At 36.1% G+C, this 131,307-nt stretch overlaps 6 protein-coding genes across 12 annotated transcripts in view; 3 read left to right on the top strand and 3 right to left on the bottom strand.

Moving 5' to 3' along the window:
• Positions 1-7,186, top strand: part of LOC306865618 (ciliary neurotrophic factor receptor subunit alpha-like) — a 34,260-nt gene extending 27,074 nt beyond the window's left edge. The window contains exons 9-12 of the mRNA XM_079410334.1: positions 2,102-2,194; positions 3,346-3,448; positions 3,574-3,653; positions 6,027-7,186. Coding sequence (XP_079266460.1) covers positions 2,102-2,194; positions 3,346-3,448; positions 3,574-3,652 — 275 coding nt within the window. The 3' untranslated portion in view covers position 3,653; positions 6,027-7,186. The remainder of the gene's footprint in view (positions 1-2,101; positions 2,195-3,345; positions 3,449-3,573; positions 3,654-6,026) is intronic.
• A 3,993-nt stretch (positions 7,187-11,179) lies between these two features.
• tmem267 (transmembrane protein 267) lies at positions 11,180-18,173 on the bottom strand. 5 transcript variants are annotated; one of them, XM_079410140.1, is made up of 4 exons: positions 18,092-18,168; positions 16,988-17,398; positions 14,764-14,990; positions 11,180-13,150 (listed from the first exon to the last, which is right to left on the bottom strand). In XM_079410140.1, the coding sequence occupies exons 2-4, from the start codon at positions 17,357-17,359 to the stop codon at positions 13,099-13,101; spliced, it is 651 nt and encodes a 216-aa protein (XP_079266266.1). In that variant the 5' UTR covers positions 17,360-17,398; positions 18,092-18,168; the 3' UTR covers positions 11,180-13,098. The 5 variants fall into 5 exon arrangements, with proteins under 5 accessions (XP_079266266.1, XP_079266267.1, XP_079266268.1 ...); XM_079410141.1 differs by having other exon boundaries at positions 11,180-12,196; positions 14,797-14,990; XM_079410142.1 differs by having other exon boundaries at positions 11,180-12,196; positions 14,797-14,990; positions 16,988-17,395; positions 18,092-18,160.
• Positions 18,174-24,522: 6,349 nt separating this feature from the next.
• Positions 24,523-27,001, top strand: LOC306865692 (cystatin-like). The gene is made up of 4 exons (XM_079410442.1): positions 24,523-24,846; positions 25,203-25,354; positions 25,876-25,977; positions 26,099-27,001. The coding sequence occupies exons 1-4, from the start codon at positions 24,753-24,755 to the stop codon at positions 26,183-26,185; spliced, it is 435 nt and encodes a 144-aa protein (XP_079266568.1). The 5' UTR covers positions 24,523-24,752; the 3' UTR covers positions 26,186-27,001.
• On the bottom strand, positions 26,653-32,872 carry LOC306865691 (ras association domain-containing protein 6-like). Of its 3 annotated transcripts, none has more exons than XM_079410439.1 (11): positions 32,672-32,872; positions 31,757-31,834; positions 31,164-31,242; positions 30,800-30,951; positions 29,345-29,436; positions 29,003-29,196; positions 27,801-27,902; positions 27,622-27,673; positions 27,267-27,385; positions 27,083-27,180; positions 26,653-26,991 (listed from the first exon to the last, which is right to left on the bottom strand). In XM_079410439.1, the coding sequence occupies exons 2-11, from the start codon at positions 31,813-31,815 to the stop codon at positions 26,916-26,918; spliced, it is 1,023 nt and encodes a 340-aa protein (XP_079266565.1). In that variant the 5' UTR covers positions 31,816-31,834; positions 32,672-32,872; the 3' UTR covers positions 26,653-26,915. The 3 variants fall into 3 exon arrangements, with proteins under 3 accessions (XP_079266565.1, XP_079266566.1, XP_079266567.1); XM_079410440.1 differs by having other exon boundaries at positions 31,757-32,077; positions 32,672-32,870; XM_079410441.1 differs by having other exon boundaries at positions 32,595-32,690.
• Positions 32,873-41,403: 8,531 nt separating this feature from the next.
• Positions 41,404-88,280, top strand: musk (muscle, skeletal, receptor tyrosine kinase). The gene is made up of 17 exons (XM_079411132.1): positions 41,404-41,490; positions 49,717-49,843; positions 50,011-50,162; positions 50,481-50,608; positions 50,727-50,868; positions 54,347-54,471; positions 72,140-72,299; positions 73,696-73,702; positions 76,238-76,501; positions 81,340-81,503; positions 82,021-82,044; positions 82,365-82,453; positions 83,267-83,426; positions 83,589-83,775; positions 84,759-84,953; positions 85,777-85,925; positions 86,248-88,280. Exons 1-17 carry the CDS (start codon positions 41,418-41,420, stop codon positions 86,931-86,933), a joined length of 2,832 nt encoding a protein of 943 aa, XP_079267258.1. The 5' UTR covers positions 41,404-41,417; the 3' UTR covers positions 86,934-88,280.
• Positions 88,281-93,375: 5,095 nt separating this feature from the next.
• On the bottom strand, positions 93,376-120,070 carry LOC306865687 (lysophosphatidic acid receptor 1-A-like). Its single transcript, XM_079410431.1, has 3 exons — positions 119,830-120,070; positions 104,934-105,689; positions 93,376-94,723 (listed from the first exon to the last, which is right to left on the bottom strand). The coding sequence occupies exons 2-3, from the start codon at positions 105,670-105,672 to the stop codon at positions 94,422-94,424; spliced, it is 1,041 nt and encodes a 346-aa protein (XP_079266557.1). The 5' UTR covers positions 105,673-105,689; positions 119,830-120,070; the 3' UTR covers positions 93,376-94,421.
• Between the last annotated feature and the right edge of the window lie 11,237 nt (positions 120,071-131,307).

The following is a 131,307-nucleotide window of genomic DNA, read 5'->3' as shown; positions in this document are numbered from 1 at the left end:
GAATATGGCAGTGTACAATATTGCACAGCACAATCTGTCAAGCACATCTTACATACACTTAGCAAACATACACACATTCGCATCCTTCTCTTCACTCTCTGAGGCAGAAGTCTCCAAACTCATCCTTTCTAATCGTCCTACTACTTGTCCGCTTGAACCTATTTCATCTCATCTCCTTTAAGCCATTTCTCCTGCAGTTGTACCTGGACTCACATCATCAACACATCCCTTCACATTGGTGTTTTTCCCTCAGCATTTAGACAGGCTCGTATACAGAACTACAGACTGGTTTCCCTTCTTCCTTTCATTGCAAAAACACTTGAACGAGCTGTGTTCAACCAAGTCTCTGCCATTCTCACACAGAACAACCTCCTCAACAGCAACCAGTCTGGTTTCAGAAGTGGACATTCAACTGAGACTGCCTTGCTCTTGGTTGTTGAAGCCCTAAGACTGGCAAGAGCAGATTCCAAATCTTCAATACTTATCTTGCTGGATCTGTCCGCTGCTTTGACACGGTTAACCACCAGATCCTCCTGTCAACCCTATTGAGAAAGGGCAACTCAGGAACCACACTCCAGTGGTTTGAGTCTTACCTCACAGATAGGTCCTTCAAGGTACCTTGGAGAGGTAAGGTGTCCAAGTCGCAACAACTAACTACTGGGGTGCATCAGGGCTCAGTTCTTGGACCAATTCTCTTCTCTGTCTACATGGCATCACAAGGTTCTGTAATTCAGAAACATGGCTTTTCATATCACTGCTATGCTGATGACACTCAACTCTACCTCTCATTCCATCCTGATGATCCGATGATAGCTGCTCGCATCTCAGCTTGTCTAACTGGCATTTCTTGCTGGATGATGGACCATCACCTTCAACTCAACCTGGCCAAGACAGAACTGCTTGTGGTTCCATCAAACGCATCGTTTCATCACAATTTCACAATCCAGTTAGGCACATCAATCATAACTCCTTCAAAAACAGAGAGAAACCTTGGAGATATGATTGATGATCAGCTGACTTCCTCAGACCACATTGCTAAAAGTGCCCGGTCCTGCAGATTTGCTTTATTCAACATCAAGAAGATCAGGCCCTTTCTTTCGGAACATGCTTCACAACAACTTGTTCAAGCTCTTGTTCGGTCCAGGCTGGACTATTGCAATGCTCTCTTGGAAGTTCTTCCAGCCAGTTCTATCAAACGTTTACAATTAATCCAGAACGTGGCAGCAAGATTAATTTTAAATGAGCCGAGAAGAATGCACGTCACACTTCTGTTTATCAGTTGGCACTGGCTACCAATAGCTGCTCGCATTAAATTCAAGGCATTAATGTTTGTCTGCAAAACCATGGCTCTGCACCCCTTTACCTAAATTCATTACTTCTTACTGTAGTAAAAATTAAGTATTACATTTTTTTTTTTTAATATTCAAATTTTTCTAATTTTAAAAAATATATTTGTCACACCACATGGCCGTTTAAACTAAACTAGTCTAGTGAAATCAGCATCCATATACTAAATACTTGTTTAAAAAAGACTTTCTGCATTTCATTAACTTGTGATCCACACTAACAAACACAAATAAATGAATATAAATGTACAAATCAGAACCTTTTTTTTTTTAAGAAGTGTTTTAATGCATAATATATTACCCATCATCCATCAGATCCTTCAGATAGCTAATGTAATAATGGAGTAAATCAAATTGTGCACAGCTAGCACGATGCTTCAGGATATTGGACTGTGTTCTATGGCAGATATCTGATAAATCTAATAAAGGAAGATAATTATGTTTGGATGTTGGCAACTCATGTACAGATTTTTTATTTTTTTTTAATGAAACGTGTCTTGTGGTTGAGTAGCACACAATGCACTATGATTCAGCAGTCTTGCAGTACAAAAAAAAAAAAAAACTAGCAGCAGAATAAGTTTTTGTTCAGCAAAATGCATGCTGTCCACTGAGTGAAAGTAAAAGAAATTATGAGTTTTGCATCGTCAAGGAGAAGACTGTTGAGGAAAACTTATTCTGACATGACTTTTGAACTGGTCATGAATAATTCAGAGGTAGTATAAATATATATAATTATATTTGTTTTGCAATTTTAGAGCCTTGGGAAGAGCCAACAGAAGAACCGATGGATTTTAGCTTTTCATTTTTCAACTTGTCGTTTCCAGTGAGGACAACAGACAAGTCTCCAGGTATTTGCTTGAAATTTCATTTTCCGTAAGTTGAAGGAATTCAAAGAATTTAGTTCAAACTGCAGCGTGGTTTCTCTGTTTGACGGTTTATCTTTCCACTCATAGTAAGTGAGAGGTTTTGGCAGGGATCGTTATACACATTCACAGATTAAACACAAAGTATCAGATGCTTTTGATATCTTAGCCAGAGTTTTTTTTGTTTTTTTTTTCTTCACTGCTAAGCGTTATCCAGATGGTTTGGGCTTGTTTGTGGTGGGCGGAGCTTTCCCCATCATCTGGCTCTGACCAATCAAAGCGTGCCTGTCTTCCCTAATGCAGTCATGTGGCAGACCAGCATGACTCAGTCTCCTCTTCATTAGCTAACTGTTTCCAGGCCATTTATTTATAACCACTCATCTAGCATGTGAACACTCTGTACAATTGCAGGAGAAATATTAAAGATGACAAAAATGAGGATGGTTATGATTGTAGACATAATTTTGAGGCAAACCAAAAATCAGTTTAACTGAAATATCTTTTTATCAGTTTAGGAAGTAAATAAAGATGGACATATTATTGTTTTAATTAATATTTCTTTCTCAAGGCTCATTTAGTTTGTTTCTTACTTTTTTCTTTCTTTTTTGAACTAGTTTTAGAAATGCTATAACAGTAAAATTTACAAAAAATGTAAAGTCGCTAAATAATATTTGTCTAATTTTCTTTTTTATTTATTTTTGTTGTTGCATTGTATTTTTGTTTTAATTTGTGTTTTGTTTTTCATTTTAAATATTTACATCATGTTTGTTTTGTTTACTTGTTTTTGTGTTGTATTATTTTTTTGTTTTGTTTATTTACGTTGTTATTTATGTGTTTTGTTTTTCATTTTAAATATTTACATCATGTTTGTTTTGTTTTGTTTTGTTTATTTACGTTGTTATTATTTATTTGTGCTTTGTTTTTGTTTTTTCCTGTTTGTGTTTTGTGCTGTTTTGTTTTATTTGTGTTGTATTGTTTTGTTTTGTTGTTTTTTTTCTACTGTTTTAGTTGCCTTGTTTTGTGTTTTCTGTGTGTGTTATGTTTATTTGTGTTTTATGTTGTGTTGTTTTGTGTGTATGTGTGCGCGCACATTGTTTTGTTTCATTTTGTTTTTGGGTGTTTTGTTTTTGCCTCAGATTCATCATTACACCAGAACGGAAGCCCCGGACCGTTGATTTTGTATGGGCTGTTTGCAGCGGTCATGGTGGCTGTGTTATTAACTATCATCACACTTCTACGGTAAAAATTGTGCTTCGTTTACATTTATCTATATTTCATAACTGAATCCATACAAACAGTTTGCAACAATTAGACAGAGACATGAGACAATTTGTTATCTGATCTCTTAATCGTTCCCTTTACAGGGTTAGACAAAGAAAACAGGACAATGTGAAGAAACAAGAACTGACTTACATGGTGAAGATTAAGTCCATACCGATCTAAAGTAAGCTGGTGCAGGAGTCAGTCTCCATTTTCTCATTCCCTACGTCTGCTGTTTTGGCGATTTAACAGTTTAAACAGTCTGGAAGAGAAAGCATGCTAAACAATTAATTTATGGCTACTATGGTGATACTTTGAATATATAATTGGTTGGCTGTCCTCTATTTTTACTGCACAGAGAACAAACTCAGACAAAAATGCAGTCAACAAAACCAACTAGACTACTAGACTTTTCCTTAGATTCAAGAATATCCATTCTGAATGGAAACCATCAAAAGGTCATATACACACTACAAATTTTGAGAGTTAGAACAGCATATAAATGTGGGAGTGAATCCCCTAAATGATTGTTTCGGGTGTGTATGGAATGTAATAATCACTACTGATGCTTGACATTAGAAATGTTTTGGCATCTTGTGGCTCTAAACAATAAACAGCTTAATCCGATAATTCTGAATAAGTAATATTAGCGGCTTGAGATGTTGTATTGTTTGTAAACCGCCGTCAACAGGCGAGTGTGTTGTTTATGGAGTCGCTGCTTTTAAATAGCGCACTCTGTCTGTAGCGTAGTTTAATGTGGTTTGCAGATAGACCGCAGGACTGGTGTGGAGACAGTCATTTACAAACGAGTCAAGACAAATAACTCTGTTTCTGTATTTATTTAGCATCCTACCTCAGCCAAGATGTTCAAAATAGACACCTATTTTTAAAATAACACAATTAACTTAACATTAAGTGATTAAAATATGAATTTGTCATGTTAGTGCCAATAGCAGCTAATAGCGAACGCATTGTAGAAATGGCTCATTCTGTTCGTTTAAGTGAGTAACATTAACAAAGTAGGCGGAGCTTAGTGAGTGACATGGAGCTGAATTTGCATCTATGATTGAAACAAATTGGTTTTGCTGCTGTTGTATGAATGAGGTCGTATGTGAGTACAGGAGCTCTCAGAGAGGAGTGACAATCATATATATAGCTCATATAATAACCGTGAAGCTATTGATTAGGACAAATCTGTGGTTTATAGCACATGATCCATTTACAGTAATAGCTAACTTAGGGACTACTTTATATGAGCTTTGAATGTTGTAAATTAGTCTAGCAAAAAACTGAAGACGTAGATGTCAACAGCATCTGTTCACTTTGAACTTTGCGACTTTTCATGGGTCTTTAGATCTGGATTTCTGACTCAAGTGGGAAAATGTGAAGATGTAAACATGATGATTTATATGAGAGACGTCTGCTCTGTATTAGCCTGTAATCTTCCTGACTCTCCCACATGATGTAATTAATTAATAGTTGAATGAAAATGAACAGTCATTATTTACTCACTCTCATGTCATTCCAAGTATGTATGCTGTTATTTATTTAGTTTTTTTTTTATAAAACAGCATACATGCTTCATAAAGCATAAGGGTGGATGAATGATTATGAAATTTGTATTTTTGCATGAACTTTTCAAATTTTTATTTATTATTATTATAATTATTATTATTTACAGATGTTTTAGGACAACATAAATACCATGTTCAAAGCAAATATAATATATCCAACAAATATACATATACAACACGCTACCGTTCAAAAATTTGGGGTCAGTAAGATTTTTGTTAATGTGTTTGAAAGAAGTCTCTTCTGCTCCTCAAAGCTGTACAGTAAAATATTATTATAATTTACACTGAACAAAATTATAAAACCAACACTTTTGTTTTTGCCTCCATTTTTCATGAGCTGAACTCAAAGATCTAAGACTTTTTCTATGTACACAAAAGGCCTATTTTTCTCAAATATTGTTCACAAATCTGTGTAAATCTGTGTTAGTGAGCACTTCTCCTTTGCCGAGATAATCCATCCACCTCACAGGTGTGGCATATCAAGATGCTGATTAGATAGCATGATTATTGCACAGGTGTGCCTTAGCCTGGCCACAATAAAAGACCACTCTAAAATGTGCTTCTTTGAGTCTTAGATTCTGCTCATGAAAATTGGGGGCAAAAACAAGTGTTGCGTTTATAATTTTGTTCAGTGTAAAATAACATTTCTATTTGAATATATTGTCAAATGTAATGTAGTGTTGTGATCAAAGCTGAATTTTCAGCATCATTACTCTAGTATTCAGTGTCACATAATCCTTCATAAATAATTATAATATTCTGATTATTATCAATATGGAAAACTTGTGCTGATAAATATTTTTTGTGATAAATTGAATGCATCCTTACTGAATAAAAATATGAATTTCATTAAAAAATAATAAATAAATATAAACTGACCCCAAAATGTTGAACTCTAGTTTAGTTTTATTTTTAAAGGAAATTTCACATTGTGTTTCGCTACAGTTGCTCTAAAATCATTGAATATTGTTGTTTACCTCTAGATTTGGGAAGTTGGCCGTCTCCAGTTCGGCCCTCATAGGGCATCAGTATAGGGAATCAGCACCACTGACAGACTCCATTATCCAAAATCCACCTCTCCTCTCGGCCTCTCAGAGGATGAGTCCCGTGAACTGTGAACATGTACAGTCTCCAATGTAGCATAATGCAATGGAAAAACACAAGGATTTCCTTCCTCCTTTGCTCTTCTCCTTACACAGCGAATTCTTGGACAATGAAAAACATTTTTGTATTGCTCTTTTCCTTCTGATATTCCCCGCACTCCACCGGACTCCACTTCTGACACACGCAGTGCTGTGAAAGGCTCAGCATTTGGCTGGACACGTGCAGCATATGGGGCATTACGGAGAAAGTGGCGAAAAAGACACTCTGTAACCTTTAGACAGCTGCTATCTTTGGAAGACAGAAGGTTGGCTGTCTCAGCGCTCCAGCGAAGGAAGCGTGGTCCTTCTGGGGAGAGACAAAGACTGCTTTGTCTTTCTTCCAGCGAGATTTCTTCTCAGAAAGCGCCGCTCAAAGCAGGTGGACACATCTGCAGTTTATTGGCTTCGTCTGGTTAGTTCCCCACCAGATGTGGCATCTAAAGCATTGAGTTCTCGGTAATAAACTCCTGTAAAATGCATTTCATCATAACATCAGCCTCGGAGTTCATGTCTTGACGGTAAACGCCAGCGACAGTTACGAACTCGCAACTTTGGGTGAGCTGGTGTTCAACCAAACAGGACTTCAATGCCATAAATGCATTTCTTTTCTCTGGACTTTTTTGGCATTTTCTCTGCATTGAATCGAGACATGAATGTAAATCAGTCTTATGGGGTCACATTTGTAAGGTGATTAAAGCTGATTTTTTTCTATGTTGAAGCTAGTAGATATTCACGGTATTAAATTCTATTGAAGCTCATCTATAAAATGATATTGTTATACATATATGCAGTTATATTGTATAATAGTTTGTATACAGCATACTGTTCTGTTGTACATTGCTCTCCAGTGACATAAAGCTCGATGCATGCGTTTTTGTAATTCTTTTAAAATATATGATTTTATTGAATTATACGATTTTAGTATGCATATCCTTCCTATAGGTACAAATAAACAAAAATAAGGAACGTTGTCTAAAGAAATACATAAAGTGGTTAATGTCAAGTCTGGAATATGTATCTATGAAAGCTTTTCTTTTTCTTTTTTTTTTATCCATGGGAAAACAGTAATTTACTTCTTTTTTTTTTTTATCTCACAATTGTTTTTTTTCGTAGTTTTTTCCTCGCAATTCAGATTTTTTTCTCTTTACAGTTTACATTTTCACAATTTTCTGTAAAAAAAAAAACAAAAAATCTAATTGCGAGTTTATATCTCACAATTCCAAATTCTTGGAACTGAAGATATATCACAATTCTGATTTTTTTTTATATATATATTATTTCTTATTTTTTTTCCTCAGAAGTGGGAGTTTATATCTTACAATTCTGTTTATATCTGGCAATGCTAACTTTATACAGTATCACAAGTCAAAATTCTGAGATATAAACTCAAACTCAGATTTGTGAGTGAAAGAATGAAGGAATGAATGGAATAAACAAACAAATAAATATTTTTTATTTTTCCGGTGGTAGAAAATAAAATAAAAAAAAGCTTCCATAGGTACTTTTTTTTTTTTAATCAAATGTTATTTTTTATATCACATTCTAAAAAATATATATATGTATATATATATATATACACACAAATTCCTATTCTGGCTTTTGCACCAAATTATATATTCATTTGGGTGTCTTGTTGATAACAGTAAAGACCAAAAGTGGGTTTTTAGTTTTTGGATTTTTGCAAAGATGTCACTGTGATTATTTCTTCTTGATAATTCATTGAAGATGTTTGCCAGGTGTTTTTTTGTACATTTCTTCATGCATTTTTGCACCATTTGCTCATAACCTTCGTGTGCCTTAACGTTTTTGCCTGTTTCACCAGCAAGATGATTTGTGTTTTTGTAGTATTCGCTTGGCACGTGGCCTATGTGCTCTGATAATACTTCACTTTAAGATAGATTGTGATTGAACAGTGAATCATTTACAGTATGCATAAATCATTTTTCAATGTAAGAAAAAAGGGTTTTGTTTTGTCAGGCATATTTGAGACTATACTCTTGGTTTAGTCGGTCATATATTCTTCTCTCCCTGCTTTGATTAAAGTTGTCCTGCGTGTGCCAGTATGTGTTAATTTAGGCTGAACTTTGGATTTGATTGACATGATGATCAGCAGCATCCAGTAAACCGCTGGTTCTCAACTGGTTTTGTTTCAGGACTCCGATTGTAAATGGGACGTCCAACGCAGTACTAACCCTCATGTCGTGTTCCCGTCATTTTGACCTGGAAAGGATTTTCTTTTTCCCAAAAGTGCTACTTTAATGTTATTTGCATTGGACTAAAACTTGCTGACTTTGGGATATATTTCCCACCCAAAATTAAAAAAATGACCATCCTACAAAAAAATAGCTTATATTGTTATTTTCTGTTATTGCCAAATATTGGATTCAATCTTTTTGTCAAATTGTTTCTTTCAATTAGCACAGCCTTTGTGTTTCTTTTTGCAGCTGATTGCTTGTAGACCCCATTGATCTGAGCTTATGCACCAGCGTATGACTGAATCAGTTTTTGAGGGAATATTGGCAAAATTATCCATAAATATATATATATATATATATTTGGCTCAAAAACTGTGCATGAGCCCAGATCAACAAGACCTACGAGCAATCAGTTTCAAAAAGAAATATCAAGCCTGTGCTGATTGAAAGAAAACAAATTGATAAAAAAGTGGAATCCAAAATTTGGTAATAATATAGAATAGTTTACAAGTATTTTATTTATTTTTTGTCAGTAATTGAATTTTTTTCTTTCAGTTTTAAATGTATTTTTTTACAGCATAAGTCCTAAATTGTAGAATAATTTATAAGCATTAAAAAAAGTCAGTAATTCAAGTTTTTTCCCCCAGTTTTAATTTTTTACTTACATTTATTAAAGTAAATTAATTTTGTTTATACAGCAATGGCCTGAATTTACCACACAAAGTAAACAAAAATGATTGAATTCAAATATGGAAATGTTTGAATACAGCCATAATCCAAATATGAACTTTTCTATGCGTTGGGAGCCATACAAACAAACTCCACTAATTGTGCGCCATGCAATTTGGCATCTAATTCTGCTAGTGTCTTGTGATTACGATATGCACAATTGTATGGTTTTGTTGGATCTAATTTATTGCATTGAGCACGACTGGGTCATGACCAGTTGAGAACAGCTTCAGCAAAGCGTCTGAACACTGTTGAAAATATCTTCTTACTGCTAATTTCTCTTTATTTTTAGACCTCTGTGGTATGATTCCATCTGTAAACGCACTCATTACAGTCACTCCACACTGACCATCAAGTCTTGCTTCAGAGAAATTCAATCTATACACGATTCCAAAAAAGCCAAGCAAAGCAAACAAGCCAATCGATCAGCAATCATCTGTTACTGGCAGGACGGAGACTCTTTATACTTCAAGCAGGACAGGTTCTTGGAGTAAAATTGCGTATATTTCCCGCTTCCTCTGCGTTTTTTATAATGTTGCATGCATGGTCAAATCCAGATGTATTCGTTAGATTGGACTACTGTTGCCTGTCAAACAGGGGAAGGTGAATACAAATGTGTCCACAGTAAATGTACATAGTATATATTTTTTTTTTTCTGTACAACATAAGCTGTTTTATTGCTCCTCTGTCTATATTTTTGTGAAATAAAAGTAATTTTATCTGAAGAAAAGGACTCTGTTGTCAGATTGGTGACTGATCTCTTCACTGATATCATCTGTTTGTTTGCAGTGGAAAATTCAGCAAGTCGCTTCCAATCATTTGTACAGATTTACAAATATTTAATTATGAAAATCAGGCCGGGGATTTAGTAGCTTGTTGAATTTATACAGCTAAAGTACTGTTACTCGGCCAAGGCTCTGGTCAAATCATATACCTCCAATATTTGAGCGTGGCCATTTGTAGTCTGTGGGGATTTACACGTTATATTGATTTAAATCACATTTATAATATTTATATATTCATCTCAATCATTAATGCTGCAGATCAAGATGTGGATTGTGGGGCTTCAATGTCAGTGACTGCATCAGAGCATCAATGGACTAAAGCCAGTCGGATACAAAAAACATTGTTTAATTATTCATTTGTTATTATTGTTGTTGTTGTTATTATTATTATAAAAATAATAATTATTATTATTATCATTATAATTATTACATTTATTTTATTTTGTCTTCAGATAATAGAAATCTGAATATTTTTTTCCTATTTGTCAAAAGGGGTTTTGTGGACACAAAAGGATATTTCGATTTGTTTATTGTTATCATTATTAATTGTATTATTTTTTTGATGGGGGTTTTGTGGACACAACAGGATATTTAGATTTGTTTATTATTATCATTATTAATTGTATTATTATAATTTTTTTGAGTGGAGATTTGTGGACACAGCAAGGAATTTAGATTTTTTTTTTTTTACATATTTTATTATTATTAAATTGTATTATTTTTTCACCCTTTGGATATATTATTATTAATAAAACTTACATTTCCTGAATAGCCTGCGAATTACATTTCAAACCTAATTATTCATTTATAGGTTGAATGGAATGATTAAATATGACTTCATAATTTATTAGCATTACACCATTCATTAAAGATATAGTTCAACCAAAAATGTTATTCTGTTATCATCTCCTCACTCTCATGTTGTTATATTTTGATGAATGCTCAACACTGAGACATTTCCTTCACAATATCTTGTTTGACAGAATAAAGCCAGGTTTGGAATGACATGAGGGTGAGTAAACAACAGAATTTTAATAACAGACTGTATGATGCAGCATCATGCTGTACACTGAACTCATCTCTACATCGTACAGTTAGCAGGACATGCACACTGCTCTTCCCCTACTATTACCTTGACTTAACCATGATTTTTATTTATTTTCTTCCCTAAATGAATGCCTGACAAGACAATGGCATTTTCAAGTATATAAAGTAGAGCAGCATTATAGCTTCAAAGTGGAAAGAATCAGAAGCAACAAAACAAAGAAAGCCGTTGAAACAGAAGTGCATGTGTAACTTTAGTGATAGTTTTCAGAAATAAATAATGCTTTCAGTCATTTCTTGACTATGCATCAACACCACATTATTGACAAATCGACATTTGCAACAAAAAAAGCATATAAATAAAATAAATATTTACAACAATTACAAAAACAAATGAATTTATAAAGGCTCATGAATAGTCTGTCTACAGCGCCCTCTGCAGGTTTGGAAAGGCCTCTACAACTGCTTTAAACATTAGGCATCAAACCAAAATATAACTCAACATTGCTTCCCTTATTACCATAACAAATGAATAAATACACAATTATATCACTGCTTCTGAAAATAGGCATATAAGCACACACGTTTCCACTGCTGTAGTTCAGGGCTTCCTGATGCTGTTTTATATGAACCACCAGTCAAAAGTTTGAAAACACATGACTATTTATACTCAAAAACATTTATGTATAATGATGGAAATGAGTTTTGTGCACATTTAAGCAATGACCAAACTACCATTTCTGAAATTGTGAATAGTGAATCTAGACAAAATGTGGCAAGAAAGATTTAATTTGCCATTTTTAGGCAGAGTATAATCCCTGTACAATATTGAAAATATTAACCAAGAACATAATCCAAAACTTTGAAGTGGTAGTATACATATGCAATACTAAATCAACTATACTGTACTGTAAACACTAATATTGAACTGATTTCATTTGACCTGGAAAAAAATATTTAGTCCATGATCTGCAGCCCAACAGCAGTTTGAACACATTTTGTCTTTGAGGCTGCTTACTTAACACCAATTTTATTAATTAAAACAACTATGATGCCACACAACTGAATAAAAAACTAAATTAAAGAAATAGTTGACTCAAGAATGAACAATTGCTTAAAATGTACTCACTCACAGCTCATCAAAGATGTAGATGAGTTTGTTTCTTCATCAGATTTGGAGAAATGTAGCATTGCATCAGTGTCTCACCAGTGGATGCTCTGCAGTGAATGGGTGCCGTCAGAATGAGAGTCCAAACAGCTGATAAACACATCACCATAATCCACACCACTCCAGTCCATCAGTCAACATGAAAGTGAAAAATCAATCAGGACGTTTTTTTCATATTTTAAACCATTGCTTCTGGCTGAAATACTCTCCTCGGACTATAATAACACTTACTCTAATGAGAAGTCATCTGGTCTGAATCAGGAGAGAAATCTGCAGATCAAGCACAGTTTACAAGCCAAAAAGGTTTTTTTTTTTTTTTTTTTTTTATGTAAGAGGCCAACACTGGAGGAAGCCTTATTATGGATTATAGACTAATATTTTGGACAGAAGTAACAGTTGAAAGTTAAAATATATGTAATAATGAATTTGTTTTATTTTGGCTTCACTAGACGTTAATTGATGGACTGGAGTGGTGTGGTTTACTCTTGTATTGTGATGTTTTTATCAGCTGTTTGGACTCTCATTCTGACGGCACCCATTCACTGCAGAGCATCCATTGGCGAGCAAGTGATGTAATGCTACATTTCTCCAAATCTGATGAAGAATCGCACTCATCTACATCTTGGACGACCTGAGGGTGAGTCAAGAAGTTAAATCGCAGGGTGTATACAAAGACACTTAATAACAGTTCAACTTAATCACGTGAAAGTTATAAATGTATAAATGGTTTGGAAATAAAGCTTAAGTCAGCAAGTCATATTTACAGTTATTCCAAAGTCTGCGGCTAAAAAGGCAGCAATAATCTTTTGTATCAACAGAAAGTATTTCCATACCATTTTAAAAGGTTTATACTCAAGGCCTTTTCCAAGTGAAACTAGACCTACCAGTGTTTTTTTCTGCTTTTTAAATACACTACAGAAAGAATAATGTCCTTCAAGTACACCTACAGTGATCCTCAACTGCAAATACACAAGCACATCCATTCTCAATGCCTATTCCTGGACGCACGACACATCATGAATCCAGCCTGGTGTCTGCGGCTTCCTTTGGAAAATAAACGCAATAAAATGGCATTATTTGAATAGACAAGCCTATACCACTAAGCTAAATGTGACAACACAATGTTGAAGCTTTTGAAGTTAGTAAGAGTGAATCCAGACCAACTAAACTAGGGCTGGGCGATAATATCCAACATTCACATCCATTTTGTTGGTGATATAAATGATCGCTCTAGTTTTTAAAGCAATTGTCATTTAGCTATTAAATATGTTATTTTAATAGATTCACAATCTTTCTTTTTAAGAATTAAAAGAGATATTTGAATAATATTTTTAATTAAATTTCAGTAGCAACAATGGCATTAAGTTGTGGTCAAATTCACCGCTGTCGCACACATTTTCATGAGTGAAATCCAGTCATTTCAACAGGAATCCACAATGCTATTTCATGACCAATTCATATGTATTTTACAAGGTGGCTAACTCGTAGGAATTCGTACAACCTCACTCATACGTTTTTGTACGATTTGTCTAGACCCCAGTGACGGGCAGGTTAAGGGGTGGGGTTAGGCGTAGCTCAATCGTACGAATCGTGCAACTCTTCAAACAGCAAAAATCGTAAGAATTTGTACGAGGTCGTACGAATTAGCCACCTCGTAAAATATGTACGAATTGCCATGAGATCGGGTTGCCCGTTCAGGAGGGCAAAAGATTTCCTAGCGCAGATTTCGCAACATGTTCAAGTTGGTCACGTGACTGTCTCATTAACTGACCAAAAAAAAGACATTTCACTAATATGACCACACAATCTTAAATTAGAAAGTGAATTAATTCACAACTATGAATTAGCAATTCGTTTTGTTTGTTCATCACTCAAATTTCTCATCAACGTCTTAGTGTGGCATTTTAGTATGTTGTTTATTCCTTGATGCAATATAATGAACAAATTATTAGATATTAACAATCATTAAATATTATCTACTTGACAATGAAAATTTAAATCCAGTTCAGCAAACACAGAAATTATATTTTCAAAATGAACTCCATTTTTAACTAATTTCATATATAGAAAACCAACTAATTCAGAGTATATAAATAAGTATACATACTAGAGTATAGAGTACACTTACTTGTTCTGAATTATTTTTTATTATTAAATACTGCAAAATAGAGATACAGTTTTGATCATATAATTTCTCTATTTGCTCTGTAATGGATTTTATATCAAATATATATAGCATATTGTACAAAAAGCCTGCAAAATAGATCTTTTTTTTTAATCGCCCAACCCTAATCTACATCATACATATTAAAATATTCAGTCTTCACAGTAAATACAACCTGATTTCAGACTGATACCTGAATGACCGCAGTAGTTAAAAGTATCAAACGTTCTGCCAATCTCTCAAGGAATAAGGATGAATTATGTTGGAATGGCAATGAGGCAGAGAAGAGCTAATGGAAATATTTCCAGTGCCAAATTTTTGCTGGGAAAAAAAATAAATAATTGAATAAATAATTGAATAAGAGCCCACAATCAAGCCAGTGTTTCAGACGTCGATGGCTACGCCGTGTTTGGTGGAGATCATGTCTCTGGTGCCGGTCAGATACATTAGCACCGAGCACAGGTGAGGGAGAGTGGCTGTGATGGTGACGTACAACCAGTAGGAGATGGGCGCCGTGTTTCCAAACGGACACACCCAGAGACCGTGCCGAATGCCGTCACGGATGTGGTGCGACGCCAGCGAGATGAACAGCATCCAGGGCAAGGAGCACCAGGAGTCCTTGAGCCGGCAGGCCCACATGAGGAGACGCAGGGAGAAGCAGAGCGCTGGGATCAGGGTGGAGCAGTGCAGCGGAGGCCTGTGCGGCAGATTCACAGCAGCCTGCACAAGTACACAAACTTCAGTTAAAATGGCAAGTTTTTAACCTGTACTCATCTATGTGACAATCCCTTTAGAGTGAATGTAGCTTTAATTCACTGATGCCATTGCAGAAATGCTTTATTTGTAGTCAGCCATGATCATTTTATTCTAGGGCAGCACGATTAATCAAAATTAAATTGCAATCGTGATAAGGCAAAAGCTGCGATTGCTATGTGGAACTTATCAGGGCAGCACGGCTCTGTGATCAGTAGTACATCTCCATCCGAAGGCCAGAGGGCGCTCCTGCATGGAAACTCCAAATATGCCTTATCTGAGTTTGTCTTATTATAATGTCAAACAATTAATCACATCCAAAATAAAAGTTTTACATAATGTGGTGTACTGTGTGTATATATAAATACATATATAAAAATACACACACACACATATATGTGTGTTTAAATAAATAAATACACACACATGCATGTATATATTTAAGAAAAATGTTATATTTGTATATTAAATTTATCTATATGTAATATAAATTATGTAAGGAATAACTGACAACGGGCCATTGAATTATTAGAAAATTAATGCACATCCAAGGTGGTAATGCGGCCAAAATGAAAATTATTTTTCTAATAATTTAACGGCCCGGAGTCAATTATTCCACTTATACTTATGCCACACCTCAAGACATCGATCAGATGACATACTTCAAGGCATTTATCCGGTTTTGGACTTAAAAGGCTATTGTGAGTAGGATTAGTTTCTTCCGCATCTCATCCAACGGCTCCGTTGCTAATTCCAAAACGTCATTTTAGACCCTAGTACCGGAGGCTTGAGCCATTGATAGCAGAGTATGTGTAGAGTATGTGCTTTATGTACATAATAAAACTAAATTTTGTGGCAAAACATGGAAATAATCTCATTTTTATCCAATTGCTTACTATATTTGTTTGGCCAGTGTCGTTGTGGGTTTTGGTCTAACACCTTTGTGCTTTTTTGCAAACTCTAATCTTGCCTTTCTATTTGTGGTGCTGGTCAGAGGTGTGCATCTTGCTGTGTAGCATCTGTAATTCTGTGTCTAAGTCTCCTGAGGACAGTAGATTGTCAGAGCATCACCCCAGCTTTCTGGAAGTTGTTGCTGATTTTACAGACACGTCTTTTAGGGTTCATTTTCACAGCTTTTATGATTTGTCTGTCATCAACTACTGTTGTTTTCTCAGCCGATCAGGTCGTTGTTGGTTGCTGGTGGTTTCCAAACTCTTGATTTCTCCATGCCCTTTGTTTTTGCTGTAGCTCTAATTGACTTCCTCTTTTCTTTTAGCATCCAACTTGCTTGCTTGTCTCTCAAAGTCAGCTCCCTCATCTTCATCCTGGTTTGTGTGTGTCATCAGAATACAGAAGTAATGGATATAACTGATACGACACATTCCCTGCTTTTAATATCTGAAGAATTAATGCAACAGGACACAGCTGATCACTTAGAAAGACCTGTGAGGCAACTGTCCCAATACTTATGCTCACATCAGATAGAGGGATGAAACTCTAAAAGTGCTGAACTTCTTAGCTGGTAAAACATGTATGTGTTGAATCACCCAAGAATAAAATGTGACATTCTGTAGTTTTGTCTCATATTCATCTTTTAATCATATTTGCAAATGTATTGACTCCACAGCCAACAGAGCAATTTTGTCTTTACTGTTCCAATACTTTTGGAGGGTACTGCATATATATATGCAATTTTTTTTATTATTATTTATAAATTTATATATCTTCTAACTACTCAATTCTCATTACTGTAATGGAAAAAATGCAATGCAATGCAAAAACAAAAAGGTATTTGTAATCACAGTTCAAAAAAAAAAAAAAAAAAATCACCATAATTACTGTCTCTATAGGTTTACTGCTTTTATTTCTGGCCCTGCCTGTTGAATTGTATCGGAAGTTTTAATGTGCTGACAAAAGGCAAAAAAAGTGTTTAAATGTTAATAAAAAAAATTAAAAAGCCTCACTTTGAGTGACAATGATCCAGCCATGTAGAAGTGGTCCAGGTCAATGATAGATGCCAGAAACCCAGCCAAGAAGACTTCATAGAAGTCACTTTTCTTCCTCAACCCGATGACGATGGCCCATGACCAGAGTCCAATGATGCCGTGGACGGCGTTATCGAGCACAGCCCTGAGCCACAGATGGTACTGGATGAAGGGGAGCGTCAGAAAGTGGTCTGCGAGGAAGCAGAAAGCGCCCAGGCCGGCGCTGGCTAACAGAGAGGCAGTGCTGAAGGTCTGGAGCAGGGCCTGAGCTTTCTCAGTCTCCACAGCCAGGTTCAGGGGCATCGCCATGCCCAGAGATGAGGAGTCCAGCTTGGAGTAAAAGCCCCTCATCGCTGGCCTCTTCCATGGAGGGGTCAGCAGCCTGATCTGCTGGAAGACACAAACACACACACAAATTAAAGTGTGCTAATGTGATATTGTTTAATGTGCTTATGATAGCAGACAGTGCCCTAAAACTACTGACTAACAAACAGTCCAAACCATCACGAACACATCATCTTATCATGACTATGACATCTTCATTAAAGACATGAACAGATTAAACATTCATAAGAATATTAGTAACAGAATATACACAAACACTGACATATACGACAAAGATGTTTTTGTTAAAACAACCTAAATTTGAATAGAGAACGGCGACTAAACAAACAGGCGATGTGTAACGTTAACTATATTATGTAACGTCAAAAACAAAAACATTAAATATAAAATCATTGTATTAAAGTACAATGTCACGCGTGCTGTCGAGATATTTCGCATGTAATGTTTTAAGTCTTGCAAAATTCCACTGCAATTGTGATTTTACGTTGAAATTAATACATAAATCAATAGTATATTCGGACATCTTTGCCTAGCGAGGGTTATTATTCCAAAATTAGCATTAGCTTGGCTGCTAACTAGCTCCTCAGCTAATTCACTGCTCAACGTAAAAGACTAATGTTACATTTATTAGCCGAGGTAACAGAATTCACATACAAGCCAAAACCGGTACTGTACTCACATGACTGCGGATAACATTAAATCACAATACTACTGTATTAACACAGACAGTCTCCTCACCTCATTTCGTTCACCTCACCGGTCTGACAACGAACTGTTTGTTCCTTGGTGACTGCTTGCTTGATTCGCGAATCACTGAATCGGTTCCATTGAATTAATTCATGAGTCAGCCAGTAGCCCCTCACTGCAGAACAAAGATCCAGGGGGCAGGGTTGGATCCACATCTAGGGGGTGGAGATGGGTGGGTTTAGGGACCAGGGGGTGGAGACGGGTAGGTTTAGGTATCAGGGGGTGGAGACGGGTACGTTTAGGGATCAGGGGGTGGAGACAGGTAGGTGTAGGACAATGTAAGGTGGGAGGAGTTGGATCTAGATCCAACCACGCCCCCTGGATCTTGTGTTCTGCAGTGAGGACCATATATACAGATATATACAGTAAATACCATTGTTTCTTCAGTCAAATTTGTTGTTCTAGTGAACATTTCTAGTGACGTGTATTCTGGAAAAACGCTGGGCTTTAATGTTACCTAGTATACTAAAACAAGTAGGCTACGGTCCTTTTTTCTCTCAAACGCTGCTACTGATGACCTTCAGGTTTAAATGTATTGTATTTACAACATCCACAGCCTTGTTTTTCCCTTTCTTATAGACTACCTGTCACTCTCTGTTAGTGTATTGATGTTCAGCTATATTTATAGCACTACTTGACCCATCGGGCCTAATTGAACTGCCAAACATGCTCTAGGTTATAGGTGCTTAGAATGAAAAAAAAATAAAATGTCTGTTCAGGGTTAATTAAAATGAAATTAACTTTTTTTTTTTTTTTTTTGATCAGGTGGTCAGCTTTGTAGGCACTCTCTTTCAATTATAAACATCTCACATCACCATTAATCACAGAACACAAATGGTTTTTGACCAACTATACCATTGTCAACAGTTTGTTCAGGGCTGGTCTAATTCTTATATCCATATCTTTCTCCTAGGATGGTTATTCCAAACCTACATTGTGGTCCTAGTGCACCGTGAGTAGGCTTACTTGTTTGAATTTGTTCATTCATACTCTTGTTTGTAATGCTGTGTAGCATGGATGATAACATCTGGACAAAAGATGACTTGTCACAAGGTAAGATCTTCACTTAAGCAATGGTCAGTTGTAATTCTGAATCACACAACCAATGCAGGAAAATGACCATCTGAGCCAAGTGGCTTAATAAAAGCCGGTCTTGCAGATAATTGTTATAAATTTAAGGTAGGTAATGATAAGATGTCCTTCCCATCTTTCAGCACAGAATGCTGTACTTTTATTTGTCTGGAGAGCAACCTAAAGCAGCAGATTGAATTGGAGGAATTTAGTCTTTTCAATTGGTTTGAGGTCTTGTGCTTACCTTTACTATCATATTGTCAGTCCTCATATACCTCAGTGCTGTGTGTTTGATGTATATATGATTATTTCCCATCAGTGGAAGAGAAGGAAGGGGATATGGCAACAAAAAGATCTCAAGTCAGGCTGTAGCACTGCCCAAAGGTCAATGGCTCCAACGTGTTTCCTCTATGTTGTCCATTTGATTTGGCCTCTGGACCAAAGCTGGCTTGTCACAAGGTCAGATCGTCATCACAGCAATGAAGGCTAATTGTACATTCTCAAACATACAAAACAAAATAAGGCAGTGAAAGAAACAACTGAGCCATGTGGCTTCTGAAATGTACCCTGATGGAAATGTCCATGGTCTCCCCAGAGGTTCCTGTCATGAGCGTCTCAATCCGACGCAGTGTCACGGTTATGATCTGTAAGATACTACAGACTGCCTCAACCCAGATTCCACTTCACAATGTATGCAGAACACACTCATTTTCCAAAATGGCTTAATCATTATAGAGAAGAAAGTCAATAGTTATGTTGTTTTTGCACCATTTGGGATCATCACATCCTGATGGACCAAATAGTCATCGGTTGTAGAATGGGAAAGGGTGTGGAACAAACCATCTCAGACAATGGGGTGTCTGAACTTCATTAACATACAGACTACAGCTGTTACGACAGGAGCAATTTCATCTACATTAAGGGTAGTAAACTGCATAAAAGATTTGAGTTTAAGATGTTCAGGGTTTATTTCAACTCCACTGAACCCAAGGTAATACATGTACTTTGTCACAGGTATGCTGCAATAAATATATTTATATATTTATGCATTTAGCAGACACTTTTATCCAAAGCGACTTACATTGCATTCAAGTTAGTTTTTAAATTTTTTATCAGCTCTTGCTTTCCCTTGGAATCGAACCCATGACCTTGGCGTTGCTAGCGCCATGCTCTACTAAGCTACAGGAAAGCCTATCTTCATCAAGAAAATCTTTATCAAGATCTTCCACATCCTTATTTTATTTTACAGTTCTGTTTCAAAGACTTTGTTTGTTTCTCCTTGTTTTCCTGTTTCATGTGTCCTTTACAATCCATCTTGCTCTCTTCTGTAACACATATATCTTAGTTTTAATATGGTTTTATATGTATGACCCCATATATCCACACAAGTCATGTATGGAACTATGTTCATAATTTATAATCTACTGTAACACCCATAAATGTATTCTCATACACTCTTTCTGTGTCTTCATTATTAATCCTAATTTTATCTTTTTTATTACTTAGCTGATTACTAAATAATCATACTAAAATAATAATAATAATATTAAAAATAATACTAATTTTTTTTTCATGTCTTTAAATTGTTTAGAGAATTTAGAATAATGTAAAAAAAAAGCATTCATAAGTTATGCTATGTCCTCGTTAGACTCAACATCGGGACTCAATTTCTTCAATTTCAACTAAAAAGACATGAATGAACATGCATGGGCAAAAACAATAAATTTTTTAAATCACCAATACATTATTAGTTTAAGATTTATTTATTTATTTTATCTTTTTACCAAACTTTGTATAAAGATGATTCTCAACTGTGTTATTACAGAATGATTCAATATACCTTTTTTATTTATGCAAAATGTGTGTAAAATGGCCACAAATTAGTTTTCTCATTTGGGGCAACAAGTAATGAAAAAAGAAGCGTAATAATGGGAATAATAATTGACAAGATTTTCATAATAATATATAATATTTTACAGAATGTTGAAATATAATTTATTTCCCTATTCATTTGTTATGTCTCCCAAAATGCGTAATAAACATGCTTTTAGTCCCGGTGTCCTCATATGAGGACATGTATGAAATCAACATCCTGTTTCGTAACAGAAGGTCATATTTTGATTTGAAACCCCATAACATTTTCCTGAGATGTTGATTTATGACACAATTTAAAACAGACATATTTAAATGATAGTTTCATAATTTCAGACATTTTTGAAGACCAAGGAGAGGGAGTGGTCATGGTGAAACATCCAATCATTTGGTATCTCTTAAAAGCCCTGAATGTGCTCTGTACAGGACATCCAGACTTAAAACTGTGGCATGTATAGTCTCAGACAAATTCCCTAAAATATAATGTCCTCATGTGAGGCCTTAAGAGGATCATTTATATAAAGTACAAACAATTTGGGGCCTAGTACCGAACCTTGTGGGACACCAAAACTGACTTTTGTTAAATTTTCATAGTTTCTTTGCGAAGCAGAAGTTAATGATGATGGTAAAACTGATTGACCAGTGTTTCCATAGTGCCAGGGTGAAGATGATGATCTGCCCCTGCTGGACCCTTGATTGTGGTCTAGTTTTAAGCAACACATACTCAGATGGTCGGTGAACCCATGTAGGAGCTTTATTGATAATCAATTAAGTAACAGGTGAATAGACTTATGGGATAGTTCACTCAAAAATACAAATTCCTCCATTATCACCACTAATGTCCAAACCCATAAGAATATATTTCATTTTGAAACACAAATGAAGATATTTTTAATACTCTCCCATCCACTGAAATTCAATAAAAACATTAATGCAACAGAAAATATGACTCGAGTGAACACAACTTGACTGAATAGTGATGAATGACAACAGCCAGTGTAAAAGGAATCACATGGTTGGAAGAATGGAGATCACTCTTGTAGAAGGACGATGGAGATGATCACAGGGAGCAGAGAGGTCTGTATCTTTCAAATGGAGACTAGACAATGACTGATTAATAATTCTTAATAATGGTTGACCATAAAGACCTCAAGAAAAGAGAAAACTCCATTTAACAAGTATTTGTAGTGGACCAACAGCCTACTGATCCACATTTAGACCCTCTTAAGCATCACTTAGCTGGATTTAGCCTATATAACGTCAGTGGGTGGAGTCTTTAGTGTAATGTTACTGTGTTGTTACCATATAATTATGGCTATTCTGGAAATTATGGCCTTTTTGCCTGCTATTATGGAAATTATAATTAAACATTAAACATAAGGAAAAATAATTTGGATTTGCATTTAATTTTTTATTATAAAACAAATAAATAAATAAACAAATGGATGCAATTTTATCAACACAAATACCATGGTGTAATAATCTTATCTATCCTGAGTACTTTGGATGTCTATATGCATATGCATACATTATGTCCTTACTAACACATGGGGAATAAAAACAAAGATGCTGCCATCTTCTGGAGAAATATTTGTAAAAAAAAAAAGAAAATTCTTTCAAAATTTCACATTGAAATCAAATTTATATATTCTGCTTCGGTCATATGTTTTTGCGATATATCAACTGTAAAATATATTGATTTGTCTAAAACAATAAATACATCTCAGGATACAACAAACTAAATGTTGTTCATTACTTAACATTTTAGTTATGATCAGAAGCAGAAAGAACATGTTATGCAACATTATACATATATTTACCTAAATACAGTATTTGATTGTCACTCTTTAAAATGTTTAGTTTATCATTAACCTAAATACACATGCAAATCAGTCTGCGTATGCCAGTGGGGTTTTAAGAGTGCATCATCAGTTCAAGTCCTTAAGGATTCTCATAAAACAGAAGAGCTTTTTAACAGCACTAAATCCTATCTGGCTTAGCTTATCATGGTGACTGTAGACCAATATGACAGGGTGAACTGAGATTACCACAGTCCTTAAAAGAGACTGTAATCATCTGACACATGATGATGTGAGAGATCTTAGAGGATGTTACTCATTTAGACCCTGATATTTAACAACTGATAAGCACCGATTTGTAACCACTGTTGTTGTTGTTTTGTTATATTTTGTGACACAATCACAAAATCAAGTGATACAAACAGTGAATATAATATCATTGTACATCACACACTGTAATTACAAATGCTATGTAGTCAACACTGGTCCGAAATGTAATCACATACAGACATGATCTAAGGCCAGATGAGATAACTGACCTGCCACACTGCCACAAGAAAAGTGCAATATTTTTAAACATAAACAAGGGAAAATTATGAATGGCCTTGTATTTTATAAAGCACTGGTGATATTTTGTTTAAAAATGCAATTTTGTAAGCAATATAATATAACATGTATCATCTGTCAGCATGGACTTTATGTGACTACGGGCTGATTGTTTTGTCTGGGCTTTTGTTTTACAGCAAGGGTGTGATTTCTGTAGCACATGTTCTAGATGGTCTTTAAGCGTGGCTTTGGTGAGAGGTATTTGGACGTCACTGTTCAGGACAAATGACTGATTATCTTCCCGGGACCAGCAAAACATGTTTTTGGGGTTTAGAATTTGTACAGTTTTTAAAGCATCATTATAGTGTTTGGAGTATAAGCAACGTATGACAAACTTTTTTTTTTTTTTTTTTTTTTTAAAGAAAACACTATATATTTATATATATACACACACACACACACACACACACACACATATATATATATATATATATATATATATATATATATATATATATATATATATATATATATATATATATATATACATATATATATATATATATATACATACATATATACATACATATATATATATATATATATATATATATATACATATATATATATATATATATATATATATATATATACATATATATATATATATATATATATATATATATACATACATATATATATATATATATATACATACATATATATATATATATACACAATTTACAATAATTACCAAATAAATAACCTGCAATATATGTGATACTGATATAAAAACGTATCACCCATAATGTCCAGCAATCATTTTTGTATATTGAAATTTACAAATGAATACAAAATGAAAATTAATACAAAACAAATATAATAATGGTAGTATTTAATTGTCAAAATTCATTTTTTAAAGGAATATTGATATATAATGTAATGTTTTACATTATTCAACAATGAATTCAACCAACAAAAGCTATGAATGAAATCACATTTAAAGTAAACAATTGAAAATCAATCAAATATAAATTGAAATGCTGATCAGATGTATAGTAGCAATAAATAAGCAGTGACCTTTGTTTTCAAGTGTAGTTAAATCTTCACCTGTAAGTGACAGGAAGTTAAATCACACACCGGCAGCTCACGGTGTAAGCAGATTACCCTTTATTTCCTCGTTTTCTGTCCTAGGACACCCATACCCAGTATTCCCTTGACTCACTGTCTGTGTGGATTCATCATTACGTGAGTGGGCGTTGCTGGCTGGGTGGGCGTCAGGCATTCCTGATTTCATGGTAGATTTCTAAAGCCGTCTCCACACTCACTGGCTCATTCTCTCAGAGAGCACACAGCCGGCAGCCATGGACATCTGCTTTCTGCTCTTCGTGACTTTCCTCTCCGTGTTTCACTTCAGCAGTGCTGACCAGCCTTTGGAGGAAGCTATAATTGTATCAAGTATGTCAAATGTGTTGTAGCCTATATGTGTGTGCATTATAATATTTTAAAGAGGCTCTTTTAAACTGTTATATAGATATAGCTACTACTTCGTTATTGAGAGATTACATTGAATATGTCCATGTTTTGCACCAACTACTAATCAAAGTACATGGTGCTTCACAGAATACTGTGGTTTAATATGGTAGCTTCAAAAAAAGTAAAAAAAAAAAAAAAAGTATGCATGGCAACATCTGGCAAAAATCAGCAATTCTTCTTTGTTGGTTAAATGTAGAACATTCATGAGCACAAACTCTTCAAATATGATTCTTCAAGACCCAGTGCTGTCATTGATATTCTCAGTCCATGTCTCATAGGAAATGTGGAGCTGCTCGGCGGCTGGACTCTCGCCAATCCCGAGAGGGAAGATGTTCAAGATGCTGCTAAAGAAGCTGTAGAGCTGTTCAACACACAGTCCAAAGCAAAGAAATACTTCAAACTCATCAATGTCACATCGGCCAGCACTCAGGTACAGCTTTCATGTTTCCAGACATATTTTCTGATTTGTGACCCAGGACCACAAAACCAAGTGTCAATTTTTCAAAATTGAGATTTATACATAACTGAAAGCTGAATAAGTGAGCTTTCCATTGATGTGTGGTTTGTTGGGATCGGACAATACTTGGCTGAGATACAACTGAACAAACAAATCTGGAATCTGAGGGTGCAAAAAAATCTAAATGCTGAGAAAATCACCTTTAAAATTGTTCAAATTAAGTTCTTAGCAATGCATATTACTAATCAAAAATTTAATTTTGATATATTTACAGTAGGAAATTTACAAAATATCTTCATGGAACATGATCTTTACTTAATATCCTAATGATTTTTGGCATAAAAGAAAAATCAATAATTTTAACCCATACAATGTATTTTTGGCTATTGCTCCAAATATACCCCAACGACTTAAGACTGGTTTTGTGCTCCAGGGTCACATATGTGTAAATGTGTATTAATCCACATTAAATGACAGCCATCCTTTGTGTCCAGGTGACGAATAAGATAAACTACAAAATAGAAGCCACACTTGGAAAGACAAAATGCCGCAAAACAGAAGATACAGATATTCAAGCTTGTGGCATGGCAAAAAAGGTACATTTCTTTCTTTCTTTCTTCTTGTGTTTTTTTTACACTTGATTTGATTGTAGCCAAAATTACAAAAAGCATACTACCATTACTTTTCATATTTTTACTGTCTTTTTTTTTTTTTTAGCAACTGACATGTAAGTTTGAGGTGACCCTGGACCCAATGAATGATGACCATGAGGTGCAGAAGATGTCCTGCAGAAGATCCGCTTAATCCCACATGAAGTCTCTGCAGTTTTGTACTTTTGGATAGCCGATCGCAAATTCTTTATCTTGACATTTTCTTTTTCCTGATGATATAGCTGATTTAAAATGGAAAACGTCTGTAAAAAAAGGTCAAATATTAATAGAAGAAAATCTCCCTTTGAAAGGAATTTTATATATTGTTAAATACCCAAAATACAATATTGTAAAGCTTATTATTTATTGCTAAGATTATTCAAAAGAAAATGATGATTGATGAAATGAAACATTTTTTCCAAGAGTTTAGAATCTCTCGTTGACAGACGTTTTCCAGAACACTACAGCTACAGTAAGCCAGATGGAACTTATAAAGTCATATGTTTTTGAAACTGAAACTTTTTTTAAATAACATTTCTGAGAATAACATATTGAGAGCAAACCATAGTGTGTATGTGTGTGTCTATATAGCAACAGTTAATTCACAAATAAACTGCAATTCAAATATCAGTATTTTATTTGGTTTCTCACATGATAAATATCGTAATTACATTTGTGTGAAAACTATTTTACATCATATACATTATAACCACAAACTTAACAGTAAAGCTATGCACGAAAAGTCACATATGCACTTTTGAACATCTCACACTCTCGATTCCTGGCTTGTAGTCCTGAAAGCTCACTTTTCACTTTAATTTCCATTTCTGTTTTTACTCTGGGGTTAATGTCACAACAGTTGGAAACAGTTGCCAAGACTTAATTTATACAGTTGTCTCTGTTTTAAACGGTATCTTATTTTTCAAGCACTGCAACAAGACACTCCGTTCCTTTTGATATCTATATATGGAAAAAAAAAAAAAATACATGAAAGCCTTTCAACCAACACAATAGTTCATGTTTTGTTTTTCATAACGTACTCTAGACTTACTTTGCGATTATTCTATGCACTTCTTGGTTTTCTTGCTCCTCCAGCTTCTGCAGAATTACCTTCAAAATGTGCATCTCTAAATTGAGGTACTGGGCTACCTATTAAAATCAGTGGAAATGAGACGTGCATTAGTTTTATTTGAGAAGGAAACACATATCAGTAATGTCTGAAGAGCTAGACTTACATCAAGGCTAATTTCCTGTTCGTTTGCATCCATGAGGAACATTTTCATGATGCTGTTTGATGGTCCCTGTAGAAGACGTTCCCACAGTGGCAGGTCCGAACTGCTCAACCTTCGCTTTTCTATGAACAATGGATGATCAGAAATGTGACTCTGGAATTAAACTTCAGCAAAGTTTAAGAGGGAGAATCTTGGAACAACAGTTACTAAATGATGGAATACACACACAAATAAAAAATAGGTCTTGTGCTTGAAAATTAAACTATTCTTAATAAACTTTAAGCAATTTTTTCCACATATGTTATGGACGTAATTGAGGGTGAAAATACATAAAAGCTGAATGAGCAACTCTACATACCTCCACTTTGATGAACGCAGTACAGGGCGAATTCATTTGGAGTGTTTTCTATCTGCATCGAAAAAGTCAACAGTGAATTTTTTTCTATCAAAACTGAGGGTGGAAATAATCAGCGAAGACAACAGACACATCAAATCCTTAAGGGGCTTATATATTGAATTGTAAGTAATAACACCTACTTTAAACTTTTGAAGCAGCTGTGTAATGACCTCTTGTGTTGTCATCTTGTTGTTAATGTGCACATTTGTGGTGGCGCCAAATGATGGCGTGAAAACAGATGTCTGCAAAAACAAAATGACTCAGAAAAAAAGACTCATGATACTAATACAATAACTTCAGTCTCCATTCACATAGCTGTATTCATTGCATGGAAAACAATGACCAACAAAGTGTTCAGAAGTTCCCCTTTTGTATTCCAAGAAAGTTTGTACATGAATTAATGATGATTGATGAGTGAACTTTAAAGAGCTTGTTCTTTCTTGCATAACACTAAAAATCACAATAGTTTACTATACAATAGGCCAGATTTACTAACAGCTTGTGCCAGCGCAAACCATCTTTTGACGGTTATAGGCTATAATTACTGTCAGGATTTACTAAAGACGCGCAGTGAAGAATTAGCCCTGAAAAGGCTTTTTGCGCCTGACCTTATTGAATATGCATTTGCAGGAGTTTGCCTTTCGGATGCAAAATTTATGGGAGGAGAGGATTCAAATGAATATTCTCGGCAAATTACTGGTATTTACATCATTATTTAACGTCAATAAATAACATGTTTTTATCTAATCTGTCACTTTTCATTGGTGGCTTGTTAAAACCACTATAAACCCTGATGGAATATGTCCTGAAACACACAAGAAAGCATTTTTAATGGTTTTAATGGTTAATAGTTTGATGGTTTGTAATTGGGATGGCAGTGCAGCGTCCATTGAGATTTCAGTACTTTAAAGTACAAATTCATAAATAAAATTCTCTGTTTACAGATGTTTTTCAGAGGTTATCTCTGTATTTCTTACTTGTATTTCACATTGTCTGTCCCAGCCTCATAATAATAACAGTATTATTGATAATTTACATCTGGCTTTTTGTTGAACCCAGTTTTTTTCCTGTTTTGGGGTCAGGAAGGGAGTTAGGATATAATTCTGTTATTATTTTTATTTGTTAGATTAGTTTAAATGATCTAGTTAGATTGTTTTGTTTGTATTTGTTCCATGAGCTGTAAAATAAAATCATCCTTATGGTAATTTGTTGCGTGTGGTGCTGTAGCAGGGCTCAGACCAGCGCTGTTTAAAATGAGTTGTTTTGTTGTGTCCACGTATACCCCTAGACTCATGCGGGACATAACACTTGGCATGTGGCTCATGGTAGTTGAACTACAGACCTTGTAGTTGTAGAAGTGCCCGTTGATGGAGAAGCGATGGTTTCTGTTCCTCTGACTTTCTACCATCTTCTTACTCTTCACCCTCATTTTCACCAGCGAGGCATCACTCATGGTACGGATCAGATATGAACTTTCTTCACTGATCGGCCCAGGTCGGGAAGGACTGAACGTTTTGCTCTCATATTCAATGTAGTCTTAAAGAGAGATTTTTAAAGAGAGAAGGTGCAAGGTCATTTCTTTAATGCGGTAATCAGACTACATCATTCCAAGTAATACTGCTTTTAAATGAATTTCCTTGGGTCTGATAACATATGTTGCTATAGTACTAATTCCACAGCATACCTTTAGGAGGATTTTCAGGTGTTGTGGATCCAGCTTCTTCCAGTTCATCAATATGATGAAGATCATCAAATTCTCCCCATCGTGTCATTCCCCTAGTGGAACATTTTATCAAATATTGGTCATTTTGTCCTGTTCTATCTAAGACAGAATGTCTGTTTTTGTGTTCACTGACTTCCTGTTATAATCTTGATTCTGACTTTTTATTCAGCCTTAGATGTCCAAATCTTATCTGCTAATCAAAATAAAGGTTCTTTGCCAGCATTTATGGTTACACAAAGAGCCTTTCATATCCAAGAAACAGTTCCATTGCATAAAATCGTTCTTTGTAGCAGAAAAGTAACGGTTCTTATATGGTATTGCTGCAAAAACCTATTTTTGGTTCTTCTTGGTATACTTGTGTTTTTGGGAGTGAAGGAGAAACAGATTTATGTTAAAATAGTTTAAATAAACATGATCCAGTGCTGAGAGAATGAAGCTGTAATCCATAAACCGTATGCTTTGCAATTAGATTGTGTAATCACCACTTTCAATGCAGACAGCATTTATTATCAAGAAGGAGCAAAGTCATTTTTGCCTTAAAAGGCCACAGTCTCAGAACATAAGCTGGTTTCACAGACAGGGCTTAGACTAAACCAGGATTAGGCCATAGTTAGGACATTTAAGTTATTTTTTATAAACATGCTTAGAAAAAAATATATATTTTGAGATAAAACAAAAGCACTGCTCTATTTTAAGATCAGTCCGTGCAAGTTTATTTCAGTTGAAACAGCTCAGACTTACATTTTAGTCTAGGATTATAGGCTTAAACCTTGTTTGTGAAACCGGGTTGATGTTTTCATATGAAATGTTTTAGGATGCCTGTGCATTGAATGAAAATGAAAATAGGAGATTTGAAGCCTTCAGTGCAGTTAGCTGTGAGGTCAAATGAGTAAAATTTAAGCAGATATTTTAAAGCTTATTGTCATTCTCTTCCTGGAAATCAAACCAAAAACTACTGACGACTCATCATCAGCTCTTGATCATGTTGTCCAATCAAATGCTTTCTAGAATGCCTCTCCCTCTGCGTGTACCTACGTCAGACTGGCAAATAGTACATTTATAATGTAAATTAAAGGGAAATTAAACCGAAGACTACTAAAAAAATGAAATGGGAGTCCTTGAATGTGTCCCACTCCAACTATATTTCAATAGGAAGTACATCAACACAGAATGAGTTTGTTTCATGGGTTCTTTAAACCCTTGGAATATCTTTCCTCATAGACATCCATTGTATGGCAAGTGCATTACTGTAAACACATTTTGTGTGAGTGTTGAAGTTGAATGACTTTCATACCATAGATGCTGCCATTTAGAGCTTAAGTTTTATTTATCGCATAATAGTTCTCTATATATAGGCCGAAACGTCTTTTCCATTTACTGGAATATACATACAACAGCAGTAAAATCAACACTAACCTTTTGTTTCCAAGTGGACTGATGGGATCTGGTGACTTGACTGAAGACTCATTTGGAAAAATCTGTTTATCATCTTGTATTTGCAACCGAATGGGTTTCTTCACTCCCCAGGAAATGACAAGGTTGCCTTCAAATGTCACTTTCCCTGCTTTCTGTGAGAGCAGACATGACAGCACTCAGTGTTTGACAGCAGAGGGCAGCAAAATCCTATTTGTTATCAAATTATAATCATGGGTTCAAAGTCTGCACATAGGGTTGCAAACACTGCTGCACACACTGCTGTCAAATACTCAGACTTGTATTTAACTTAGCACCATGTAACGAATACATAAACACCCATGAATGTATAAGAATGCTGTTTTACCTCCTGGACAGTGAACTGCAGGTGTACTTTGTCTTTAAGAAAGCAGTTGTAGGTGTTCAGTAAAGAGAAAAAATCAGCCCTTAAAAAATAAAATAAAAAAATTTATTCAGTTGGAAAGAGACAGGCATATCAGAACATTAAATATATATTATGTTCTTTATTTATATGCTTTTCACGTCAAAGCTAAGAATTTCATGTTGCAGTAACAATAATAATAATAATAATAACAATAATGATAATAATAGCTTGAATAATAATGCTAATAAGGTTCAAAAAGTCCATAGTGGAATGCATCTATGATTATTATTATTATGTTTTTTTTTTCATTGCAATTTATCAGAATAGAAAGTTTTTTTAAATTGTTGTGATTAATTATTAATTTTATGTTTTATTTTTTTCAAAACTGTATTTTTAGAACTTTAAGATTCCTTTCCAGGTTCAAAATAGATTTTTTATGTTGTTTCATACTTTACTTATTATTTATAATAGTCTGCCACGTGATATATGGCATATATTCCTTTGACTGCAAGAAATATCATTTGTAATAATTTATATTATATATATAACACATTAAAATATATATTAATACTGACCTGGAGCAAGATTTTCCAGCACCAATTTGAACAACAGAAGTTGTCTGGCCAGCATTCATTTCAACAAACCAACCCAATCTACAAAGAAAACCAATTTTTAATGCACCGACTTCAAAAATCACGAAGACGTCTAAGTCAAGACTGCTGTATCTCTCAGGATATTTATTCAGATGAGTTCCAACTCTGTCCAAACACGTTTTTGTCTGTAGTCTCTGGTATTTGAGCGAAGGCAGATGAAATGGTCCACGCTAATGTGTTATTAGCAAACAGATCCTTGCAAAAAGCTGTGCTTTTCCCTTTAGACACTAAAGCCTGGGGCCACTGAAAAAACAAACAAACAAACCTTTAGGTTTAGGTTTGTTTGAGTTGTACTTTCACTTTACTCCCTCACTCAGGCCTGAAACATTCAGTGAATTTGTTCATTAGAAGGAGTGCTGGTTATTCAAGTCAGAGCACGCTTTCTAAAACCCACAGAAACAAATCCTTCTCTGCGGCAAACACAGCTTTGAAAGGATTTTGACTCACAAAAGATGTGCATAAGAGCTATGCTGGGTTAATGGGCTGATGCAGTCAAACAAACAACTCTCAAATAAAATCAGGATGAAATTTAAAACAATTCACTTCAATGAAGTCCAGAACTTATTCTAGATTCAGATTTGAAGCCTGTTGCTTACATTCATAACAAGTTCATATTTTAAAGTCTTACTTCCTTTGTTACCAGTAGTTACCAGTAATTTCATAATACATGCACCTGGTAATTTTAAAAACTCACATAGTACACATAAGTCACTTTTACATGGGGGAACTGATAGAAGCATGCATGTGTAAGCATACTTACATCAACAAACTCTTTAAGCATAATACTGTAGCAGCACATAAACGCTCTCTCTCTCTCACACAGCGCAGTTCACTCACCTGCTGTCTGCTTAGATACAATGTCAGTGGACTTTACCAGGAAGGGGTCACATATCTGTTCCCGAGCCGCGGCTACAGCAGTGTGGGGTCAGATAAGAGGAGCCCGGGACAGAATGAGGAGTTCGAGTGCTTGTCAGGTGTTTTTCTGGTGATTATGGCAATGTTGTGCTGTAACTCGATCCACTCACCTCTTCTAAGTGCATTGTGGGAATGCCTAGCAATGCACTGAATGTATGAACACACCCATAGGTATGAATCGCTCAGTTTGAATGTGTAGGCGGAACAGGAAGGACGTTTTGCATTATGAGTGACGCAGTATCTTGATAACAATGTTTTAAGATATGATTTATTTGACTGTTCATCCGGAAGTCTTTTGCACAATGATTCATTTATCTTTCAGAATTACTCACAGACACAATTGTATCATAACTGTAAAATTTCTGCAAGTAGATATTAAAATGTAATTTATTCCTGTGATCAAAGCAGAATTTTCAGCATCATTACTCCAGTCTTTAGTGTCACATGATCCTTCAGAAATCATTCTAATATGCTGATTTACTGCTCAAGACACATTTCTGATTATTATCAATGTTAAAAACCATTGTGTTGCTTTATATATATATACATATATATATTGTAGAAACAGTTTATGTATTTATTTAGTATTTATTTGGTTATATACATGTATACTATATATATATATATATATATATATATATATATATATATATATATATATATATATATATATATATATATATATATATATATATATAGAGTTTATTTGCAAAAACAGATAACTCCGTTTTTTTTAAATGTTCAAAAATCATGTTTTTTATTATGTTATCATGTTTTTTTTTTATTATTGTGTTAGTAAGCTGTTGTTTAAAGTTATTTTTAAACCTATTCAAAAAAAAAAACAACAACTGCAATTTGATTGAGATTAATTGGAATTAAAAACATGATTTTTGAGAATTATTAAGAACGGAGTTATCTGGTTTGGCAAATTAACTCTTGGGTAAGTTACTTAAAAAAGTAATTAATTACAGTTACTAATTACTTCATCAATATTGTATTTAAATTACTAATTACTCTGTCTGAACAGTAACTTAGTTACTCAATAAGTAACTTAATTATTCAAATAGCTAATTAGGCTACATCTTAAAATCCCTATAAACCTTAATAGAAATTAAACTCTTTATTCTTTCAATTTTAGTCAAACACAGAATAGTTTAGCCTTTTAGCTTTAAAACATGGGATATAATGTAATACTTAAACTCTTTTTTATAAAAATGTAACCTTCTTTGGTTAACAAATAGAAATACGGTTCTATTCAGTTTGGCAAGATGTTCAGGATAAACCCAGCTAGTAAAATCCATACAGGTTTATGTAAAAATAACACGTTAATGTATGTAAGAATAAATTACAGAAATGATCTTCTCTGATGAATAAAGCCATGTCAGAGCGATGTTCTTAAATTCATCATATTAGGTCTTCTTTCAAAAATGATGAAAATTAGATGAATCTTGAATTTGTTTTCTTTTTTTTTGTGTGTCCAAGTGAGGGTGTTTGCGTGCAGGTGACTGCATATAATGAGCTCAGATACGGGAAAGACTGTAGCCTACAGTTTCATATGGATTAGGCCTACATATTCAGATAATATTCGTTTTAGATTTGAATTCGTTCATTTAAAAGTAGACACTTCAGGCTTTCAGATACGGGAAAGACTAGTCTCGCTTCACTTTCATAGGGATTACATAATCAGTAATATTAGTTTTTGATTTGAATTCGTTCATTTAAAAGTAGGCTAGACACTTCAAGCTTTCAGATACAGGAAAGACTGTACCTTGCCTTAGTTTCATACGGATTACATAATCAGTAATATTCGTTTTCGTTTTTGTTCATTTAAAAGTAAAATTCAAGCTTTTTAGATTCAATTGATTTTAGTCTTATATGTATCTGATTATTTAGGTTTCTCTGTGAATCAGGAAAATCTGAAAGTGAACGAGTCGGCGCACGGAGGGTTAAAGCCGCTGCATTCAATTTTATCTTTAGACGGTAAATTTACATTTCAAATTCAATACTGATTTTAGAACTGTTGAAATTATTTACTGTATGTAACGCAAGTACTTTATAAGTAACTGTAATTAAATTACTTAAAAATTAACAGTAATCCCTTACTTTACTGTTTCAGTGGATAAGTAATTTAATTACAGTAACGCGTTATGCATATATATATATAAATATATATATATATATATACAGTGTTGGGTGTAACGCATAATGCGTTATTACATATATATAAATATATATATATATATATATATATATATATATATATATATATATTAGTGCTGGGCAGCGATTAATCGCTGCCAAAATAAAAGTTTTTGTTTATATAATATATGTGTGTGTGTACTGTATATTTATTACGCATATATCAATACACACATATACAGTATATATTTTGAAAATATTTACATGTATTTACATGTATGTATTTATATTCATATAATTTATGTTATATATATATATATATATATATATATATATATATATATATATATAAATATCTAATATATAAACAACATATTTTTCTTAAATATACATAAAAACATAATACAAATATACATAAATACATAATGCGTTACTACATATATATAAACTACAGATATATATTTATATATATATTAGTGCTGGGCAGCGATTAATTATAAATTATTAACTTAAATATACATAAAACATACATAATAAATATGCACAGTACACATACATATATTATGTACACATAAACTTTTATTTTGGATGTGATTAATCACGATCAATCGTTGCCCAGCACTAATATATACTTTTTTTTTTTTTTTTTTTTTTTTTGTAGTGTATACATGCATCACTGAAGTTTAAAGTTTTAGTTTTTTCTTGCCCACCCCACACACACACACACACTTACTGTGCATTCAGTTTTTGTAGCCTAAAAAGTAAATGTCCAATAAAAAAAAGAATAAAAGAAAATATAAAATTTAATTAAATGAAATGAAATAAAAAAATATATGCAGGTATGCAGAGAGTATTAAATAATTATTTAAATGTAGACTAAAAGTAGTTAAATATGGCCATAGGTGTATTACATATGTTGTATTTTTTTACTTATCTTGCATGAAACAATCCAATGACATCTTGCATTTCAGACTAACTTCCATGCAAGCGTTTCTTTACATTTCATAGAAAATTTTGACCTTAAATTTGTCCATTTGTAATCATTTGTCCATTTGTAAAAGTTACAGTGTACACAAGTGTGTTTGCAGCTAAATTGTGTTAAATCATATATAGTACAATAAATATAATACAAAAAAACTCTCCAAAAAGCAAAAAACCTGGTGGGTATGAGGAGGAGAAGAGAGATTTCAAAACATGTATATTGCAAACCTCCGTGCAATATGTTGAAATAGTGTAGAGCCGTAGCTGGGTCTTTATCATGCTGGACAAAGGTCAAGGGTCAAAGTGCACTAGTGTTTTGTCATTCTTTCTGAATATTGCAGCTTTTTGGAGAGTTTTTTTGTATTATATTTATTGTACTATATATGATTTAACACAATTTAGCTGCAAACACACACACACTTGTGTACACTGCAACTTTTACAAATGGACAAAAACATTTTTTTTTACTTATCTTGCATAAAACAATCCAATGACATCTTGCGTTTCAGACTAACTTCCATGCAAGCGTTTCTTTACATTTCATAGGTAATTTTGACCTTAAATTTGTCCATTTGTAATCATTTGTCCATTTGTAAAAGTTGCAGTGTACACAAGTGTGTTTGCAGCTAAATTGTGTTAAATCATATATAGTACAATAAATATAATACAAAAAAACTCTCCAAAAAGCTGCAATATTCAGAAAGAATGACAAAACAATAGTGCACTTTGACCCTTAACCTTTGTTCAGCATGATAAAGACCCAGCCACGGCTCTACACTATTTCAACATATTGCACGGAGGTTTGCAATATACATGTTTTGATATCTCTCTTCTCCTCCTCATACCCACCAGGTTTTTTGCTTAAGGAATGCATGTAAATTAATTAGAAAGTTGCTGCATTACACTGCATTGAAACTACATTTGTTTTACACACATGCAGCTGCTGAAATGTACAAACTCAAATCAGTTGTGCAACTCAGAGTGGGTTCATGTTAGTCCACGCTGCAGACCGGGATGCTTTTGAAATCTCGGGGCTTGCTAAACAGGGACGTGCCATTACTGGAATGCCTGCCTCATGGTGTTGAGGCTCTTCTCTAACTGTACAACAGATGGCAGTATAACTTAAGTTTCAGAAAGACCCATGAAATGAAGACACTGAGTTGGAGTGTTTGTGTTTCATTTATTCATTGACTTACAGCCCGATAGAGAGATGGACAGGCCTAAATAGATTTGGACTTCTGATTGGTATGCTTGCAGTCAGATTGTGATGTGGTACTGAAATACAGTGTGCTTCACTCATGTTGTATTGCAGAATGCTTATTGGCCGATCACTGGCTGTAATATCTCAATGTCTGCCAAAACTCTGGGTGACACTGTTAGGGTTACGGACAGAACATCTGAGGAATCTCAGCTGTCCTCAGCCTCCCTAACTTTGCCCTTGGAATAAACTTGTTCTTTTCTTTGAAAGAAAGAAAGAAAGTCTTTGGAGTGTTACAAGCTGTTTGTGCACATACAAGATCCGTAAAGCTGCAAAGACTGAAGTCTCAAACCCAAAGAGATAAAGGGGTCATATGACGTTGCTAAAAAGAACATTATTTTGTGTATTTGGTGTAATGCAATGTGTTTATGTGATTTAAGGTTAAAAAAAACATATGATATTCCACATACTGTACATTATTGTTGCTCCTCTATGCTCCGCCTTTCTGAAATGCGTAGATTTTTACAAAGCTCATCGTTCTGAGAAGTGAGGTGTGCTCTGATTGGCCAGCTATCCAGTGCGTTGTGATTGGCCGAATACCTCAAGTGTGTAATGGAAATGTTACGGCCCTTACCGTATTGTGATGCCGTGTCCTGGTGCGATGAGACAAAAACAATAAAACCCATTATAAACAAGGCATTTGTTGCATCCAGCGGGGACATAGTTACTGGTTATAAAAACTTATACTGACTTTTTACGTAAACATTACCATGTCTACAGTCATGATCGAAGAAATGACAAACAACAAGCGCTACTCTACACAGCTCAAAACTCGCGTTTGAATAGTCATTCTTTAAATATGAAAACATACTTACAGGCTGTGAGTCAGTAGTGCCAGTCTGTCCTTGCAAAATTGGAATTGCCCCACTTTATAGAAACAGCCTTTGAGCACAGCTGACATTGTAGGCTACTCTCCCAGGTTCAGGAAATAGTCCTCCGTGAAATGCGCTGAAACAATGAAATGAAACAACGAAACACAGCGTCTCCAGGACATGGCACCGGCAGCAGCAACAATACTACAGCGAGAATAAAAAAATCACGCCCTCTTTCTTTGCGCATACATTTGGGCGGTGCTATGCAATCTTCCCACGCCGTGACGTAGACATGTGGGGGCGTGGACGTATCTTAACTTTTATTATGAATATCTCTTTGGGTTTGGGACTTTAGTCTTTGCAACTTTAGGGATCTTATCTATGCACGAACAGCTTGTAACACCCCAAAGAGAAAGGAAAACTAGAAATCACATCATATGACCCCTTTAAGACTTGTCCATGCCTTCCTAAAACACCTCATTCAAACACCCCCCCGTCACTATCTACTTCACTATTTTGGAAGATTTGCATTACAGCGCCCAAATGTTTAGGCAAAGAAAGAAGACTTTCTTTAAAACGTAACTTTTATTCTTGCTGCAGTATTGTTGCCATTGCCCCGCTGCCATGTTGTGGAGACGCTGTATGTTTCCAAATATGGTAAGGGGCGTAACATTTCCATCACACGCTTGAGGTATTCTGCCGATCACAACGCACTGGACAGCTGGCCAATCAGAGCACACTGCTCTTTTCAGAACGATGAGCTTTGTATAAATTGATGCGTTTCAGAAAGGCAGGGCAGAGAGGAGCAAAGGGTTCTTTTGACCCTTCTATTAATCAGAAAATTCTGGAAAATGTAAAAAAATATTTTGCAGCACAACTGTTTTCAATATTGATAATAATCAATGATGGTATTGAATGATCTATAAACAGTATTGATAATAATCAAATGAGTATTGATCCTGAAAATCCAACTTTGCTTCACATGAATTAATTAAATTCTAAAATATACTAAAATAGAAAACAGTAAAAGGGGTCATCTGATGCCCATTTACCACAAGTTGAAATGATTCTTTAGGGCATTGGTCTCAAACTCAATTCCTGGAGGGCCACAGCTCTGCAGAGTTTAGCTCCAACCCTAATCAAACACACCTGATCCAGCTAATCAAGGTCTTCAGGATCACTAGAAACTTCCAAACAGGTGTGATTTGGAGCTGGTTGGAGCTAAACTCTGCAGAGCTGTGGCCCTCCAGGAATTGAGTTTGAGACCAATGCTTTAGGGTCTTATAGTCTATAACATACTTTGGTTAAAATTGCTCAATGGTAGTGTAAAAACACCCTTTTTACCCTGTCAAAATCAGCTCTGTTTTCAGTAAGCCGTTTTACCGAGCTCTGCTGACCCCGTCCCTCTCTTCCGTGGGGTAATGATCTGTTCTCATGAGACTATTTACTTTAGCCGCTGAACTTGAAACTAGAACATTATTAGGAAAGGAAAATAACCTTATACTTACATCTTCTGGAGGTGAAGCTGGATCACGAATGATTCACTCAAACTTAGGCGCATTTACACAGATTGGGGGCACATTCCCTTCAAAAACAAAGCTAATTCACTGCGTCTTCAGCGGCTCAGATGTTGGGAGTTAATGACAACTGCTATGTTCATTATTACATCCATCAACAGAACACCTCAATCGCTTAGGAGCCATTCTTGTCTACATCTGCTCCGGTGGTGAAACAATGGTGGACTGATGACAGCTCACTCAGGGCGGGTCTAAGGTAAAACACTAGTGTCAATCAACAATCGTGGGAGGGGCCTGGGTCTGTGTGACGTGTGTCACACAGACAGGCATCTGAGATCGGCTTTATATGAGACAGGGGAAATGATTTAACGAGATAAAAAAAAAAAACTCTGGGTGGGTCTATTATTACTATAGGGTGGTTGTCTACATACACTGCCAACACACATTTCAGTTCAAACAACATGTAAAAGTACATGTCACATCCGATGACCCCTTTTAATTAAAGTAATAATATTCCACAAGAGACAATATTCCATACAAAAGACATCTTTTATCTCTCATGCATCATAAATGGTGCAGAATCAAAATATTCCTTCTTACATTAACATTTTATTTCCATGTTTAATTGGAAAAAAAAAAAAAATCATGTTCAGTCTGGTCTCAGATTTTAAGACTTTATACATAGAAATTCTGCATCAGAGACTAAATTAAAAAGTAAAAACCGCTGGACAGAAATTATGGGAATAAAAAATTAATGTCTGTACATGCTCTTCACTACCATTCATATTCACAGAACCAAGTCAGCATAGGACTAAGACCCCCCCCACCCATCAGAATAAAATAAATACTTAATGACGCATACATTTTTAGTACATTCTTAGTTCTGACATCACCAAAACAAACACTGCTTTTGAAGTGATAATAAACACATTTCTTTGCATATCAGGCATCATGCACACTCAGAATAAAATGTTCCACTGCAATTAACCATACAAGGCGAAAGCACAGAAGATGGGGACATAAACAGTCACTTTGGGAAATGTCACTCTCCAGCTGAAAACAAATCAGTGTGTACGGGCCAGTGAGCAACAGGTGGGTCCTGCCATACAAAGGCGACTTGAATGCAAAGGCTGTGCCTGTCATGCTATTGCTATGAGTGAGGGAGGGCTGGCGAGTGTTTCTGAGGGCCGTCCAACTCACAAAGAGAAACACATGACTGACTTTCAAAAAAGAAAAGAAAAAAAAAAAATATATATATATATATATATATATATATATATATATATATAATGCTTTAGCAGTTATAATGGATTCACAACCCACATTAATTGTGTGAAATTTGAAAATACTGTTAAATAAACCTCTGTGAAGTTATTTGTTTTTATGAAATATTATTGTTTATAGGTTCTGCATTGACTGCCACTAGTAATATTAACACAGACTGGGACAGTAGAAACATTTTTTAAATTATAAATTGAGTAAATTTTAACAATTCAAATGCATTTAATTATACATGAAAGTTTGAAACTAAAAATCTACTCCAAAATGTATTTATTTTTTTACACAGTGTACATTTATTTATTTAATCTATCTATCACAGTGTACAATTCCCTTCATAATTTTCATGATCATGAGCTCTGAATTTTGGCAATACTGGAAATATACAAATTTTTGATACTAAACAGCACCCATTAAATGCGTACATCATGTTCCCTTCTATACAAATGGAATTGTTGGTATTTTCTCAACACTTTCTGCATCTCATCCCCCTCACCTCATCTCAGTGTAAGCGTATCCAGCAGCTGGCCCTGTCTGTCTCGAGCCGAGCGCACAGATCGCAGGGCCTGTCTGCAGCACACACACACACTCTACTGTCTGCTGCCACTGCATCTCACAGCTTCGATATGAGGCTGACCAATGGATTTTAAAGCTGATTCCAAGCAGAACGTTCTAAGGTGAACATGAAGGTCCTCAAAAACATTCCATTGATAGTTCTTCTGGCGTATTTCAGCCTGAGTGAAGGGCTCCAGAGAGGTGAGTCACGGCTTCTGATTGTGAATAGCTATCTTGTGTTGTGCAAGCATTGAGCTACATGGTGAAGCGAGGCAGTTTGTTGAATATTGAGATATGATTAGGGATCTGGTGAATTAGATAAAAAAAGAGGTTTGTTTCTAATTTCAAATGGAAATAAAGTTTTAGGATTTACATAATTTGTAATAGTGCATTTTACTATGCAGCAATGAACTTGAATAAAATGACCTATCTATCTATCTATCTATCTATCTATCTATCTATCTATCTATCTATCTATCTATCTATCTATCTATCTATCTATCTATCTATCTGTCTGTCTGTCTGTCTGTCTGTCTGTCTGTCTGTCTGTCTGTCTGTCTGTCTGTCTATCTATCTATCTATCTATCTATCTATCTGAGGGGTGAACTGTTTGATTTTTGTGTATTATAAAATGTGCTGGCGATATCTGAAGAGCTTTTTACTTTTTTACAAAATAACGTTTATTTTGTTTCGTATTTTGCTTAAATAAATAATTTGGCCTGCCAAAAATGTTACATTCAGCTGGCGCAAATTTGTTTGACTTAGTTTTTAAAACAACTGGGAAATGAGTGGTTTTGATGTACAAAGTAGTTTACCTAAGGTATGTGTTAAAGCAGTTTTGCACTGGCACATACTTAGCTATAAAAAAAAATAAATAAAAATAATAATAATAAATAAAAAAAATAAAAAAAAAAATAAAAAAAAAATAACAAAATAAAATAAAATAAAATAAAATAAAAATAAAAATAATAAAATAAAATAAAATAAAATAAAAATAAACAAAAATAAAAAATATAAAATAAAATAAAATAAAATAAAATAAAATTAAATTAAATTAAATTAAATTTCCACTTGTATTGAAAAACATACAGTTCTTTGTCACAATTAAGTTGTCACAATTGAACCTGCTGTTAAACAGCGTGTTATTAGGATTTTTAGCAACACGGTTATGAAACAAATGACTCTATTCAGCAACATATAAAATGCATACAAACATCAAAAAAGAAATACGAAGATATCTGATTCAACCATGTTTCAACATGGTAATATTTATAATAATGGATGTCAAAAGTGTCGAAAGTTTGTTATGAAAGGAGCTGTTTCTGACAGTAGTGATACAACATGTGCTGCTGTATTAATAATAATAGCACCAATGGTCACACATAACAATTACTTCATGTCATCGTAGATTAAAGGATGGAAGTTTCCAGCATGTTCCTTTCTCAATATGCAATACCATACTATGTTCAAATGCTAAATTATAATTTTCAAATCAAGTTTTTTTTTGTCACATTTTTCTTCGCACCCACAGTGAATAAACCTTTATTATAGTCTGGTTTTCTTGACTATTTGAGAAAAGCAATTACATACAGATCACATTTGTAGAATAATTTACAAGGCTTTACAGTATCAGCCTCAGAATCACTGACAGATGGGTTTTGATTTGTGTATTTATGATTTAAACTGAGAGGTCACGTCAAACCTGAGCTATAATTTGTGACATATTATTTCTGGAGAACCGAAAAGCATATCTGTGACCTCAGAGCTTTGAACCTCAATATCTTCCCACTGGAAAGGTTTATAATGATTTTAGGAGACGGAGAAGATACACTGTATGCCAACCGTTTCTCCTTAGATACACTCATGCGGTTACTAATCGACATCTTAAAATAACTTATGAGGTCATTCGGTGAGTACGGTGTCGGTATGTTGGTGTTGGACAGTATGCTACAATCAATTGTTCTACATAGAGCAAATGACCTTGACATGATTTATAGAATTTGCAAAAGGTTAAGATGGAGAATATTGATTTAGAATGTTCGATTATGGCATGATACACAAGGTAACATCTTAGATACACATGGAAGGCATCCAGAATGGAAAATGCATTCTGGATTTCTAAAGCAATGGTTTCTCCACTGATGGGTCGCAATAGGCAATAATAATTGTAATATTTGATTTTTTTTAGCACTTAAAAAATATTTGGTAACTATAACCAACAATTATACTCAACAAATCAATGCTATTTTTGGTAACATTTTGGTATGATTTAAAAAAAAAAAAAAAACTTTTACTACACATTATTATATGAGCAACCTGTCAGTAACGATAATGAGTCTCAGAATGCTTAAATACAATATCAAATTGTAACAGTTTTCAATTAATGAGCAAGATGAAGTAAATGACTTTTTATTATCTTACTGTTAACGGAACTGAAATGAACATCAGGAAAATTGGTTTTAGTTCTTTTTTTAGTCCAAAACAAATGGAACCACGGCAGAGAGACAACAATTAGTTTCAGGTCTTTTATGAATGCAACTGTTAATTGCAATTGTGTGTAATTTGATATGTAGTCTAATTAGTTTTTAAAGGGATAGTTCACCCAAAATTACCCCATGATTTACTCAAGGCACCCTATGTGTACATCACTTTCATCTTTCAGATGAATATAATAAAAGCTATATTAAGAAATGCCCTGGATCTCCCAAACTTTATAATGGCAGTGAATAGTGGTCAAGATTTTGAAGCCCAAAAAAGTGCATCCATCCATGATGAAAACTGCTTCACATGGCGCCGGGGTATGGAACGCCGTTCTCTCTTGAACAAGCGTACGACAGTTAGCAGAAGCTATAGATTACCATTAATAAAGTTTTAAATATGGGTATTTTTCTTGCACAAAGACATTGATTCACTTCAGAAGGCCTTTATTAAACCCCCAGAGCTGTGTGGAGCACTTTTTATGATGGATGGATGCACATTATTTTGCTTCAAAATCTCAACCACCATTCACTGCCATTATAAAGCTTGGAATTACATATTTTTATAACTCTGATTGCATTCATCTGAAAGATGAAAGTCATATATACCTAGGATGGCTTGAGGGTGAGTAAATCATGGGGTAAGTTTAATTTTTGGGCGAACTATCTCTTTAAGAATTGAAAAGAAAACACTTCATATCTTTTGCTGTTTATGTCAAAGGTTGCATTTGATCAAACTCTATGATATTTTGGCACAAATTCATCTGTATCTTGGTAGAAGTAAGGCAGAGGCCAACATTGACATGCCTTCATCCTGAAAACCTATGAACTATGAAATGTCAAAGGAAATATGACCCAGATTGCGTTAATGTAGATTAAATTTGAGAGTGTCGCCACTCCATGTCCAATGCAAAATTTGGATCCTGGAACCAAACCAGATGAAACCCACTCTTAATAGATGATGCCAAAATGGTATGCGATCAGATGGTGAGGTATAAATTTGATATTGACGTACACACTACCTCAATCATATTAATCAGTAGCTGTTCTACACATCACTTGGCTGTCAGTGAACTGTGGATCAAAAATAAATGCTCCTTCTCAACCTTTGCATACAGAATATCCTTCTTGGTATCACACCAAATGTCATTCACACAGAAAAGTACCCATAAAAACAGGACAATAGTGAAGTAGAGCACTACTGGAAGCCAAAAAGACCAAATGCAGCAAAAATAGCGAAGACTTGCATTCAGAGAACCGTCTCAGAAGGTTGACTAATTTTCTGGCAAGGTTCTCTCAACGAACATTTGTCAAGGCTAACAGAATATTCATTCAAAGTTATCTGGTTGCCAATAATGTTCTTAAAACATCAGCGTATTTATTTATGTATTTATTCATGTTAATTAATGTTTTCGCCATTCAGAAATAAAGTTTTTACTAAACATAAATAGGTGGCTTTTTCTAAAAAAGTGTTCAATATTTTACATACAATGGCCTCCAACATATTTGGCCATTTGAGTCATACTTAAAAATGTCTGAATGCCTTTGCATTATAAATCAAAGCAAATGGCATATATGCAAACAAATGAATGCCGGACCTTTTCCAGGTGGATGGACGAAAGAATAGTTGATTTATTGTAAATGAAGTAATTTGTTTACATCAAATTGGAGAGTGAGTCTCTTACATAAAACTCTAAGCAGCATCTTAACATGAGCTGTTGCTAACAGGTCGGGATGATGGTGTCCTTGGAAGCTCTTGCGAGGAACAGGTGATATATCCGCTGATTCACACTCTGGAAATTGGCAGGTTGTGTTCATGCGGAGTGCTAATGCATCCCCGTGAGAAAACACAGCCGACAGCAAACGAGGTTTGCACAGTCATGCTGTAAATTAATGAGGCTCCAGCTTCACCGCTGTCACTCACCTGCATACATGACAGAGAACACAACTCCCTCCTGAAACAAAGCTTGAACCAAACCTGAAGTGCTCAGCTATTCTCCCAGAATGTTTTTAAAGGGGTTTTGTGCAGTTGTCAGCATGCCAGACCAGCTTAATTCAGTTTTTACTGGTTAGCAAGGCGTAACTACACCTTGGTTCAGCTTTTTCCACTGATGAAAATTGAAAATGACAATTCTAAATACATAATATTATTAGCAAATAGCATATACACAGAGCAGAACTGTTTCAAGGTAAATAGCATTGCATTCAACGGACTGAAAGAACATGCTATTTTTAGCTAAAGCTATTAAACATTGTTTCTGTTAACTGAAAAAGCTAAAATAAAGGAAAAAATATAAATATTACATGAAAAACTTACTTAAAAATCTTGCATTGGAAGCGGTCTTGTCTGGAAGTACGCAAATTGATACATTTTACAAAAGCACATACAATTACTAAACCTTAAAATTAAAGGAAACAGTTATAATGATAATGAAAATAAAATAAATAAGAAAGGTATGAATGAATGAATGAATGATGCATTTATATAGCGCATTTATTGTGTATTGCCGTACACCCAAAGCCCTTTACAATCATGTGGGGGTCTCTCCTCAACCCCCACCAGTGTGCAGCATCCACTTGGATGATGTGACGGCAGCCACAGGACAACGGCGCCAGTGCGCTCACCACACACCAGCTACAGGTGGAGAGGAGAGAGAGTCATTGAGCCAATCAAGTGTATGGGGATTATTAGGAGGCCATGATAGATAAGGGCCAGTGGAGGGAATTTGTCCAGGACACCGGGGTTACACCCCTACTCTTTACGAGAAGTGCCATGGGATTTTTAGTGACCACAGAGAGTCAGGACCTTATTTTAACGTCTCATCCGAAAGACGGTGCTTTTTACAGTATAGCGTCCCCATCACTATACTGGGGTGTTAGGACCCACACAGACCACAAGGTTATCACCCCCTGCTGGCCTCACTAACACCTCTTCCAACAGCAACCTAGTTTTCCCAACTAGGTAATTCAAAATATAATAGTATATACATAATACTAAAAGAACACTGGAGAGCAACAACAAAGTCACTCAGGCTATAGTCTGGCTAATAATACAACAAAACTGAAAATAGCCCGAGTGTCACACATGTGACACGTGACCTACAGTAATTACATTAGTGAGCGCAGTATAGTGCATCCATTTGTGGTCGAGTTTAGTCTGAATGTGAGAGGAGCTTTTGGATCTAAAAGGGGAAAGTTTGGAAAACTGATACAAGTCTTTTGGAGAATTCGGGCGGGCTATTTATCTAGTCAGATTTCCCTTTGAAGAAACTATTGTTTAAAGAAATATCTAAAACAATACAAGTGTGATTGCAAAAGAAATGAAAAGACGAGAACTTCCTGGAGTTGACGTGTCTTGACATAACAGTGCCAGACTAAACAATAAAACTCCAGTTAAAATATTTATTACGAGGCAGAACGAAAAGGACCTCAAATTTTATCATGGATGTTTAATGCTGTTTTAATGACTCTTAACACAAACATTATGTAACTTTAAGAGCAAACATTTCAAAACTAAAAGTGCAATATCCAGACTCATACACATCAAAGTTTACTTAAAATGTCTGAGTTATCTTCAATCAATAGTAAAGTGTTGATCTTGCGGTAATTAAAATTAGACTAAATATTACTCATGAAATAGGCTACATATTCAAAAACATTGGTTCTCTTCCACATCCTAAGTCGTCTAGTTGCATAAATAGGCAGGATGCAATGAAACAGAGCCTTATAAGTGACTACAGCACCCTAGATAGGCTGCAACTCCATGCGGCATACAAATAGCACTACTCAAGAGACTTGACACAACTGATTTCAGCAGTCTGATGTTAGCATGTTGCTAAGCTAACAACAAGGTACTCATATGCATGTTGATATTTAATAACATATAACTATTTGTCAGTATTAATTATAATCACATTGATATTCTACATTTCTCCCAAAAGCCATCTTGTTTACTCAGATTCAGTACTTAGCAGTAAAACAATGCATTCTGGGATTGACTTTTCTGTCTGCTTTAGATGTTGATCAAAATAGGTGTCTTAGAATTTAGCTCAGACACCATTGATATATAGCTTACCATGGTACTGAATGATTCTTTGATTTTAAATAGCATGACATTTACAAGGTAGAAAATACTTTAAAGAATAGTTTAAAGAATACCATGTTATTACCATAGCACAAATCCAAAAAGACATGGTATTACGCTTCCAAAACAGTTTCTTACTTAGTATTTGTCTTATTTTCCAGTACAAATATCCAAACATTCTTAAATCAGAATATATAAATCAAAAATAATAGAGGTATAACGTCTTGTTTTCTGATAAATCTGTCAAAATTAACTGAATTTGATCATCCCCAAAACATGGTATTATAATGGTACACGCTCAAAAACAAGGTAGCCTATTGCGTTGGTACACATCCAAAAAACATGGCATTTTGTAAACATGGAGTTAGTATGATAAAAGAAAAAAAAAAAAAAGTTATTTATTTTTTTTTTTAAATCATGGTACATATCCCAAAAACATGGTATTACCATGATAAACATGCAAAAAAAATCACAAAACAACATGACTTTATCATGGGCCACATTTCAAAACCTGGAATTACATGGAATTAAGTTCCTTGCAGACTGAGTCTGAAATTCAACATGCACAGAAACCTTGCACACTCCGATGCGTATTAATAAAAAAAAAAAAAAAAAAATTAAAAAAAAAAAAAAATCGCAGTACAAAACAGTACTAAATGGAATCTTCAAGCCGTGAGGATGATTTAGTTGTCTTCTCGTTTCTTAAAAAGCGAAAAGGAAAGGAAATATTGGGTCCAACCAATCCTATAAAGTGGAAGGAGAGTTCCTCTCCTTGTTAAGGGATTATCACAAGCGAATCAAAGTGTACTTCAGGATGTCAGTGGCTCAGTTTGATGCTTTGCTTGCGATACTAGAGCCACATATTAAAAGAAGACCACCAATTTCTGTGAACTAAGTATGCAAGGATCTTATGGTGCTTTGTGTTTTGAGACGAAGTGGATGAACTTGACAATGGCGTTCGCTTGTACTGTGGCTCTGAATTGTCAAAACACTTCTCAAAATGCTTGCTACGGATGCGAAAAACGCTGAAAATCTAACCCAATCCAAATTTTTTCATGACGGTCATATTTATTTTTCAACGTGCGAAAATTTCAGACTCAAGGCCATTGCACACTGCCTCTGAAACTTTCGTCTGTCATAATAAATTTGGATCAGGCTCGATTTTATGCGTTTTCGCATCCGTATCAAGCATTTTGATAGGAAATGATGATGAATATGAAAACAAATAAAATGAAAAAAACGCACTCAGTGTGCAATGTCCTTTAACATGATAAACATGCAAAAAAAAATCAAACATAATAAAAATAAATAAAACAATTGTCACAAAAAAAGTTTTTTTTTGTCATGGTCAGAGTCCCAAAAATGTAATTACCATGTTTTAAAATAATAATAATAATAATAAATGACATGGTAGGCCTATACATCCCAAAAACATGGTATCACCATGTGACCTTTAAAAAAAATATATTGGAAGTGTAATAAGACCTAAAGTCCAGTCTGGCCTCATTCACGGGAGGGATGTATTTCTTATCAGCTGGATTTATTCATAGAATAACATCAGGCCTGCATTCACACAGTTATTTCCATTAGAAACATGTTCTCCCCGAGACCCTCAGCTGTCTGTGGTGTGTCAAGTAGCGCACAGAATGTGAAATATTTTGTTGTGAATAGGTAGTTTCACAACCGTTACAGTGTCTGATTTATAATTATTCAGGGTCAAATGCTAAAAAGCATATCTTGTCAACCTGTCTTATTTCATAACACGATTACTGAAGGGAGGATAAAAAAATACCTCTTTGTATACAGTTACTTAACATTTTTGTTATGATCTGATGATGAAAATATTTATTTCCTTCTTTATTGCAGCACCCAGAATCACAACATTGCTTGAGACAGTGGACGCCTCTCTGGATCATAATGCTACTTTCATATGTGAGGTTGATTCATACCCTCAAGCTGATATTACATGGACGCGGAATAACTACCCAATACGGTTTGAACTTTCTTCATTAATGAACTTGATTCTTATTCTATGCTATCCATAAAAATAAAACCAAACAAGCCAGTTTCTCCTGTATAGTCAGCAATGAGAACTCAGCAAAGTCTCAAACTGTGCTCAGGTTACCAGTGGTTTGTAAAGCACCTTCTTCTTGACTGCAGGTATTACGATTCCAGATACATTATACGAGAAAATGGCCAAATGCTGATCATTCCCAATGTAAAGGATTCGGACAATGGAGAATACTGTTGCATTGCTAACAATGGGATTGGAGAACCGGCCAAGAGCTGTGGAGCTTTACAGCTGAAGATGAGTATGTTCACATATGTGTTCTCATAACTCAGATAACAGACATCCCGATATTATATCAGAACTATTATGAGCATCTGTTTCCACTTTGTTTTTTGTTCATGCTACTTGCCAAATAATTGTTTTCGTATCTCAATAAAGGCTTGTAGATTTTCATTTTCACAGTTTGCATTCACATGACATTTCTGTGGTATATTCAATGCTTCATTTATGAATGAGCCACATGGGAAGGAGTAAAAAGTGTTTGAATTTGAATGTTATAACAGAATATCAATTTCAGTGAAGTAAAGGTCACTCTAATGAACTATTATTATTTTTTCAGAGCCTCAAATCAAAAGACATCCTACTAACATGACATTGATAGTGGAGTCCAAAGCAGTGTTGCCATGTTTAACATTAGGATATCCCAAACCTGACATATCCTGGATTAAAGAAGATGATTTGATAAAGGTAAATGGATTGTCTTGTCTTAATATTTAACATACCATTTCTTCCCAGTATTTGTTGGTAAGTGTAATCATTGTGATGTATCAAAATGTATCAATCATTGTGTGCTTGTGTCTTGTAGGTTAATAGTCGTATATCAGTTTTGGAATCTGGTTCCCTAAAAATTAACAACATCAAGAAAGAGGACGCAGGACAGTATCGCTGTGTGGCCAGAAACAGTTTTGGAATCGTGTACTCCAAACCAGTCACTATTGAAGTACAAGGTATGACATAAAATAGCTTTCATACTCATTCAAGTATTCTTGTCTTTTTCAGGTTTTCTAATGCAATGACATTATGTTTCCAAATACTTTTAAGGTCATTTTATGTTTACGAGCCAATGAAATAATGCTTTCACATTGATTGATTTATTCAAAAATTTAAAAAGTAGACCTCTTTTATGATGAGCACATAGTGATTTATTATTATTAGGGGCCAAGCACTTATTGTAATCGTTAGCGTTCTTATTCTTCTTCTTCCGTTTCTTCCGCCGAAAGTCAATGGCAGCCCATAGAACCGATTGCGGGAAAGTTGTGAAATTTGGCACACTCATAGATGATACGGTCAATAGTTACCACAGCAAATTTGTAGTCTCTAACTCAGACTTTTTAGCCCCACCACTTGTCCAACCGTAACCGTAAACCACAAAATGAAAATTCTTTTTTCCTTTGAATCCATGGCTCAAGCTGAGTCGAACCAAATCCAAAATTAGCTTTTTTTGCTATCTTCAATTGTTTGTAAAACAATTGCCAGCATGGTCATCTCCAGACCATGCTGGCAAAAAGTTATGGAATTCAAGTCGATTCGTCCAAGCGTTCTCGAATACCACACTAACGAATTGTGTGTGTGTTATAACAAGCATGACCTGAGCCAACATGCAGTGTTTCGGCGCTGTGCCACCTAGTGGTCAGGAGATATGAAAAATGCATATTTTTGCTTATAACTTGTGAATGGTTTAGCCAAAAATCTTTAGATTCGGTGCAACATGCCGAGTCCAACCATATCCAATCTTCCCATGGCAGCCATTTTGGGCGTCGGCCATGTTGAATTTTGTAGTAAAATGCTATATTTTACGAACGCATTCACATATCGTTATAAAACTCTTCGGCACCATGCCCTGATGGTACTCAAAAAAGTTGGGGACAGCGCCAAAAGTTCATTATCAAATTATCAAAAGTTATAATGAAATTTTAAAAAATGCTAATAACTTTTGCTTACATTAGTCTATTGTAATGAAACTCATGTTGATAGATTCCTTCGTTCATGCCGAGAACATCGATACCAAATTTGCCATAATTGGATGAACTTCCTGTCCGTCATTTTGATTCATGTTGAAAACCTACTTTTTCGAACTCCTCCTAGAGTGTTAGTCCGATTTTCACCAAATTTGACTCGGATCATCTTTAGACCATGTTGACAAAAAGTTATGGATTTTGTGTCGATATACGAAACAGTTTTCGTTTAGCGCGTCAACGAATTTGCTGGAAAGATGCCAAACTGCATCTAAGACTGTATCTCAGCGAAACTTTGACATATTCACACCAAAATTTGTGTGACATTGTGACGTCACATTGACCACGCCACGTCAGTTTGGTAACAGCGCCACCTACTGGTCAAGAGTAATAAAACATTAATTATTCATAATGAAATTTACAAAAATGCAAATAACTTTTGATTGCATTAGCCTATTGCAATGAAACTGGTCAAATTATTCCTTGGGTCATGCTGACAACACACATACCAATTATGTCATAGTAAGTCAAACTTCCTGTCCGCCTTTGTGATTTATGTTGAAACCTACTTTTTCAAACTCCTCCTAGACCGTTGGTTCGATTTTCACCAAAATCGAATCATATAATCTTCAGACCATGCTGACAAAAAGTTATGGATTTCGTGTTGATAGACAAAACCGTTTTCACATACCACAACAATGAATTTGAGACATGATGCCAAAGTGACACTTGAGGCCCTATCTCTGCAATGCTTTGGCATATTGACACCAAACTTTCTGTGTGCCATTGTCAACTCACACAGAACACACCATATTGACTTCATAACAGCGCCACGTATTGGGCAAACGTTATACGCCAATAAATATGATTTTTCAGCCGTTTTGACTAAATTAATCATAAAATGGGTTCAATTATTCATTTCTGAAGTTGGTCTGATGCTCCAGCCAAACTTCCTCTCTGCCCTTTTGATTTTCTTTAAAAACCTACTTTTTTGAACTCCTTCTAGACTGTTGGTCTGATTTTCACCAAAATCTAATCATATCATCTTCAGACCATGCTGACAAAAAGTTATGGGTTTTGTGTTGATGGATAAATCTTTTTTCACATACCACAACAACAAATTTGAATTATGACTAGTAGTTTTAAATGATTTTTCAGCGATTTGGACTATAGTAATCTTAAAATGGCTTCAATTACTCTTTGCTGCAGTTGGTCTCATGCTTTCTTCCATAGTGCTTGGCCCCATAATTGCTGCTTGCAGCTACAGTATATTATTATTATTATTATTAGTAAGCAGTCATATGAAATAGCATGATATTTGACCTTTTTGTGACAAGGCAAGGTTAGTTAAGATTGTACAATGTCATTTGGTGCAACTCCCTAAAACGTAGTGATATATCCTTTAATAATTAATGATTATTCACAAAAAATGCACTGCCTTTCAAAAGTTTGGGATCAGTAAGATTTTTTATGTTTTTAATGGAGTCTATTATACTCATCATGGCTGTATTTATTTGATCAAAAATACAGAAAAAAATACTAATATTGTGAAATATTATTGAAATTTCGAATATTGGTTTCCTATTTTAATATACTTTAAAATATAATTTATTCCTGTGACGCAGCACTGCATTTTCATCAGCCATTACTCCAGTCTTGAGTGTCACATGATCCTTCAGAAATGTTGAAACAGTTGTGCTGTTATATATATATATATTTTTTGGAACCTGATACTTTTTTCTTTGATTCTTTGATGAATAAAAAATTACAAAAAACAGTATTTCATATCACTTTTTATCCATTTAACACATCCTTGCAGCATAAAGCATTAATTTCTTAAAATAAATACTGCCCCAAACTTTTGAATAGACTAGTAGTGTATATTGTAACACAATATGTATATTTTGAATAAACACTGTTCTTTTAAACTTTTTATTTATCAAAGAATACTGAAAAAGTATCACAGGTCCCCAAAAAAATATTAAGCAGTACAACTGTTTGCAACACTGATAATAAATCAGCATATTAGAATGATTTCTGAAGGATTATCTGACACTAAAGACTGGAGTAATAATGCTGAAAATTCAGCTTTGATCACAGGAATGAATTACATTTTAAATAAATACATTTTTTCCCCCTGTATATTCATGAAATAGATACAGCCTTGATGAGCATAAGAAACGTCTTATATATATTGTTTTTTTTTATTTTTTATATATATATATATATATATATATATATATATATATATATATATATATATATAAATAAATAATAATAGTGCATTATTATAAAAGGCTAATATTTTATTACCTTTATGTTGATGGTTATACAGATTACATTTTTAGTTTTTGCATTCAAACTTCCAAAAAAGTTTAAAAAAAGTCTACATGTCTAATAACTTCATATGCTTTAAGGTAGAGTTTTAAAAGACTTTCCATTTTCTTGTTCATCATTGACTTTCCTGTAGCTCCTGCCAAGATACTGAAAGTTCCCAAGGAGAAGAAAGTTCAGATTGGATCAGAGGTTATGCTAGAGTGTAACGCCACTGGCAACCCAATCCCATCCATAACTTGGCTTGAAAACGGCAATACAGTAAATCCTCTACTTTACACTAATTTTTCTCTCTTACCCATCTTCCTTGCTTGCTCTGGCTCTATGGAGCAAATTAATTGTACTTTCATCTCATCTTACTGGACCAGAGAGCAGAGCTCAGTGTGTTCATGTTAAATGTCAGGCGGCATAGCTCAAATGCACTGCCAGTACAATGACGTTCTGCAGATGCTTCAGTCTGTGCTGCTATTAACAGGATTACAGGATGGATAATACAGTCATTCCTCAGGCCGCTGATCGGACAGCAGCAATAAAGTTTAAGCCATACTGAGATCAAGAAAAGAATTCAAAAACACCTCAGCGCTCTTATCATTATTTGGGATCATTTTTCATTGTGGATTTTGGTAGACAGATACAAAGAGAACCAAAAACTTTTCAGTCTTACTCTGAAAACAAACGTGTAAGTCTTTAAAATCCAAGCGAATCCAAGATTCAGATTTCTCAGGCTTCTGAACAAGCTGTGCTGTCTCTGTTTTCATTTGGATACCAGCAATCATATTTTAATGCAATATTTTTTGAGATATGTGTAGATAAATATTGGTTTGACTTAGCGGCTGAGGATTAAACTTCTATTTTTTGGCACGATGTGTAACAACAATAAGTAGTGAAGTAGAGAATGATCTCTCCGCTTGTAGTCTCGCGTAGCCAGACATTCAAACTGATGGCTGAAGGCCTGGAATATATGTCCGCTTTCATTGGCCAAGGCCTGATGATGAGGCCATTTGACCGACATGTCAAACAACCAATCACAGTTCGTTTCGTTTAGCGTCACGTTTCGGGGCATGGAAATGTCGCCGCAATAACAAATCGGTGTGTGAACTTCTCGGATGTATTTCAAAGATTCTATGCAGCGAACTTTAAATATTTCACATACTTTTGAAAATCCAGCGTTTATTTGATCCTAATAAGTGTTCGGCATCACATTTGTAAACACGACGCCTTTCTTCTTTCGTGAGGGGGTTTGGCGCCAAGGCATCTTTGTTTCCCGGTGGACTGAAAATAAACGCGACACTCGTGTCTCCCGGAAATCCGGTATAATTCAACCAGTCAGATGACGACTTCGACATTCCTGAAGTGTTTCCAGAAAAGTGTGTCATATGCATCAGACGTTTAGCCAACGTTCCGTGGGCGTGACGTCTGAGGCTGAGACTACTCCACTTATAGGCCGTATATGTCCTAAATACAGGAGGATTTAACCCTTGGATGACCAAACTGCTATATTTTCACTTGTGTTTGGGTGATCTTTTTGTTGTAGAATGTTTTAGGTTGCACTAGTGTGTACTGTACACTAGGTTTGCACATATGCACTTACATTTATGCACAACCATTTTATTTGGATGTATTTATTTTTATATTTATTTTATACATATTGTGTTGACATACATACTAATGAAACCAGATTTAATTTAAAAAATATTTGTGGAACATATAAATTATATATTATTGATGACAATGTGTTCTTGTAATAATTTGTCTATTTATCTTTTTTGGTATTTGTGGAACATGTATTATAAAAATCTGATTAATTAGATTAGTTAAACTAAATCAAGGTGTAAATACTTTTATATTTCATTTTAATTCAGTTGACATTTATTTTATTACAAGTAACAAATAGTTTTTATCGTTTTAGTTAACTAACTATAAGAACCCTAAAATCAAACATTTCAAGATATTTCAAAATAATAGTAATATCATTATTATTGTTACGGAAGTAGGACGGAGACAGAGAGATGGGCTAATGAATAGAGATTTATTGACAACAGGTGAGCGTTTGAGGGTAGAAGTTGAAGGTAGCTCTGCAGATAAGTAACACGGAGGTAAGTAACAAGACTATTGCTAAGACAGCAATAGCAGTCCTCTTCGACAAACGAGACCGGACACTGAGTGCTTGGCGGTGTGTCTTTTATGGCAGTGGTGATGGGTGGCATAACGATGTGCAGGTATGTTCAATCAGAGACTAGGTGGAACCAGGTGCGTGAGTGCATCGTGACAGACAGATCCGTGACATTACCTCCCCCTCCCGGAAGGTGCGACCCGCACCGTAATAATTACATTGGGGAGGGGGAGGGGGGGTGTAGGTGCAGGGACACAGGGGAAGCCTCCAGGGCGGATCCAGGGACTCGGGAAACCATGGCGGCTCAGGAGACTCAGGGAGCCATGGCGAGACTGGTGGCTTGGGGAGCCATGGCGGATCAGGAGACTCAAAGAACCATGGCGGGTCTGGGAGCTCGGACGGCCATGGCGGGACTGGAGGCTCAGGGAGCCATGGCGGGACTGGGAGCTCGGACGGCCATGGCGGCACTGGAGGCTCAGGGATCCATGGCGGGATTGGAGACTCAGGGAGCCATGGCAGGTCTGGGAGCTCGGACGGGCCTATTTTTTCAGGAAGGTCAGACCAAGGAACCATAGTGGTCATTCCCCAGTCCACTATGGTTATCCCAAACAGGGATATACAGCCCCCCCAAAAAAAATACTTGGGGAAGCTCCTCTCTGGAGGAGCGGGCTCCGGTGGGCGCTCATGAAGCGTGATCCTTAGAAGACACTCAGGAGGAGCGGGCACTAGAGGGCGCTCTGGAGGAGCAGGCACTAGAGGGCACTCGGACTTTAGGGGGCACTCGGACAGTGCGGACTCTTGGGGGCGCTCGGACAGCGCGGAGCTGGATGGGACCACCGGGGACGCAGGAGAGCTGGACGTGACCAGCGGGGACTTAGGAAGGCACTTGCGAGGAGCAGGCACTGGAGGGCACTTGTGAGGAGCAGGCACTGGAGGGCACTTGCGATTCTCAGACGGGCTTGCCATATTCTCAGGCGGCGGGCTTGCCACATTCTCAGGCGCCGGGCTCGGGGAAACTCTGACTCGGGATCGAAGACTCTCCAGACACCGGATGACGTATCCTTCCAATTTAGGTTGGAGGAGTCTGGGAGCTTCGTGCGATGATGGAAAGTGATCCCGAGCCAAGAACAGGGTCTTGAGGACTTGGTCCTCCAGGGCACTGGAGAGGGCAAGCGGTACGAATGCCCTAGAAAAATCCAGCATGTCTGGATGTGAATGGGCCAGGGAAATAAATTATGCTCATTCATCCATTCGGTAATTGGTCCGGTCTTCTGTTACGGAAGTAGAACGGAGACAGAGAGATGGGTTAATGAATGGAGATTTATTGACAACAGGTGAGCGTTTGAGAGAGGTATCAGGTAAGTAGCAAACTTGGAGGTCTTGGATAAGCAGGATGGTAAACTTGCATATCTTCTTTTCAGCAGAGTGGTGAACTGGAGGAGACACACACCGTACACTGGGAGTTGACTCGGGCGGAACACAGGAGCAGACAGACTGGAGATCTTAGGAGTACACACACGGGAAGGTAGCTCTGCAGATAAGTAACACGGAGGTAAGTAACAAGACTATAGCTGAGACAGCAATAGCAGTCCTCTTCGACAAACGAGACCAGACACTGAGTGCTTGGCGGTATGTGTCTTTTATGGCAGTGGTGATGAGTGGCATAAAGATGTGCAGGTGTGTTCAATCAGAGACTAGGTGGAACCAGGTGCGTGAGTGCATCGTGACAGACAGATCCGTGACAATTATGTTGTGACAAAATGTTTAACAAGCACCCAAGCAAAAGATTTTACATCAAATCTAGATTAATTTTACTTAAACCTTCAACAACAGTGTGTTTTAACAACAACTGAATTCAACAATTGTATGATTTGTCTATTTATTCCTTATAAGGTATTTGTCGGACATATTTTGGAAATCCTTTCATTACTTGTCATTTAGACGTTAGAATTTCAATGGGTTGCAAGACCAAATCATTAAACACTCCACCATCAAAGTCCTTTGCCTTTTGAGCTCTTTTCACTAATGATCTTATGCATAGTAATAGTTAATAAAAGGCATTTATATTGTTATGATGAATAGTTAGAGCTGTCAGAGCAGATAGATAAAGATAGAGAGGTGAACTTTGACCTCTGACCTCCAAAGCATCCCTGAAACCCGTGAGATGCTATTAGACGCTTGATTAAAATAAGTCGTCTGAATGTGTTTCTGGCAGGACTCGAAGCTCATTAGTTTTCTTTAGCCTGACGAAGTGCCTAAAATCAGCTGCATGAGCACTTTGTCAAATATAGAGCCGTGATCGACATTCCTACAGGCTCTTATGATCGTCTCATAAACTCAGCAAATCACATTAGCAAAATAGCAGGAGTCTTAGCACATCCAAACGATAAATAGAGGGATTTGTTATAATTGTTGGAATAATCATGTGACCCATCACTTCTATTCTTTTCTATTCTATTCTGCACATATACTGTACACTGGAGATTGCTAGTGACTCTTTTGTACTACAAATACAAATAGTTTCAAGTTGCAGGGTGTATAATTTCTGTGCTATTAAAGATAATATCATAAATGTTTTATTTATAAAAATTTGTTGATCAGATGAGCCATATATATGTACATCTGAATTTCTATTAATGCAATAATAACTTTTAAGCTGGTATATTGCATGGCTACTTGCCAGAAGATTATTTTGATTGTTATTATAATAATTTCTACCTTTGAGGTCTGTAAAATTATTATTATTTAAAAAAATAATAATAATAATAATGTTCTTGAAAGAAGTCTCTTCTGCTCACCAAGGATGCAATTATTTGAGCAAAAGTACAGTAAAAACAGTAATAATGTAAAACATTTTTACAATTTAATATGACTGTTTTTATGTGAATATACTGTATAATGTAATTTATTGCTGTGATCATAGCTGAATTTTCAGCATAATTACTCCAGTCTTCAGTGTCACATGATCCTTCAGAAATGCTGATTTGGTAACCAAGAAGCATGTATTATTATTGTATTATTATTATTATTATTGTTACCAATGCTGTCGTGCTTCATATTTTTGTGTAAACTGTGATTTCTATGGTTTTCAGAATTTGAATGTCCGAAAGAACTGCATTTATAAAAGTTTTTGAAACATTTAAAAAATTTTTATCAATCTAATGCATCATCACTAAATAAAAATATTAATTCCAATCAATGAATGAATCAGTCAATGAATGAATGAATGAATGAATGAATGAATCAATCAAAATATTGCTGACCTCCAACTTGAATGTATATGGGCCATTGTACAGAATTGGGCTGAAGTCAGAGTTGGAGACGTCTTGAAAAAAAAAAAAAATTGTATGTATGCAAATTGTCTAATATTCAAGGTACACATTTCTAGTAACTGTGCAGTTAATTCTCATATTGTATTTTCAGAAAGTTTTGGAATATTTGTCCTCTCCCCAAATTTTTCGCTACCAAAACACAGTAATAATAATTAAGATTTTGCTTATATATAGATTCTAAATATATTTTTTGCTATTTTATTAAAAAAATTTTCAGAGGTGAATCAACAACATTTTTTTTACAATATTTCATGTGTAATTTATGAGATTTGTTGTTGTCACAGTGTGAGTAATAGAGGACTCAGATGCAGAGTAGAGCAGGAGAAACTTTTACTTTCGCCAGCAAAACACAAAATAACATAAACAATATATAACAGCTGCTTAAGGAAGCGGAGATTCCAGAGCTGGCCGGCAGCGTCTGCGGACCACACAGGCTTCTGGATCTCTGTGCTACGAGTCCTGTGGCACAAGGGAACAGAGGGTCAAAATAGAGAAGTGAGATTCTCATACACAACACGAGCAAGGACAAAACAATCTACTCACAACGAGGAACAGAAAAACAGGGACATATATGGGAGTGGGCAGGGCCGGAGTGGGACTCCTTTTCAGCCCTGGAGTTTCAAGCCTTAGACCAGCCCACTTTAGTTCACGACTGACTATATTAAAATGACGTCATTTCCAATTCAGTGCAAATACAGTAGCCTAAGTTTTGCTTCACAGTGAAGATTTATTTGAACAGTTAACACAATGTAATGTTTAACAGTATCAGAATTTTCTGTAAGAATTAGTGCTCATAAATATCCGAGCCATGAAATGAAAAAAAAAAAAAATCTAATAAATACAAATATAAATTAAGATATTCAGTCCTTAAACACAAATAAAGAATAAAACAAGTATTGCACTGTTATCTGCAAGACTTTTTTAACCACAATATTACTTTCAATGATGGCTTCATCTTTTTTCTTCAAGGAAACATGGCCAACCCTAAAACATTAATAAACGCCTGAGCAGTGTACTGGTCTCTGCAACTTTGTTTATCACAGTGTCATTGTCCAAAGACATGAGAATTTCAGTGCACATGAGCATGAATGCCTCAAGATTCTTCTGGGTTAAAGTGCTTCTGAGCCTGTTTTTTACGAATTTCAATATTGAAAAACTTCTCTCACATGCTACTTGTGTGATGGACAGAGTTAATAGCAACTTGTAGGCGAGTCCAATCACATGGTAGGCGTCAGTTAGAAGATTGTACTGAGAGAGAATGAGATGGACACAAATGACACAGTTTTTACAGGAGGAACAAGTTTTGCTCTCTAGTTCAACATCCTGCTGTTCCATGGAAGGATCAACATCACTTCCTTGTGGCATTTCACTAGCTGTCCTGACAAGGTAACCCTCCAGAGGGGACATCTTTAGTCTGTCCCACTGAGATGCAAGGCTGCACAGTTCACCACATAATGTGCCAACTGTAGCTCTTTCGTCAAATTTAAGCAGACATTTGCTTATTTCTTCCAGAGCTGAGCTTTGGAGTCCATTTTCCCTCACATGAGCAAAGTTTCTAGGGTCTAAACAGGCAAAATCTGAGCAAAGTTTTGCATTAGCAGAAAACCGCCTGTTCATACTGTCTATTACTGTGTCTATGATGACATTGTGTACTTTTACCCTGAAGTCAGCATCTGCTGATGCCAGCTGCTCATCTTCTGCAATCTCTCCTGGCATCTTTTTCTTCTTTCTGATCCTTCTCTCAGAAAGGGCAGCCTGAACTACAAGCTCACACTCTTCCTCCTCTTGCAACTTTCCATTAGCCCACTTCACAAACTCATCAGCTGCACACTTAACTCCTTCAAAGTCCCTGGCACACTTGCTGAGACCCTCCTCTGTCCCCTCAACCAGACGTTGAGCTGTCATGATATCCATTCCCCTTGTCTGTAGGTATTTTGAAAGGGGAGATGTAAGCTCAAAAATGCGAAGGAAGAGTTGAGCAGTGAGCACTGTCTCATATTTCAAAAGGACTTCTATGAATCCCTTTGCCTTGGCCCTCACGGTTGGCTTTTGCGCTTTGTCTTCTACAATGGTGTCTAAAGTCATAAGTACTTCAAAAAACAAGGCTCCCTGAGGATTCCTGAAGCATCCGAACACTTTACCTAGTGCCTGATCCTTAGCCCACCACCTAGTTGGCCCTATTGGGCACAGTCGTCTGTGATGCGTGTCCTGACTCTTCTCTTCCCACTTCTGCATGCGCTTGTACGATTCTCTTAAAAAAACTGCTATATCATTAAGCAGTGAAAACAGAGATGCACTTTCCACAACACTGCCTGTTGTGTCTACCAGTACAAGATTCAAAAGATGTGAATAACACCAAATATGAACCTGATTGGGGGAATGCTCAGAGAAGAGTGTAGAAAACCCCCTAAACTGTCCCTGCATATTAGCTGCACCATCTGTTGAGTTGCCCACACATGTGCCTATGTCAATATTAAGGTTCAGCAGCACTTTTTTCAGAAGCTCTACAAAACTCTGGCCAGTAGATGACTCACAGTCCACCACAGCAATCAGTCTTTCTTGAATGACATCTGCTACATATCTAAGTATGATTGAACACTGGTCTTTGGAGCTGATATCCTGGGTTGTGTCAAGCTGGACAGAAAACATGCCAGCTTGTCTCACTTCTTCTGCTATAGTCAATTTTATCAGCTGGCCGATGACATCCACAACTTTATTAAATGTTTCTTTTGACAGCAGAGTAACTAGAGCGCCTCTGCCTTTTGCACCAGTTTCATGTTGCTTTTTGCTGTTTTCAATGCAAGTGTTAACATGCTGTTGGAGGCAAATGTCATATCTACTTAAGAGTAGAATCAACTCCAGGATGTTACCATGATTAACAGCAATGTTTTCTAAGCTATAACCTGCCTCTTCTTTATCTCCTCTGTAGCTTAGGCCACATTTGCCTATGACTTTAATAACGTCCACTATGCGCTCCATCACCTGGCGTTTCTTTTTCACTTGCTCAGCACGCAGTGACATTTGGTTGCTAGTCAACAGGCTTTTCACATCTGCCTTTTGCACTTTCATAAAGTAAGCATCTGCACTATCTCTGTGAGTCTTACTTTTTTCATGTTCCACTATCCTTTGGTGAATGTGTTTCCAGTCTTTCATGCCTCCCTTTGTGAAAGGGCCATCACTTACCAAAGGAGCAAATGCCAAACAAACAGAACAGTACAAAGATTGTTTTTTTTTCACAGTAAGTCAGCCACTTGCGGTTTGTTCCATCTTTGCTATTGAAAACCTTTGGTATAGGAACATTTGGGGTTTGTTGAGGATGATAAGAAAAAAATGTATCTATATCCTGTGACTGAGGTCGAGCAAAGTAATCAAAACTATCAACATAATCATCTTCATCTGCCTTGTTCCTAGCTTGTGGTTCTGGGTTCTGCTGCTGAGTTGCTGCCTCTGTTATCTGTCCCTGAGTAGACTCTACTCTCCCTTTCACACTTCCTTCTGTATCCCTAAACTCGAGTGCGCCTGTATTTAATCACAATAAAAAGCATTCTGTAAGCTTTAACGTATGTGGAAAGCATCTTTAAGTTGAATTAAAACTAAACAAATTAAATATTTCAAATGGCAAAACATGCAGGCTTTCATATGACTTTTATTCCCTTTCAATCGTAGGCTTTGTACATTTACTATCTTTTAATAAAAACATAATAGGTCACTATAGTAACACTTGAGCATAGAATGTTGTTATAGTTTAACTAATGTCATCATGTTTGCTTATTCACAGACTGTGGTACAACAGCTTACCTGTGGTTTCCACATTGAGAGCATCAGTCTCTTGCCTGATGATACAACTGGGTCCTGGCTCTGTGTTTGTCACTAAATTAAATTTTAAAAATGGTCATATTTCTCACTACAAATTTCCCCTTTTTAGCTTTCTGATCAAGTTAAGTCAGATTTATTAATGTAGTGAATCATCTGATGTCATTAATTATCTCAGGGCATTTTTCATTGAGCAGGTGTAATGTTCATTAATATTAATATTAATTATTCAAATTCTTATATTCATTCAATGACAATCCAACCTGCCCATTCTAGCGTGTTGGGCTCATGACTGGTGCTTGGTTCTGTTACTGGCTCTTCACTGTTAGCATCAAACTGGGCTAGAGGCTGCTGCTGCTGAAGAGCTACAGTACAAGAACAAGTTCGATACATAAACATGAACGGTGGTTTGCAGACGTTGTTTTGCACTGCTCCTAACTAGCTTAATGTTAACTTACCGGCCGTTTCATCGTCTGTATGTGTTGTTGTTGTACTCTCGCTGCTGCTGGTTTTAACAAAAAATGTACTCAGCTTAGTACATTTGGCCGCGTCCGTTTCTAGAGCTTTCTTTTTTTTAATTCTGGCCTTTTCAGCGCCACCTTTTCGCTTTTTATTATCCATTTTGCTTTTGCATCTCTCGCGTATCTCTTGCTGTTGAGCAAGGTGCCGCTGTCGGGGGAGTCGAATGATAATTACATCATCATTAACCTGCAGACTGCATTCTGCTCATGGGGCTGCGAGAAAATAAATAAAAAGAGTGGACCTGCGCTAAAATAATGAATAAAAAGAGTGAGGCTATGGTAAAAAAAATAAATAAAAAAAAATAAAACAAAAAATAAAAGTGCGACTGCTGACACCGGCCCTCGCGTCCAAAAAACGGACCGGCCCACCGGGAATTGTCCCGGTCCTCCCGATTAGCCAATCCGGGCCTGGGAGTGGGGGAATGAGCGACAGGTGGGGGAGAGTCAGCTCGTGATCCGTGCCCTCCCACTGCACGATCAGCACTGATTGCCCAGACCACGAGCTACCGAACATGACGGGACAACACAGACAGCATGAGTAGCCGAGAAGGCACCCTGGACCGTGACAGTTGTATTTTGAATCCAATTTTTCTTTGTAGAAAGCAAAAAGTTGATCATACTGATTTCAAAGTTAAGGATTCATTAGTTTGAATACACATTGAACCAAAAACTATCAAAACATCTTAGGGGATGTTTTGTGAAAAATAAAGTATACTGAATTATCAACTGTTTCGGTAGTGACAGCACATTTTCGGTAGTGACAGTAATGCTTTGGAAGTGACGACATAACATTACAAAATTTTAACTCACACACTAAACCACTATTAAAAAAAACAACAACAAAAAAAGTATAACTGTACTAAAATTTAGTTGATTTCCCAGTGCAAATAATACACAAATTTTTCAGACTTTTGAACACATTTACTTCAAAATGACGGTACCTATCTACTCACAGCTTGTAGCAATATGAGAGAGCAGGACACAGGAATATTTCCTGATCATAAATTTATGGGTGTAGTTAAAATCAGCATAGGCCAATGGACTAAAACATACACTGTTTCGGTAGTGACATGAAAAATGTGGGACGTTTTTTTTTACATAAAGTTTCATAATTTACAAAGAAAATATAAAATATATTTTTTGGAAGTTCACTTTTAAAAAGAATCAAAAAGATAGTTTTAAAAAGAACAATGGAAAAAAAAAAAACTTTTTATATATATATTGATTCATTGATTCAACAAGGTGCTGAAAGCATTCTTTAGAAATGTTGGCCCATATTGATAGGATAGCATCTTGCAGTTGATGGAGATTTGTGGGATGCACATCCAGGGCACGAAGCTCCCGTTCCACCACATCCCAAAGATGCTCTATTGGGTTGAGATCTGGTGACTGTGGGGGCCATTTTAGTACAGTGAACTCATTGTCATGTTCAAGAAACCAATTTGAAATGATTCGAGCTTTGTGACATGGTGCATTATCCTGCTGGAAGTAGCCATCAGAGGATGGGTACATGGTGGTCATAAAGGGATGGACATGGTCAGAAACAATGCTCAGGTAGGCCGTGGCATTTAAACGATGCCCAATTGGCACTAAGGGGCCTAAAGTGTGCCAAGAAAACATCCCCCTCACCATTACACCACCACCACCAGCCTGCACAGTGGTAACAAGGCATGATGGATCCATGTTCTCATTCTGTTTACGGCAAATTCTGACTCTACCATCTAAATGTCTCAACAGAAATCGAGACTCATCAGACCAGGCAACATTTTTCCAGTCTTCAACCGTCCAATTTTGGTGAGCTCGTGCAAATTGTAGCCTCTTTTTCCTATTTGTAGTGGAGATGAGTGGTACCCGGTGGGGTCTTCTGCTGTTGTAGCCCATCCGCCTCAAGGTTGTGCGTGTTGTGGCTTCACAAATGCTTTGCTGCATACCTCGGTTGTAACGAGTGGTTATTTCAAGGCAAGGCAAGTTTATTTATATAGCACATTTCATACACAGTGGTAATTCAAAGTGCTTTTACATAAAAGAAAGTGAAATAGACATTAAAAATCAATAAATACATGGAAATAAAAATAATAAAAACAAGGAATTTTAAAATGATATAGAAAATGATTTAAAATAAATGTAAAGAAAATTATTATACCTAAAATTCATTGCAGTCAGTTCGGACATATAGCACAGTGCTCATTCAACAAATGCACAGTTAAACAGATGAGTTTTGAGTCTTGATTTAAATGTGGCTAATGTTTTAGCACATCTGATCTCTTCTGGAAGCTGGTTCCAACTGCGGGCCGCATAATAGCTAAAAGCAGACTCCCCTTGTTTTGTGTGAACCCTTGGTATTTCTAACTGACTCGATCCTAATGATCTGAGTGGTCTGTTCGGTTTATATTCAGTGAGCATATCAGCAATATATTTAGGTCCTAGGCCATTGAGTGACTTATAAACGAGTAAAAGTACTTTAAAATCAATCCTAAATGTAACTGGAAGCCAGTGTAAGGACCTGAGGACTGGTGTGATATGCTCAGATTTTCTGGTTCTAGTCAGAATCCTGGCAGCAGCGTTCTGGATGAGCTGCAGTTGTCTAATGGTCTTCTTGGGAAGGCCGGTGAGGAGACCATTACAGTAATCCACCCTGCTGGTGATAAAGGCATGAACAAGTTTCTCCAAGTCTTGACTGGAAACAAAACATCTAATTATTGCAATGTTTTTGAGATGATAGTATGCTGATTTAGTTACTGCTTTGACATGACTACTAAAACTAAGGTCTGTCTCTATAATCACCCCAAGATTTCTGACTTGATTTTTAGTTGTTTGACCCCTAGAGTCAAGGTATGCATTCACCTTGAGAACTTCATCTTTGTTTCCAAATGCAATGATTTCAGTTTTCTCCTTGTTTAACTGAAGAAAGTTCTGGCACATCCAACTGTTAATTTCATCAATGCATTGGCAGAGGGAGTCAATGGGGCTGTAGTCATTTGGAGATAAGGCTAGGTAAATCTGGGTATCATCAGCATAGCTGTGATAGGCAATTTGGTTCTTCCTCGTTATCTGACTTAGTGGGAGCATATACAGGATAAACAAGAGCGGTGCAAGAATTGAGCCTTGTGGGACTCCACATGTCATGGCCGCCCACTTAGACTTATGCTCTCCTATACTCACATAATAACCTCTCCCTTCTAAGTATGACCTGAACCATTTGAGTGCCATCCCAGAAAGCCCGACCCAGTTTTCCAGTCTCTCTAGAAGTATGTTATGATCGACAGTGTCAAACGCAGCACTAAGATCTAGTAGTACCAGCACTGATATTTTGCCAGAATCAGAATTGACACGAATATCATTTATTATCTTAATGAGTGCTGTCTCTGTGCTGTGATGTGCTCGGAAACCAGATTGAAAATTGTCCAGGTATTCATTTGACTTTAAGTAGTTGTTCAGCTGATTGGAAACTACCTTTTCAATAATCTTACCTATGAAAGGAAGATTTGATATGGGTCTATAGTTGCTCAACATGGTGTTATCAAGATTGCGCTTTTTCAGAAGGGGCTTAACAACTGCAGTTTTAAGGGAGTTTGGAAAAGTCCCAGAAAGAAGTGAGGCGCTCACCACTTCTAAGAGATCAGCTTCTAAACAGTTAAGCACATTTTTGAAAAAGGATGTGGGAAGTGTGTCAAGATAGCAGGTTGAAGATTTAAGGTGCTGTACTATTTCTTCCAAAATTTTGCTATCAATTTCTTTAAAAACACACAGTCACTTCTTTTTTAAATTCCGGTCGAATCTGTGTGACCTCTGCATAACTTGAGGATGTGCCAATCTCCTTTCTGATATTATTGATCTTCTCAGAAAAGAAGGAAGCAAACTCATTGCATTTGCTGTCGGAGAGCATTTCACTGGGAATCTGACTTAGGGGGTTTGTCAGTCTCTCAACAGTCGCAAAAAGAGTGCGAGTGTTGTTTAAGTTACTGTTTATAAGGTTTGAGAAGAAGGTCTGTCTAGCTGTGGCTAGTTCCACATTGAAAGCATGAAGGCTGTCTTTATAGATGCTATAGTGGATTTTGAGTTTCGTCTTCCGCCACATCCGCTCAGCTTTTCTGCATTGTCTTTTCATGCTCTGAACTGCTGTTGATTTTCACCAAATTGATTTCTGTTTCCCCGTCTTCTTGCTGACCTTTATCGGGGCAGTATCATCAATAACATTCTTAACTTTTGAGTTAAATGACTCCAGGAGAAGATCAACAGAGTCTGCAGAAATGCTTGGTGTTAATGATATTGCATCCATAAATAGCGTACCAATGTTCTCGGTAATGCATCTCTTTCTGATAGAGCCAGATCTAGATTCAGTGGTGACTGAGATCAATATATCAAAGAAAATACAGAAGTGATCAGATAGTGCTACTTCCTTAATTACAATGGATGAGATGTTTAGACCTCTACTGATGAGTAAATCTAGAGTGTGTCCACGATTGTGTGTTGGTCCGTGCACATGCTGACTCAGGTCAAAAGTGTTTAAAACAGTTATAATTTCTTTTGTAGTTTTGATTTCTGCATTATCTATGTGAATATTAAAATCCCAATAGCAAAACAGTCAAACTCTGAGGAAATCATTGATAACAGTTCAGTGAAATCATCAACAAAGGCTGGAGAATATTTTGGAGGCCTGTAAATAATGATAAACAGTGTGCGTGGAGCACCTTTCAGCACAATACCTAGGTATTCAAAAGACAAATACTGACCAAATGACATTTGCTTGCACTGATAAACATCTTTAAAGAGAGCAGCTACACCTCCACCTCTCCTAACAGTCCTGCAGACACTTATAAAATTAAAGTTAGGAGGGGCTGTTTCAGTGAGGACTGTTGAACTGCAGCAGTCTTCTAACCATGTTTCATTTAGAAACATAAAATCCAGGTTGTTTGTGGTTATTAAATCGTTGATCAGAAATGATTTATTTTTAAGTGAGCGAATGTTTAAAAATGCTAACTTGGTGGATTTACATTTTGTCTCTACAGCAATCTTAGATTGATAAATTTCAGTCAAAGTTGCTCTTCTATCAGCTTGAATCAGTCGGCCCATTCTCCTCTGACCTCTAGCATCAACAAGGCATTTTCGCCCACAGGACTGCCGCATACTGGATGTTTTTCCCTTTTCACACCATTCTTTGTAAACCCTAGAAATGGTTGTGCGTGAAAATCCCAGTAACTGAGCAGATTGTGAAATACTCAGACCGGCCCGTCTGGCACCAACAACCACGCCACGCTCAAAATTGCTTAAATCACCTTTCTTTCCCATTCTGACATTCAGTTTGGAGTTCAGGAGATTGTCTTGACCAGGACCACACCCCTAAATGCATTGAAGCAACTGCCATGTGATTGGTTGATTAGATAATTGCATTAATGAGAAATTGAACAGGTGTTCCTAATAATCCTTTAGGTGAGTGTATTAAGCTTACTAAATATTATTGTAAGTGGGTTTCAATAGATAACAGAAGGATCTTAATAAACATCTAAGATTTGAATACTTGTAAAAGTTTTGGTTTACATAATATATTATATATAAATAAACACCCATACAGTATATATTTTGAAAATATTTACGTGTTTACATGTATACATTTATATTTATATAATTTACATCATATAGAAATATATTTAATATACAAATATAACATTTTTCTTAAATATATACATGCATGTGTGTATTTATATAAACATAAATAATTTTTTTTTAATAAATATTATATATAGATATTTTTTTATAAATATACACCGTACACACTAGTGATGCGCTGATGGTGGTTATATCTGCGGGCTCTGTGGATAATCCGCGGGTAATAAAAAATTTAATTCTGATTATTTGCAGGTTAGTGGTTGGATAAGATAAATTATTAATGATGCAAATATTAACTTCATTTTCTAAAATATGAACGTGTTTTAAATTGGCTACAGAAATTTAATAAACTGTATAGTCATAGGCTATTGAAGTTATTCAACAAAACATTATTTAGTCAAATGAGGGATTTTCTCTGTGTTTTGTTGTTTGATTAACATTAATGGCAGATGGCACAGCTTTATTAGGCTGCTTCCACAAGACCTATTTCACGGATCCAATACTGATACACATGCGTTTTCATTCGCAACTCTTTACATTAACTTAAGACAAAACTGACAGGATACTCGCCAGGACGACCATTTTGACGTCATTTTGTGTGTATTTGGCCACTTAAGCGCAACAAGCTTTGCTCAATTTCAGAAACTCAATTTGGTACTCGCAGCGCACACTTTGGATGCGACTCTGAGTGCACAGAAAAGGGCCTCTGGAGCGCGCGAGTACCGAGAAGCTTAAAAAGACGTGCAAATAATACATTTTTGTGAGGATGAAACAATGACCGATTAGACAATTTCTGTCAACTGTACGCGAGCGTTCAGCTTTAGATGTGCCGATGTGAAGAGAAGGTCCAGCTGAATCACTCCCTGTTTTCAAATGACTGATTTGATCTGATGGTTTGTGTGGATTTATTTACTTATCTAACCTACATGCTATATTGAATAAATGTTTTGCAGGAATTTCCCTCATTTCAAAGTCGAAATGAGTAGATATATACGCAATACTGCACTGAAATTCAGGACCTGATTAAACATAATTCTATTGTACAGAGAATTGTGAGACATGACTTTTCCAAAACTTTCTGGCTTTATTTATTTTCCCCAAACTTTGCAGGCCTGGAAATTGCTGTTTTAAAATTCCATGACTCTTCCACGTTTTTCATGACCGTATGAACCCTGAATGTGACAATCGGGTGCGATTATCTAAATCAGACAAAAATATAGGTACGGGCGGTTGGATAATTTATTTGAAGCTGTGGATTCGGGTGACGTTTTAGCTCATCCGCGCATCGCTAGTACACACACATATATTATGTAAACAAAAACTTTTATTTTGGATGCGATTAATCGCGATTAATCGTTTGACAGCACTACACATGTGTTTTTTGGTTGTGGGACAGAAGTTTACACCAATTCTGTAGAATGGCCCATAGAGTCTCCAGTGTCTTTTATATTGCACACATTAGGCCTCATTCATAAAACATTCGTAAATATAGGAGTAAATTCTGAGTAATTTGCGCGAAAAATGGACCTTCCCGAAAACTCTCCTCCGGATTCACAAACGCTTCGTAAACATCCGATTTGATAGTTAAACGTGCGTATGTTAATGAATTCCAATCATTCGTAAAAAGGGTGCTCCTGCACGCTCATTCACAATTAGCATAATCACCACCTATGAATTACAGCTGCGCAAATTACGTGTCCAGGAACGCAGTGGAATATTCTGGTCTGCTTTCTCAGGTTTGGCTCAAGTATATTGCATAAATGCAAAAAAAGACTAAGAGGCCATATGCCTAACAATAAATATTCAATTAACGTGTCCATCAAAGCGTTTTTAGCCAGCTGAAAAAATGTCAGGTGCTCTCCTGAAAAAGGCCAGCTGGCGGCGTTTGAGAATGCTTTGGTGGCACAGTGTTTTTCCAGCTGAGACTCTTTGGTTGCTGTGATTAGGAATATCCATGGGAGTAACATAATACTAGTATCTCATTTAGAAGAATATTACTGAATATAAAAATAAGTAACCAGCAATATTAACTTCTCTATTGTTGTTCAGTTGTTGTACAAGTAGGATGATTGGTCGGTGTAGTCTTTGTCCTGCCCCTCCTCCATTGATTGGACGGCTGGCTAAAAAGTGACAGTGGCAAGCGCTGCGTTCTACCCAAAGCTAAACAGCTGATCACATTTCAGCTACAAAAAAAAAAAAAAAAAAACCCCAGAGCAAACAACCTTGTAAAATATTATAATGGCAGTGCATCAAAATTCATTGTCATCAGTTTGCCAAAAAGAACAGAGAACGTTTTACGCACCATTTACACCTGGTAGGGAGCAGGTGTAAATTTATTTCGTACCAACTAACGTTTTGAATATATGAACAATTTTGTGAATTCGAAAATTTACGTCAGAACGGCTTTACAAACGATTTACACAAAAATGAGTTCTGCTCGTGTTTCATGAATGAGGCCCATTGTCATTTTATGAAGTGTAGAAGCATTACAGTGTTTAAAGCATGTGAGTGTGTACCTGATATGATTTGTTTGCTGTGTGTAGATTTCCGGCGCATCAGTGGAGGAGACACTGGTGGATGAAGTCATTGTGTCTGTTCTGCGTGTGGTGGTTCATAAACCAGCTCTCTACACCTGTCAGGCTACAAACCAGCACAGCGGAGGAGCCAACACCGTCAAAGCCACAGCCAAAATAACCGTCTCAGGTGAGCTAAAGCACTGATTCCTACTAGATTCACTAGACTGTCTGCTGCTTTGTCCCTAAAAAAACACACATTTCTTGCAAAATGTCTGAATTGTTAAATGCTCAACAGTAAAAAATAACTAAAATTATATAAAAAGAACCATTTTATTGCAGTAACAATCAATATAGTTACTATGCTATTTAGCAGGAGGTACAGCTAACATGGTAAATATTTATATGGGTTATAATCCCTGAGTATATGAGTGATATGAAACAGTATTTTATATATGACAGCAGTTATCATAACTGTAATTACTGTCATTTTAACATATATTCACATAGAAAACAGTTGTTTTAAATTGCAATAATATTTCACAGTATTACAGTTTTATTATATTTTGATCAAATAGCCTAAATGGTGAACCTAAGAGACTTTGTTGAAATAAGTAAATAAATAATCTTACCGAACCCAAACTTTTAAACAGTAGTAAAATACCATTATATATTGTCATACTGCCTTGATAAATATCATAGTACTAGATCACACAGTCAGAGTACCAAGTTACCACTGGGGTGTATTATTGTCAGGCTGTGATGGTTTAGCAGTCATAATGTTTTAGCAAATCAATTTGAAATGCTTCTGTTAATAAAGGCCCATGAAACAAGTCTTGTAAACACACCCCAACTGTGACCCACTGTTTCAGCCATATGCTTCTCTGGCTGCTCTGTGTAAATATGAAGTGACTGCTCTCGAAGTTTCAGCAGCTGTGTTTCTGCTGCCAGTATTTCACTCAGCTTCCCCTGTGTTTGCATAGCTGTTCTTTTGCCTCCTCCAAGCCCCGAAACGCATCCTTGCACAAACATGCCCCAAAAGCCGCCTTGTGCCGCTTGAGCCATGTAGAGAATGTGTACAATACGAATAGGCAATATGGCACTGAATTATTGAATTAACTGAATAATATATGCCTGTGTTGATCTTTTTGTTACCAAAAGATACCACAAAATGACCAACAATTACCAGAATTTCCCTATTACATAGCTCTCTGGTATGCCTCAATCTTATTGGTCAATCACTATTCTGAAATATATTGATTGTTATTTGTTTCTTATGGAAGTGGTATCAAAAAAGAAAGACCATAAGTCCGTAAACTGTTTGCCTTTGTGAAATAGGTTCTTGAGGCCTGTCACATTAAAATCAGGAGGGCCATTAAACTTCACACCTGCTGTATCTGCAGAAAGACCCCCGTGCTCTGTGTGTGTCCTTGTCTCATTCACACAATCACTGCATCACAGAAGCATGCTCAAGCCTGCAGCGTGGATGTGTTGCTCTCTGACATTAAGCAGATATTTGTTGTGCTCTTCTCTCTTCTTGGGTCTGTTTCTGGTGGTGGACTCTGGATCCTGTAACTTTCCCATAGAATGGAGGTAAGAATGTCATTTACATCCTATTAAGTGGTACTTTAACATGCAGTATGACCTTGTGGCTATATTTTCTCTATAGTGTTTTACCTGGGTAAATCTTACAACATCTGTGAACAACTTGTCTGGGTTTCACCCCAAAATTAAAAGAAATGTTGGCATTATTAAGACATTATTTGCATGATTGTTAAACACATTACCTTTCTCACTGTAAGGCAAAAAAAAAAGATTTTTTTTTCGTGCTCTTGTGAAAAAAAAAAAAAACAGATAGAAAAACAGATTAGTTATTTAAAATAAATAGAGTAGAGGATATGTGTAATTATCTTAATAATAATAAAAAAATGTTTTAGGGTGGTTTTTTATTATTTTTTCTACCTATTTTTAATTGTCAGTGTTAGTGATTATTTTATTTTATTTTGAAAGAAATTGATGCATTACAATGATCAAAAACGAAATATTACTATTTTTACTGTACTTTTGATCCAACAATAAATTATTATTTATATAAATATTATTAATTTATTTATTTATATTGTAATTAAATGTTTTTTTGTGAGATTTGGTGTTCATAGTCAATCATGTTAATATGACAATAGTCTATGAAAATACAATTGATAAGAAACCTGCATAATATGTGACCCTCAAAACCAGTCTTAAGTCGCTGGGGTATATTTGTAGCAATAGCCAAAAATATATTGTATGGGTCAAAATTATAGATTTTTCTTTTATGCCAAAAATCATTAGGATATTAAGTAAAGATCATGTTCAATGAAGATAGTTTGTAAATTTCCTACTGTAAATATCAAAACTTATTTTTTGATTAGTAATATGCATTGCTAAGAACTTCATTTGAACAACATTAAAGGTGATTTTCTCAATATTTAGATTTTTTTTGCACCCTCAGAATTCAGATTTTCAAATAGTTGTATCTCAGCCAAATATTGTCCTATCCTATCCTAATATATATGTATATGTGTGTTAGTATAGATATACATACTATATATACATAGATATATACTATATCTAAACATACAGCAATGGAAAGATTGTTTATTCAGCTTTCAGATGATGTATAAATATAAATTTCGAAAAATTTACCCTCATGATTGGCTTTGTGGTCCAGGGTCACACATATATATATGAAAGATCTAAAAGTGTATTGCGTGACTCAAGCTGACTGCTCATGAAGTCAGTCCAGTCAGTTTTTTCAAGAGCATGCGTTTAGACTGAGAAGAGCTGCTTCACTGGAAAGAGCCGCTCAAATTGAGTAAGTGTGTCTCTGTTGATTGAAATGATAAATGCAAACATACACATGTGCTGGATAATGCAGTACACTCCCGCCGTCAAACCAGACGCACCATATGGTCTAAGTTACACATGAACTTAAATAAACCAAGCTATTATCCGACAGTTCAGATTCAGCACCTGGATGCAATTAGAGCAAAGTTACACAGAATGAAGTAATTGTGAGAACTGCACTTTATTCCTGTCAGTTGTGCAGTGTGTACATGAGTCAGCACACAGTCATGAGACAGTCATGTATGGAAGCCTTGAAGGGACATCTTTATGTAACTGAACCATTCTGTTTAGTAGAAGTCAATGATTAGGGCAAAGTTAATCTTTAACAATTTACAAACTCATAAACACAAAATGTCATAAACACAGTTTGTTATTATTTCTGAGGAGAGGAGAGCTGTTACGTTTCAAAACCATCAGACTTAAGAGTTTTATCTGGCATACAATTAAACTGAGTAAAAAGTGTAAATTGAAGGAGGGACCCAAGTAATATATTGCAGCCAAAGTATTTAAATGTGCTCTTTTCACTTTAGCATGCTTTAAGACGGTAATGATATATTTCAAAATAATATACTTTAGTGTGAACTAAATATAATGTTTTCGGACACCTAATTCCATGTTGTTGTTTTTTTTTTTGCAATTAAATGAAAATGTACATTATAATAGTTTACATTATATTAAATACAATTAGCTGAAATTTAAAAAGGCTTTTTACCCACTTAAATAGGACTTAAGCACATCTTCATGTGTAATTTCAAAATAAAATGTTTTAATGTGATTTCTATTGAAACTTAGTATCTAAATATATTTGTAATTACAAATTTGTAATGATTAAGTTGCAATTAAATATATTTTAATTAAATAAACTTTAAATCTAATATTATAATTATAATTATAATAAGTACAATTTAAATGTGATTTTCTTTCAAAACTGAAAATAGGTCAAAATAGGTGTATTTCTTTCAAGCATGACAAAAGAGTGTGTGTGTGTGTGTGTGTGTGTGTGTATATATATATATATAACTATGCTAGTATATAAATGATACTAAAATAACACTGAATTACACTACAAGTACACATTCACTACAATTAAGTGCACTTCTTTTTAAAAGAGTTGACTTGGCCCATTAAACGGCCCCCAGAACATAGGTAAAGAACAGCCTATAGCAGCCACCCAGAATGCCTTTGCAACCGCATAGCATGTGTCGTGTTTAATGGTGCATTGTGATGTCTTATCTGATTTAGACTGTACAAAGGCAGCACTGGCTACTGCAGCACATACAGAGGCGACGTGTGTTGGAGCGAGCTTCGTCGGGACACGCTGGTGTTTTTCAACTACTCTCTACCGAACCCAGAGGACGCGCAGGAGTACCTGGCCCAGAGTGCATGGGGGGAGCTGGAAGGGGTGAGCTCATTCTGCAGGCCCGCCGCCAGATCACTGCTCTGTCACGCCACCTTCCAGGACTGCAACCCGTCTGGACTCGGACCAGCACCCAAACCCGTCTGCAGGTAATGCAAATGAGCTGATACCATGCAGAGTATAACCAGAAAATATATAGTAAACCAGAAGAAGCCAAAGAACCATATAGGCTATGAGTCATTCTTTGTTGCCTGGATCAGATTTGCTAATACTGCATCAGAAAAAAAGCATATCTTTACTGAAAAGGAAACATGAACCTGTTCACAGAACGACAACTGGATAAATTAGTTATAGAGTTTTGATAAATGGCTGACCTTTAGATCTTTTTCTGTACTTACATGATGTCACCCATAATAACATTAGGAATGTAATTGATTTTTAATTAAAAACTAAAATGAAAAGAACAACAAAAACAAGCAAACATGAAATTTCAGCTTTGTCATCACAGGAACAAATTATCTACCAGGAGTTATCTAGCAGTTTCTGCAAAAAAGAAAAAAAAAGAAAAAGAGAAACAAATTGCATAGGTCATTTATATATTTTTAAAATATTTTTTTATTTATTCAATTAATTTATTATTCAATTAACATTATTTATTACTATTTTATATGCAGAGGCAGACACTACAGTGACCCAGTAGTCCACAACACAACAGTAACAAGTCGCAACGCAACAAAATTAGCACAACAATGAAATTGGCACAACACAACTGAAACAAGTCACAACTCAACAAAATGAGCACAACACAATGGAAACAAGTCGCAACAAAACAAAATTAGCACAACACAATGGAAACAAGTCGCAACACAATGAAATTAGCACAACAAAACGGAAACAAATCGCAACAAAACAAAATTAGCACAACACAACGGAAAAAAGTCACAACACAACAAAATTAGCACAACACAATGGAAACAAGCTGCAACACAACAAAATGAGAACAACACAACGGAATCGAGCCGCAACAGAGCGAAATTAGCACAACACAACGGAAACACAACAAAATTAGCACAACACAATGGAAACGAGCCGCAACACAACAAAATGAGGACAACACAATGGAAACACAATGAAATTAGCACAACACAACAAAATAAACGAAATGAGGACAACACAATGGAAATGAGCCACAACACAACGAAATAAACGAAATGAGGACAACACAATGGAAACACAATGAAATTAGCACAACACCATGGAAACGAGTTGCAACACAACGAAATGAGCACAACACTGGACACACAATGAAATTAGCACAACACAACGGAAATGAGTCGCAACACAATGAAATGAGCACAACACAATGGAAACATGTCGCAACACAATGAAATTAGAACAACACAAAATTAGCACAACACAATGGAAACAAGTCACAACACAACAAAATGAGCACAACACAATGGAAACAAGTCGCAACAAAATGAAATTAGCACAACAAAACAGAAACAAGTCGCAACAAAACAAAATTAGCACAACACAACGGAAAAAAGTCACAACACAACAAAATTAGCACAACACAATGTAAACAAGCTGCAACACAACAAAATGAGAACAACACAACGGAATCGAGCCGCAACAGAGCGAAATTAGCACAACACAACGGAAACACAACAAAATTAGCACAACACAATGGAAACAAGCTGCAACACAACAAAATGAGAACAACACAACGGAATCGAGCCGCAACAGAGCGAAATTAGCACAACACAACGGAAACACAACAAAATTAGCACAACACAATGGAAACGAGCCGCAACACAACAAAATGAGGACAACACAATGGAAACACAATGAAATTAGCACAACACAACGAAATAAACGAAATGAGGACAACACAATGGAAATGAGCCACAACACAACGAAATAAACAAAATGAGGACAACACAATGGAAATGAGCCACAACACAACGAAATAAACGAAATGAGGTCAATACAATGGAAACACAATGAAATTAGCACAACACAATGGAAACGAGTTGCAACACAACGAAATGAGCACAACACTGGACACACAATGAAAATAGCACAACACAACGGAAATGAGTCGCAACACAATGAAATGAGCACAACACAATGGAAACATGTCGCAACACAATTAAATTAGCACAACACAATAAAATTAGCACAACACAATGGAAACAAGTCACAACACAACAAAGTTAGCACAACACAATAAAATTAGCACAACACAATGGAAACAAACCACAACACAACAAAGTTAGCACAACACAATAAAATTAGCACAACACAATGGAAACAAACCACAACGCAACAAAATTAGCACAACAATGAAATTGGCACAACACAACTGAAACAAGTCACAACTCAACAAAATGAGCACAACACAATGGAAACAAGTCGCAACAAAACAAAATTAGCACAACACAATGGAAACAAGTCGCAACACAATGAAATTAGCACAACAAAACGGAAACAAATCGCAACAAAACAAAATTAGCACAACACAATGGAAACAAGCTGCAACACAACAAAATGAGAACAACACAACGGAATCGAGCCGCAACAGAGCGAAATTAGCACAACACAACGGAAACACAACAAAATTAGCACAACACAATGGAAACGAGCCGCAACACAACAAAATGAGGACAACACAATGGAAACACAATGAAATTAGCACAACACAACGAAATAAACGAAATGAGGACAACACAATGGAAATGAGCCACAACACAACGAAATAAACAAAATGAGGACAACACAATGGAAATGAGCCACAACACAACGAAATAAACGAAATGAGGTCAATACAATGGAAACACAATGAAATTAGCACAACACAATGGAAACGAGTTGCAACACAACGAAATGAGCACAACACTGGACACACAATGAAAATAGCACAACACAACGGAAATGAGTCGCAACACAATGAAATGAGCACAACACAATGGAAACATGTCGCAACACAATTAAATTAGCACAACACAATAAAATTAGCACAACACAATGGAAACAAGTCACAACACAACAAAGTTAGCACAACACAATAAAATTAGCACAACACAATGGAAACAAACCACAACACAACAAAGTTAGCACAACACAATAAAATTAGCACAACACAATGGAAACAAACCACAACACAACAAAGTTAGCACAACACAATAAAATTAGCACAACACAATGGAAACAAGTCGCAACACAACAAAGTTAGCACAACACAATAAAATTAGCACAACACAATGGAAACAAACCACAACACAACAAAGTTAGCACAACACAATGAAATCAGCACAACACAATGGAAACAAACCACAACACAACAAAGTTAGCACAACACAATAAAATTAGCACAACACAATGGAAACAAACCGCAACACAACAAAGTTAGCACAACACAATAAAATTAGCACAACACAATGGAAACAAGTCGCAACACAACAAAGTTAGCACAACACAATAAAATCAGCACAACACAATGGAAACAAACCACAACACAACAAAGTTAGCACAACACAATGGAAACAAGTCACAACACAACAAAGTTAGCACAACACAATAAAATTAGCACAACACAATGGAAACAAACCACAACACAATAAAATTAGCACAACACAATGGAAACAAACCACAACACAATAAAATTAGCACAACACAATGGAAACAAACCACAACACAACAAAGTTAGCACAACACAATAAAATTAGCACAACACAATGGAAACAAGTCGCAACACAACAAAGTTAGCACAACACAATAAAATTAGCACAACACAATGGAAACAAACCACAACACAACAAAGTTAGCACAACACAATAAAATCAGCACAACACAATGGAAGCAAACCACAACACAACAAAGTTAGCACAACACAATAAAATCAGCACAACACAATGGAAACAAACCACAACACAACAAAGTTAGCACAACACAATAAAATTAGCACAACACAATGGAAACAAGTCACAATACAATGAAATTAGCACAACACAATAAAATTAGCACAACACAATGGAAACGAGCCGCGACAAAGTGAAATTAGCAGAACACAATGGAAACGAGCTACAACACAACAAAATTAGCCCAACACAATGGAAATGAGCCGCAACACAGCGAAATTAGCACAACACAATGGAAACGAGCCGTGACAAAGTGAAATTAGCAGAACACAATGGAAACGAGCTACAACACAACAAAATTTGCACAACACAACGGAAACGAGCCGCGACAAAGTGAAATTAGCACAACACAATGGAAACAAGTCACAACACAACAAAATTAGCACTACACAATGGAATTAGAACTACACAATGGAATTAGAACTACACAATGGAATTAGAACAACACAACGTAAACAAGTTGCAACACAACAAAGTTAGCACAACACAATGGAAACAAGCCACATCACAATGAAATTAGCACAACACAACAGAAACAAGCCACAACACAATGGAAACAGGCCGCAACACTTTAAAACTAGCCCAACAAAACTAAATTAGTTCTATGCATTGTGTTGTGGCCATTTTGTTGTGTTGTGCACTGCTGGGCCCCCGTAAGAAACAGGTGTGTTTATATTATATTGTGCACATACATATTTGTATTATATTTAATTTCATTATGATATTTTAAATAATGAAATAATTTTAAATAATCATTTTAATTTGAAAATAAAATCAAATCAAATGTAGTCTACTTTATGACATGATTTTCCTAAGGCACAGACACAGCACCACATACAAAAAAAGACCCATAATGCTATTTAGTAAGTAGTCATTTAGTAGATGCTTTTATCCAAAGCAAGTCACAGTAGTGGAGCAACCTGAGGTTTGCTCATCATGCTTGAGTAAACAATGGTGGTCGACCCAGAAACCGGCAAGTTTTCAAATGCGAGCCCTAAGCTTTAACCGCTAAACCACCCATGCTATATATAAATATCTACATACACTGTGCTGTTGTGTCACAGGGAGCACTGTCTGGCAGTGAAAGAGCTGTACTGTTATAAGGAGTGGCGCTCTGCTGAGGAAAGATCTCATCAAGGGTTCCCACATAGCTTCACTCTCCCAGAATGCACCTCTCTACCCAGTCAACGAGCAGACCCATCCTCATGCACAGCAGTTCCTTATGTTGGTAAGCGTGACGTAATTTTTAGCTTTGAAAATCCTGTGATATTTTGGGGCAGATTGTCAATGATGTTCATAAAGCATCCGTCCCATGAAAACAAAGGGTGTTAATGGAAAAACCGCCATGTATGGTTCTTGGCAGGACAATGCTGTAGATCGTATTTCTTGATGTGAAATGCCTTGTGAGGAATGTGAGGACAGCAGACCTGTAGATGGACAAAATTAGGGTGGTTTATAGCCAAAGCACGTGAGGAAGTTGGGGAGGTTGAGCAGCTGAGTAAATGTTCCCATCTAAATGTTTCCATGCCATGTTTGCAAGCTGTTGTCTTGTTCATGGATTGGCAAAATTTAGTGGGAAACCGCAAAGAAATAGCAATTATATACTGCAGGAGTGTTTAAATAACACTAAATTTCCATGACAATTATGTTGTGTGCATCTTCTAGAAACGTGCATGACAGAAAAATAACTAAACATGAGTAAAATGAATAATTCAATTAAAAACACCCTTTTTTGTGTTATACAGATCTCAATAAAGGCCAAGTTACAAGTAAGTGAGACTTTGACTTTGTTTTCTTCAAATGTGATGGGTTGTAAAAGCTGGGGAGAAATAGAGATTTATTTTTATTTACACTTACATGTGAACTGCTTTTAAAAAAATTATAAATAATAATAAATAATGTAATAATTGCTAATTTGATTTGTTTAATAAAAATAATAATTGTTATTAATTATTACATTATTTGAAATGAGCAAAAACAGATGCATGTTTACTAACAGACATTTGGACTCCAGCATTAATCTGCAATGATTATTATAAAAGCACAAATTTCTGAATATTTGACCATTTACAGTTTATATATTCTTTAGCAACATGCTACAATGACAAAGGAAGATTTTACCAAGGAACTCACAACTTGACATCATCTTCCAGTCCCTGTCAGCGATGGAACCAGCAGGTAAATGTTTGTTTTAAAGTCAGCATAACAAAATTTTCAAATAAATGTTCCTATACTCTTATTTTGTGCAATTATTTATTTATTTTTATTCTTAAGCATTTTTTTTTCTGAAGAAAGTTTAATCGTCACAATCTTGTAATAATCAGTTGGACAGTTGGGCAGACAAAATAATGTTAGCTAGTAGACAGTCAAGTAGCTTTTATTTAGCTTTAGATTATTGTTACAGGTAATGCAGCCTGTCTAGTCTTCGACAATGGCTAACGCAGTCATGTAATAATGGTTACGATAATAATAGCTAATAATAATAGATTTGACAAAGATATGCTATTGGCATATGCCAAGACGCTCTGGAGGAGGATTTGATTAGCATTCAGAATGATCAAGTATTGAGCAAAGGGTTAGAATTGCCCATAATAATAATAAATATTAATTTTAACATGCTATCATTTTCCCCTGTGCCTATAATTAAATGCACTTTTTTTAATGTCACTATCCTCTAACTATAACCTACCCCTAAACAATCCGAATGCTGCGCGTTGGCATACGCTCAGTGACCTGATATGTACACAGGAAACAAATGTTTTTACAGCAAAAACCACGGAGGGACAAAATACATAATTCCAGGGGTTTCCTTTGAAATGAAGTTTTGAATGGAGAAGATTTTGTCTCTTTTCAAAACATTGTGAAAATGTTTAATGCATGCGGTGGGTTTCAACCTGGCAGTGTTGGAAATATTAGGGATAATGGGAATATTGAATTTAGCCACAGACGTTTGAGTTTCTTGGTTGACCGCTCTGTTTTTATCCCACTCAGGATCCCCATCAGCATAGACTCTCTGTAGATGTGATTCCTGAGTTGCGAAATGCAGAAAACTACTGTCGTAACCCAGGCGGAGAGAGTGACAGGCCATGGTGCTACACCACAAACCCTAATGTGCGCTGGGAGTACTGTCTGGTGCCCAAATGTGGAGACGGTATATAAATGTTTATCTCACTAATAAATAAAATAAACTAGAACAACACCGAGAAAATTAAAAAATCTTTTTGACTAGGGTAGCTAATGCTAGATTGTCAGCTAACTCTGAAATATAAAACAAATGCTGGTCCTGGCTTATCATTATTATTTTTTTCTTCAGTTATGAGTGTGAAGACTGCACCCTCCATTACAAAACCGGTCCAGATTTACCCACCTCCTCCTGTGTCTACGGTCTACTCAATGAGCGTTATCATCTTCGTCATTTCTGGCTTTGCTGGGGCGGCCTTCTTTACCATACTCATCCTCATGTGTCACAGGCGAAAGAAAATGTGGCAAAAGAGGAAAAGGTGAATAATGGACTGAAAAGTCTCATTTATAGTTATTTACAGTCATATAGTCTGTCGATATAATTACCTGCACTGGGATTAGTTGATGGCTCAAACCTTTATAATAGGGTTCCTCAAATCCAGTCCTGGAGGTCCGATGTCCTGCAGAGTTTAGCTCAAACCCTGATCAAGCTTACCTACCTGTGATTTCCTAGTGATTCTGAAGACATTGATTAGCCTGCTCAGCTGTGTTTGATCAGGGTTGGAGCTAAACTCTGCAGTGCATTGGCCCTCCGGGACTGGATTTGAGGAACCCTGCTTTAGGAAGTGTGATCCATGAGGACTGATGTAGGACAGGGGCGCCTGTAGAGTTCATTTCCAACCCTGGTATGACTTTGTTTGATCAGGGCAGGGTTGGAGCTGAATTGCAGAAAGTAAAGACTTAAGGAACAGGATTGGGCATACTTGATGTAACAAGATGTACCAAGTAGGGAGGGCATTGGTATCAACATCTGTTGTTGGTCCTGAAACAACATTCCTATTTAATGATCATATTCCAAATCCTAAAGCTAAGCCTAGCAGGACACGCAATCAAAATTACTCTAGAGCAGGGATGGCCAACCCTGCTCCTGGTGGGATATCATCCTGCAGAGTTTAGCTCCAAACCTAATCAAACACACCTGAAATCAAGGTGTTCAGGATGATTTGAAAACAAAGGTTTATTGGAGCAAGACTGGAACTGAAATCTGCAGGAATGTAGCCCTTTAGGAGCAGGGTTGGCTATCCCATATCCCATCAATTCTGCTCCAACATAATTGTCTGTAATGTAATCCTGGACATCTTGGTTAGCAAAACTCTGCAGGAAGGTGGCTCTCCCGGAGAATCGAATGCCCTTGCTCTTGAGTACTCTCACTAAAAATGTACTTGAAGTTGCTTTGAAGGTCGCATTATTTAAATTATTAGCTAAATGGATCTAAACAACACAGTTGTGCTTCTATATTCAGTAGGGTGCTGGAGACGCCTACTCTGACCACCCTCCCCTCAGAGCTCCTGCTGGACAGACTTCATCCCAACCCCATGTACCAACGACTGCCTCTCCTTCTCAACTCTAAGCTCCTCAGTCTCGAATATCCACGCAACAACATTGAATATGTCCGTGATATTGGAGAGGGGGCCTTCGGTAGGGTGTTTCAGGCAAGGTGAGAGCTACCAAATGTTACAAGCAAATGTAACACCAGTGGCGCTAATGTCTGTCCTTATTTTGCCACTGTCAGTGTTTATACGGGACAGTCCATCACATTATTTTTTTTGTATAGTTTTGTCAGTTTACTTTCATGACTGAACTCACAGAATCTGTCTACTGACTCACCAGTTAGATCTGAGACAACATAAACCATGAATCATCATGCAAAGATTTGACGTATACAGACCAAATAGTCCTGATATCAAATATATAGAGACCCCTGGGAAGTACAGCAGTGGGTAAAATGTATACACCATATGGCTGTATCCTGAAATAGGATCTTGGACAGGTTTAGTAAACATGTGATGTGTTTCAATATGAAACTTCCCCGTAGACACTATCGTGTGAGCGAGCCCTGCTGAGGTTATTATTTATAGACACCCATTAGAAAAGTGTTTACTTCTCCAGGAGCACACAGGAGCCTTCAGCACAGGAAGTGCAATCTTAATGGTATTCGAAGCTGGTTCTTGAGTTGGTGCCATTGTGGTTCTGTTTCCAAGGTTTGGCATCACCATTTAAACTATTTTGAAAGGCTGTATGATCTGTTTGCCAATTTGTGACAGAGAAAGCTGGTTTGAGATCAATGAAGCCTATTACTCCAGGCCAAGAAAGTAATTTCTCAATTAAGCAAGTTAGACCACTATACCTACTACATTACTTCAAACGCAGGATAAAAACTCATAAAATTATTGATGTTCCAGGTTTGTTTTGCTACAAATCCCTCAGCAAGATCTGCAAATTACTGCAATGTGATTCCCAATGTGACTACTTTTCTTTAGAGCCCCTGGTCTTTTGCCGATGGAGCCGTTCACCATGGTGGCAGTGAAGATGTTGAAGGAGGAAGCTTCAGCTGATATGCAGAACGACTTTCAAAGAGAAGCTGCACTCATGGCTGAGTTTGATCACCCCAACATTGTCCGTCTCCTGGGTAATGTATCTCAACTGTATACCTTCAAAGGCTTGCACCATACATCTGCTTGAGGACTTTCCTAAAATGAACCACATCTGCTTCCTATTACACTTATGTCATTTCCTCAAGGGTACCACACAATTGAAAAAGCCTTAAAATAGCTTGACTTATCCATTTCAGAGTTGACCCAGTGTGTATCCCTGGATCAGTCCCCTCTGTGGCATTCCGGAAGCAGATTCAATGCCTCGACCCAGTGTTAGAATAACAGAAGGATATTTTTGGTAAGGTATCAACTGTTGGAAGTGTAACTAAGCCTGTCGTTTGTGTATCTGTCATGCAGGAGTCTGTGCGGTGGGGAAGCCCATGTGTCTCATGTTTGAATACATGGCCTATGGGGACTTGAATGAATTTCTGCGACGACGCTCTTCAACCCAGCAGCCCAGTCTAAGTCGGGATACCTTGACATGCAGCAGTCTCGTGTCAGAACCTGAGCGTTACCCACCCCTCAGCTGCCTGGAGCAGCTCTCCATTTCCAAGCAGGTGGCGGCAGGAATGGCGTACTTGTCGGAACGCAAGTTTGTGCATCGTGACCTAGCTACCCGTAACTGTTTGGTAGCCGAAAGCCTGGTCGTGAAAATTGCGGATTTTGGTCTCTCACGCAACATCTATGCGGCAGATTATTACAAAGCCGGTGAAAATGATGCCATCCCGATTCGCTGGATGCCACCTGAATCTATCTTCTACAACCGCTACACCAGTGAGTCAGATGTGTGGGCTTATGGTGTGGTATTATGGGAAATCTTCTCATATGGCATGCAGCCATACTACGGCATGGCCCACGAGGAGGTCATCTACTATGTAAGGGATGGAAATGTGCTCGCCTGTCCAGAAAACTGCCCACAGGAGCTGTATAACCTCATGCGTTTGTGTTGGAGCACTCATCCCACTGACCGCCCTAGTTTTGCCAGCATTCGCCGCATCCTGGAAAGAATGCATGATCAGATGCTCCAATCTGGCCTTTCTTGAGGATCTCTAAAGATGCAATTCAAAGAACCAAAAAGCTTCAATCTATAAGGAACTCATTAGTATCCCAAAGAGCCCTGAGGGATCTTGAAGAAGGATAAAACATTTTAAGGTATCCACAAGAACTGAAGACAACCCAGAGGAGACCTTACAGAGTCCTGACAAACCTTCAAGTGCCCACAAATACTCAAGAACCCAGAGGAACATTGAGGAATGTGTAAGAAGCCTGAAATGATTGAAAAGGCTCTCACACCTTAAGGAATACTGATCCCTCAAACTCTTTGAAGATGAGTTTGCTTGCATCTGTTCAAAAGATCCCAATTGTTTTCTTTCAATGATGCAGATATATGGCAGACATCAGATGAGTGCTAGTCAAGGTGATTTATATTAACAGGATCACCAGTAATGAAGGTTAACATCAAATAATAAGGTGGATGTAGTGGAGTCACTGCAATAATCTAGACTGAAATCTCTGCAAGCAGAGACATACAGTATAAATGCCTGATATATGTACTTTTCATCGCTTTTGGATCTATTTTGAGTAAAAATCTGAGAGTACTATGCATCTGTTAGTCACATGCTTTAAGCTGAAAAACACTGTCATTGTTTAATTTAAATTTAAAACATTTAAATAGAATAGCTTATTCCAAAGTGGCACATCATCACTTTATGTTGTAACTAAATAGTTTTGTTAATTTCTCATTAACTGATATTCCAAGATACAATTTTTCTTTGTGTGTTCTCCATTATATTTGTGAGTGAAACAATGTATCAGAAAATATCGTAGAGAAGTGTATGTAAAATATTTTTGAACAATTTCTTAAGATCATGTCTCATAATTCATTAAAAATGAACTTGTATGAATTATACGCATTTTATCATAAACTGAGACAAAGACATCTGCTTAAAAACTTTTAACCATTTATCTGTTTGATGGTCCCATATACACTACAAGTCAACAAACAATAAAACCTATGAAAATGAAGTAGTCACCCAGTGAAATCTCTATATATCCTGGTGCATTCTGGGATACTTTATAAACAGTACTATAGGAGTGTCCATGTGTACTTAACACTTCATCTGGTACATCTCACCCATATCATTTTAAGTTCAATTCAGTTCAGCATGTTCGAACTTCTGACAGGTATTGAGCTAAAATCTCAGAAAAAAAAATGGTTTGGGAATTTGTTATTATACACGTATAGCATGAACTTTTTTTTAGTGTTATTATCATGTCATTATTGTATTATTACACAATTTTACACCAACTATGTTAATACAGTGGTTCCATTAGCTATACGAATCGATGTTGGATATGACTTGCTTGAAATAAAACTATTTATTACATTTATCTTGTTGTTGTCTTGAAAACATGCTTGTAAATAAAAACACCAATCCACAACTGTAGAAAGCAACATTCATGGTATATAATCATGGTATATAACTAACTGTCCATATCAAGTATGATTAAATGTGGTAACACGAGGAGCTTATTAATAAACTAATAGTCTACTGGACACTTGTTTTTCAGTTTAAAATTGTGGTTTGCTTTGGGAAGCAGGCAGGGGGCAGTATTACATCACAGGAACTAAAATGACCTCAGGGAGCCTGATTTATGACTCTACCTTTCTCTGCATTTGAGCCGTTTTTTGCTCTAAGCATTCAAAACAGGAACTCGCTGAGAAAGTATTAAATCACGCTGGCATTTAATGAAGAGAGATTGTGAAGGATTTACTTTCAACGTGTGTGGGACTGTTTCTCTATTCCAGCATTTAATTCATCATCTCAGAATGTCGGGTCACATCTGATAATCCTAGAAATACATTGTCTTTGCCACAAGTTTTAACTGTTATAGAAACCTCAAGGAGTAAGCGAGGCAAAACCACAGACGTCCCAATAGTAGTAGGCCAGGAAAAACAAGTGACGAATGGATTCACGAGCCATGGCTCCTGCCAGCATGTTTGGAAGACGGAGAGGCCACAACACAACCGAGCGGGTGAATTTGGGTCTCAGTGATTTCTATTAAAACCCTACACTCTCTCTGACCCTTGTGATGTAACTTGGAGAAAAACACCAAATTCCTGATCACCCCACAAGACACTTAAAAAAAGCTGATCCTTTCTAAATACAAAAAGTCCTATTGAAATTGGATAGGATAATGGATTTTTAAATATAAATTTCATACTGTGTTTTTTATTCTGTTTTATACTGTTCACGAAGGAGAAATAGAATACATTTCATTATTCTATTCAGCCACTAAGGAAAAAAAATAAAATAAAATGAAAGTTTCATTCTCAGAGATGTTCATTTATATTTGTATTTTGTATTTTTACATGAATTTCATACCAACCATATGCTGTTTATTTTTTTTAATTAGGTAATTTTACTAATTATATATATAATGCTACTCAAATAGTAAAACTGTATAGTTTACACAGTGTTTCATTTAATAATCAACTTAATACATTTCCTTAGAATTTAAAATTGACACTAATGTAAAAACTGTTAATACTGAAATAGAGTAATAAATTAATAAATAGATAAATAAATAAAGCGTAACAGGTCAGATCATTTGGTGTTGATGGGCAGATAATGGGCAAAGAGTGCATATTGGGATATTTTGAGTTCATATTTAGTTCTTTTTGAAATGTTGAGACATTGGGATCTTATAAATTCTAGTGGAGACATGCGAGTTTACTGGGGTCATTTTCTCAGGAGAAAGCAGGAAACCACAATGACCTGCGAGTCTCCTTTTGATCGTCATCTAATCTCACTGCTGTCTAGGAATAACAACCGAGATACTGATGAGATCCTGTTTGTGATATTCTCTTCTATTGCTAAAGCTATAATCTTTAATTCAGTTTCTGCCTAAACCATCACAATCCAGTTTTCGGTCTGTCTTGGGGTCTGACACAGGGTCTTTGTGTGAGAGGGTGGAGTATTATAAACCTGGGAAGTGGACAGTAGGTTGACTGTTCCCATTTTGGTTGTGTTGAGAGCATAACTTAGTATAGCCGTGGTCTCCTACATTTCAGAATAGCAGTAATGGGATGCCTACTTGCATTTTGTAGTAAAAACTTATTGAATTGCATGCACTCTTGTCCAAGTTTAAAATGTACCAATAATATTTGTGAGGTTAGTTTGGGACCAGCTGCATCCTCTGCCTTGTGTTTTTTTTTTTTTTTTTCTTGCCGGACTCATAATAATAGTGTCATTATTATTATAAAGACTTTGTTTATAAGACTCAGATTCATATTATTACTGATAATACAATAGCATACTTTAAAAAAGTACACTGTCAGAAAAAAAAATAAAATAAAAAGTTGAGCAAACTTAAAGGTTTAAGGCAACCAGCAAAGATTTTTGAGTTTTCTCAACTTATTTTTGTTTAAAACGTTGAGAGAACGTTTAAGTTCTCTCAACTTTAGATTTTTTTACAGCACTGAAAAAAAGAAAAAAAAGTTGAGCAAACTTAAAAAAAGTTTAAGGCAACCGGCTTCAGCAGATTTTTTGAGTTTTCTCAACTTATTTTTAAGTTTATACAACACAAGGTAAATAAAATACTTTGAGTATACTTAAGTGCAAATTGAATGAAATGTTTTGTTTTCAGACATTTAAATTCATTTTAATTGCAATTTAATGAAAATGTGGTACAAAAGATTAAGCAATGATTTGAATGTACTGCAACAAGTTATCTGAAATACAGCTTGATTTTTTAAGCCGGTTTAATGTAATTTAAGTCAAAATGCGTTGTACAGCTAAGTTGATGATACTTAAAAATTTAAGGCAGGAACAGGACTTTTTTTCAGTTGAAACAGGTGGCATTTATGTATATATATTATTTGTAAGGTTTTTTTTATCTACTTCTAAGATTTGAAGTACAGTAAAAGTGCACATTCAGTACAATTAAGCTTCTTTTTTCCCAAGGATAAATCAGAAAATGATGTCAAATCTAAATATTTGGTAACACTTTAGATTGGGGAACACATATTCACTATTAAGTGAACATGTGAGTTTCCCCTCAACCTCCTAATTTGCTGTTTATTAGTTGTTAAGTTTAGGAGTTGGATATGATTAAAAGATTTAAAATATAGTCATGCAGAATAAGGCATCAATCTGTGATTTATAAGGATTGATAAATAGCAAATATGCTACTAATACACATTTTAATAATCAAATAGTTAATAGTGAACAGTGTTCCCTAATCTAAAGTGTAACCAAATATTTGAACTAGTGCTTTCTCAGACAGCTTCATGATGGCTGTCTGAGAAACTCCATGTCTACTATCACACATGACTAAAGAGTAACGCAAACACAGAGGCATTCCGACCCCAGCTGCTCTGGTTTATAGACTTGGCCGTGTCCGAGCAAAAACTGAAGTCCAATTGTCCCGTGGAAGCTCTCTGGCCGTATGTTTCACATACCAGGCATTTTCACGATTGTTTTACAGATCTAACACACGTTCCTTATAGCGGCCAAAAATGAGGCCAGCGGGGGTCTGTTTTTTTTATATTTCTTGTAGATTAGTGACATCAGCATTGACGGAGTAATATCCCCATCACTCATCAGCTCGCTCTAAACATGAGGATTTCCTACCGCTTTGCAGGAAATGTGGAAAACTCCATTTTGTTGTAATTCTGGAAAATATCTGTCGACTGTAAGCCATGACATTATGGGATAATTGGCACATTTTTCCTTTGCAAAAGAACTGAAGTGTCAGAATCTGTATTCTAGTAACTCCACCATGTAAATGCAAAACAGTTTTTAACGTTAAATTTTCAAATAAATGACGCACCAGATGAGGATTTGACTCATATACAGATTTATTTTAAGAAGGTTCACGAATTGTATGACATTATTAAGTGAATGTTACCATACAGGTTTTCAGAGTTCAGACTTCATAAGGGAACAAGTATGTTTGCTGAAGCGTAAAAGGAAATGCACTGTCGTTTTTCAACCTAGAATGAACCTATGGCCCATGACCTGTCGAGCACAGCTGTCTTTTCTGGACGGACGTTATTTGGAGCATTGCTTCAAACTCGCTTTCGCAACAGAGCAAGACTTGCAGCAGGGCTGGAACATTTGCTGCTTAGTTCATGCGAAAATAAAGAGGTTTTATAGGTTGTTTTCCTGCTAAGACAAATGACATGAACAGAAACTCAAACGTCCACAGTGAACCGATGCATGTTTTCACTGTAAAACTTATGAGAATGTTAGTATTGACTACTGATAATACTGATATGCTTTAGAAATTTAGCATCTCAGCCAAAACTCGTCCATTTGACTAAGTGTGCAAATCTTCAAATTTTAGCCATATTAAAGTGGATTCATTCTCTTTACACGCTATTTCAAACATGAATGCACATTAAAGCAATACTGTCAAAATGGGAACAAAATACTGTTTTTACATCTCTTTTAAACTGGAGGTTATTTCCTGAGAAACTTTCCCTCTTATGAACAATACGCTATATAAAACTGTTAATTTCACAGATGTTAGCATTATAGTATATTATACATTACAGTCAAGTTGAACTGTCCTACAGTGGCCTGGCAAGTTTTACAAGTCACACTTACTATATATGAATTTGATCATTTTTCTGAGAATTTAATCAACTGGTGTTAATGTGATTTTAGTGGATCTGTCAAGTTAGTTCTCCTTAAATTCACAAAGTAATATAGTATTCAGTTGATAAAAAGTATTAAATGTAACTTAGATGTCCAAAATACTTTTTCAGGCCACTGTACGTAGTCCTAACTTTGTATACTAAAACACTTGTCCTTCCATGTTTGGCCAACAATGTTATTTTGTATGACTGAATTAGATTTTAAAGAAGAAGTTTAGAACAGAAACAATATTTAAAAATAGCTATACATTGTTTCAAATGTTTAACTTTAAAAAATACACATTCCCTTTTTTTTGACTAACATATGAATATATACACATATTATATACATACGGTGGAATATGAAGTAAAGACGATTTTGATTATTTCATTTCCATCATGTTAAATATATATATATATATATATAGTAACATGATGACATCTGATTTTGATTAAGGCCATGACACAAGGTATGTTGCATCACTTCAATGAATCAGTCAGTTCTGGGGCTACAAATTGGACACTCATAGTCTTCATTTGCACTATTATTTTGTTTTAGAAAAGTGTACATACCACCATTTAAGGCATGGGTGTCGATCCCTGTTTATAATTATTGGGAATGATGTTATAAATGTGTGTGTGTGTCAGGAAAAGATAAAGTTGTTCAGTAAATTAAGCTTTTTCAAGTCACTGATGTATAAGTTTACCCAGTTTTACATCAATATTTCATGGTCCTTGTCATGAGAAATTCAAATCCAAGCATTCTTCTACATTCTAAACCTTTTTGGACCCCATAAACATAGCTTTGAAACAATTGCTTTGCAATATATTTTTTTTTTTTTGTAAAACATACTTCAATAATCTTTGTTTCTATGTAGAAATTAGATTATTTTTCACAGCTTATGCTCACCAATGCTGCATTCATAGGATCAAAAATACAGTAAAAATAATGAAATATTATGATTATGCAATATTATGAAATAGAGAGTTTTCTATTTAAATATATTGTAAAATATTATATATTCCTGTGATGCAAAGCTGAATTTTCATCATAATTATTACAGTCTTCAGTGTCATACGATCCTTCAGAAATCATTCTAATATTCTGATTTGTTGGTCTGTTGTTATCAATTATTATTGGCACTGTATTAATAATATTTCTTCTTATTATGAATGCTTAGAATGAAGTTTTCACAAACTTCTAGTGCTTAATATATATATATATAAGATATAATAATGCTTTTATTTACCTTATTTTTTTGTGTGGTGGTGCATCACAGTTTCCACAAAATGTCCAAATTTCATTAACATTATTGCTTTTGTTTTATTTTTGAATGATTGCAGCCTTGGTGAGCATAACAGTCTTTTGAGCGGTATTGTATTTTTTGGCTGTTCTCTTTGGTGGCAGCTTGGTATCATAGAGACGAACCTGCAGTGCAAAACAAAACAAAAATGAAAACAAAAAGCAAGCAATCAAGTACTTCATCTAGTTCACCAAAAATATTTCCCAGTGGTCCCTTACATGCATGCTTTCTTTCTAGTGCAAACCGCTGGACACTTCACTACGTCCTTCACTTTAACACCCGCTGTACAACACAAAACAAATCTTCTCGATTTACAACAATCTGGCCAAAAAATTACAACTAGCCAAAAGACTCATCCAACTTTTCTATACTTAAGGCATTTCGGGAACAAATATAATTTGTGTTAAACTGGCTATTTAAATCCACTTGGATTAGCCTTTAAATAGTTCAATATCATGTCAAAACTTTATAAAGACAGAAAAAAGCACAGAAAACTTCATAACCACAAGTCTTTTGCTGATAAAAATGCCTTTTTCACAGTCTTTTCTCACGTATGCTCAGTAGATCCCGGCCCGTGTTGAACCTCAGACCACTGAATGGTCGTTATGGTGCGCTCCGCTCAGGACCGTGTGGTTGATGGAGGACGCAGACCTGTCTGAACCCTCTGCTGTACCGTTCACATTCTCCTGGCGCTGGCAGCACAGGATCTGTTTGAATGTGACGCTCATCTCCTTGTCCCGGTAGGAGTATATGATAGGGTTCATGGCAGAGTTGAATTCCGCTAAAAGAAGGAAGAATTTCTCGTAGGTCAGGATATTACAGTTGGAGCAGACCACGTCCAGCAGGAGAAGCACCAAACCGGGTGTCCAGCACACAATGAAAGCACCTGAAAAACAAGAGAACATGGATGCGACTCATGAGTATTTAAGGACAATTAAAGGTATTTTTCTGCACTGATTTAACAGGTTTAAAAAAGCACAGTCACACCCTATAACCCAAATATCTTCCTTAGTTTTGGAGTAGTCAACATTTTCTATAACCAATCAGATTCAAGCATTCAACAGCCCCTAGGATAAATTTAAGTAATAGATAAATCATTGGCATAAATGTAAGTCTACTCACAGAACAGTTAAAGTATATTCCAAGTATAGGAATTTAATACTTATGCAGGAACTAAAAAATAAAGAATACATAAATAACAAACTTTAGGTATGACGTTAAATTCACATGGGCCTAAAGAAAACTTACAAGTATACTTAGTAGCATAAAAACTATTAACCTTGTAGTTTACTGAGAGCATACCTCAAAGTGTACGCTCATAAACTAAAATGTGGGATATAAAACCAGTAAACAGTACAAGTTCACTTGTGTAAACTAGTTGTGTACTCAAAGTTTACTCCTATAGTACCATACTGTTACTGCATACACTTGAAGAAACTATGTAACTATGGGTGGGCAATATGACCAATATCTTAAATCATGATATGAGTAATTGTATTTTACATTAATGATATATATCACGATACAGTTATTTTTGCTTTAAATTAGGTCGTTATATCAAATTTTTTGATACCATAGAAATTTCATAATTGTTGTGTTAATATAAAAACTATAAAAAAAGCTCACTGAAGAAAGTAAACAGGCAGTGATTGAATAAGAATAAGAATTCAATACTTGAAATTATTCATAATTCATTTAAAACTGGTCTAATTTAGAAAATATTCGTAAGATACAGAGTGTCATAACATTAGCAAAAAAAATATATATTTTAATATATAATAATATATTATAATATAATATAATAATATATATATATATATACTTTCTGAGTATGCATTTTTTCAAAGTTGTATATTCTTTGTGTAAGGACACCATTTCATGGTTTTCTTCAGCAGAAGGATGTTTCCTATATAGGCAGTGGACAAAGTTTTGAAACAGAGCCTGCATCTCATCATATAAGGCAGTGGTTATCTGGCTTTTCCATTACTAAGAGAAGGGCAGGGATGCATCCAGTGCTTAAAACAATCCTTACAGTATATTAGCTTTGTGCCAAACTTACTTTTTCTTCTGAATCCAACCCAACACGACTTCGACAACCAACAAATGTTTACTGAAAAAGAACATTTTGGCTACAGATGCTATTTTTGCTAGACAGAAACACTTCTTTTAGTCGAACACAGCTGCTCTTGAATGGTTTACATCACTAGAAAGTTATGCGGAGACTCTCAGCAGTTAGATAAACTCCAAGCTGTTTCCAGCAAGGCTTTGCCACATGTTTTGCTCTCTCTGAACAAACCCAGACGTGAGCGAGGGGAATCGAAGACTGCGTTTGAAGTGTCCACCATAAAGACAAAACGTCCTGTTTGGTAGTTTTACTTGCAAAACTTAATGCCACTTCAGATTCATTGTTCTTCTGAGAATAATGAATCTCTAAATAAAAATATATTAGAAATGAAGGTGGTTTGCATCACAAGCACTTCGCTGTGGGTTCAGCTGTGAGAACGAAGTAGCGTTGAGAGCTTCTTTTACACAAACAGCTTTTGAAACAGAGGTTAGTGAAGATCAGCTTGTTTTGGAAGAGAGAGAAAGAAAAAGAAAATCACAGAAATGTTTTGGTCGACCGTAGTATGGACTTGGATTCAGATGAGTTGGTCTTGACGACAGTATTGCTGATCACAGCCTGCAGCCGTCCTGCTGATGTCATGCTCTCTCGGAAACATTTTACTCGATTTTATTAACTAATATTTATATCATCTAATTTAGAATGAAATCTGACATTGGTTAAATAGGAATTTCATCCACCGAAACACAATTCGGATTTAATTTAGCCCATTTGAGTGATCCATGAGTGGCATTATCATGACATTATATCTCCACACACATTTCAGCTTACAACTAGATGTAATAATTAGATGTACTTTATCCATAATCTGCGTCTCATAGCAATTAGTTTGATAGATAACTATGGGTTTGTGGTAAGTATTCCTCACAGTGCTCTACAGACACACAAATAAACCCAATTCCATGGGAGCAGTGTTGGGAAAAGTTACTTTTAAAAGTAATGCATTACAATACTGCGTTACTCCATGAAAAAGTAACTGATTACATTACTCAGTTACTTGCATTACATTACTTTTATATAACTTTTTGTCACCCATGGGCTGGGCTTGCTTATTTGTTTTAAATAACAAAAAAAACTAAAGTTATATTTTTGGCAACTGCAAAGGCCCTTTCACACCAAAAGTGAAATTAATAATCCTAAGGCTAAAAGAAATGCCTCAATCTTTACACGCCACTCCCAATTTCTCTCAACTTGAGGATAGGAGAGCTGTCAATCAATAAATGGGGAAAAAAAGTAACTTGAATTGCTTATTTGAACAAGTAACTCAGATATTTTGTTGTAAATTTAAAAGTAATGGGTTACTTTACTTGTAACTTGAAAAAAAAGAATCTGATTATGTAAGTCACGTTACTTGTAATGCATTGCTCCCAACACTGCATTGGCGTGGATAAACTGAATTATTTGATACTTTACAGTACCTTTACTAAAACTGAATGCTATGATATTTCACCCTTCATTCTTAATGTCATAACTACATGAGGATATTGGTTAGGTACAGATACATCTGTAAAGACGTCCCTCACCCTTCATTAAAGCTCTCCTCCACTTTGAAGCTGAATAAGCGGTTAAATTGGCAGCTGCTCAATGTTTTGCTTCATCTTAGAGCAGGATTTCAATTTATTACTTCCGCAAAGGCTTATTAACACCCAATAAGGCACAATGACTGGGGTGTTCAGGCGAATGCTACAAGAGATTCAGGTTGAGAGGCAAAATAACTTTGCCAAGTCGTGTGAATGTTGGGTTTTAGGAAGTACTTTATGATTTTCATTGACAGCAGCAAGGAATTGGCCATATAGAGTAAAACAAGCCTTGATTGTTTTGCAAAGTGGAAGTCAAGCGATATATTGTTTTTGCCAATTATTCAGCACCTTTACACTTTTTGGAACAGATTTCCTAAATTAAATAAAATGATAATGGCTACTATTTATTATTGAGTGTGTTCAATTGGTGCTGGAAAAGTCTAGAGTAAGGAGCCATTCACACAGAAGGTGTTTTCCATTCCACTTCACTGCTTTTTTAATTGTTTTTTATGTAAAGATGCGCTCAATGGATGTGTTGGACTTGCATTTCACATCTTTTGTGGCATCTCGCACATGACACAATGTTATATAAAGGCAGTGCTCAAGTTAAAATAAGTTCTAGACATCTTAGTGTGTGAATGACCCCATTACTGCAAAAATAAAAACTATCACTGGCTCTTTGTAGGGGTTTGATGGGACACGTGAGAAAAGTTATATATTCAAAGGTATATATATTCAATCAATAAAAAGTTAAAGTGAACTAGCATGTGGGAAAAAAAATCGTAATAATTACAGAAAATGTAATCATGCAGTATTTCTCTTCTTGTGAACTTGCAGTCTGAATTGAATGTAATTAGTTAAAAGACCCATAAAGTAAATCAAGAAAAAAAAAGATGTTGTTTTCACAGGCTGCACACAAAAACAAGCATACAGCATGACCAATATAGTCCAATTCATGGACTTAATAAAACCTTTTATAAACTCGTCCTGTCATTTAAAATGTCTAATAAACTTTATTTATTGATTTCATTCATCATAACCATTCAGGGGTGTGTTTTTGCTTACGTTTTCCAAAAAGCATTGTGGTCACAAGTTCTGTCATTATAGTCTGAAGCAGAGTTTCTTGTTGGTGTGAAGTGCATGTAAATAGATCATGTATTGAGTACTGTATTGAGTATGTATTGAGTACCCCCCCCACACACACACATATATGTGTATAAGACAGAACTAAAAAAAGCGAAGCAGTCCCCAGGTGCCATGTTTGTTACAATGATTAATTAGCAGAAGTTTTTACTTCACCTGCGTGACAATGTCATTATCAAAAGTTCTGTTGTTGAATCAGTGTGGTTTGAGTGATGGATGTGCAGCAAAATTACTACAGTTAAGCAACGAGTATGGGAAATGCACCCTTGTAGAGTTAAATTCACAAAATTGACATCTGATTCTCTGTCTAAGCAACAAGCAATAATAACTTTTAACTTCCACGGTTTGTGAGACTTAACATAGAATTGCTATTTGAGCAACTAGTCAGCAATTATATTGAGTTGTGTAGTAATTATACAGCCATTATCATTTTGCTGATTTCGACAACACATCATGATTTACTGTCACATGGCAAACCTTGACTCATCTAAGATAAGTTCTCTCAACAAATATAATGTCTTCTTTAACATTTAGACTGCAAAAAAAAAAATCAGTGTCTATCAACATTAACCACCCACCAGTAAAAGTTATTTTTGCAAAACAAGTGCTATCTGTTTTTGGTGAACTTGACAACACATGGCCAAATGTTTGTGGTCAAAAATATGCAGCATTAGCAGGAGGTTGATGGGAACTCAGCGAGATGGCAACACCTGTGGAAGGCTTAGTACATGCTTTGCATAGTTAACAGCAGATTTGGGACTGAAGGATTTGGCAAATGCATGGTCATTTGTTCAGCTCTCCCCATTTAAACAGCTTTTCGTATGACTTTCCTGGGATTCGGCACACAGACCAGATTTCTAACCAGATATTCACATATTGAAGTCTATGAGAATCTTCTTAATAAAATCTTTACGTAATCCCTATTAAGTGTGTGTTTTTCCTCAAAGATGAAACATATTATATTGTATTCACTATTACAAGTAAATGTGTTTGGTTGATTGATTTATTTAATTTAATTGTATTTTAAACTGTTTTTTTGTGTGTGTGTCTGTGTGATTTCCTGATTGAATTAGCATAGTGAATTGAAAGCTGATGTTCAAACCATCAACTGCAAATTTATGACATAGCTGAAGAAATCTCATTTAACACCATTTTAATGGATGGTTGATATGCTGATATACTTCCATAACTTTCAAATCATTGCTGTTTCTTGGGTTATATTTCTCATGAACTACAATTATGGCAGTTTCTGGGATTCACAAGAGGCAAGATGGCAGTAAATTCAACAAAATATTTTTAATGCAATACATGCATGCAATTTGGAAATGCAGTGGTCAGTTTATTATAATCTGTTTCTATTTTTAAATACGGTCACTGCCTTTATGAAACTATCATAAGGGAAAAAAAACAGAAATATTGACCACTGCAACCAAATTCATGCCCCCCCCCCACAAAAAAAAAAAAAAAAAAAAACTGTATGCCATGTAAGCACATCTGAGCTTGTCATGTGATCCATTAATGCTGATAAGGCAAGAAAGCAGATAAATAAAAAGCCAACACTGGCAACATGTATTCCAAATGAAGTGCCCTGCTGCTTTACACCACATGAGTCCTGATTCTCATTTTCTTGAGGAGCAGAAACAGTTTCTATGATTTCATCATCACTGTAACTATGTTATTTTAATATACTTCATACGTCCTTGAGTAACTCGCAACAATGAGTCATACCTTTGAGAAGCCACAAAACTGATTTAATTTTAGGTTGTGGAAGTTATTTGGAAGAGTGCGAGAAGATACAGTGTCTCATCGTTTCCTGGAGAGTTCTTTTTGGTGGAGAGAAACCTGAATATCTGATGTGACAGTGGACATCAGTGTTGCCAGATCACATTACAAAAACAGGCAAACTGATCTGACAAAACTTCAAGTTGTGACTTCAAGCAGTGCACTAAAGAAAATTTTGGAAATGCAATAAACTCTCATGCAGATAAATAATATGCTTTAATGTGCTGATGCCCAGCAAGTATTGAAATAACCTTTTTCAAACATCCCTGTGACATCTGTCTTTTAGCAATTTTTAGCTGTCTCTTTTGGCACACATTGTTTTGACCACACTCGATGTTTTCAGCTACCACTTCCTGCTGCATCAGTTTGCTTCAATATGTTTTTAGGTGGAGGGTGTGAAATGTGATCAGAATAAACCGAAGAGGCCAGTGCAAATGTTTATTTGAGCTATTTTCCTCATTTGTATGTCGCTTTGGATAAAATAATCTGCTACATGACTAAATGTAAATGTAATAAAATCAGCATAACAGATGAGTTAGTCAGACTAATCAGAGTAATAAATCTGAATAAATATTATTTGACCCACCAATCTATATACAACACTCATATAAAAAAATAAATAAATGCAGATGCAGGTCTCATTTTAGTACTGCAATATAATTTGAAGGATTACATTATTTAAACATTAATTACACAATGTAATTGCCATGTTATTAATAGTTATACATCTCTAATTTCCAGGCTGAGATCACAGTCTACAAACCGTGCTTTCACCCAGACCCCCGCTCTCCATTCTCTCCAGAGGTTCAAGACAAGCTCTGCCCGGTCCAAACAACAACAGTACTGTTTCTTGCGCCGTGCTTGTGCAGCGGGATGCTGAACCATGACTGGGTTCCTTTTTTTCAAGGCCAGGCTTCACTGGAGGAGCCGGCGAGGCTTGACACTGATGCAGTGCAAGGCAAACAGTGGAACTGGCCGCAAGACCGCTATGACGGGCCCTCAGCTGTAGACTACTCAAGGGCTACATTGTTTGTCAACTACAAATTGGCACAATAGAGCGAAGGGTAACATATTACGTAGCATTTAGGTAAAGCTGCTTATATATGTATAGGCTTTCAGTGGTTTGAGCCACAACTTCACTAGCACTGAAGGACTTTGACATGACGCGAAGACATGGAATCTCGCCAAAAAGGCAATGAGTGTGAACAGAAATTGGAGAGAACAACTTGATCCCAAGAGCAAATCGTCTACGTCATAGTGACATCATTAAAGGACATGTTGTCAGAGAACATGAGCAATATGGCTCCATGATGCTCATATCCACAGTGTAGATACTTGTGGTAGACCAAAAAAAACGATTAATGATCATTTCATGTGTTTTTTTTTTTTTTTGCAAAGATTTGATAGTCAAGAGAATTGACCTTTATGAGGTTTCCCACCATTTTCAAATTATATTAAAAATGAGTGAGGACAGTTTGTTTGTTGAACAAATCTTTGTGGTTTAAAACCATCTGCTCATGATTGCATGGTCATAATAAAGGATATGATGCTATTTTTATGTAGATATAATATACAAGTGGAATAGTGTGAGAACTGACCTAAACTGGACATGTCATATATCATACACGTGTCCAAATATGCTTACTTCCCTACTATACAGTAGGCAAAACACAGTATGTGACATGAGTAATATGTCTGAATTTGTAGACAGTAGGTAAAAAGAACCTGAATGACCTACTGCTTTTGTCAAAATGCTGGGATGTGCATATGACAGACACTTTACTATCCCATGAGGCCATGAAAGAGGATTTAAGAATGACAGTGAGCTCAAATAACAAACTAAGGACGTATAGGTCACATGACAAAGCCAACATGAGAGATGTCGTACGTCTGGATTACATTTACACTGCACACATTCATACTATATAGAATCAGCTTTTTTATAATGACAAAGTTTGTTCCGCATCAGATGTACAGTAATATCTACTCAGACAGTATGTGATTTGGGACAAGTGTTCATTTTGTCAGCCATTTTTAATTTAGTCTTAGTCTTAGTCTTTTAAATTAGTCTTAGTCTTAGTCCTGTGTCAAATTGACTTTTTAGTTATTATAATTTTTAGTCAACCTTGTCTTATTTTGTTTAAAGTTTTAGTCAACTATATGTCTGAGCATTGTAGTCTAGTTCTAGTCAATTAAAATTTTGTCACATTTTAGTCATGCTAATGGTTAAACTGATAAAAAATTTTTTTTTTTTTTATCAAAATCGATGATCATGATGATTGTTGTCATTTGAGAAATTTACGTTTCACATTTCATTTTATTGCACTTTCACTAATAAGCACAAATCATGTGGAATCACACATTGCTTATTTTGCCTCATCTAGTGTACTGATTTATTATGGACTATTAATTACATAAATTAATATTAAAGACTGTAACGGTACGTGGTTGTGGAGAATCGCACGGAGACAGGAGAAGACGTAAAGGAGTATTTAATAGGTTTCAACACACACTGACCATTATAAACATTAAACCAAGACAAAGACTAAGGGAGAACTGAGGACTTATAAAGGGACTGGAACAAAGGAACAAACAAGATGATTAATACAAAACAGCTGAACGGAATAAACGATGATTAACTAATGACAGGAAACCGACCTAATAAGGACAAATAAGAAAAAAAACTGAAACCAACACGTGACAAAGACTTGATATATTATAGATTTGCACTCTCTCTATATTATGAAAACTCGTAAAAAAAATCAAAATATTTAACAGTGAAATTCCTAATAGTAATTCCAAAATTCCAAATTGCAACAATATTTCTCTATTAAAACAACAGCTGTTGAGTAAGAGCAATAGCAAACAACATAGTCAAGGTTTCATGACAGAATACAGACAGGCTGAATGACACTTTAATTTAAGCCGAATATCTCACATGGAGATTGCTAAACTCCATCTTACTTGTTTGCCGGTGTTTTAAGATCATCGTCAGCATTTCCACAATGAAAAGCGAGCAAACGCTTGCATAGTAGAGACATACAGCAGTCTGCAATAATATTTTGTCTAATTTTTTTGATGAAAATAAAAAGATTTTGGTATAGTTTTTATTTTTTTTAAATGCATTTTAGTTTCATCTGTTATCGTCAACAATATTGCATGTTGATATAGCCAGTTATCATTTATTGACCTTATTGTTATCTCGCCATCGTCTTATTTTAGTCAAGGGAAAAAAGCTTGTCATGAACGTTTTTTGTCATAGTTTTCGTTAACGAAATTAACACTATTTTAGACACATCATTTCAGATACGAACACATGAATCAAATAATTCAAATCTTAGCTTGTCCCAAAATAATTAAAAGTTATTTTCTATTTATACCCAAGAACATCAGAATTGCAGTTTAATGGCTTTTAGTTTTTTGTCTGTTAGCTTTGAGAACAAATCTATATCATGGGTGTCAAACCCTGCTCTTGGAAGGCTACCATCCTGCAGAGTTTAGCACCAACCCGAATTGAACACTAAACCAGCTAATTAAGGCTACCATCAGGATTACTTGAAAACAACAGCCAAGTGTGTTGTAAAGCAGGTTGGAACTTAAGTCTGCAGGATAGTGGCCCTCCAGGGTTGGCTACCCAGGGTTGGTTCCTAACCTTGTTCCTGGAGCAAAAACACTGCACATTCTACATGTCTTTTTGTCTGTCATACCCATTTCAGTCCCTACTAATGACCCGAATAGGATATTTTTGCTTAAAGTGGTCATATGGTGCGATTTCACGTTTTCCTTTGTCTTTGGAGTGTTACAAGTTTTTTGTGCATATATAAGATCCATAAAGTTGCAAAGACTGAAGTCCCAAACCCAAAGTTATATTATTTCCAAAAGTTAAGATTCGTCCACGCCTTCCTAAAACACCTCATTCAAACACGGCCCCACATCTGTGTCACTGTGTTGGAAGATTATATGGTAATTATATGAAACATTAATATGGTAAGGGCTGTAACATTTCCACACACGCTTGAGGTATTCAGCCAATCACAACACATTGGATAGCTGGCCAATCAGAGCACACTGCACTTTTCAGAACAATGAGCTTTGTAAAAATTGATACGTTTCAGAAAGGCAGGGCAGAGAGGAGCAACAATAATGTACGTTATGTGGAAAATAATGTGTTTTTTGAACCTTAAAACGTGAAAACACATTGCATTACACCAAATACACAAAATAATGTTATTTTTAGCATCACCATATGACCCCTTTAAGAAGACATGCAAAAAGTGCAGTTTCGGGGCTCCAGGACCAAGATTGGGAACTACTCTGCTAGAGTAGGGCTGTCCAATTCTACTCTTGGAGCCTCACTATACCCTACAGAGTTTATCTCAAATCTTAAACAGAACCAGCTACTCAAGGTCTTTGGGATTACAGTGAACTTCCAGACATAATTGTTGGAGAAAGTTGGAGCTTAACTCTTCAAGACGTTGGCCCTCAAAGCACTAAATATTTTACTAATGAATTACTGAAGCAGAACTTACCCAATACAATAACGACCGTTTTAAGCAAGCTCATCATAGTGTCCCGGTTCCGCCGTTGACCCGAGCTGTGGCGGGACATCCTCATGGTTCGCTGGCGTACGTACATAAATATGTGGGCGTATAGAACGACCATCACCACGAAGGTCACCAGGTTGAAGATCGCCCAGAAGCCCAAGTAGGAGTTGCTGTAGAGGGGAGCCATGTTGGAGCAAGTATCTATGGCACAGATGCAGTTCCAGCCCACGCTAGGAATGGCGCCCATAATAATAGACATGGTCCAGATGATGACGATAACTACAACTACTCGTCGATTGCTCATGCGGGTATGGAGCTGCATGCGAAACACAGTTATGTGGCGCTCAATGGCTATGGCTAACAAGTTGGCAACTGAGGCTGTAAGGCTTGTATCGATGAGGCCTTGGCGAAGCAACCACGTGCTGACTGTTAGCCTTCTCGTATTGGGTCCCGTGTTAAACATCAAGTAGAAATAGGCAAGTCCCGCAAAGAAGTCCGCGGCTGCGAGGTTAGCCATTAGATAATATATTGGAAAGTGAAATCGGCGGTTGATGTAGATGGCCACCATCACGAGCAAGTTAGCCAGCATAATAAAAATACATACTGTGATCCCAAGTACCATCACTAGCTTGCTTACGGCATTCCATTCTGTGGCCAGATACTTCTGACTACGATTGTAAAAAAAGGCTATGGTTTCATTGTAGTAGCATTGTCCGTCATCCATCCTGAAAGGTTATGTTTCTGAAAAAGATCAAAAAAGGTGTCAGAGTTTCAATATTACATGAAGTCTAATGAAAGTCACACATGGCTTAAAGTTCTGCATAATTTATGGATTATAATTTGATATTGATGGTATACAAAGTATACTTGTCACCCACATACATGGAGGCCAATTGATTTAGAGCCATAAACACAATAACTGGATTATTCAGAAATAAAACATTGATGTATGTTCTGTAACCAAGCACAAGAGCATTTAAAACGCATGTACTTACTATAATAAAGGCAATAACTGGGTAATAACTAGGTAATAAATGTGAATCTACCCCAAAACCTAATCTTTACCCATGTAGTTACCTTATATTATCCAGTACTTTCTTAGGTTAGTACACCGTGAGTACAGGTACGTGTACAGACTGTAAAATAAAGTGTAACCACAATGCCTCTATTGTGAACAACAAAAGAGATCATCATTTAACCCCAAAGTATGTCCAGAACCCAGCAAGATGTTTCACAGGCATAAAATATTGACTTTATAGCATGCAATTTCCATCTGTTTCTGTTTTATTAGCATGCTACCTCATACAATTGACCAGGAAAGGCAAACTAAACACATAAAAAAGGACAACGTTCATAAACATGCAAACTGGCACAATGGTTGTCTGTAGATTGGCTTTGTGACTCCCAAAACTAACTGTTAAACACATCAGTGCAAGACTGAATTCTTCCTCCTCAAACACCCAGCACAGGAAATAGGCCTCATTGGGGTATTGCAAGATAATTAAATCCTTAGTATGTATATGAAAGTAATCACTTGGGTTTCATTGTTTTTCAAATATATTTTTTTAAGAATCACTGTAATAAAGTTATATAAAAAAGTCATTTTGAAAATGTTGTCATCATTTACCAAAGCAGAAATTTTGAGTAATTTAGTGGTTGCTCTTTTCCCAGCAATTAAAATGAATTAGGAATTATGAATTATTTCAGTCTTCAAAAATCATGCAAAGCACCGAGTATCAGTAAGGTATCATGACAGTTTTTTTTTTTTTTTTTTTTTTTTTTAAACCTGGCTACAATACAATACAATCAATCAATCAGTCAGTCAATAAAGTTGAACCATTCTCAGTACAACCGTTTCTTTTATCCATTACTAAAACTTCAAAACACACACATCTTTTTTGTTTTCCTGTTCACATTCAGCTATCTCAGGCTTAGCATGCTATCAGTTGTTTAGAATTCAAATGCCAAGCGAGAGTGGATGACCTTTCCACAGTTATTGTGTACTTCTAAACCTATCATCACCACACATTGGTCCATAGTGCTGGGATACAGACAGACAGATCCTGTCATTGTGTGTCAATGTATTTTATCATACAGCCCCAGGCCTCTGATCTCTCTAAACTAAAGGCAATGAACAAGAGCGGTCTGTGCACAAATGTCTGTGAACTTCCTCTATCAATGCTCAAAGCCACAGTTTCAGCATTACTGCAGCACCCATCCTCAATGGATAAAGACGGTGGAAAGGAAATTCCAGAAAAGCTTTGGCTGAGTGCACTTGATAACATTGTAGCTTCACAGCGTCTCCTGATAAAACCACATCCCAAGACCGTTACTCAAGGAAACATTTTGTGATAGTAAACACTTATTTGAAACAATTTTGCTTATGAAGTATATATCAATTATATTTCATTTGTCAATTTGCCATTTTTGCTGGTATTGACCATCCATACATTTCATTTATTTTAAACGTGTTCAAATATGTTTTGGTACCAACTGGGACCAATGTTGTTTCAATACATCCATCACTGAATGACATGCTTTTATTAATGACAATCTTGGAAGCATATCTACATAATAAAAGAGTCTAAATAAAAGAGTGCTCATGCTAACACCTTTCCAGAAAATCAACCAGACCCTGATCATAATCAACAATATAAAGTACAATTAATATGCAATATAAATACTGTGCAGGCAAACTTTCTGAGAATGAGGTTAAAGAAGGAGCAACAGCACCAGCCTCGATCCATTGCAGTATTGGTCCCCTGCCTGTCTGAGAATACAATGCAGGCATTTTTCTGCACCCATCCTGTCAAAAAGCAATGAAACTGGATTGTTACAAAGAATAAATTGTTCACATTGGTACATAGGCAATACTCCAATGTGATTCAGAGCAGAACGATGCTAATTTATGCCCATAATTAGGTAGGCATCTGCAAGATGTTAACAATCCAGGAAGAATGAAGAACTCAGGTAAAGTAGTGGTGGATTCATGTTTACAAACTTTTGAGGGTCATCCTGGATTAAAGATACATTACAAAAAATAATGTCCCATGGGCTACATTGACTGAAAATTTAGATTTTTAATTTAGAATTATATCAATTGCCATAATAAACTTGTTAGAAACCACAGTTCTAGATCTAACACTGTTAGACACTCCTGAGTTAGAGGAAGTTCAGTCTGAACATTACATTACCTTTCTTGGTCCCTGGGGCTAAACCCTGTTCGAAAACAAGTGTCATGGAACCTGTTTTGGCATGTCCTCCTGCCATGGACTTGGACCTCAGGTTCAACTTGGACCTGGTTGCAGATGTACAAATGGTATCATTTACCTGATGCGTCTAGCACCCTTAGGTCCATACATGCCTCTAAATATTTGAGTCAGAGAACATTTAAAGGGCATTCTCTGACAGCCTTAGTGTATGAAAACAGATACCCTTTCTGGAAAGGGACTCGTATAAACGTTAACATAATTGATTAAAAATGTATCACAATGATTACACACAGCCTCAGGCATAGACTACAAAATTACAGATGAACTGCATAAATGACACAAAAGCAGTATGGACCTGCTTTGTTGAATGTATTCACTGATCTATCACCACCACCCACAACCTTCTTTGGAAGCATCCTCAGTCCCAAGGCCGGAGATCCCACAAAAATGTCAACTAAAGTAAGGGGTTGGTGTCTTTAACCCCTTAACTGTCACTCACAGTTTTGAACATAGACATTATAGAGCACTATTCAAACTTAAACTTTTATAATTCATGAACGAAAACATTTTGTAACATGATTTGTATGTACCATTTCCATGGTAATGCAATGTCTGATTTTAAAATGGGTTTCAAAGGATGAATTTTGAGATTTTACGTTTTCAACTGATATATAATTTCTTATGATTTCTAAAGCGTGATAAGGAAAAAGGCAACTAAGAAGACTGTCTGTGACAAAGGTCAGAACTCCTGTTATGATGTAGATTTTTCAGGTGCACTCTTGTCATAAATTAATGTATTAATTTTCCTACATAATTTTTTAACAAAAAAGGTGGACAAATATCTGTCTAGGAGTCTTAGACCTTTCTAACGATATATAGTTTGTCATGATTGGATTAGGATTTAATTGTAAAATAGTGAAATAAATTTGACAGTTAACAGGTTAAACCACAAATGTGTCAATGGACAGTTGAGAAATGTTTTATATATATATATATATATATATAGGGAAGGGAAGTGGTGTGTGGCCAAGTATGGTGACCCATACTCAGAATTTGTGCTCTGCATTTTACCCATCCCAGTGTACACACAGTAGTGAACAACCAATGCTGCGGCGCCCGGGGAGCAGTTGGGAGTTCGCCTTGCTCAAGAGTTATTCACTCCCCCACCTACAATCCCTGCCGGACCCAAGACTCGAACCCGCCACCATCGGGTTACAAGTCCAACTCTCTATCCATTAGGCCACGACAGCCCCTGTTTTGAAGTTTGCTGAGAACTGTGGGCAGTTTGATGGTCTGGTTTTCCATTTTGGCTTGAGATGTTAGTTCAGCACTTTATGTTAAGTGGCCTTGAATCTTCCTCTAAAATACAAGAAAGGGTAAATGGGAAAACATAACCTAGCTGTCTTGTACTAACCGGCTTATTATACTTAACCCTGAAGTCAACAAACTTTCTAAATGAACATTTAGTTTGTAGAACCCTACACTCTTCTTCACTCTTCTTGATCTTCACAGTGATGCCATAAAATAACCATTTTTGGTTCCACAAAGAACCATTCAGTCAAAGGTTATTTCAAGAACCATCTCTTTCTTACTTTCATAATCTGAAGAACCTTCTTTCGCCACAAAGCAAATCAGATGTTAAAGGTTCTTTATGGAACTATTTAGACAAAAAGTTTCCTCTATGGCATCGTGAAGCACCTTTATTTTTAAGAGTGTAACAGCATTGTTCAGAAGTAAGCAAAAATTGGACAATGAACCACTATAAGGTCTCGTTTTCAGCAGAGACAACTGCAACTGCAGAGCCATTCTTCAGCATAAAGCCCCCAATATACTTCAGGCGAAACGGCTGGACGAACTGGTGTGGTAGCATTTCAAATCAAGTCAAAACAAAGTTATATCGGGTAACTTTTTGGGAGTTTGAAAGTTTCCAGAAAAGTTCACTCTGGCTGGTAAGCACCTTCAGACTACCTTTGGTTTGTGGTGATTATGTAATAGGCAGGTGTAGCTCTGGAGATCCACCTTCTTTCTCTGGTTCATTTCTTCTGTTCAGTCTGTTGATGTCAGATCGAGTAAATACATGAACACACTGGAGAGTTGATTTATAAAGTGGAGATGTAATTACTGAGGGGAAAGCATGCAGCACACATATTTATCTATACAATTCTCTCAGAAACATGTACAGCATTGGGACGTTTGCTAAAAGTATACTGCTGTTTGCATTAAACATGTATCGCAGAAAGAAAAATAGCTTTACTGAGTATATTTGTGTCTTAAAGCAACTCCTTTCTCTTGGAGTATCTCCCATGTGCCAACCAGAGGTGTCCAGCCTTGCTCCTGGACAACCAAAGTCCTGCAGAGTTTGCCTCAACCCTAATTAACCTCATCTGAACCAGCTAATCAAGGTCTTCAGACTCATAAGAAGCTCCCAGGAAAGTGTGTTGGAGCAGGATGGGGCAAAACACTGCATGAAAGTGGCCCTCCAGGAGCAGGACTGGACATCCCTGTACTATAGCAATACCAGCGTAAAATCTGTTGGTGGCAGCGCTCCACTACAGAATTGAGGGCATGGAGTTGGTTCGTCTGGTGGCACAATGTGCCACAAAGATGAAACCCAGCAGGGCTCCAGTCCAAACAAGGCAGCTGCCCCTCTTGAAGTTAAGAAACCACACAAATGGAGTGTGATTGGCACGCCAAAAAACTGTACTCTCTGGATCTGTAGAGGCAGTTCCACATGGGCAAGGAAGAGCTGTGGACGTCTTGCACAACTGTTTCTTCTTGACTCTTCATTGTTACATCCTTGATTACTTTTCACATTCTTTAGTGGAAACCCATCATACTGGCACAATCAGAGCCACCATTTTTAGGTCTTCTCCATATGTTTTGCATTATGGTAAAAGGAAAGAGCTCTCAGTGCTACACTTTCTGCCTATAATTCAATTTCTGGTGCTGCTTCTAAAACCAGATTGGTCAGCTGTGGTATCATGGTGATTGGAGTAAAAAATTAGACAGGTCTGTTATGTAACTATATATCTATATCTATATCTATATATATATATATATATATATATATATATATACGTATATATATATATATATATATATACACACAAAGAAATTAATTGACCTACACCCCCCCCCCCCCAGAATATGTTTAGCAGTGTATGGTGGCACTATCCTCCTGAATACGTCATGGCACAACAGTGTTTGCACCTGGATTGGATGCACCTGGTGCTCTCATTTTCCTTGGAAGTTATACTATCTTACAAAACAATCATCAGACCTTATGTTTCCCACAAGATGGCTGCTCAAATCATTATGAAACTCAGTGTTTAACATTTGTCAAACTCAGTTGGTTGAAGCAAACAGGATAAAAGATTATTTAACAGGCTTTTTCCATTACTCAGGGGTCTAGGCTTCCTACTCATTTCTCCAGATTATCCTTCAATGTACATGGTCTTCAGATACAAGTGGTTTCCAAATGGCAACCCCCTGACATAAATTTGCTCAGTTTTTGCTTGGAGTGGGTCACAGGTGTTACATTTTTAGGTTAGACGTTTGCGGTATTCAGAAACAATCCTGTTAAGTATACATCTATCACTATTAAAGGAATAGTTCATCCAGAAATATTCATATATCCACCCACATTCGAAACCCACATGAATTTCTACCTTACTTAAAATGGACAAAAAGAAAATATTCATATATATTGGAATGCTACTCTTAAAATGAAGACTACTCTTAAAAATGTAAATGAAAGTGGGATGGATGTTTATATTTTTAGTAAATGATAACCCTGGAATGGATATTTGGGGCTTTCAAGCTAAAAAGCAGCATAAATGTATCATAAAAGTAGTCTATGCTTAAATATTGTATTCCCAGTTGTCTGAAGCAATATTATGGTTTGCATGAGAAACGTAGCAAATATGCATTAGGGAAGACGTTTGCCACGATGCAGTTGTAACATAGCTTATTTCTTCAGATCATCAAGAATGAGTGATTATATTTATACTGCACATGCTCAATTAGTCCCTCATCCTTCCTGGAAGAAATTAGCCACATGTGACCATTCCTTCAACAAAATAAACAAACAAATTAATTATAATAATAATAATTATTATTATTATTATTATTATTATTATACATTTCATGGTAAAAATATTTTGTTTTATGATCAGAATTTTTTTTGTCACTCTATGCTGTTTGCATTAAGCATCATAAAGTCATATAATTGTAATCAGTTTTTTGAGCTTCTAATAGGCATAGGTATATTGTCAAGTTAACAAGTTTCATCACAGCTGTCACACTTTGTTGCATCCGTCCCAACATGCTGTCCCTTACCACAACACTGATGTGAAAGTGTTGCATATGAGACAAAACCACAGAACACAACAACATTTTAATTTTATGGTTTAATAAAAACCCCTTTCAATAGTCCGGTATCTCTTCTTCTTCTTTTTTTTTTTTTTTGTTAAATAAGTCCAAGTCTAATGTGGACTAATTTCCTTCTCTCTCACACCCTCACACATACATACACACACATACATCACTTGCACGCACACACACTCTTAGTTTCATAAAATGGTAGATTTGTTTAATTTGAACTTGAAAAGTAAAACAGATTAGCATTTGGTTACTGCTAGTTAGTCAAACTTGGAGCTGCAGTCCTGGCACAGACTAGTTTGCTGTTTTATTCTGCCATTAAAAAGTAATACAAGACAGTTTATAGCTGACACATACTGCTAAATCAACTTAGTGATTCACCTCAGCAGCTGCATTTGTTATTGTAATCTAGTTACTTTTAGCTCACATGACGTGGTTCTTTTATGTGATTAACTACGGTGGCCGAGAGAGCTCAACGCGCTGCAACTTCAGAAAACACATGCAAATAGGAAAAAAAAACACCAGCAAATCAAGAAAACATCTTCATCATTTTGACAGCACATGCGCTGCAAATCCTCACAACACATGCAAATTAAGAAACTTGCTGCAAATCCTCACAACACATGCAAATTAAGAAACGCGCTGCAAATCCTCACAACACATGCAAATTAAGAAACCCACTGCAAATCCTCACAACACATGCAAATTAAGAAACGCACTGCATGGACCACAATGGAAATGTTTCAAGGGGACCCAAAAAAAGTGACGGACCAGCTGGGATTTGCTTATTGTGCAGTGGCTATTGGTTGAGTTGTTGGTGAACTGAAAGGTGAGTGTTTTTGTTGTTGTTGTTGTTGTTTATTTTAACACCTCATTTCTTAATTTGCATGTGTTGTGAGGATTTGCAGTGTGTTTCTTAATTAGCATGTGTTGTGAGGATTTGCAGCGCGTTTCTTAATTTGCATGTGTTGTGAGAATTTGCAGCGCGTTTCTTAATTTGCATGTGTTGTGAGGATTTGCTGTGCGTTTCTTAATTTGCATGTGTTGTGAGGATTTGCAGCGCATGTGCTGTCAAAATGATGAAGATGTTTTCTTGATTTTCGGCCACCGTAATTAACCCTTATACAGTCCTCTCCATAAGAATTGGAACAGTAAAGACAAAATTGCTCTGTTGGCTGTGGAGTCAAGACATTTGCAAATATGATTAAAAGATGAATCTGAGACAAAACTACAGAATGTCACATTTTATTATTAGCCGTTTCAACACATACATGTTTTATCAAATAAAAAGAACAGCACTTTTAGAGTTCATCCCACTCATTGATGTGAGCATAAGTATTGGGACTGTTGAACATAAGGCAGATATAAAAGATTCAAAGCTATTATTTAGTTGCAGATCCCTTGCGCACAATCACAGCAGTCTGTGAGCCATAGACATCACCAGACTCTTGGTCTCATCCTTTGAAATACTTTTCCCACCCTTTGATGCAGCCAATTCCAATTGTTGCTTGTTTTGGGGAGTTTCTGCCTTTACTCTCCTCTTCAGCTGGTGAAATTCATGTACAATCGGATTTAAATCTGGAGATTGACTTGGGCAAGCTAAGACTTTCCATTTCTTTGCCCTTTTAAATTCATGGACTGAACTGGCAGGGTGTTTTGGGTCATAGTCCTGATGCAATATGAAGCACTTCCCAATGAATCTGGTGGCATTTTCTTGAATATCGGTAGGCAAGATGGTTTTGTACCCTTCCAGATTCATTCTGCTACTGTCATCATACATTAAGTCATCAGTAAAGTTGAGAGGGCCTGTTCCAGAGACAGCCATGCATGCCCATGCCATGACACCACCTCCACCATGCTTTACAGATGAGGCTGTATGCTTGGGATCATTTCCATTTCCCTTGTTTTCTCCACATTTTTGCTTTCCCATCACTTAGATAAAGGTTCATCTTTGTCTCATTGGTCCATAAACAAAGTTCCAAAACTCTTCTGGCTCACCTTTGTTAGATACACTCTCTCAGTTTAAATCTAGATTAAAGACACATCTCTTTAGCCAAGCATTCACATAATGCATTTTATAATCTTGTACTGCAGTTATATCTGATCAGATGTACATTATTATTATTCTTTAGCTTGGGTTGAACAATTCATTTTGCTTAGATGGAACAGCAGCTACGCTAATCATGTCTCTGCTTGTCTCTCCGTTTCTGCCACGGGATTAACATCCCGTGGTAGCTAGGAATTACAGAACTTCAGTCTGGATCCAACCATTACATGATCTGAGATGACCGAACACCTGAGATGGAGGATCAGCGCCGGGAGATGACGTATGTGGCCCTGATCGTAGGTGGAGGCCAGACACCTGGATGAGCGCCAGAGACAGATCCCCATTGAGGACCCCGCCACTTAGACAGCCATCGGAAAACACCACTGGAACCAGCTGAGCCCTTACAATCTGACTTGCTGCAGTTTGGAATTGAACTGCTGGTTTGTTTGGCCAGAGGAGAATTGCCCCCCCCCGACTGAGCCTGGTTTCTCCCAAGGTTTTTTCTCCATTCTGTCACCGATGGAGTTTTGGTTCCTTGCCGCTGTCGCCTCTGGCTTGCTTAGTTGGGGACGCTTCATCTCCAGCGATATCGTCGACCTGATTGCAAAGACACTATTTAAACTTATTGACACATTATTTTCCTTTTTTGATATTGTGCAGTGCTTTGACACAATTTGCATTGTAAAAAGCGCTATATAAATAAAGGTGACTTGACTTGACTTTGTGCTTTTTTGCAAAATCTAATCTTGCCTTTCTATTTTGGAGCTGGTCAGAGGTTTGCATCTTGCTGTGTAGCATCTGTAATTCTGTGTCAAAGTCTCCTGAGGACAGTAGATTGTCAGAGCATCACCCCAGCTTTCTGGAAGTTGTTGGTGAACTTCTTAGCTGGTAAAACATGTATGTGTTGAATCACCCAATAATAAAATGTGACATTCTGTAGTTTTGTCTCATATTCATCTTTTAATCATATTTGTAAAAGTCTTGACTCCACAACCAACAGAGCAATTTTGTCTTTACTGTTCTAATACTTTTGGACGGGCACTGTATTTCAAAATTGTTTACTCTGTTTTCATTCTTAAGGATATTACAAGTACAATTAAAACTTATACAAAACTAAACTCTCTTGATATCCTACGCCCCAACAGCATGAGATGAGATATTTCCTGTGTTATTCACTGTTCTACTGAACACCCAACTTCAGACCTGACTTGAAAGTTATGTTATTAGGCTGACTTAAGTTGTTCATTTGTGACTCATAACTGAGCGCATTACAACATGGCAGTAACATTTAGGCCTATATTCTTGACTATGAAGAGGCTTTGAGATGGTTAACCAAATAGTTAATACATTAACAGGCACTGGACATACATCACTAAGAAAACAAATGTGATATCTTACGATGAACTTCATATGTTATTTTACAATGATGGTAGATGATTTGAATAGAGTATTCACTGACATCAATGCAAGAAAAGTTGAGGAGGAAGCCAAACGGTGATTTCATGCACTCGTCTGAACTATTAAACCCACGTTTCCCCTTTTCCATGAAGCCTGTTGTGCTCACAGTTGTGTCACAGTTGTGTATGGGTGTGTCATGAAATGCATATGGGCAGCACACTGCACAAGTTTTAACTTTTTAAAACCCACATGTTTTAACTTAACATCTTGTATCGGATATATGCCAAGTGAGACAAAAGGCACACATTTTAATGCAAAAAACCCCCCAAAAAACAAGCAACATATTGATTTTAGTGTTTAGAGTGAAAATCTTACGACACCTATATATATGTATATATACTGTATATATATATTAGTGCTGTCAAGTGATTAATCGCGATTAATCATATACAAAATATTTTTTTTGTTTACATAATATATGTGTGTGTACTGTGTGTATTTATTATGTATATATAATATAAATAAACACACATAAATGTAGTAAAAAAATATATATTTGCATATTAAATATAGTTATATATATATATATATATATATATATATATTATAAATTATATATATATATATATATATATATTATAAATTATATAAATATATATATATATATATATATATATATAAATATATATATACATTTAAACACATGTAAGTATTTTCAAAATATATACTATATGTGTGTTTATTTGTATATACATAATAACTATAATAACTATAACGGTTTGTATATATATATATATATATGTATACAGTAGGCATTTTTACACCATCATTTACATAAAAAATAAACATGTCCTCCTGCCTCATAATTCTCTACCACAATGTTTTTTTTTATTATTATTTATGCTGAACAGTATTTATTTAATTAATTATTGTTTTTTTGTTTGTTTATTAGAAAAAGGTTAAAATCAGTGTATTGCTATAAAGAGAATCACTATTGAGAACTATTTATTTATTAATTACTTATTTTTAATTTAATTCACTTAACAATGTAAAAACCTAAAAACAAATCTTATGGGCGTTTTTTTTTTTTTTTTTTTTATGTATATATATATGTATATATATATATATATATATATATATATATATATATTATTATTATTTTTTTATTTTGGGTTATATGCAGTACAGCTTGCATTTAATATATATATATATATATATATATATATATATATATATATATATATATATATATATATATATATATATATATATACATTGCATATATGTATGTATATATGAATGTATTCATTTATTTATTTATGCTTGAAAATGGTTAAAAATACTGTATTGCAGTAAAGAGATTCACTATTGAAATGTATTTATTTATTTATGAAAACGTTAAACATCAGAACACACTGTAATGGAAGCATTTTATGTTCATGACCAAAACAAACAAACAAACGAAAACAAAGCAAAACAAAAATCTTATGGGCTTTTTTCTTCTGATTTTGGGTTGTATACAGTACAACTTGGAAATATTTTCGTGTGATACATCCTACTACAAGTAAGCAAGTCACAAAGCAAAGTTACAAAAGCCTACCACAATTCACACTGTGAGTTTGTCTTTGAAACTAACCAGACTAGGCGCCATAAACTCCAGCGAGGACATAAACCAATCTCAAGATAACAGCTTGACACCAACACCACAACAAATCATTATCCTACGAAGATAATGCACAGTTTAGAAATCAATAAACTTCATACTGTGGCTGAACTAAACTGTTTTGACGTCTGCATCTCCTCACATATTCAAATCAACAAACCACACACCTCAAAAGATCACATATATCACAATAGTGTATCTTATTTATACTGCTGACTGGGTGGCCATTAAAATAGCACACAATAGAGCACTACCATGCACTGTATGGAGTCACTGGACCTCCCAGCCATGCCCATTCCACCTATTTATTTAGAGAGCGCCACTGCAGTATATTGAAGGCCACTGAACACATTTTGGAGTTTAATACCTCCCTTCAGCAGCTCTGACACACAGCAGGAAGGGCAGGAACCAGTTCTGCTGCACCAGTCCTGACCTGCGACGTGATGGGAGCCATGGGTGTTTTCTGTAAAGAGGAGGCTTTCCTGTCTCTGTCTCGAGTGCAGCTGACCAGCCAGTGGATATATTAAAACCTTGGCACTAAATTTGTTAAGTCTACCTATTTAAAAAAAAAGCACAACGTATGCTAAAAAAAAAAATCACTGTATCTTTACTTGCATGCATTGCACTCGGTAAATGTTAGGCAAGACCCGCCTTGAATGTTTTCTGCAAACAAATAATAGCAGTAAAAGTTTTAAATAGCATTACAGAAAGCTCAAATATAAGATTTGGCATTATGTTGGTCAATGCATCATCCTCATATTTCTATTTGATGACTTTCATTTCCTATCAGAATATATATATATATATATATATATATATATATATATATATATATATATATATATATAAAGAAAAACAACCTTAAAAATAAAAAAAAGTAAAAAGAAAATGAAAAAAACTGAAGAAACCTAAAAATAATATATATATATATATATATATATATATATATATATATATATATATATATATATAAACCATAATAATAATAATAATAATAATATAAATTAAATGTCATATAATTATAAATTTTGTATAAATTAATCATTCAAAAATTAGTAGGTGTGACCTACAAACAAATGACACATAATCACACATAATAATAATAATAATCTGAACATTTTATTTTCAACATATTTGATATAAATATAAATTATAATATAAACTTATATATACTATATAAATTAATGCATATGAAAAATTATTAGTTGTGACCCCCTAGTGTACAATATGCAAAATAATCACACTTAATAAGAAGAATAAGAATAAGAACGCAAAATCAATCTAAAAATAAATTTGACTATAAAGTATCTTATTTGTTTAACAACTGAATTTGAATTTGAACTGAATGTACTTGTTTTCTGCAATGTTGTACAGTCATCAGGTGGCTTTACTGTGGTTTCATCTGTAATCTTACTATAACTACACAGGGTGACCACATCATGACTCAGTCTAATGAAATGAAAATAAATTTGCCCTTGAGATGATTTTCAGGTTCATTCTCCAGAGTGGACTCAGAGCAGGACCAAACACACCTACTCCTTACACACTGCTTACAGCAAAATGAGCCACATTTCAGAATTTAAACAGCATCAGAAGACTTTAATAAGTCAATTGTTGTGTATTGACCTGAGTCTGTTCTGGTTTGGAATACATTATTCCAAGGCGTGTTTTTTGGGAGCCGGCCAGAAGGACCAGGAATGTTTGACTGCTATCAATCTGAACCAGAACGGGTTGTTACAGCAGTACCTACACACAACACAGTATGAAACAATTCCCCTTTTATTAGGGACACCTTATCATCTTCTTGTGAGAGTTTAGTCTATGTGGAAGAGTGGGGGAGGTGTTAGTGTAAATTGGGGCAAACACTGAAGTTTGACACCTTTTGGGAACAGGGTGGCACCTATGCATGCACCCAAACTGAAAAACCTTGAAAGAGTCTGATTTATATCCTCTAATTTATGCATCACTAAACTCAAATTAATTAGAGGCTAGAAATGAATGATGATGCTTTTCTTTTAGTTCCTTTGCCTCTTCTGTTGGACACTGCCACGCGTTACTGTCTCAATTGCATGACCTTACATATTTATGTGGGCTACCTCACATTAAAATTTAACTATACAAAGAAAAATGCATATCTCATTTACCATTTTCAGATATCTAACCTTGGCATTGGATACTTACTTGCAGTAGTGACAGTGAAATCCAAAAAAGTTATTCCAAAACTAACTGGTAACTCCTCAAAAAGTAAGAAAAAAGCTCCAAAAACACAGGCGTGTCTGGTTAGGAAAGATGGCTCGATTGTAGTTTAGTGCTGTTTAGTCCACGGATGTTTGAAATATTCATTTTATTTCCTCGCAGTTGCGCGCGTGTGAGCTGGAATAATTCACCTCTGTCCCGTTACTCAGAGAACAACTGCAGCACTGAGACTCCGCTGCAACACTCTCAGAGAGAGAGAGAGAGAGAGAAAGAGGGAGAGAGAGAGAGACGTGTGAGTGACGTCACACATTCACACGCGCAAGCAGAGGCGCAAATGCAAACACTCACTGCAGGCGCGCTATATATATATGCGTGTGTGTGTGTGTGTGTGTGTGTGTGTGTGTGTGTGTGAAAGATGATTCTTAACTATGTTATGACACATATAACATAATGATTTGATATAGCATTTGTATTCATGCAAAATGTGTGTAAAATGGCCATAAACAGGTTTTCCCATTATGCATTGCATTAGATAAACTATATCTAATTTGCATGTTCATGTGTTTTTTAGTAGTAGCAATTGGCAAGATTTCCTTAATAATATCAAATATTTCATATTAATATTGATATAGCTAGTTTCTTTCACTATTAACTTGTTGTGTCTCCCTAAATGCCTAATAAACATGCTTTAAATTTATTTAACCTTTGTCCAGACCTATTCTCTACCTTTCTCTTTGTCTTTGTTTAACAGGCACTGAACAATCAATGTTAAGTAAACCGTAAGCAGGCTGGTAAATGTACTTACACTATCCAAACAAACATACTTCCGCAGAATGAAAACACTTACCACCATATGACATCACACACACACACACAAACTTGTCTGTCTGACCGTGTAGAGAATGGACTCTCTTGCTTGGAAACTTACCCAGGGAAACCTACCAGAAGCTCCTGCCATTCTCCTCACCACTTATCCTCGCTCCAAGTCGAGCCAAGTGATCTGAGTCTTCGTAGTCATTGTCCGTATATCAAATCCATCTCCAAATGTTTTAAGTCACATCTAAATCTCCTTAGTCATCTTCAAGCCAATTAAAAGTCACCTGCAAATCTCCTGTCATCTTCAAGTCTATCCAAAGTCATCTCTGAATCTTATAGTCATTGTTCAGTCATTAAAGGGGTCATATGATGCTTTTTTAAAGATCATTATTTTGTGTATTTGGTGTAACAGAATATGTTGACTGTTCAAAAATCACATTATTTTTCAAATAATGTACATTATTGTAGGTCCTCTATGCCCCGCCTCGCTCAAACGTTTCGTTTTCTACAAAGGCCCTCCTTCCGATAAACGCAGTCTGCTCTGATTGGCCAACTGGCACAGTGCATTGTGATTGGCCGAACACCACAAGCACTCGTTGGAAATGTAACGCCCCTTTCCATAATAGTGAGCTTTAGCTTTCAAAATAAAAGTAAAGACAGTTAATAATGTTTTATAATAATGTAATAATTAGTTTTACCATCAGTTCAAGCCCGAGAGGGGAACAGAGTTGCATGACAGACGCAGTGATGAAGCTCCTATGTGTTTGCACACAAGCCACGATTAAGACAGCTGACTCCACTGTGATATGACCTGCTCTCTCTCTCTCTACCTCTCTCACACGCGCACACACACACACACACACACACACACACGGCACACAACTCCGCATTTAAATAGTCAATAGCAAATACTTAAACTAATAACAAAACATACAGTTGCTGATTCAGAAGCGCCATATTGTCATATCAAAGTCAAAATGACCTCCTCTCCAAACAGTCGTCCATAAAATCCGTTGTGATAAGATCTAGGTTGTGTTGTCCTGTTGCAAATAATCCTAATGATTCCTAAATGCATCTACTTTCAAAAGGTCAAATAAAGTGCTTTTGCTTTCACCTAGAAACACAGAGTGTCTCCCTGTCATTGCTGCATCAACAATACTGCGGTTACTGAAACCATGCCTTCTTTCTATGCGTGAACATTTGGGCGGCAAATATTTCCACATCGTGACGTAGACATGTGGGGGTATGTTTGAATGAGCCATTTAAGATGGGGGTGGCAGAGTCTTAACTTTGATAAAGAATATCTTTTTGGTTTTGAGACTTTAGTCTTTGCAACTTCAGGGATCTTATCTATGCACAATCAGCTTGTAAAGCTCCAAAGAGAAAGGAAAACTTGAAATCGCATCATATGACCCCTTTAAAGGGGTCATCGGATGCCCATTTTTCACAAGTTGATATGATTTTTAGGGTCTTAATGAAAAGTCTATAGCATACTTTGGTTAATATTTCTAAATGGTAGTGTAAAAAACACCTTCTTTACCCTGTCAAAATGAGCTCTGTTTTCAATAAGCTGTTTTCTAGTCCATGTTGCTTTAAATGCTAATGAGCTCTGCTGACCCCGCCCCTCTCTTCCAAGGGGAGATGAGCAATACTGTTTACTTTAGCCGTGAAACTTGCTAACTAGCACATTATTAGGAAAGGCGATTTGCAAAGATTCATAAAAAAACGTATACTCACTTCTTCTGTAGGTGAAGCTGGATCACGAATGATTCGGTGGACATGTATGCAATTAGGCAGATCGGGGATTGGTGCATTCACTTCAACGCGAAAGTAAAGTTAATCCTCTGTGTCTTCAGCGGCTCAGATGTTGGGAGTAAATGATGACTGCTATATTCATTATTACATCCAACAACAATCGCTTAATCAGCGACATTCTTGTCTTCCCCTGAACCGGAGCTGACACAATGGCAGACAGCTCTCAGCTCACTCAGGGCGGGTCTAAGGTAAGACGGCCTTGTCAATCAACTCTCGTGGGAGCGGCCTGTACAGAACTACGTAATTAAATCTAATTTGAGAAAGGGGATTTTAAAATAGGGATTTAAAAAAACAAAACACAGGGTGGATTTTTATCATTATAGGATGGATGTGTACACACACTTCCAACACACATTTATGTTCAAACAACTTGAAAAGTGAAATATGCATCCGATGATGTCTGGTCATCTAAGTCATCTTTAAAACCCCAAACTCATCTCCAAGTCAATCCAAAGTCATCTCTGAGTCTTCATAGTCATTGTTAGGTCAATCAAAGTCATCTCTAAGTCTCCTAGTCATCTCCAAGCCAATCCAAAGTCATTTCCAAGTCTCCTAAGTCACCTCCAATTCGATCCAAAGTCATTCCTGAGTCTTCTTAGTACTAGTCATCTCCAAGTCTCCTAAGATGAAGTTCCAAACATAGGTTTGTGAGGAGCTTACTCATTCAGTCCAGTCAATCATCATTACAAGCTTACAGGGCCGGCGCTTGCTATAGGCAGAGCAGGCAATTGCTTAGGGCCTCGGGGGCTCCATAACCGTAACATTCCTTATACGCTAGTCCACCAGTAAGACAAGCAGCAAAACACTAGCCTCATTATTCATTGGACATAGTTGAATTGTCATTCACCTGCAATTAAACCAATTAATGTTGCTGTGTGCCGCCTTCTGAATGTTTGCCGTAACGAAAGCATCCTTCAGGCACTGCAGAACAGAAAGCTAAATAGGCACGCAAAGCAGTGCAGCTCTGAATGCAGGTGTGTGAGTTGTTGTCGAGTTGTGAGTGATTGCAGTGTATTCTAAATATAAATGTATTCTGTTGATCAGCGTGAATTCTGGACAGAATTGTGAGATTAAAAGAGCGCAAGCGCCGCTGACACGCCCAAACGCAACGTTTTGCAGTTGTGCATACATTGAATGACATTGCTTCGGGAGCTGACTAGCAAAATAGCTACAAATGTAAAAGCAAACAAGTTTGCATTCAAAGTCAAAAGCAAACACACTAGAACATTTTTAATGTTTCAAAAAAGGGCCTCAGATGTGTGTATTTACTGAATTCTGCTAATGATGACATTACTGCCCTAACATAACACTTCATTCATTCATGACTAGAAATTATTTTCTGCTTAGTAGTGATCGTCTCTTTCACTTCCACCTGATTTGCGCATATTTAAGGAAACAATGTACATAATACATAATATCATATTATTGGTTTGATTGTACATTATATCTACATACAGTACCAGTCAAAAATCTGGACAAATTACTTAAGTATCTTATGTTCATAAAGCCTGCATTTATTTGATCAAAAAAAAAAAAAAAAAAAAAAAGAAAACAGTAATATTCTGCAAGGATGTGTTAAATTGAGGAAAAGTGATAATAAAAACTTATACTGTTGTAAAAGATTTCTCTTGTGAAACTTTACTGTTCATTGGCTGTTTAACTGTGCCTACGCTGTGACTCGACCCTCGGTTTATCCAAGTTTATTTAAGTCCTTCTTTGACACATAGTGATGGGACCAGTTCAGCATGTCACTTACATATTACTACACGCAGGGTAAAGTTGTCTAAACACACTAGTTTATGAGTGAGTTCCAACTTCTGTATTTATGTTTGTCAGTCAGTGTAGTTAGTGGGGTTCTACACTGCAGAAGTTATTTTCTTTGATTTCTTTGTTCAGCTTAGTTTTGATTGGTGCTAGTTAGTGTTTATGTTTTATTATTATCACTGAAGTAAAGACAATGTGATAAATTGAAATCAAATACATTAAAGGGGTCCTATTATGCTTTTTTACCTTTTGAATTTTAATCAGTGTGTAGTGTGTATGTTTGGGCATAAAAAGATCTACAAAGTTACAAATTTCAAAGTCCACTCCAAAGGGAGATATTTCATTTTTTTTTTTTTTTTTAATCCCTTTTCAAAAACTACAACGAACTGCTCCTTTGGACTACAGTGTTGTTTTCTGGGGTTTGTGATATCACAAAGTGGCCCATTAGAAAATCATTTAAATAAATCGAATGGTTGGGAGAACTCTTGGTTGAGCCACCCGCTTCGGATGTTATCACTCTATTGAATAGGCGTTATCAGTGGTTATCAGGTCATAGATATGGACCAGAAGGGATCTGCTGAGCCTGCTGGTAGCTGAGAAGGCTGTTATCATCGATCCACAAGGTTAATCACCGCACACATGTATGAAGGTGAAGTTACCACTGGAGTACCAGCAGAGGCGATCATTTCCCCAACAACTGCACATGGACCAAAGACCAGTGAAATAGCGTATTAAACATGGATTTCGATGACTTCAGGACATATATACAGGTACCATCTCGTAAAATACTCCATTGTTCCGTGTTTATGAATTAAGTTATTCATTTAAAATTTGCCTATGGTGGGAAAGGCATCGTCCACACATTTACCATATTTTTACCATAGTAACCGTCACTCGACCATGTCATGTGTGGTCAATGTAACCACAAAATACACCATGCTTTTCCCACCGCAATAATAGTTTTACTGTGGTATTTGTAGGTAAACACAATAACCTCAATATTTACTATGAGTTTACCTCAGTAACCGTAGATTTACTGTGGTATTTATAGTGAAAGCACAATAACTTCAATATTTACTATGAGTTTACCACAATAACTGTGGAATTACTGTGGTATTTGTAGTTAAAGCACAATAACCTCGATATTTACTATGAGTTTACCTCAGTAACCGTAGATTTACTGTGGTATTTGTAGTTAAATACAATTACCTCTATATTTACTATGAGTTTACCTCAGTAACCGTAGATTTACTGTGGTATTTGTAGTTAAACACAATAACCTCTATATTTACTATGAGTTTACCTCAGTAACCGTAGATTTACTGTGGTATTTGTAGTTAAACACAATAACCTCGATATTTACTATGAGTTTACCAGAGTAACCGTGGATTTACTGTGGTATTTGTAGTGAAAACACAATAACCTCGATATTTACTATGAGTTTACCACAGTAACCGTGGATTTACTGTGGCATTTGTAGTGAATGCACAACAACCTCGATATTTACTATGAGTTCACCACAATAACCATAGTTTTACTGTGGTATTTGTACTTAAAACACAACAACCTTGATGTTTACTATGATTTTACCTCAGTAACCATATTTTAGTGTGGTATTTGTAGTTAAGAAACAACAACCTCGATATTTACTATGAGTTTGCCTCAGTAACCGTATTTTACTGTTGTATTTGTAATTAAAACACAATAACCTCAATATTTACAATGAGTTTACCTCAGTAACCGTAGATTTACTGGGGTATTTGTATTTAAAACACAATAACCTTGATATTTACTATGAGTTTACCTCATTAAACGTAGTTTTACTGTGGTATTTGTAGTTATAGTAACAATACTTACCATGTTTTTACCACGGTAACTGTTTTTACTGTATACTATTTTTAAAGCCCATTAACCACAACGCTTTCCACGTCTTTAATATGATGTTGTGAAGTAATTGTAATTCAATATTTTTTTTCTGTCTTGTAGTTAAGTCAGATCACATTCTCCAGCAGCTGTTTTAAGAAGCCATCTCTTGTAAAGGTTCTCTCTCTCTGTATCTCTCTCTCAGCTTTTCCTTTACTATTTTTCCAAACTGTGATCCGTAGTTCATTTACACATATTTTGCTCTCTCTCTTTCTGTGGTTCATCATGTTATATTATTATAACTCAGAATCAAATTTTGACCAGTTCTTTCAGGAAGCTGCAGGAATTAACAGGGAACTTGAATTCGAAGCTCCCAATGCTGATCTTGAAGAAGCTGCCAGGGAGGCTGTAAGCATAATACAAGTAATATTAATATGTAATTTAAAGAAATAGTTTAATTTAGTTCAAAGGGAATAATTTATGATTTTATAGGGATTTGAACAGAATCAGTATTACGGCGATTCACTGAACGAGCCGTATAACAAACTCTGCACTGGATATTAAAATACAAAATATAGTGAAAACACTATATTTTAGCACAGTAACTAGATCGGCAGATTAAGACATTAACTTGTGAGCAGAAAACACAAGATACTTCTCTTTCAATATAAATCAGATTTTATTTATATAAACCTAAGACATAAACCAATCTAACACATGAACACAATCATTCACACATTCACACGTTGTAGAAAGAGAGAAAGTGACAGCAGTTTCAGCAGAAGTTTACAGCAGTATGTTCAATTGCATAGACCTGAACAACCATCAATCACTTATTTAACCCTCTCTTTGAGTTTCTCAATGAGGCTAAATTTTATATTAACTGCACCTGATTCAGTTAGAATCTGGAGGTGTACTTGCTTGCTTTGCCTGTGTAACGGGGTTGTGTTGTTGTTGTAGACAGGGGGCTCCCCGAAGTGTCTATTGGCTGGAAGTTCAGTAGTCTTTGAAGTGAGGTCTTGGGCGTTGGCTGAGGATGCAGAGTTGGTCTGGTCGAAGTTTGAAGCGAGTGCAGTCGGAGCTGGACTTTGTAGCAAACTTACATTAGTAAGTAAGTAAGTAAGTAAAGTTTTTTATATAGCACATTTATCTCAGCAGAGCTGACCAAAGTGCTGAACAAAGTCAAAGATAAACATAAAATAAAACAGATGATACAGTAAAACAATACAACATAGATAAATCAAATTAAAATGCCTGGGAATAAAGATATGTTTTCAACTTCATTTTAAAAGTTGTAATAGAAGGTGCAAGGCGAATGTCCAGTGGCAGCTGATTCCAAAGACGAGGGGCAGCAATCGAAAAAGCTCTATCACCCTTTGTTTTTAAACGTGAACGCGGGACAACTAAAAGAGCCCTGTCAGAAGATTTTAGAGATCTGGAGGATGAAAGTAGAGTAAGATGATCTGTGAGATAAGATGGGGCTTGACCATTAAGTGCTTTAAAAACAAACAATAAAATTTTAAACTGAATTCTAAAATGGACAGGAAGCCAGTGAAGAGAGGCTAAAATTGGTGTAACGTGATCAGTTTTCTTAGTCCTAGTCAACATTAGAACACGAAACTCCACGGAAAGAAAAGAAACTAAAGTAAAAGAATAAAAGGATGTAACGAGACTAGGTTGGTTTTCTTTCCATCGCGGTAGCAGCTGGCATGTGGGCCAGAGCATGCTCAAAGAGCAGCACGCAGTGGCAAAAAGTGAAGCACAAAGAGTTTTGAAAAGAGTAAGTAAGAGCAATAAAAGATGGTGTCCTGAGCTTTTAAACTCGGCTTTCAGACCGTCCCATCTGGATGTCTTGACCAGTTAGATACTGTCCTTGCTTGGGGAGTTGCTTTGCGTCTCCACCAAATCATAAATCAACTTGTTGTCTGTTCAGTCAGAGGTCTGAACTTTACAGGCTCTTGCAAAATATACTTTTTGAGCATGATTTCTATAACAAGACTATGATGCATTTGACAAAGAATTGATTGGGAGAAACATTTAAAGCATGAATTTTCAAACTCATACATACTAAACATGAATAATACCCTTTAAGGCTTAAGCTATTCAATACTTATTAAAAGCAAGACATACACAATGAGTGATTAAAACATGGATAGTCTATAATATGTGGCTTACAAACATAATATGGGGTTCTGCATAGAAATGTCCTTTTAGGATGATTTTATGTGTATATGAAAAAGAAAGTCTTTGTATAGTTCTATGGTGAACGAAGGCGTGTTCTTTAGAGTAAGGAATTAAAGTCTGTTTTGTCTTGTATGGGGGAAGACCTGCCCAAGAGCGTCTGTAGCTGGTGATTTCCTATCACAGGTTTACATGTGACGACCATCTCTTTGAACATCAGTCTTGATTACTTGCAACAAATTTGACAGTCTCCTTCTTGAATTGGAATTATCAATAAGTGTTCTTTTGTCTCAATGTTGCAAGCTGTTTTGTGAAAGAGGTTTGCGGGTTAGGCTTTCTTCAGACTAGCTGGTGCTCGAATCTGGACAGATTTATTACATCCTGTTTCTTGGAGCCTCTCTGAATTCCAGCTCCTCAGGTTTCAATGTTCTGATCGCCTCTTCACTTTGTCTGATTCAGTCTCTGATATCTTACATATCCCCCCTTCGATCGGCGAGGTGTTTAGTTGAAGACGTCGTCGAGCGCTGGAAAAACAAAGGCAGAAGAAGCAGACAAAAACCCAGCAAACAACAAGACAACACCTCCATGACAGTTCCTGTACTGGTGCAGGGCCTCAGGTTATTTGAGGTACAGACGGTTATATTCAATTAGTCAATATAGTTTAGTAATTTGAACAGTTCAATTTGGAAATTGTCATTCTAATTCGGTTCAATACTTTGATTCTTCGATCAAGTTTTGATGTTTGTTCCTTCTAAATTGTCTTAACTTAAGAATGTTCACCTTAAATTTTGGTGGCATCATTTGTGGTAAAATGAATTGACCTATCGTGCACAGAGCTCTCTGGCTTCCATTTAGTTTAGAGTGGCTTGCGGATATTAGGTGTGACGAGTCAATCCTAATATCAGACCTTTGACCCTTGCAGGGTGTCTAGGTGTTTCACCTAGTAAAGAAAGAGGGGAACGAAAAGGATAGGTGAAAGAAGAACAAAACAAAACAAAGCTGCTGTGGGTTTTCCTAGCATGGTTTGCAACTTCTGTTGAGCTAGGATGTCATGTGCAGCTAGGGAGTCATGTACCTTGACTTAGTGTCAGGCGCTCTACCTATTGTGAGAATAGCTGTTTCTTCATGGTGGTGTATGTAACTTTGTTATGCTCCAATTTGTATATTCCACTTATAAGAAGAATATGTTTGTTGAATGTGTTATCAGTAGATGTGGTTACCTCTGGGTGTAAGTAATGTTATGTGTGTTAATGGTGTAGTGTAGGTTTGGTCAGATCTGTTTCAGTCTGTGTTGTCTCCCCCCTTTTCGGGTATATCAGTGAAGACTGGCTCTCTGCATCCTTGGCGTGGATGAGGGCGTATCCATGATCTAATAGGGGTCAGTCCAGCAAGGCAGGAAGTTCTTAAGCAGACAGTCGGAGGTAGTTTGGCATGGCTGTGTGAAGCTGGGATGCAAACTTCGTCTCCTATGTTGAATTCCTCTTGTGCTGCCTTCTGCATGGGGCAGACGTTCTGACCTTCTGTGCTTTGGTGGTTGCTGTTGCACAGACATGAATGTGTTTCTTGAAGTTGGAGTTAATTTAGCAGTTTGTTAGTGAGCGATGGGTGACTGAAGTGATGTTCTCTGGTACCTCAGTTTTCATCAACTGTTGGCCGTGAGAGACATGTTCATTCTGGGTGGTTGTTGAACAGGTGCTTGTCATCTCTGATATGATGGTGTACCATGTGATCACCGGCCTTCCGTTCTGTCGCTGGTCACAGCGAGCATGACTCAATTTTGTAGTCATCCGTGTTCATCTTATCTTGAAGGAACTCGTTCAGTTGTTTCATGACTTGTTCCATGTCTTCTGATGGTAAGCTGTCTTGTTCTTGTGCAAACTCAGCACTGTGCATGTCTGAGTGGTGCTGAGGTGGGTTTTGTTGTCGCTTAACCACACGAGTTGCTCTTGGATGAGTCAGGCGATTACCTTTGGATGTCTGGTTAGGTTTCCAGTTGTTGTGGTCCCATGGATTTTTCCAACGGTTGGGCTGATAGCTGTCGTGGACATGGGGGGTCACGTTCTCTTTGCTCTTGATGGAGGACTCTGGTGTTGTGATGCAACTGGGTGTCGTCCAGTGCAAAGCTTGAGTCTTTGTTGACAGAGTTCAAGAGTGTGGAGGTTTTGTTACCTTTCTTTGAGGCCATCTTCTGCTTGTTGTAGGCCTTCTGTGTTAGGTCACGCAACTGTTGGATGGTCATGGAGCGTGGACAGGCCATGACGCCTAGATGGTGGCTGACTCCAGGGTGCAGATTTCTTAGGAAAAGGCTTTTGAAGTTCACATCCTCTTCAGGGTCAGGTTCGTTGTGTGCACCGAAGTAGGCTTGTCGGAGTCGGTTGTAGTAAGCTTGTGGACACTCTTGTCGACCTTGTTTGGTTTCTAAGGCAGTTAACAATCCATGTTCAGATTCAGAGTCTGTAAACTCTTTAATCAGGACTTCACGAAGTAGCTGGTAGTCTGACTTCATTCGACTGGGCTGTCGATCTAGAAAGTTTCGTACCTCGGAACTGGACGTGGCTCTAAGGAGGTATAACCTGTCTCTGTCAGTCTCATGAGGTCGCATGTTGCCTTTAGCTACAAATACCACAGTAAATCTACGGTTACTGAGGTAAACTCATAGTAAATATTGAGGTTATTGTGTTTAACTACAAATACCACAGTAAAACTACGGTTACTGAGGTAAACTCATAGTAAATATTGAAGTTATTGTGCTTTCACTATAAATACCACAGTAAATCCACGGTTACTGAGGGAAACTCATAGTAAATATCGAGGTTATTGTGTTTAACTACAAATACCACGGTAAAACTATGGTTACTGAGGTAAACTCATAGTAAATATCGAGGTTATTGTGTTTAACTACAAATACCACAGTAAATCTATGGTTACTGAGGTAAACTCATAGTAAATATTGAGGTTATTGTGCTTTAACTACAAATACCACAGTAAATTGTACTGTATTTTGTGGTTACATTGACCACACAT

The sequence above is a fragment of the Barbus barbus genome (genome assembly GCF_936440315.1).
Source record: "Barbus barbus genome assembly, chromosome: 47".
In the NCBI taxonomy this organism is placed as follows: Eukaryota; Metazoa; Chordata; class Actinopteri; order Cypriniformes; family Cyprinidae; genus Barbus; species Barbus barbus.
The sequence above is the reverse complement of the archived record's forward strand: the minus strand, read 5'-3'. Positions and strand labels throughout refer to the sequence as shown.

What these genes read in the sequence shown, in the direction of transcription:
- tmem267 (XM_079410138.1), bottom strand. Translation starts at nt 17,359, where the DNA reads ATGAGGGGCTTTTACTCCAAGCTGGACTCCTCATCTCTGGGCATGGCG. An exon ending in CTGGATCATTGTCACTCAAA is followed by an intron (nt 14,991 to 16,987) that starts GTGAGGCTTTTT and finishes GTACTTGTGCAG; the next exon opens with GCTGCTGTGAATCTGCCGCA.
- LOC306865692 (XM_079410442.1), top strand. Translation starts at nt 24,753, where the DNA reads ATGGACATCTGCTTTCTGCTCTTCGTGACTTTCCTCTCCGTGTTTCAC. An exon ending in TCACATCGGCCAGCACTCAG is followed by an intron (nt 25,355 to 25,875) that starts GTACAGCTTTCA and finishes CTTTGTGTCCAG; the next exon opens with GTGACGAATAAGATAAACTA. An exon ending in CTTGTGGCATGGCAAAAAAG is followed by an intron (nt 25,978 to 26,098) that starts GTACATTTCTTT and finishes TTTTTTTTTTAG; the next exon opens with CAACTGACATGTAAGTTTGA.
- LOC306865691 (XM_079410439.1), bottom strand. Translation starts at nt 31,815, where the DNA reads ATGAATGCTGGCCAGACAACTTCTGTTGTTCAAATTGGTGCTGGAAAA. An exon ending in GCTGGAAAATCTTGCTCCAG is followed by an intron (nt 31,243 to 31,756) that starts GTCAGTATTAAT and finishes TTATTTTTTAAG; the next exon opens with GGCTGATTTTTTCTCTTTAC. An exon ending in AACAGGAAATTAGCCTTGAT is followed by an intron (nt 27,181 to 27,266) that starts GTAAGTCTAGCT and finishes TGATTTTAATAG; the next exon opens with GTAGCCCAGTACCTCAATTT.
- musk (XM_079411132.1), top strand. Translation starts at nt 41,418, where the DNA reads ATGAAGGTCCTCAAAAACATTCCATTGATAGTTCTTCTGGCGTATTTC. An exon ending in ATGTGGCAAAAGAGGAAAAG is followed by an intron (nt 83,776 to 84,758) that starts GTGAATAATGGA and finishes TTCTATATTCAG; the next exon opens with TAGGGTGCTGGAGACGCCTA. An exon ending in GGTAGGGTGTTTCAGGCAAG is followed by an intron (nt 84,954 to 85,776) that starts GTGAGAGCTACC and finishes ACTTTTCTTTAG; the next exon opens with AGCCCCTGGTCTTTTGCCGA.
- LOC306865687 (XM_079410431.1), bottom strand. Translation starts at nt 105,672, where the DNA reads ATGGATGACGGACAATGCTACTACAATGAAACCATAGCCTTTTTTTAC. An exon ending in AACGGTCGTTATTGTATTGG is followed by an intron (nt 94,724 to 104,933) that starts GTAAGTTCTGCT and finishes CTTGTTTTTCAG; the next exon opens with GTGCTTTCATTGTGTGCTGG.